Here is a 144179-nt window from a genome sequence, read left to right on the forward strand (position 1 = left end):
CACTAAAAAGATATGCATGTATTTATACTCCTCTGAGATTTAAAGTAACACTCTTATTCAGTGCATTCATGGCATCATGTTGACTGCTATGTAGAGTATCCAATCGATGAGTGATTAGGTTCCTCAGCTTTGCCACTCTATCAACTATTTTATCTTTCTCTTGATTCAGGAAGTTGATTTTATCTAGTAGATTAATCACCTGAGATTCATAATGACTAGAAAAAGTGGCCTTGGGGGTATAGGACTGAGATATATTGGTTTGTTGTCCTTCACACTCCTTGATCTTCTTATCAATCTCTATAGTGAACTTCAGCAATAGAAGACATGTCTTGTATAATTTGTATCCTTTATCCAATGCCTCCTAAATTCCCTTCACAATGCTAATTAGACTGATCATATTTCCTTCAACATTCTCAAAACTATCCTTAACCTCATAGCATTGAAATGGCTCAATACTATTACATAAGTAGTTTTCACTAGGGATTCAAACTAGGAGTGCACTGACTTAAGCATACTCCTCATCTTCTCAGAGGGTGAGTCAACTACGTTTTGCTTGAAATATGACACAATTTCCTTAAGACCACTTGTAGATAAAGACATAATCTCTATGTCCTCAATGTAGGACTTCAATCAGTCTTCACTGACTTTTGCTTGGGCAATTGTTACAAACTTGAGTGCTTGAACAAGATATAAGGAATTAAGATTGATAGGTCCTTGGATAATATTTATGTCGCTTATTATTTGGTTGTCCTTTTTAGATTCTATGGTGTCTATTACCATTGGAACCTATTCATGTTGGCATTGGCATGAAGATTGCATTGATAATATGTTATGTTGTCATTGATGTCAAACAACTAGTAATGTTATTATTGTAATAATGTTTTGTAACCAGTAGGAAGAGCTAAGTGAAAGGAAACTGTAATTGGTAGGTAATTTTGTGGAGTGAACTGCAATTTCTAGTTATTGGAGAGTTGAACCGGTAAACCCTACCTATTGTTTTGATAAACCCTAACCGATTAAGTTTGGTGAATTGGTTATATTGGTTTATGATCTGATAATGAGTGGTAATGATTATGACACATATGTATATTGTATAAAGAGAGTTTCAAAGAGTTTTTGGCCCATTGAGTTAACGTTTTTGTCTAGAGAATGAGCAATTATATTGCATGTAATGCAAAGCGCGTGATGAGTTACTAAGTTCGATGAAGTGCTGATGAAGGAGCAGTCGAGGATTTCTTGTATGATGTGTAGATATTATTATGTAATCTAATGGTTATACCTAAACCGACTTGTTTTGTAATCTCAATGAGATAATTAGGCTTTTGTTGTCTTACCGACCTAATTGATTTGTTTATAAGGTCGATGAGTTGCTTTAGTTTAAGTGTTGGAAAATTTGAATTGAGTGTGTGGTTGCTGAACAGGATGATTGAACAAGCAAGTGAAGTGCTATTCAAACAGATTAGCAAACTCCTATTGTTTTCTAACAATTACAATAGTTAAATCCCCTAATAGGGTAAGCTCTAACAAGCTTGGTGTTATTCAAATCCTCTAACTAGGTGATCCATTATCTTAGATTCTAAATCTTTTACAAAGGTTACTCCTATTGAAATGTGGCTACTGATCAACAAAGTACTATACACTCAGCACATATCCTCACCGGGATCTTTTTTTGATGAAAACCAACATTGTAATAAAACCCTAAAAAGGCCGACTTTGTTTTTCCCTAAAAACACATGTTATAAGCGGCTGGGATGCTTAAGGCATTGTAAGGTTGATGTACTATTTGTGCTGGATAATAAGAAAGATTGGATAGCTGTGTATGGTGGACGTAACCCATTCTGGGTGAACCATGTTAAATCTCTATGTTATTCGTGCCTTATTTTATTTCTTTATTTTTTGTATTTAAATCTGCATATAATTGTTAGTTCATATTTGCTTCGGATCTACTTGAAACCCTAGAAATTGGTATTAGAGCGAGGTTTTCTATAAATTGGTAGGACTTTCAGATTTGAGTGGGAGCAATGGAGGATTCCAAATTCAAGGTCAAAAAGTTTAACGACTAGAATTATCAGTTATGGAAAATGCAGATGGAGGATTACCTATATCAAAAGGATTTGTGGCGGCCATTGGAAGGAAAGGAAAAGAAACCGAACACAATGTTAGTTGAAGAGTGGGACATTTTAGATAGAAAGGCACTAGGATCCATTCAATTATGCCTTGCACCATCTGTAGCATTCAATATAACTGAAGCAAAAATGACTGTAGATTTGATGGTGACATTGGCTAAGTTGTATGAGAAACCCTTGGCTTCGAATAAGGTATTTCTTATGAAGTGTTTGTTTAATTTGAAAATGAGTGAGGGAGGATCTGTAGCGGAGCACTTAAATGAATTTAATACAATTAATAGTCAATTGTCTTTGGTAAAAATTACTTTTGCAGAAGAGGTTAGGGCTCTCTTGATTTTATGTTCTTTGCCAGAAAGCTGGAATAGCTTGGTTATGGTTGTAAGTAACTCTGTCTTTGGTAAAAATACTTTGGTATTTGATGATATTGTTGGTGTTATCCTAAGCGAGGAAATGCAAAGGAAAAGCATAGGTGAGATTCCAACATCATCGGGTAGTGTTTTGAATGTGGAGAACAGAGGAAGATCAAAGGAAAGAGGAAAAGGCCCTAGGAATGAGAAGTCACAAGGGAATTCAAAGAAAGGACGCTCTCAATCTAGAGGAAAGAAATATTTCTAGTACTGTGGAAAGCCTAGTCATCTAAAGAAAGATTGTTGGTCTCGAAAAAACAAAGAAGGAGACAAAAATGAAAATGACAATAAGGAAGCTAATATTGCAAGTAATACTTTACAAGATGCTTTAACCTTATGTTTGGATAATGTTAATGATTCCTAGGTAATAGATTCTGGGGCTTCATTTCATGCTACATCCCATAGAAAATATCTTCTAGATTATGTTCAAGGTGATTTTGGATAGGGATATTTGGGTGATGATGAGCCCTGTCAAATTATTGGAAAAGGAAAGATAAAGATCAAGTTGCAGAATGGAAATGACTGGTTTCTGTAGGAAGTAAGACATGTTCCTAACTTAAGAAGAAATTTAATTTCTATAGGGCAACTCGGTAGTGAAGGTTGCATAGTTACCTTCTCAGACAGTATCTAGAAGGTCAGTAAAGGATCATTAGTAGTAGCTAAAGGTGCAAAGGTAGGGACATTATATCTATGTACTGGTAACACTTAATCTACCTTAGCTACTACAGATAAAGTTACTGCAAGGACAACAACAATAGATGTTGCAAGAATAGATTCGATAATGTGGCACCATAGGCTTGGGCACATGAGTGAGAAAGGGATGAAAATCCTTCACTACAAAAATCTATTGCCAGGACTAATGAAGATTGATTTAGAGTTTTGTGAAAACTGTGTTTATGGCAAATAGAAAAGAGTCAGATTTCTCAAGGTTGGGAAAGAGAAGAAGAGTGAGAAGTTAGAGCTTGTGCATTCAGATGTATGGGGACCAGCTTAGGTATCATCTCTTGGTGGCTCTTGTTATTATGTTATTTTTATTGATGAATCAACCAGAAAAACATGGGTATATTTCCTAAAACAAAAATCAGATGTTTTTGAAACTTTTAAGAAATGGAAAGCTTTGGTTGAGAATGAGACAGGAAAAAAGTTGAAGTGTCTCAGACTGGATAATGGAGGTGAGTATTGCAGCAAAGCATTTGAAGATTACTGCTCCTTAAATGGGATTTGAAAGCAGAAGACATTTCTAGGAACTCCATAGGAAAATGGTGTGTTAGAGAGAATGAATATGACTATCATGGAACGCGCGAGGAGCATGAGATTGCATTCTGGATTGCCCTTACATTTTGGGGCAGATGTTGTACATACTGCTATCTATTTGATAAATAGAGGACATTCAACCCCTTTGGATGGTGGTATTCCAGAGGAGGCATGGACTCGTAAAAAGGTAAATTATTCTCTACTAAACTTTTGGTTGCGAAGCTTTTGTCCATGTTGGTAAAGAAAATAGAATCAAGCTTGATGCTAAATCTCATAAATGTACCTTCATTGGATACATGATAGATGAATATGGCTATCAGTTATGGGATTTTGAAAATAAGAAAATAATTAGAAGTAGAGATGTTATATTCAATGAGAAGGTCATGTATAAAGAACAAATGTATGAAAAGAAGCATGAACGGGACAAACAAGAATATGTGGTGTTGGATGAAATTCCTGAAAAATGAAACGCCACAGGTACCTGATGCTTAGCAACAACAGATTGTCCCACAAACTCTTGCAAGTGTTAGACATTCTACGAGGACAAGTAGACCCCCTAAAAGATTTTATCCTTCTTTGTATTCTATTTTATTAACGGATACTTGTGAACCAGAAGAATATGAAGAAGCAATGTAGGTAGATGCCAAACAATAGTGGGAGCTAGGCATGAAAGAGGAGATGGACTCCTTGATGAAAAATAAGACTTGGGACTTAGTCCCTTTACTTGTAGAAAAAAGAGCCTTTCCTAGCAAATGGGTTTATCAGCTAAAGGAGGAGGAAGGAGGTCAGAAAACATATAGGGCCAGACTTGTGGTAAAAGGTTTTGCACAGAAAAAGGGTATAGATTATGATGACATATTTTCTCCAGTTGTAAAAATGACTTCAATTAGAATTGTACTTAGTCTTGTGGTTGCAGATGATTTACATCTTGAACAATTAGATGTCAAAATAGCTTTTCTCCATGGAGATTTGGAGGATAAAATTTACATGTTGTAACCATAGGGATATGAGGTCAAAGGTAAGGATAACTTGGTGTGTAGGTTGAAGAAAAGTCTTTACGGCCTAAAGAAAGCACCCCAACAATGGTATTTAAAATTTGATAGTTTCATGGCTGAACACAGTTATCATAGATGTCATTCTGATCATTGTGTATATTTTAAGAGGTTTGATAATGGCAGTTATATTATCCTATTGCTTTAAGTTGATGGCATGCTTGTCGCTGGGTCTAACATGCAACATATAAATGATCTTAAACAAAAATTAGCCAGATCATTTGCTATGAAGGATTTGGGTATAGCTAAACAAATTCTTGGTATGAGGATTACACAGGATAGGAAAAATAGAACCTTGAATTTGTCCCAAAGTGAGTATATAAAGAAGGTGTTGAAAAGATTTAACATGCAGGATGCAAAAGTAGTTAGTACAACTTTGGCTAGTCATTTCAAATTGACTAAGGAGATGTGCCCAAAGGCACAGGAAGAGGTTAATAAAATGTCTAACATCCCATATTCATCAGCTGTTGGTAGTCTAATGTATGCAATGGTATCCACAAGGCCAGATATTGCACATGCAGTGGGAGTTGTGAGCAGGTTTATAAGTAATCTGGTTATGGAACATTGGAATGCTGTGAAATGGATTCTTTGGTATTTGAAAGGAACTACTACAAAGGCATTATATTTCAAATGATCTAATGCTTCTCTAAGTGGATTTGTTGACTTTGATCTGGCGGGTGATATTGATTCATAGAGGAGTACTACAGGGTATGTTTTTACTATAGGGGGAACTATAGTTAGTTGGATTTCTAGGCAGCAAAAGGTTGTTGCACTTTCAACCACTAAAGCTGAGTATTTTGCTGCTATAGAAGCCAGCAAGGAGATGATTTGGTTGCAATGTTTTCTAGAGGAATTGGGTCAGACACAAGAGGATAGCCCATTGTATACTGATAGCCAGAGTGCCATTCATCTTGCGAAGAACTCTGATTTTCATTCAAGGACAAAGCACACTCAGCTCAGGTACCACTTCATCCGGACTATTTTGGAGGAGGGTCAGTTATGGCTTGAGAAGATTCACACAAGTGAGAATCTTGTCAATATGTTCATGAAGGCACTTCCACAAGAGAAGCTGATTTCTTCATTAGTTTATGTTGGTCTTCTTGATTGATAATTGTGGAATTTATACTAGTCGAGTCCTAGTGTTTTATCCAGTGTATGTTGCATGTACAGTGGTGTCATGTAGTATTAGTCTCCAAGTGGGAGATTGTTCGGTGTGGAGCCTAATCAGTCTCCAAGTGGGAGATTGTTGAAATGTGGTGACTTATCAGCAAAGTACTGTACACTCAGCACGTATCCTCGTCGGGTTTATCTTGTGAGTTTTATCTCACCATGGTTTTTCCCATTTGGGTTTCCATGTCAAAAATATTGTGTCAAGTTGTGAATATTTTTGTGGTTATGTTTTATTATGGTTGAATTTCTTAACTACTTATTTCACTTTGATAAGTCATGATAACTGACAGCAATATGAAATGAAGTTTTACTTATATCAGTAAAGTATTTGGATGTTTGTGAGTTTCAAGTTGTTTACTGTTATCTGTTGTAATAGTCAACTGGTTTAACTTGACAGTTTTATTCTGGCAGAGATATTGGACTAATAGTTATAAGTTTACTTGAGAGGTTATTTCTAAGAAAGTTGAAAGTTTATCTTCTTTTCTATCTACTGATTCACATTGCCCTCTCAATAGCTAACTGGATCCTTTCTCTTTCATCATACCATCAATTGGTATCAGAGAATTAAAGATCCTCTAAGGTCTAAGCCTAACAGCTTGAGGTAAAGATCTTGTAGAACATGATGAAGGAATGCCCAAATTTTAAGAGAGAGAACTATAGAATATGGAGTCATAGAATAAAAAATTATATCAAGAGTCTTGGAAATCAATACTGGGAATATGTTAATACTCAATATGTTGCACCTAGTGGGATTATGACTGATGATCAAAAGGAGCAACAAAAAAACAATCAAGCACTCAAGGCTATTATCAGTTCTTTTTCTGATGCAGAATATGTTGATGTCCATGGTTTGGAGACTGCATATGAGGTATGGAAGAAACATGAAGATATTTATATCGGTCATGAACATGTGAAGATTGCCAATGAAGAGAGTCTAAGAGGAAAGTTTGATGACATGCAGATGGATATAGGTGAGAATATCCAATAGTATGATCAAAGGATAAAAGAGATAGTTGGTGAGAACAAGAGTGCTACTGGTAAAATGGATGATGCCATAGTGATTAGTAAGGTGTTGAGAATGTTGCTACCAGTTTACGCTATCCAAGTTATGGCCATTTAGGAGCTGAAATCTATTCACAAAACCAAGGTAACCCTTGACTCCATCATGAGGAAGCTTACTACTTTTGAATTGAATGGTTATTATTGTAGTACTCAGAAATCCAAATCAACATTTAGAGCTTCTATTTCTAACCCATGTATCAGGAAAAGAAAAGATGTTAGTCACCGTCATGAATCGAGATACAATAGAGAAATTGATGATGAAGACAGTTTTGTTGAGCTTGAAGGATTGTTGGCCAAGTGATTGTCCAGAGGTACTGGTCAATATAGAGGTAAATTACCTTTGAAATGTTTTGCATGCAAGAAGATTGGACACATAGATGCTAACTATCCTAATGGTGGTAATGAGCACAAGCGAGACAAGTTCAAGAAGTACAAGGGAAAAGGCAAAATATATTGTCTTATTGAAGTTGATGGTGGTATCAATGATGAAGAATCTGATGATAATGCTAATGAAAACATTATCTTTGTAGCCATTAAAGAGGGGACATCTGATGAGAAATATTTAGTTTCACCCATGGATAATTCTGATGATTGGATCATTGATAGTGGTTGTTCACATCACATGACCAGTGATCAGAGAAAATTTCTTTCTTTGAAGGAATTTGATGGCAAAGTAAGATTTGGTAGTGACTCACCCTGCATTGTTAAAGGTAAAAGAACTATTTCTCATAATGGAAAGAGCAGTGTAGATGATGTCTACTAGGTTGAAAGTCTAAAGTACAATCTTTTGAGTGTTGCACAACTCAATGACAAAGGATATTCATTGGAGTTTAAAAATGGTATGTGTAAAATCTATGCGAGAAAAGGTGAATTGATTGCAATCCTCAAACAAACTAAAGGTAGCCTATTTCACCTGAATCCTAAAGTCAGCAACTATTCAATTACTAAAATAGATGATAGTTGGCTTTGACATACGAGATTTTGTCATATAAAGTTTGACAACATTGTTAAAGTGAGTAAGTCCAAAACAGTGAGAGGTTTGTCTTAGTTGGACAAACCAGTTAATTCTCTATGTAAGGAATGTCAATTGGGAAATATGACATCCTCAACTTTCAAGAGCAAGTCTTTTTTAGTAGAGCATCTGTTAGATTTGGTTCATATAGACCTATGTGGACCAAAAGTATTCAAGGTGATAGATATTTCATGATCTTCACTGATGATTGCTCAACAATAATGTGGGTCACATTCTTGAAAGATAAAACAAAGACATTTAGTAAATTCAAGGCATTCGGTGTCTTAGCTAAAAAGGAGAGTTGAAAGAAGATAAAGTGTCTGAGGAGTGATCAAGGTAGATAATTCACTTATGAAGAATTCACTAGATATTGTGAAGAGAATGGTATCAAATGGAAACTTTATACACCAAGGAAACCATGGAACAATGGTATTGTAGGGAGAAACAACCGGTCAGTAGTGGAAGTTGCTAGAATGATGTTGATACAAGGAGGTGTAGCAAAGACTTTCTTGAGAGAAGCTATTAGCACAACTATGTTAGCAAGTTTGAGGCTAAAAGTGATGAAGGTATATTTCTTGGTTATTCCACCAAGAGTAAGGCCTACAAATGTTATAACAACCAGACACATAGAATCATTGAGAGTGCTGATGTTCGAGTGAATGAGTATCCTAAAGTCTCGGGGGAGACTAGTTTCGAGAAAAATGGTGAAGATCCTTGCATTTTATTTTTGGAACCAAAACCTATGAAGCCTTAAACTGGTAATGAAAATACTGATGTACTAGTTCAACTAGAACAAGTAGATTCAGAAGATGATGATAATCCAAAAGAAGAACCTGAAGATAATGATCATGTTATTCTGAGATATGTGAGATGCAATTATAATCCTAAACAAATTATTGGAGATAAGGATGCTGGAGTTCTAACCAGAAGAAGAATTAGAGATAATTCTTGCATGATCTCCACTATTGAGCCGAGAAATGCTAAGGAGGCATTGGGAGATGATAATTGGGTTAAAACTATGGAGGAGGAGCTTGAAAAAATTGAAAAGAACAATATATGGACCCTAGTACCCCAACTAGTAAATAAAAATGTGATAGGTATTAAGTGGGTTTTTAGGAACAAGTTTAATGAAGATGGTGTTGTAATTCACAACAAAGCTAGATTGGTTTGAAAAGGTTATGCACAAGGAGAAGGAGAATATTATGGAGATACTTTTGCACCAGTGGCTAGACTAGAAGGTGTCAGAACTTTACTGGCTTTTGCAGCTCATAAGGGATTCAAAGTATATCAGATGGATGTAAAGTCAACATTTTTGAATGGAATACTAGAAGAAGAAGTATACATTGAGTAGCCAGATGGTTATTCTTTAATTGATAAGAAGGACATGGTGTGTTAGTTTCACAAAGAACTATATGGATTAAAGCAAGCACCGAGAGCATGGTATGAAAAGGTTCAGTCACACTTGATGGAGATAGGTTTTCGTAGAACCATTGAAGATAGTAACATATATCTCAAATTTGAAGGGGATTAAATACTGGTTAGTGAAGTATTTGTAGATAATATCATATTTGGAGGAAATGATGACATAAAAAATTACTTTGCAAATGAAATGAAAACTGAGTTTGAAATGTCTCCAATTTAAGTATGTGAAGGAGGTATTAAAAACATTTGGTATGAGTGACTGTAAACCAATTGGGACAACAATGGTTATAGGTTGTAAATTGTCTAAGGAAGATGAAGTCACATCTATTGATGACAAAGAGTATAGGTCAATGATTGGAAAATTGCAATATGTTGTTCGCAGTAGACCATATATAGCTCATGTAGTTGGTCTAGTTGCTAGATTCCAGAAGAATCTGAAAGAAACACATTTGATAGCAACCAACAGCATATTCAGATATTGAAAGGTATTGTTGACTTTGGATTATGATATCCATATGAATGAAACTTTGACTTGAAGGTGTACATGGATGCAGATTGGGTAGGTAATGTTGATGATAGGTAGAGCACAACCAGTGGAGCATTCTTTCTAGGAGGAAGACTTATTTCATGAAGTCAAAAAAATGAGAGTTGTATTTCACAGTCTACTATTGAAGCTAAGTATGTTGCTTCTTATATGAATTGTACCTAGGCTATCTAGATGAGGTACATTTTGGAAGATTTTAAGATGAAGTTTAAAGAACCTGTAAAGATCTTATGCGACAACACCAATGCCATAAATATTTCAAAGAAACATGTCTTGCACACACGAACAAAGAACATTGAATTGAAGTATCATTTCTTGAGGGAAAAAGTGCAGAGTAAAGACGTGATCTTTGAGAATATTTCTACCAAGGAGAAACTTGCAGATATCTTTACTAAACCTCTGCCTAAGACTACTTTTGAGTATCTTAGAAGTCAGCTAGGGGTTGTACGATTCATGAGGTAAACTAAGCATGATATAGATTACATCAGTCCTAGAGGTACTTGCAGAATTTTATAGCATGATTGATGTAGGAGTGGAGTTATTCCAGAGGGGGAGCATCAAGTTGTAGGTTGTTGATGCTAAAGAGTAAAATTTTATATTGCATGTTTTACTTTCAATTTGGTATTGTTGTCAAAGGGAGAGAAAAACTATGTGATTATGGGAAGAAGCACCAATGACAAGCTGAAGACAAGGAGAGTAATGGTAAAATGTAAACCAGGATTCCTATTCACAATCACAACAATCAATGGTACTAATATTTGTGTTGCCATCAATACCAAAGGGGGAGATTGTTGGCATTTGGATGAAGATTGCATTGATGATATGTTATGTTGTCATTGATGTCAATTATGCGATAATGGTATTGTTGTAATAATGTTTTGTAATCGGTAGGAAGAGCTAAGGGAAAGGAAACTATAACTGGTAGGTAAGTTTGTGGAGTGAACCGGTATTCCTAGGTATTGGAGAGTTGAACTGGTAAACCCTACTTGTTGTTTTTGATAAACCCTAACTGATTAAGTTTGGTAAATTGGTTATATTGGTTTATGATATGATAATGAATGTTAATGATTATAACACATATGCATATTGTATAAAGAGATTTTTAAAGAGTTTTTGGCACATTGAGTTAATATTTTTGTCTAGGGAATGAGCAAGTATATTGCATGTAATGCAAAGGGGTGAAAGTACAAAGCTTTGTCACACTTTTGTAAAGGAAATGGCCAATGCTGATTCAACTTTTTAAATTAAATCAATAGAAAGTGAAATATATGTTTTGAATTTTGAAATGAAGTAAACTAATCAAATCTATATTCTTATGTCTATTTTCCGTTTTTAATTTTAACAAAAATTAAAAAAATTATTCGAATATAGTTTTTTATAAAATAAATACTATAATTTAGTTGCTGAAAAAATGTTGAAATTGAAGTTATACAAGCCACCACACTTTATTTAGTAAAATTTATTTTTTTTCTTGAATTATTTTTGTATATTGATAACTTGAAACTTTAGTGCATGGATGTATTGTTTACTATTTTATATAAATATATACTTTTCATTAAATTTGAAAAGTTGTGTGTGCTGAAATATAACTGTTTCCAATTCCCAGCACTTTTTTTCTTAATTATTTATCTAAATCATAAAAGAATTATATCATCTTGACATAGATTCTTTTCTCTACTACATCATATTTTTTTCAATTATTTTTAATAAATTTTAGTATTTTTCCTTGACAAGATAATCAACCTTATATTTTAGTGTTGATGACCTACTTTCACAAAAAATAAAATATAAAACATGAAAACTAGTTAAAATATTAAAAGATATATATTTTGGAAAATTCACGTATAGATTTATAAAAGGGTATTTTATATTTCAAAAAAAAAAAAATTTATAAGAGTAGGAGTTGTTGAAGCATCGAGTTTTTTTGTTTTTTTGTAATTAGACCAAAAGTAGTATAAAATATACATTTAGTAGACACTTCCAATTGGAAAAGTTGTGGCCCATATATAACTTAGCTATAATGAATGTATATAGACCATATGTTTGACTAGAATTAATTTTTAGTTAGAATTACTTAAATTCACTTGTGCTGATAAGTTAGCCTGAAACGTAACACACCTTTGTGCTTTTACCCAAAGCACGTGATGAGTTACTAAGTTCAATGAAGCGGTGATCAAGGAGAGGTCGAGGATTTCTTGAATGATGTGCAGAGATTGTTATGTAATCTAATGGTCATATCCAAATTGACTTGTTTTGTAATCTCTATGAGAGAATTGGGATTTTGTTGTGTTACTGACCTAATTTATTTGTTTATAAGCTCGATGAGTTGTTTTAGTTTAAGTGTTCACAAAGTTGAATTGAGTGTGTGGTTGCTGAACTAGATGATGTATCTATAGTTTGAGTAAAGGAAGATATGAGTATGAAAAGGATTTGAAGAAGCAAGTGAAGTGCTATTCAAACAGATTTGAAAACTCCTGTTGTTTTCTAACAATTGCAATAGTTAAATCCCTTAACCGGAAGCTCTAACAAAATTGGTGTTATTCAAATCCTCCAACCAGGTGATCCATTAGCTTGGATTCTAAATCTTTTACAAAGGTTACTCCTAATAGGGTATTGCTTCTAACAAGGCATTATAGCCATTCCCTTAATTGGGTGGTCCCTAATAGGATCAGTTCTTAATAGGACATTTAAAAGCTTTAACATGCTTCACTCCTAACAGGGCGAACTTCAGAAAGAGTTAAGATAGTTATCTTGTGAGTTTCATCTCATAGTGGTATCTCCCATTTTGGTTTCCATGTAAAAAATATTGTGTCAAGTGGTGAATTTTTTTGTGGTTATATTTTATTATGATTGAATTTCTTAACTACTTATTTCACTTTGATAAGTCATGATAACCGACAACAATATGAAATGAAGTTTTACTTATGTCAGTAAAAGTATTTGGATTTTTGTGAGTTTCAAGTTGTTTACTGTTATCTATTGTAACAATCAACTAGTCTAGCTTGAGAATTTTAATCTAATAGAGATATTGCATTGATAGTTATAAGTTTACTTGAGAGGTTATTTCTAAGAAAGGTGAAAGTTAATTAGTATTTCTATCTACTGATTCACCCCCACTCTAAGTAGCTCACTGGATCCTTGTTATTTCATCATACCATCAATTCATCCTTGTCCTTATCTTCTTTCTCCATATCCTCTCCCTTCTCATTATCAACCTTTTCCTTTTTCTTCTTTGACTCAACATTCATCACTAGAGGATTAGAAGTTGCTTCACGAGAGTCTACAATCTTTTGACTGTCATCAATATCATCTATAGCAATAACTTTCTCAATTGTCTATTCATCCAGTTTTGCAATTTTTGGCTCATCTCATATGGGTGGCATCCCAAGGACTTCCAGAATAGACTTTTGAACAGTTTCTTGAGATTTATGAGAAACTACATCATACTTACTTTTTAAGTATTTCTGTAGTACCCCTACCCTAGTCAATTTCTAACCTTGGTTTAATCTTAATTAGTTAATCGTAATATGATGTTACAATCAGATGTTTGATTTAACGCATAGCTATTGATGTGGTTCTCACACTAGTTGTATGCAGGTTATTCAGTGTACCTATTTCGTGATGTTAGTATCGGACTAATGATTCCATTAGATTTTATAAATGTATGCATGTATGATCTTTTGTTGCAGGAGATTTCAGGTACGAAGTCGCATGAGTGCGAGGTTCGTCGTCACCTGGTTTTGCAGGTTTGAGCATACCTTTTAATCCTTAGAGTTGGATCAGGTGGTCGTCAGACCCTAGTCGACCTTAGTCGTGCTCAAGTGAGCATCGCCAGTCGTCGTCGGTAATCCCTTCTTGTTTGGGTTTGTGAGTCGTCTGTTTGGTTGACCTTCTCGGTTTGCGTGCCTGGTGTGTTTGGTTAATTGATGAATTAGCCTTTAGTAATTTGTTGAGTATTTATGCGTTTGTGCAGTGAAGATTAATGGATTAAATTGATTGAGAATTCGTTATGCGTTTTTCGTTGTTAATGAATTGCTCGTTTTAGATTGGAAGTAAATTTGAATTTAATGACTGTTTTTGAATATTAAATGCATTATTATATATGTTGTCGAAAAGAAAGTTGGTTTTTATTATCGCAATGGATTGACTGTATTCTGTCGGATTATTAAATTAGAACGGCTAAATTTGTTTAAATGAGGAAATCGAATTTTTTATTGAAATAGCAAGCTATATTGTTGAAAAGGATTAAATTTAGAGGATTATTGGTAAATAAAAGTTTTTATTCCAAAAAATGGAATTTTTGGGTCAACTCCTCCATATTACCCAAATTTGGGGAAATTGGAAGGATGGACAAATTTTGGAGAAGATTTTGGGGAATCTGACAGGTGGGCTCTCCCTCAGCCATACCAGGATTGCGAATTGAGGTAGGATTCTGAATTGGTTATTGAAAATCAATTTGATTGTTCATATGAATTTGGCTGGAAATTTTGGTTTTGAGTTTTGTTTTTGAGATGCTGGTTATCCCTCCTTGATTTTGGGCGTTTGAAACCCTTGGGCGTTTGTAGAGAATGAGAAAACCCTACGTGAAAACATGATATCAATCTTATTTTGTTTAATTCGAATCTAAATTGAATCGAAATTTATTTCAATTCTGTGAAGGACGTTTTGCTTTATAGTTCGAACTGTGTTTTCTATGGAAAATATTTATTTATTATGCCGAGCTGGGCATTCATTTTAGTCGAACTGTGTGTTTTTAATTAGCAAATTATTATTAAAATTTTGAACTGTGTGTTCGAAGCAAGTTTCGAATGCTGGCGTTCGAACCGGGGCGTCATTGTTTTTTTTTGGTGCTCGGACTGTGTTTTGGGGATGGGAGGCGGGGAGCGGAGCTCCACCCGCTCCCTCCCCTCTCCACCGCTCGCACCCCCCCTTCATTCCCATCTCGTCCCCCTGGTTCCTCCCCCCACCATTCGCAGGAGTTAAGGCCTTCGACCGCGGCTCACTGCGGTGGCCGCAGGGCGCCGCGGGCCTGCGGGCACCGCAGCGGCGCCGCCGCCTGGGCAATGCCCTGCGGCTAGGGTTAGGGCATAGCCCGCCCTCGCCGTTAGGGTTAAAGGCATTCTTTTTCGTTTTTAAAATGTAGTTTCAAAAAAAACGTAGTTTGTTTCAACGATATTTTAAATGCGTTTTTTTTTGTTATGTTTTAAATTAGTTATAAAATGATTTTCTTTAGAATGTATTTTCTTCTAACATTCAAAAAAAAAGAAAACTTATGATACTTTATATCATTTTAGCGAAAGTTATTTAATGATTAGCGTTATTTAAATTTTTAATTATGAATGAGGTAGCATTAACCTGATAAGAGTGGATTGGATATTGATTAACCTTATAAGGGAGTTTTAGGCTAATTGTTACTTAACGTCATTTTGTGACGTATGCCCTCTTCCTAATTAAGTTTACAACTATTATTTTGCAATTGAATATTATTGATTACTTTCTGATTGATCTTGGAGTAATAAGTCCAGATCTTACCTTCTAGCTAATTAGAGCATGTGACTGGTTGATGTAGTAATGTTTAAAAATAATAGAGGATAATATTTTATTGGAAATCGTTGGAATACGATGTGAATTCCACTTGATGATGTTTGTTGGAGATTAAATATCTTATTTTAATTGTTTAATGGTTGTCTGAATTTGATCAATATGAATTGGTTTAAAAACTCATTTTGGCTTAATTTGCCTGTTCGATGCTTTGAACCCTAGGAGTTAGAAAACCAAGAACAACTTATCCCCAGTTGAGGTAGATAACTGTAATATGTTTTTAGATCATGTAGAAAACTTGATCGTTTTTAATGTTTAAATCAATTTGAGGAAATATTGTCTTTTCTGATTACTGCATTGCGAGTTTAATTTCTGTATTCGCCTTTAATTATGAAATGGCATGTTTTGCTTGTTTAAAGGACCCTGTCGTATGGATGATTTGGTGTCCCTGTATCAGTCCTCGAATTCCGAGTTGATTGTTGTATTGTGATGTTGTCATAATTGGTCATATCCTCTTTGAGTGAGTCGAATAATGATTCGTGGTTAACCTTAGTTGTCAGGTCTCTAGTTAGAGTACCGTCAGTAAGTGATTACCCTTGAATGGTGTTTGACCTGATGATTGTATCTTCTTGAACTCCATTCGTCTTACCATGTGTATTCCGTGGTTTGAGTTCGTTTGAGTCAGTCTAGTGTCGTATGGGAAAGTGGCTTTCGATTGGGGGCCGCGCCCAAAGTGGCTGCTGGGTAACCCATCAAAAGTGAGTCTAATAAGTGATAACCTAAGTAGATTAGAAAATAATCTCTAAATAAGATAATGTGCCTCACACATGGGACAAATGCTATCATAGATTCGGCATGCTGTGAGAAGGCCTGAAATGGCAAACTACCTTCCTTGTCTTCACAAGAGGATGTGTGGGTCCACATGAGGCTTGGATGGGCCGGAAGTTCGGATTAGGTTGCCAGGGTTACCAGTGTATGGGCCGGGACCTATGAAGACTTGCCATGGTATCCATACCAGGTTGTGTGATGACACTTGTCCCTACGTTCGCTAGTGTGTTGTCGTCTTGTCCTGTTTTGAGTACCTTTGTGAGTCGTCCTTCGTCGTTGCCCTTGTGAGTGTCGGTTTCATGTTAGACCCTTCGGTGGTGATGGTTCAGTTTCATGGATGCTCTCATGGACTCTTATGTTATTAGCTTTGTTTATGTTCAGCTGGATCCTGTTCCCTGTAAGGATCGTTTATGTATTTATTGACCGATGTGGTCGCTTGTATATTGCTTATGTATCGCCTTGATGGCTGGATTGTATAGTGTAACCTCTTGTACTCTTAACCTTATTATTTATCCGAGGGGGTCTTGCAGTTGCGCAGACCCGGAGATGTAGCCCTTTAGGGGTGAACTCCGAGATCATTATGGTGTTATGTGGTGCATTCTCTCATGTTTCTTTTATTCAGCTTTATCATGTATGTTTATTTTATGTTAGAATGGTTAAGTGGATAATTGAGATTAACTTTAAATGCTTATATTCATTTCTTCCTTGAATGCCATGTTAATCGAATGCATAATTGGTTGAGATGCGATTTATCGTAATGCATGTGTGAAATCGTCCTTTGAAATGCAATGAATTGGGTTATGGAATAATGTATCTTAGAGTAATGAATTATACTCAGTTGTTGTTAAGAAATTTAGATGTGCTTGGAAAGATCTCTTATGCCATGATGAAATCCTAGTGTATTAGAAAAGGTAAATGTATGGTTTGTAATTCTAAATGAAAAGATTGAATGAAGTTTATGAATGGATCTTAAATGATGAATCTTCGCTTCTGAATTACATTTCCCTCTCTTGAAAGGAATTATCCTGCTTATGAATTATTTCGTCATTAAGATATTCAGCTATTGGATTAATTGTGTGAGTTAGTGAATCGTGAAATTTTAGTAATCTCGTTGGGAAACTCTTTAGGAGATTGTTGTTAATGTCTTCCACTATGTAATCTGAATCTTTGATATCTCGTTGCATCTTATGTGTTGTAACTTTAAAAAAAAAAAATTATTGCTCTCTATTCTTGTTATTTTAGCTTATCCCTTTGGGGTTTCCTGGCGGGGCATTACAATTTCCCTCAAAATTTCTCATGTCTCCTTATGTACATCCTCATTCTATACAATCATTATTTTATGTACTCTAGTTTTACTTCTAAATATTCTTTTTATTTTCATTAAAAAATTTGTCAACTTCAGTCTTGGCAACTACTAGATAGAGTTGCACTAGCTCATGTTCCCTTATTATCTCCTCTTCTATCTTAGCTTTTCTTTTTCTCAAATCCAAAATATCATACAAACTTGTAGGAAATTTAGATGAAATTTCTGTAAGTGCCCCACTATATTTATTTAAATACACAATCGTGGCATGCTCAAATGATCTCTTCCCTTTCTCATCAAATCGATCATAAAATTGAGAAAAAAAAATTATGATTACCTTGTTCTATTATTTCTTCCTTCACATCCTTAAGAGTTATGCCAGATTGTTCAACTTCAACTCTTAGCTTCTTGCTAGGTTAACCTTCTCTAGAAGGTTGCATCTTGACAAACTTGACAAAAATTGAAATCTTTTTGACCTCTCTCACTACTTCATTTGATTCAATCTCCTTTCTACAGTGGCTGCCACATAAACTCTTTTGGATCTGTTCTATATCTCAAGAATATTATTACAAAGTCTTAAATTGATATGAAGTCTTCTAGAGATCTTTTAGGATCGACTACACAATCATTCACCATCATCTACAACTAGCTGGAGATCTTAGATAGGGAGGGGGGATTTAGAATATGCATAGAAAACTTCCTCCTAAGGCCAAGTGCCTTAGTTACTGAATGAGGTTCCATCACCAGAATCAAGTGTGAACACATTAATTGCATTTGAATCACCCTTTTTGACCCATTTCTTCTTGTATTGCACTCTGTTCTCTTGAACCTTCACTTTTCCCTTGTCATATAACTTGTTCTTGTGTACCAAAGAATTCTTGTTCATATTTTTGCTTTCGTAGAATTTTACAATGTGATCAGATTTGTTGCAAGCATAGAAAACAATGTTGTTTCTTTGATTAGAACTACAATTACCTTGATTAGCAATATGTCGAAATCCTCCACAAGCATAGAATCTCATTTTTTTCCTATTCACCATACTTTTGTATTTATTTGACTTATGACAATATTTATTGCAATTGAAACATTGTCCGAAGAATGATGAACTATTCTGATTCACCCTATTTCTATATTGACTTGTCATATGACCAAATTTATTATAGACAAAGCATTTACCATTAAATTTATAAGCTTTGGGTTGTCTTACCATAGATCTCTTTTTTTTTTTATGATGAGGTTTAGCATTGCTTTGACTAGATTCGGAGCTCTCTCCTTTCTCATATCCAAGTCCTCACTTATCATCTTTACTCTTCTAACTTTGTAGAATCTCATCTATCTTAGCTAAGCTAACATTGAATTTTTTTTTATACTTATTAGTAGAGGTAAGTTCATCTCTAAAAATTATGATCTTCCTTCCAAGTTCTTGCTCATTATTCTTGAATTGTATCAATTCAGCCTTACCTAGTCATTTTTACAATTTAATCTGCAACATTCATTAGATCTATCCTTTAATGACTGAGTACTCATTCAGCTTCCTATCTTCAATCTCCTTTGTTAGCTTCATCAAAATGGACTACATTTCATTTTTCAATATAACATTATCGATAGAAAGCTTTTCACATTCATCTGTCTAGTCGTTTATAATGTCTATGAATTTTACTACTTGTTGTAGATTGGCAAATTGGATCATGGATCTGGATGTTTGAGTCTATGTTTGAGTCTTTTAAGTTTACAGATTATCTAAATGGATAATTAGGGTGTTGTCATGCCCAAACTTTAGGGCACAAATGGAATAATTTTTTTTTTAAAATACTTAACTTAGTATGACTAACCTAATTAAAATAATGCAATCTAGTTTGGTCTTAACTATGTTTTGAATGTATCAAACAATTAAATTAATTGGGTGATAAAATTATCTAAGTTATCAGCGAGCTAATATTTCTCCAAAAGAGTTATCACTAATCTTTCATTAATAAATTATTAGACTCCCTTAGCAATTAATCTCAAACTTAATATATAATCTCTAAAATTAATTGTCTAATAATCTCTTATAGTTCTTTAATTACCTAGGGTCTAAATAAATGGACCTAGTTATTAAATTTAACAACCCTATTAAATAAAAACTCCATAAATTAAAATACTTTATAATTTAAAATTTAAATGGGCCACTTGACCCGACAAATATCACTATATTTTTTTTTAAGGGTCTATTCTACCCAAGAATTTAAAATCTTCTTATCACAATGTTTCTACATTTATTTACTAATTTAAAGAAGCATTAATTAATTTTACAAATAACTAGTTGATTCCATATAAATATAGAAGTTTAATTCCATATATATATATATATATATATATATATATATATATATACTCCCAAGAAGGGGGGGGGGGGTGTTTCTTTTCTTTATGATATTAATATGTTTTTAAATAAATTCTAAAAGCTTACAACTAACCCTAACTATCTTTTTAAATACCCATCACCACACATATATCTTATTTTAAAGCCTATGGGTGCTTGCCCTAACCTAAAATTAGGGTTAGGGCATGAGTGTGATAACATTAATATTTTCTTTTGTGTGCTATGTGTGTGTGTGTAATGATTCTCTTTTAAAGATTTTTATTTTATTTGTGAATGTGTGTGTGTGTAGGTGCGGATGCAGTGGCCTGAGCTTCTTCACTCGGCGGAGCCGAAGGGGAATGGTGGAGAGAGAGAGCTGAGCGATTTTTTTTTTTGTTTGCGGGAGTGGGAGGAGGCATGGCAGGAGTGTCACGGGCTGCGGACAGCGCCGCCCATAGCTGCGGCTCCCGTAGTCTGTGGACGTCGCCGCCCACAGCTGTGGGTTTCGCAGCCTGTGGACGGCGCCGCCCACAGCTGCGGCTCCCGCAGCCTGTAGACGTCACCACCCACAACTGTGGCGTCACCGCCCAAGGCTGCGGCGACCCACCTTCCATTTGCCAATGTTTTTTTTTATTTTTTTAAAACCCTTTTTTTTTGTGTAAAAAAAATGCGTATTACTTTTTTTTTTTTTTTTCTATATATATATATATAAAGGTAAGAAAATATATAGTTTTTTTTTTGGAATAAGCAGATTTCACATATAATGAATAACTTATATATATATATATATATATATATATATATATATATATATATATATATATATATATATATATATATATATTTATATATATATATATATATATATTTATATATATATATATTTTTGAATGACTTATTTAACAAGTTTATTAGTTTTCTCTTTTTTTTTTTTGTATTATTAAATCTGTAAATACATCACTTTTTTTTTTTAATAAACAGATTTTCAGAATAGCATTTAAAGGAATAATATATATATATAGCTACCTTTTTAAACTATAACTCTTTTAGGTAATTTTTGAGTTTATTATTTTTGTATATCTTTAAAATGCATGCAGAGATTTTCCTAATGTTGTTTGTAGTTTGTATAATCGGAAAAATATTCTTTTTTTTTTCTAAGGACTAAAGAAATATATGCTTAATATTCTGTTTTCTTTTTGTTTAAAAACTATCAATCTACAACTAATATCTATAATGCATTCTAACAACAATCTTAAAATATAATCCTTTTTGTAACAAGACAAAACTGAAACTAAATGCTAATCTTTTTCCTTTGATAAATAAGCTACTAAAATAAGACTCATTTTCTGCTTTAAATGGGAAAATAAATGACAAATTTATTTTTATTGTGGCAACATAAATAACATAAAGGAATATGTAGTAACAACAAATTTTATTTTCAGAATACACAAAAATGCATCTACTTCATTTCTTTTTTTTTTTTTAAAACATGAAGATTTAAATGCAAGCTAATATATTTCATCTCTCTTTTTGCAAAACTAACCAAAGTAGGAGAAATATATTTCTTTAGCAAATTTAAATACAAGGTAAATAAGAATACAAATGGGTTTGAAAACCCAACAAATATTTCCCTTCCATAGGAAGATGAATAACATAAATACACTTCTTTTCTTTTGGAAGATAAATACAACAATGGCTCTCTTTTTCTTTACATGCTACAATATTAAATACATTTGTCTTTAAAACTTTTCTGCAACATAAAAAAAGCAACAAATCTCTTTATTCTTTCTTTTCCTATCCCAAGCAACCTGCAATAAAAACACAACTTGACCATGGAGATCTCACCTCCCAGCCTAGGCTTACTAGAAGCCACCCCTGAGCTTGGAGAACCAAGCACTAGACGGGTTACAAACAAACAAACAACTCAACAACAAAGACAAACACTCAACATGCATCTTCCCATCCCAAGCTACACTTTCACCACACTTTGCGATGATCATTCCACGGGTGGAAGTGGACCAAGTACCATTGGAGAGATTGCTAGCATAATACAAATCAAGCCACCTCATGGCAAAACAAAATACAACAACTTTCACCTCCACACCTTATGCCCCCTCAAAGGCATAAAAGCCATATTTCCTCCCCTTATGACCCCCAAATGCATACACAAGGCTATACAACAAGGGCCACAAAGGAAACCCTTGAGATCACTCTCCATAAGGAGAGCCTCTCACCCAAGGCTATCATACTCCTTCCACCCCAAGACCATCCTACTCTCCCAAGAGTAGGAGGTCTTGGACACTCCCAAAACAAGAACACATAAACAAGAAAGCTTACATTTTGATCCTACAACAATTACATATACACATCACTTTCAACAAGCATTTCTTTCTTTAAAAAAACCACAACATAAACAACATAAACAACATTAAAAAAAGGGAAAGTAAAACCAACCTTAATCTGCCAATAGGTATGTTAGACTTAGTTGGGGATGAGCTGCCCAAATCCACACAAACTTTTCACCAACCCTTCACCAAAATTATATTCTTCCACTAATTTTTTAAAACAAATGCATAATCTCCAACAATGGAGAGTGGGTGATTACTCACTAAGTCCCTAATCCTTGCCTAAGAAGGCCTCTCAAACACTTCCCAACCCCTTGGGTGAGGTGAGAGTTCCCATTGGTTGCTCTTCCCAACCTCTTACATATTACTAAAACTGGAAAGGGAAAAGGTGAGGGAGAATGGGGAAGAGAGTTTGACATCAAAAGAGAAGGTTGTCTATCCTAGGAGGAACCTTCTAAGTTGAATTTTCGCTCACCTTGGAAAAACCACTTTTTGGGGTGACTAAACAGTCACATGGGAGTAGTCACATGTTTCAAAATACCCCTAACCCATAGGTATACCCTTTGGACCTTTGAAAAAGCCATAAAACTAACCCTAGGAGTCCATTTGACCCCTTAGAAACCCAACTGAAGTTAACCTATGGGTCAAACCTGAGTTGACCACTCCCAAGACTCCCTACCCAAGGCAATTTTGGGACCACACTCTTGTGTTTGAATGGCTTTGGTAGAAACAAAACTCCCTCCAAGAGACAAGTCAAAATCAATGACACCAATCATCACATGTGTCAAGTGACACAATAAAATACAATATAAAAATCACACATGGAATTTGTCTCTTGTAGGTTTACACAATTACATAAATCAAATTAACACACATGCATCATTTACTTTCACAAATAAAATACATTACAAACGGGGTGTTGTCTCTCCAAATAGACAACCCCTGGCTTAACAAACGTACATTGGTCTAGGTTTGGTTCTCCATATAAATTCCATGGTCACATGGCTAATCTTTCTGCGCATCTCAATTAACACATTAGTAATTCCAAATAATCACAATTATACGTAATTACATACATGGATTTCATTGCACATCAAACACTCGTACATTTGGCAACAATAATTCAATATCTCATTCATTCAAATTTGATTCCACATAAGCAATTAATATAATTCTCAAAATTGAACCATTTATAAAATAAGCATCATTTTTTCTGTCATCAAAATGAAGTCCTGCAATTCCAATAATGACATTCACCATTTAAAAGTAATTCTATTCTACCAGCATATAAAGTTTCATAATCATCATGCATAAAATAGAGCATCAACATATGTCAATGTGATCCAAATCATGGAATCATATAGGTTCTAAATCCATAAAGCATAAAATAAAGCATCCATAATAGTCTCAATATGCAAATAACTGAAAATGTCAAACTAAGTCGAGGTAGAGCCTCACAGGTGTGTCCACTGGACTTGTATCCATGTATTTTTAAGGAATGTAGGGGTGATTTGTGAGGGACATTGATCCATACATTTTTCATCGTTTCTGTTCTGTTTTCCATTTTACTCCTATGACTTTCAACAGTCACTATCACTGCAAATTTCACATAATTCATCCATCAACTCATTGATAATAAAACTAACAGTTAAGTTCCAATTTCAATTTCAAATATGCATCTCTCTCCCAAGCTACAACAGGAGGATTTCTCATGCTCAGAATATTCCTTTTACATTCATCTCTATGAAATATTCATTCCCAAAAATCTCTCTAGCAGTGAATATGGCGGGGTGAATGCTAATCAGAATTGTGATATAAACATTTCAAGTTGTGAACAACTCACAATCTTCTACCAATTCCGCAAGCCATATTCTAGACCCTAAGTGCTGCAAACAATAAATCATTGTTGTGTATGGATGTCTGTCTTTCAGACTCATATTTAAAATAGCAATGATGTTCAGATCCAACAACCCAATTCATATTCTTTTGCTAGCGAAACTGAATGTTCCTTTTATTAATGTGATCTTGTGTAATCTGTAGCGATAAAAGAGAGGGAAAAAACACCAATCCCTTTGAATGTCCCTCTTATGTTTCACAACTCAAATCTCCATCACCTTGCTATATTATAGTAAAATTTATTGATATGGTGTTTGAATAAATTTTCGCAAATGTATTGTAACGAGTTTGCTTTAGAATACAGTGTTTTGTATCCCCAAATTAGTCGATTGGTGAAAGTTTGCACATGTAATGAAAGATGTGAAATACATTGATATCCAATTTAGCATGTCATCTCATGCAAATCAAACTAGTGAGCTCTTTTACAATTTATCATTCTTAACTTCACATAAGCTTAAAGTTACTTACTTGAAATCAAAACCTAACTCAATATAAAAAAATAAAGATAAAATATTTAAAATATAATATAAATGAAATTATGAATGATTAAATTCATTAAAATTAAAGTCAATCTTATTGAAAAATAAGATATATTTGAATTTTTATGAATAAGGAATTTAAAAAATATATATTTTCAATATAAAAAGGAGAAACAATAGATGACATTGGACTTAGCCACCCACAACACACCTCTTCATTTTCTAGTCTTCATACAATGCAAAAGTGGAGCTCATTTAAAAAAAATAGTTAAATAGAAACAAATTTGATTTATCATATAATATAAGGACATTCTTAAATCATCTACAATAATCATAACTCTACACATAACATGACTAATAGGTTTATTCATATCCTTTTCATATGGAAAACCTCATGCATAAGGCAACACGTAAAATTTAGTTTGGCTATCTAAGGCTACAAAACATCAACTCAATGAAATTTACGTTAACATCCAAGAATTTTTTTGGGCCCAAAATACATAATCATAGCCCCAAGTATCAATTTTCATACATGTATTTCTTATTGCTTTTCATTTGTGTAGCAAAAACCCTGAATGTAATGTGCACCTTTGTAAAATCCACTAGCATAAGCTTTGGTAACTTTTATAAATGTTCAGTGAGACTAATGGTGGGTGATAAGAGGACATTAAGATTAATAGAGGGTGTATTCTAGAAATATTAAAATTGTCCATAATATTTTTTTCTACCAAGCTTACATTAGTTTCCAACTAATGATAAATTTTATTTTATCTCACACAATTCCTTCTTTACACAATATTTCAATCATACTAACCTCCATTTTGAAAAGACAATCCCTTGGTTAACTAAAAATATCCAATCTTTACACTTGAGTACTAGCTAGAGACATATTGTATGAATTCCTTCAGTCCACATGAGGGATCTCTTTGACTTAATTGTCCACTAGTGCAACTCAAGGTAATATTAATCTCTCGCATGACTCATATGAGAAGCACGCGTAATGTATAATCTATCACTAACAACACATGATCCATTGAAGAATGCTCAAAGGAACCCCTAAAATGGAAATGGGCTCCAAAACCAACAAGATTGAACTATATAGCAAGAAATATTCTTGGAAGTAGATAGTCATTAAGGTTTTATATATAAGTTCTTTCAAACAATTGATCTCTAATTGATCTCTCCATATATATATATATATATATATATATATATATATATATATATATATATATATATTGTGGTGGTGGCAAAAGTGAGACTTGGTGACTAGGACCTAATCCCACTTTTGCCAACACATTGGGAATATGAAGGAGCCTAGGGAGATAGCTCACTTTACTTACTTCTTGTGAGAAAGAGAGAGCCAAGGATTACCTCTTAGGGTTTCTATTCCTCTTGTTGCAAATGATAAGAAAAAACTAGTGTTTGAATGATCACCTAGACTAGGAGATACAAAATGAAGGACGAAAGAAATTGAAATTGAACAAACTTGCAGATCTAAAACTGAAATACTGAAAGCATGAAACTATAAATCTGAGTTACTCAATCTACAACCTATCAAATTTTACTGCAAAGTGGAGGGACTACGGTGCCATGCTAGTGTCCTTGATAGTTTTCTGCACTTTTGAGACTTCTGGGTGGTTCCAGTTCCTTTTTGGGATCTGGAACTACCTTGAGGTACCTATTTTTGAACCTACAACTGAAAAGGGAAGGTTTGGGTGGCTATATAGGGTTATTCTTTAGTCAAACCCCTATGTTAGTGATTTTCACCTCCACAAATAGCTGATAATGTACTGAAAATGTGTGTGGTAGAACCTTGTGTGTATGCAAGACTCTAAAATGAAAGAAAAGAATCTAGAGCAAACCTAAAGAGTAAACCCTAATTGCTTATAATTGACAAAGTAAATTCTCTAAATCAATGATGCAAAGTGATCTAAAGAATGAATGTAAATATGCGAGTTGATGTAAAGAAGCTCTCCACCTAGCCTTCTCTTTCACTACATAGAAGGCTCCTTGTGCTTGCTCCAATAGCTTTTTCTTCAATTCCATTCGATAGATCTTAGTTTCCTTCAAATGAACAAATAGAGTTCTTATGTATGAAACCCTAGATCTTAATTTCAACTTAATTCTGCCTTTAGGATGACCTAGGAATTGAATTTCTTACCAATATTTTGGGGTTGAGCATTATAATATCATAGAATTATACTCCCAAAATTTCGGGAACAAAGCCAAGGACCATGTGCACTCCCACCACGATCTGACCAATTTTCAGATCTATTAGATATGATGATATTAGAGAAAATCCCAAAGTTACAGTTAATTTTGAGGTGCTTTGATATGCAAAATCGGGCACACTTAGGGTTTATGATTAAATGATTTATTGGAGACATAAAATAAAAAGAGGCACACTTAGGGTAAAGGGCCCTATTTTATAATGTGGGGAGTGATCAAATATGACTTTAGATTTAATTAAATTAATTAATTAAATGCTTAAAGGAAAATAATAATGCAAGATGCAAACACACTAAGGCGGGTGCTAAACGAAGTGTGAAATTGTACCATGCTAGTAAGGGTGTACAACTTACAACACTATATATATATATATTTTGATAAGTCACAACTGAAGTGATATTTTTAGCTTTTCCTAGGAACTAAGAACTAGATGAGTAGAACTGAACCCAAAACCTCCCATGTAGGAGGCTCATAGCTAACTATTGTGTTGTCAGGTCATCCTCTATTTAAGATATTTATATTAATACAACTATTTATAACATAAATTTTAAAATATAAATGAATTAATAAAAAATCTTTTATTAAGTCAAGTATTGCATTGACAAATCTTTTTCAGTATTGGTGTTTTGAAGGATGCTACTCCTCAGGGGGAGCAACATACTAGAACATATCTGTTTGTGCCTCCACTTTGGCATTGTTGTCAAAGGGGGATAAGATATGTATAGTATTGGGGAGAAGATGTGAAGTGGAGAGATATCTTTGTATATTTCCATCAATGTCAAAGGGGGAGATTGTTGGCATATGAACAGATTTGAATGACATGATGATATTGTATATTGTCATTGATGTCAATATGCTGAAGGGTGAACTGGTATACTGATGAAAGCATACTGACATATGAACTGGTATATGTGAAAGAGTGAAGCGGTATGTTGCTGGCAAGTGAACTGGTATATCATATGCGAACCGATATATGTGAAAAAGTGAAGTGGTATGTTGGAATGAGAACCAGTATATGGGAAGCTTTGTATCGGGGTTTCATTTGTTATGACTACCAGTTGGTAGTCTCCGCTTTGAGGTTTCTGGTTGATGCATTCCAAGCCTATGTGATTCAGCCGATGACATCTTGTGATCAGTTAGCATAGTTATGAAGATTAGATCATGTTGCCACATCAGCCTTGTGAGCATGAAGGATCTTGCATGATGAAGATTGATCCTATCTACCTCGGGAATGCCCAAAGTCTCTATAAATGGTGGAGAGTGTGTGATGGGCATTCAGCTTCTTGAACTGGCAAAGAATGAACATTGGAGAACATCTTAAGATTTGTTCAAAGACTATTATATTCAATGCAATGTGATTAATGGTCAGGATTGAACCGACTAAATTGATAAAACTAAATGTTTAGGGTTTAGGGTTTATGCTACCAATCTATCTATTTTCTATAAGGTTGATGATGTTTTTCATTTCGTAGTTGTTGGCAAATGCTATGTGTGTATCCAATATAAGAGATACCTAATTCTTGCTAGACCAGAGTAGTGTGTGTATACCTGCAGAGTATGATTGCAAAAGAAAAGTAATAAAAGAGGATTTACCTTGGCATTGTGTGCTTTTTTTTAGATCAATGATTTACCTATTGACTTCTAATCATTTCAGCAGTTGGAAATCCCTTAACCGGGTAGCTTTAACAGGCTTTTGTGTAAATCCTTTAATAGGGTGACTCAAGTCAATGAGTTCTTCAAATCCTTTTGCGAGGTAACCTTTAACAAGGTTCAAACCTTTAACTGAGTATTTAGCCATCCCTTAATCCAGTGATCCCTAGCAGGATCAATTTCTAGCAGAACCTATTGTAAAAGTCTTTAACCGGACTAGGCTCCTAACAGAGCGGAATTCAAAAGAGTTCAAAGAACAGCTTGTGAGTATTCATCCCCACCATGGTTTTTCTCAGTTAGATTTCCACATGAAAAATCTGTGTGTCATGTGTGATGCTTTTTCATGTGATGATTAGTGTTTTCTATTAAGTGGTAATGCATGTTGGTCCTGTGATTATTATATGTCTGACGATGTATTACCTGTCTATGCATATGAGTGTAGTGAAAAGGATATTTTTGGTGAGGTAAAGATCTAAGTATTAACCATTTTTTATGCTTGTCACAGTCATTTTGTGTTTTACTGGTTGTATCCGGTCTTAGATCGGTGATACTATTTTCTAGTTAGTGCTGTTTCTACTGTTTAAGTTGATGAAAATTTTTTTTGCTTGTACTGATTCACCGCCCCCCTCTTAGTACCGGTTTGGTACTAACTATTTATCATTATTCATCAACTGACCCTTTCCCATGATCTAAACTTCAACCTTTGGTTTTTTTGGAGGAATCTCTTGGTGGAGGCCGACCTTGTTGCTTTTACATGTTAGGTCTTTTTCTTTGAGCTTTGATTCCTTTTTGGGCCGACTAGATCCTCTGGGATCATATACATTATTGTAATTGAACATTAGAATGTAGAAGGAAGTAATTAGACTGAGCATACAAGATAGATATTAAGATTTAAGGTCCTGGTTGTGATCTATTCTGCATATTCTAGTAGGCCTATGTGTCAGTTTATGTAACCCACATGATTACCGATTGATTGTATTCAAATTTCATGTTATAATTAAAGTTGTTCTACATTGCCTCCATCATATCCTTGTGTTTTTGTTGTGTTTACTCTTGCCAATAGGTCTAGACTGATCTCTTTAAGGTTCCTTCTTACCGGTGACCTATTCAAGTGATATCAAAGTGAGTTTTTGCTGTGTTGTCCTACAAATTTTGTTATTGCCTGGCAGACTATGAATCCAACTTGCAGTTGTAGAGGACTGGCGAAGTATGGTGCAGAGAGGAACTAGGAATGGTGGAGCACATGGGAATGCAAACCCTGCTATGATGAAAATGTTAGGGAGGATAGCAGATTAGTTGGAAGTCATGGACACAACATAGAGAAGAGGGCAACATATTGAAGATGTAAGGGAAGATAAAGGAGAAGAAGCCCCAGTTTAATAAGTAAACCTATCAGTGGTTGATTTGGATGAGGAGAGGTTTTTAAGGGTTTTGAGTAGAGATAATACTAAACCACATTTTACCCCACTAAAATATGATGGAAAGTTGGATTCTAATGAATTGATGGATTGGATCTCAAAGATTGAAAATTATTTCTTGATTTTTAGAACACCACAGAGGGAACGAAGGTGAAATATGCATGTACCTAGTTAAAAGTTCATGCATCTCTTTGGGGGAAACATTTGTAGGTTGATAGATAAAGGAGAGGTAAAAAGGAGATTAAGACATGGGATTAGATGGTTGCTAAGTTGAAATCAAAGTTTATATTGGTTGATTATCAAGTGATTCTATTCCAAAAGTTACAAAATTTGAGATAGAAGGAATCTAGTGTGAAGGAATACATTGAAGAATTTTATAAGTTGCCTATCAGATATGGACATGTTGATAATGAAGTGAAAAAAGTTGCAATATATTTGAATGGATTGCAGATGTCTATACAAGATGACCTCAGTTTCATCAAATTCCAGAATTTTGAAGAGGCTTACCAGTATGCCCTAAAAGAAGAAGAGAAGTTAAACTAAAGACATGAGAAAAGATAGAGAGGGAGAGGTGGAAGATTTACTAGAGGTACATTTCAAGGAAAAAAAGGATACACCAGAGGTAGAGGAACCTGTATAGATTAGACCAAGGACAAGGAAGTAAATAAATAAGGTAATTAATACTAGAAAGATGATAGAAATTTATAATGGAGGAGAGAACGAGATGGCTGCCAGAGTGTGAATTTTAGAAGACAAGACAAAAGAACATTTAGAGGAACTTTCTATAATTGTGGAGGAGGAGGACATCATACATTTCAATGCAAAAAGAAGGAGAATACCGAAAGAGTAGTAGTGGTGGAAGAAAACCCCACCGGTTTAGCTAGAAAACTAGAAGATGGAGAACTGTTGATGATGAGGAGAGTTTTGTGTCATACTAGAGAAGACAAAGAACCCTTGGAGAGGAGAAATTTGTTAAAGAACAAATGGAAGGTATCTGTTAATTTTTGCAAAGTTGTTATTGATAGTGGTAGTTTAGATAATCTTGTTTCAGAAGAGATGGTGAATAAATTGAACTTGGAAAGGTTGAAACACCCTAAGCCTTACCAGATAGCATGGATTTAGGATGAACATAGGTTGTTGGTAAGTGAGCAATATTTGGTGAAATAAAAAATTGGGAATTATCATGATGAAGTCTTGTGTGATATTATGCCTATGGATATTTGTCACCTCTTGTTAGGTTGAACTTGGTAGTTTGATAGACATGAAATACATGATGGGACCTGAAGATCATGTTGGTTCCCCAAAATGGACGGGTTTACATTGCCACTGGACAGAGACTAAGCTGATTCCTCCAAATATCTATGGAGAGCCATCTCTAACTATCAATATCCATCAAGCTTGGACCAACATTAACAAAGACATAAAGTCCTTATACACTTTGGGCTTTGCAGGACCCGGGAGAGTGATCCCTTCAGGGAATCTCTTGTTCTCTGCAATGATACTTTGGAATTAACTGAAAACAAAGCATATTGTCTCATGAAAGAAGTCAAAAAAAAGGGAGAATGCTCAAGGATGGAAAGTCCTTCAGTGATCCTCAACCTTAAGCTAGAGTGTGAGAAAGGGAGGGACAACTTTTAGAAAATACATAAAACTTTAACAAGTGATATCCCATTTTCTTAAAAGAAGATAAAATCATGCACAGGAGAGTAAAGATTAGGAAATATATTTGCATTAATATCATAAGTTATATTTTATCAGATAATAGTCAACAAATTCAAGTATAGAATAACCAATTTGAAAAGTAAACTCACAACTATTCTATTACTTTTTGCTCTGCAAAATTACATTATAGTCCCTACTATTTCCTAGGACTCTCTAGAACTACATGGAACCTAACATTGCAGAATAGACCTATCTTTACAGAGAACCTTCTTGGAAAATTTAGAACGCTAACTAATGGCCTTGATTTCCCTTTTATATAAATCAAGGGAGCAACAAGCTTCAGGCCAAAAAGACACTTGTTATCAAAATCAAGAATTATAGGTTGTATATAATTTTGTTACAAAATATTTTGTATCCACATGCTGGTGCTTGTGATGAGGTGGAACTAAAATCTTTAACCGATTATTGGTAGAAACAAAAACACTTGAGTTGCATCGATATCACCCAGACACTTCCAGATGGACCCTTAGATGCTCAGTCTTCTCTATAGCATTTTTCTTCCTCAAAAGGAAAATAGATTCCAACATGAAACAATAATTTTCCACTGAAATAGAGGAAAATCTCCATCCCTTATGCCCCGAATTAGAGAAAATGGAAAGAGTAGCTTGGGGGTAAACATGATTTATTGAGAATGCATTGCAACTTCCATGTTGCTGCAGAGATGATTGGCTGCCAATCCTCCCTGGAACAAATCCTTCTTTCAAATTCTTGTGAGCTCCTTCTTCGAACACACTGCCAATGAAATGTAGAGTAAGAGAAGAGGATATGCCCTGGGTGGCTTTTCCTAATAAGAAAATTCTTTCACGCCCCCTCTAAAAATCCTTCAATCTTTTGCAACCAGTATGATAATGAGCAACATCATACTGAGAAAAAACATCCATCCTCTCATGATGAAGAATTCTTCTCAGAAAAATGAAGAACCTTGTATTTGTTTCTATCCATTCTATCATCTTCCTAGTGAATTTATAATCAGAAATCCATTTTATTGTTTATTTGGATGATATTATGATTTTCAACAAGACAAAGGAGGAGCATTTGTTGCATTTGAGACAAGTTTTGTAGAGGTTGAGAGAAGAGAAGTTGCTGATAAATCTTAAGAAATGTACTTTCATGAAGGAAGAGTTAGATTATTTGGGATTTTTGACATCTACTAATGGAATGAAGATGGAACCTAAGAAAGTAAAAGCAATTGTTTAGTGGCCTACACCAAGAAGAATTGGAGAGGTAAGATCATTTCATGAATTGCCTAGTTTCTACCAAAACTTTATTAGAAATTTCATTTCAGTTTGTAACCCTATGACTGAGACCATGAGAGGAGACAAGAAAGAATTCAGGTGGACCACTGGAGCAAACAAAAGTTTTGAGCTATTGAAGTAGAAAGTGACTGAGCAGCCTGTGTTAGCCTTACCGGATTTTAGCAAAGTATTTCAAGCTGATTGTGATGCAAGTGGGATAGCAATAGAAGCTGTCTTGAGTCAAGAAAGGAGAGAAGTAGCTTATTTTAGTGAGAAGTTGAATGATTCTAGGAGAAGATATTTAATGTATGATTAGGAATCCTATACCATAGTTCAAGCCTTGAAGAAGTGCAGACATTACTTGTTCCCTAAGGAGTTTGTGTTGTATACAGATCATCAAGCTTTGCAATATTTGAATAGTGACGGTAAGTTGAATCAAAGACATATGAGATGGGTAGAATTTTAATAGAGTTATACCTTTGTGTTGAAGCATAGATGGTAAGTTCAATTGTGCATACCTAAGAGTTCTATGAGGGAGAATCTGATTAAGGAGAAGCATAATTGAGGATTATCTGGACACTTTGATGTTGACAAAAATGTAACATTGGTGAGTGAGCAATACTTTTATCCCTGGATTCATAAGGATGTTAGGAAATATGTGAAAAGTCATAAAGTTTGTCAAGTTGCAAAAGCGAGCAATCAGAATGTGGGATTGTGTAAACCTTTGACAATACCGATAAGACCTTGGGAGGATATAAGCATGGATTTCATACTAGGATTGCCTAAAACATAGAGAGGGAATGATTATATATTTGTGGTGGTGGATAGATTCTCTAAGATGGCTCATTTAATATCTTGTAGGAAGATATCAGATGCAGTGCATCTACTAGACCTATTTTTCAAGGAAATAGTGAGATTACATGGGTTACCTAAAAGCATAGTTTGGAATAGAGATACTAAGTTTGTTGGTCACTTTTGTAGAACACTTTGGAACAAGATGAAGATAGATTTAGGATTCACTTCTACTTTTCACCCACAGACTGATGTATAGATAGAGGTAGTAAACCAGAGCTTGGAAAATTTGCTGAGATGTTTAGTTAGAGATAAAACCCAAAGTTGGGATTTGATTTTAGCACAACCAAAGTTTTCCTATGATAATTAAATGAGTAGGAGTACCAAAAAATACCTTTTGAGATTGTTACTGGAGTGCATCCTCAAGGTATATCAGAATTAAGGGATATTAACATTGAAGGCAACAGAAGTTCAGAAGCAGAAGACTTTGCAGATCACATGGCAACCTTGCATATTTAGGCTAAGTAGTATTTTGAAGACATGAACAACATGTATAAGGAAAGGGAAAATGAGTAGAGGAAACATAAGGAATTTGAAGTTGGTGATGAAGTGATGGTGAATTTGAAAAAAAAAAGAGATTCCCAGTTGGAACCTATAAAAAGTTGTAGATGAAGAAGCTTGGACCTTGTAAGATCTTGAGGAAATTTAGTTCTAGAAATGCATATGAAGTGGAGCTACCACATGAATTAAACATATCACCTCTATTCAATATTGCAGACCTTCACAAGTATCATGAGCTAGAATTCAGTGAAGATAGTGTAGTAGCCTTCGAGAAATAGTTGCCCCAAAAGGAACTAGATCAGATTGAGGACATTTTGGATAGTAGGATCAGGCGTAGCACCCAAAGTAGTCAGTATAAGGAATACCTGGTGAAGTGGAAGAGCAAACCAATGGAAGATTCATCCTAGATTTCTTAGGCAGAGGTAGACCACCTTGGTTTTCTTTTGACCCCAACAAAGTGAAAGAGTCACTTTTTCAATGACCTTGGATGTCTGATGCAGGAGCATCTCAGGTTCATGGCAATCTTGCATCAACCAAAAATATTTTCCTTTTGTTTGCATTTCTAGCATTTCTTTCTTTGTGTACCGGGTTGACTCACCAGATCGTGTGGATTTGGATTCTACTTGAAGACTTCATCATGTTTCTTATTTCTAGACTGCATCACATTTGGATTGTTTTTCGACAAGTTATCGCTATCAGTTTCCAGGATAGTTTCATGTTACCAATTGATAGTTTTTTGTTACCAGTTGCTTGGACCTATTTTGGTGATCTACCAAAACCCCTTTCAAAGCTTGTAGATCCTTTGGCATTGGTTTTGATGTTCCTTGGTATGTGACCGATCTTTTTTCATGATTCAACCTTTGTATTTTCTGAAGGAATCTCTTGGTGAAGGCCGACCTTGTTAGTTTTACACGTTAGGTCTTGTTCTTTTGGTTTTCATTCCTTCTTTCACCAAATAGATCCTCTTGGATGATAAATATCATTGTAATTGCACATTAGAATATAGACAGAAGTGACTAGACTAAGCATAGAAGATAGATCTTAAGATTTAAGGTCCTGGTTGTGACCTATTTTGAATGTTCTAGTAGGCATGTGTGATGGTTTATATAACCCAGATGATTACATGTTGATTGTATTCATATTTCATGTTATAATTAAACTTGTTCTGCATTTCCTCCATCATATCCTTGTGTTTCTATTGTGTTTACTCTTGCTGGCCAGTTTGGACTGATCTCTTTGAGGTTCCTCCTTACTGGTTACTACTTCAGTATCACACGAAATATTACATAATGTAGTCTTCATGTTTAGACTCTAATTTTCTTTTATGTATGCTTCAAGGAATTGACTAAAAAGATTATCTTCCCTCAATTTTAATTTTTCTTCCCTATGTAACATGTTTTCCTTTTTTAAGTCTTTATTTTGTTCTCTGTTTTTCTCTAATTAATTTTCCAAAGTATCTTTCACACTTATTAAGTTTTCATTCTCTTTCTTAGTTTTCTACCCACTCTTTCCCATTAAAATAAATGATTAAAACTTACCTTGTTTAAATAGTTGAAAAAGAAATTCTTGCAAGCTTCAACCATTGCAAAATTTGTTGTCCTTGATAGTTATTTCCCTTACCTTTTGTTACCTCTTCTTTCAAGAATGCAACTTCTCTCAAATAAGAAGACTATGATTATATCTTGTCACAAAATTTTAGCATTTCCGTTCAAATTTTTCAATAATGATCATGACAATTATTCTTAGAGCACATTGATAATTATTACAAATTTGCACTCATCTACCTCTTTAAATTCATGGAAATCATCTTTTTTAAAATCCTCTTTTTATTGATCTCAATCTCTATCTAATCAATGACACTTTCTCTTGTGGCTTACTTGAATTCTTAAAGAAATTTTAATCTTTCTTAGATGTTTCAATAAAAAAATTTTGCCCCATGATATCCTTTCACTGATAATGTGATCTCACTTAAAATGGTGGCAAGCAATACCACAACTTTCTTGTTTGAAGACTCCAATCACATTTTAGCAATTTCCTTTGCATTTTTTATGACTCTTGGTAGCAAAGGTATAGCTTTAGTCCTTCCATGTCTTAATAGGCTTCGATTGTCCTTTAGCAACTAGTGACTTTTGTAGGTTTGGTATGCATAGAAAAATGTAGAATCTAGATTTGATGCATTCATATTTGGCTAGTTGACATCTGTCCACACACCTAACGACTATTGTCAAAATATGTAACATCACTATATTTCCTTCAGTCAATGAATTTCTTTCAATTACCCAACAAATTGCCTAACTTGCAATGCCTTCTTAAAATCACTTTTTCTGGTTTTGAATTTCTCTTCACAACATAGGTTCAATCATTAGCTTTGATACCATGATAAAGATTAGAGAGCATGACTAATACTTTTAGTGTATCAAATAGTTGGATCCAAAGATCCTTAAATAGGTACCTTAGTGGAGAGTTGTGTCTCTTACAAGAGACTTGTCTCTAGATGACAAATATATAGAAAATATAGATTATATTTTAACACTTATCACATGCCAACCCAAAATCAAAGTTAGAAAGCACTATATGCTTAGGGTTTCTAAAGAATAAAATATTTGTAATCATGATGCATCTAGTGTATGTCTAAACATTATCCTTTCTCATATTTTAAATTTTATTTTACATATTGTAGAGAAAAAAAAAAGTAATACATGATTTCAATTTAAATTCAACTTTAAGAAGAAATAAATTGTAAAACACTTTGAATTTTAAGATAAATGTATAATGGATACAAGCTTTTATTAATGAAAACATGCATTATTAAATATATTTTATTTTAACATAAATATTATTATTTCTTTTAAATTTAAGATGTAATAGCCTAATTCTAATTAAGTTATTCTAATATGCCGACCCTGGGGAACATCAAATAAGTTCTTGAAAACTTGAATTAGGGTCTAACGAATAGAGTAGAAAGGCCCAAAATATTTATCAGATTCAGTTCTCACTTGACTTCCTCATTTTGTCGCTCTGATGTGGGAAAGTTGGAAGGAGTATGAGAGAACGAAGAGTGCACAAAAGTGTATAGATGCCTCTTTAATATTTTCTGCCAAACCGTCAGTACCATGTTTTACATAAACTCCAAAACCAGCATCATTATCGTTATTCTATTTCCATTGCTGATTAAACCAGATCAGAAACCTAGTGGAGAGGTTACTTACCTCTTCCAAACACCTCAGACAAAACCGGACCTGCCAACCTGAACAACCAAACACTACTGGTAGTTTATGCCTTGCAGACACAAACAAGATGAGATTTTTCCTCTTCCAAGCACCTCAAACAAAACGGCACCTGCCAACCTGAACTATCAAACACTGCCGGTAGTTCAATCACTCCTCAAACAAGATGAGATTATTAATTCACAACGCCCCAATCCTCTTATTTAAGCACAGCATACACTGTTATTCAATCACTCGTCAAACAAGAATGGATCCAAAGAAATTAGGAGTCATGCAGTTTGCGAAGAAGTTTTTAATACTATTAATGGTTTCAGCGCAGTGCGACACTGACAACGAGTGTTTTAGCCACGATGAATGTCCTCCTGCCCACTTTTGCTGGCTGCGCTGATGGTGGAGGCGTCTGTGCAAGAAATTGTGCCTGACCACCATATCATATTTCCCTACGTTTGTTGCCCGGATGCTCCTTGTCAGTTGCTGTTTTGTTGGTAAGTAGCTGTAGAAATAAAAGCTATCTTCATGGCTTATAATCAAGTATCAGTCCTAAATAGCATGTATTAGTCCTAAATAAAGAGAGCCATGTAATACACACAGTCTTCATGGCTTTTGAATATTGCAGAAACATATGTTTTCCTTTGTGGGCGTTTGAAGTGCATTTGTTTTGAATGCCTGCGCTGCATCAAGGAAAATTTGTTAGTGAAATTCTGCGTGTTTAAAATTTATTTCTCTCTAAAATATGTTTTATTGAATGGTCAAATGCCAACAAATATTCTCTTACATTCATGTAAAAATAAACTATTTATAATCACTTGAATTTCAATAATATGGGTTATAATCATACATTCAAACTTGGTACAAAAGAAAATAATTAACTTTAGAACTTAATGCAAATCAACACAAAGCAGTTCAGAACCCATCTGAATGCATCTAATTCCCTTTCTCTATTGCAAATATTAATATAAACCTCCAATACGTTCGGCGAATCAAAATCTCACAATAACCTTTAAGCCGCGAATATCTTTTATTTCAATAAGGCAAAACTTAAGGAGAGCAGCAAATATAAGGTATTCGGGCACTACAATGAACTCGTTGAGAGAACATTATTTAAAAATATTTTTACTTTAAAGAAGATTTCTATTATTTTTGAAATATTATATATGTAAAATGTTTATAATTTTTTGTGAAATTAAATGATATATAGAGTTTCATGAGGATCAAATTTTATTGGGTAAGTTTGTGATATTTTATATGGATAAGATTGAGATTGCATTTCAAATAGCTTTGGGAGAATGGAAAATTTTCAATCCTTATGTTTAAGATGAAAGAGGTGATTTCAACATACAACAGTGTGGTTTGAACTCTTGATTCTAGTGGGTTGTTAAAGTTATTTAAAAATATTTATCCTCGTATTAAAATATATATTTTTTCATCATTTAAATACTAAAATACATTAGTAAAATACCTATGCTATTTCTTATCAAGTTTATGCTTACATTGATGTGAATCCTTTAATATGATAACATATCAACAAGTGATTAACTCTTTATTAGGTTAATCTCATGGTTGTATCCTTAAGTATCTTCAATTCACCTTGTTTGTGTTAATAACCATTTCACCTTTGTAGGTATTAATTCATAGAAATTTCTGCCTAATTCAATATTGTCACTTTATCCCTAAAGGTCACTTTTTGAGTCACTTGAAATTGATTGTGGTCAACCTTTAAGAGTGCAATAATTATATGTTAATCCTAAGACGTCAAATTATACTTCTAACTTTCCCATCCTTTCTATTAGTTGCTATTATCTAACTAAACAATATTCCATGTGACATATTTCTATTTTATAGTGTTCATAGACATTCATTTAGCACTCAAACACACTATGATGGAATTGAAGAATCATTAGAGTCATTTACTTTCAAATTAAGAGTGTTTAAGGAAACAAATCTACATCGTCGTCATCATATTTCCACTTCCTTCATTTTATTTATCCCACAATTAATGTAATGAACCCTAATTAAGCTCACGTGCAAACCATTTATTAGTTGCATACATTCCAACTTCCCATAAAAATATAATATTCACATCAATTTTATTACTAAATAAGATTTAGATGTCAGAATCTTTATTTCTAATACAAACTCCAACATTTCAAATTTATTTCCAATGTCCAGGCTTCACTGTTCCCAATTTGGAGACTTAAAATCTCCCAGAAGCATCTCAAGATGACCAATCCAGCCTTATCACTTTACTTGTTACTAGTTTGGATGATTTTCTAAGCCTTCTTTATGTAGCTAGCTACTATTTTTTTAGGGAATGTTTCCTATGTGAATATTTTCTCTTTGAGATATTTTACATGTTTTCTCATATCTCCTTCAACTAGGATTGGAGGTAGATTTGTTTTGAGGAAAGATCTCCTCTCCTCCAAGAATCTTCTTTACACGTGTTGCAAGATATCTCTTTTTCAACTATCTTATCCTTTCTTGTAAGAGTATTTCCTCTTTGGCTTGGATTTATTAACATTGTTGCCTAAAGGATATCTCCTTGTTTCTAGCTTCCTTAAGACATTAACATGGGGCTATGTTGACATCTTAAGAGGGTGGAATACATATCACCCCCTTTGTACTACATTGTACTATATTTTTGTATGTCTTAAATGAGGTGTTCATTCTTGAAAGAAAAGAAAACAAAACCTTACACAAGATACTTCATACCTGAAACTAGATGCAACATTGATATATGTCTTCTACAAGGTGTACATTCTTGAAAACAAAGAAAATAAAATCTTACACGAGATGTCTTCAAAGAGAGGAATATATTTTTCTTGCACAGGGTCACACATTCTCGAAACTAGAGCAAATAAAATCCTATACGAGATGTTCCCAATACCAGGCCCACATTGCATTTAGTATCTTACATAGGTGGTTGCATGTTCAAATCTAAATAAACTATGGGTCACCTAGAAAAATACATGTATAATATGTAGCCATGTCCTCTCTCATTCTTCTTCTCATAGATCACCTAAAAAAAAACATGTAGAATGTGTATCCCTGATTTCTCTCTTTCTTCTCATGAGCTCATAGATTTTCTATTTGTAGTTAATGGATGATGCATTATTTTTCTATTTTATGTGATCACTTGTGTTATTCAGATGGCATTTTTTAAGAATGATATTAGTGCTTGAGACATTTTGATATCAAGGTCTCTTTGGCTAGTTGACTAGAGGTCTTGATTTTTGTTTTTTATCTTTTTTGTGTTGTGTATCTTTTGTCTTTTACCTTTTTCTAATTTATTGGCCTTTTTCTTATTGTTTTGTGTGCCCTTTTATGAATTTAAATGATTTAATATCCTAAGATTGGGAGCTTGGTTCACCAAAATTAGTGATTCCTTATGCTCCTAATTTCTCCTCTCTATCATCTACTTTACCATGAGTATTTGCATAGGCTCATACACTTGTTAAATTGGGGAATAATGTAGTATCATAAATGGCTGTCAGACCAATTTACATATCATGTTTGTGTCCCTACTTTATCAAGTCTCCTCCTCATCTCCTATTTAGGACCATTTAGTGTCTTATCTCAAGTTTTGATACTATATCGACCCACCAATTGCTTTCCTGGAGGGGTACCCTTCTCCTTGGGACTAAATTGAGGTCCCTAACTAAGAAGGATCACAATCCTAGCACCTTGGTCATAGGACCAAAGAAACCTCACCCTAGTCCCTCTTAGTTGGGAACTATTTTGAAATGGGAGAGGGTCCCTAATTTGAAATAGGAGAGGGGCCCTATCTCTTTGACAAAAAATTATTATTTTCAAGTTCATGGCATTTCATACAACATATTTGATCATATATACGAAACAAAGCATCATCATGAACACTTGTAGATCCAAGGTATTATTTTCTAGCATTTATTTCAATATTTTCATTATTCTATTCAAGGTTAATTCCTAAATCAGGGTTTGACTTAGGCAAACCCTATTCCCAACAATTTTTCCTTCCTTTTTGTGTGTAAGAAATAGGTATGAAGCTATAACTTTTAGGATCAACATTATTAATAAAGACGAATAGGTTCCCCTCTGGACAACAAAATCTTTGGAGGACCAAAACGAGCAACACTTTGATCGTAACAATTTAGCTTAAAATTTTGGGAACAAATCCAAACATTCATATGTTACTTAGATCCAAATTCCTAGCTATATTTGATGTTTGCAGCTCATTGTTTATGCATAATTTCTTGAATATCAGCACATTCACCCTAATTTCAACATTTTTACAATTCAACTCTAAAAGAGGGAATCAAATCCTAACCAATGAATCTAATTAGATTTATCAACCCTATCTCTATTGGATTGATGCTAGATCTATTGGAATCAACCCTCTTTAATGTAATTGGTTCCTAAGAAAAAATTAAGTATTTTACATCTTGTGGTGGAAACTCTAATTTTCACCATATTACACCTATTGATAATATTCTTATCTAGGTTGCATCATCTTTTGCCATCTTTTATACTTCCTCTTCTTTCACCCTCCTGAATTCTATGGCCTAGCCTCCTCCATTTTGGGTTGGGTTTTGAACTCCAAACTAATTACTTGAATTAATATCTTTTTTTGGATTCTCCTTCATAAAAAAAAATCCTTACTTTGGACAACTATTGTAAAAGTGCCCTCTCTACAACTTATAGAAATTTTTATTTTGTGATAACTATGAGAGTTCTCTTCATATCATCCTAGACTACTCTTTTCTTCAAATGAAATTTTTGGTCTCACTTTTCTGGTTTATGTAGTATATTCCAGGTCTTCCCCAACTCCCTTTCTGATATGTGGGTGTAATGGAAATCTCCCACTTCTAACTCTACCTTCCTCACATGGCATGGAGGATTTAGACAAAGATAAATAATTGTCTTCAGAAACACCTCTCTCTTTATTGAGGTTGTGGCCTCTAAAAGTAGTTGGGAATTATGGACAATGTTATTGTGGGGTTGTTCATGTGCTAGTTCATCCTAGAGTTGTTCTTTCAAATTATGATATTCAAGTTGATTTTAATTGGAGACTCAATTTTGACAGTCCAATTCACTTGATGAATCCTCCTATTCCTATAGTTAATATCTTTTGGAAACTTCCTCCCTCGAGATGGGTGAAGATGAAATTTAATGGGGTAATGAAGTCTAATCAAGGTCTGGCTCGTTGTGGGAGAGTATTGAGGGATGAAAATGGTGGGATTATTTTGGTGGTGGCACTCCCTTTGGGAAGTCAAACAAATCAACTAGCTCAGGTTGTTTCTTCCTACCATGGTCTTAGCCTAGCCTCTCAATTAAATTATTAAAAAGTATAGCTTTAATGGGATTCTAAGAATATAATTCAACTTCTTAAGGGGTATCAAAGTCCTTTTTGGACTATTGATACTTGGATAAGGTAGCCTACTAATTTCATCCATTCATTTGAAAATTGTATCATTTCCCATGCTTTTAGGGAGGTTAATTGTGTTGATGATTATTTTGCTAACATGGGGATCCACAACAATGCTAGAAAATTATGGATTAAGGAGGATATGTTGTCATTGACTGTTATGGATTTGATGGTGTATGATGGGCTGCACGATTGTGTGGGAAGAATTTATTAATTTTTATGGTGAACTCTTTACATTATGCTTTTTGTACCATGTTCCCTACCTCCCATGCATTTTTGGTATTTTTCATGTTCTTGCTTGGACTTGGATTTTTTATTTTCCTTAGTCTCTAGGTGGTAGTGTAAAGTTCAGGGATTTTAAAAAGAGGGGTGAAAGGAACTGTATGGAGAAAGTTAACTATGAATTGGTGAATAAGAATACTACTATCTACCAAATTTTGCAAAAATGGGATTCTACCTCTTACTTGGAAAGGCTACATGGGTTTGACCATAAATATTTTAAAATTTTTGTCAAAGGTTTGAAGGAGACTTATGTCCTAGTGAGTGTCAGGAGGATTGACCTCATGAAATATCTCTCCTTTGAGATTACTAGCATATAAATCGATAGAAAGAAGGTCTCTAGACATAGAAAGGCCTCAAAAAAAGCAATGGAAAAATTTACCAAATGCAAACAAGGGAAATTTCTAGTTAGGAAGCCAAAGAGAGGCTTTAAAATGAGCTCCATTAAAATCCTTTGGGTTGTTGTTATAAAGGTACTCATAGATTATTTATCCCTTCGTGGTCATTTTATGAACATTTTTAGGCATCATTTTCAGCTATTAAATCATTTAAGATATAAGGAAAGGATATCTTTTCCCTTTTATCTCTTATCTTTCCTAAATGATGAAATCAACGATTTTAAAAAGAACCCTAAAAACCTTATTCTACATGAAGGCCTCATTAATTTCATCATGTATTATATAAAATCTCTACCTTTCCATTTGAGGAGTAAGCCTAATATTTCTAAGGATTTGACCACCCAGAGGATGAGGAGTTAGATTTTGTTATTTTGAAGGATGAGTGGTGGGAAACTAAAGAGGACTTTGATGTTAGGGTGGGAACAAAAAGGGGGAATCCTAGTAGTAGTAAAGTTCATAAGAGGCACAAAACAATGAAGAACTCCCTTCTTTCCTCTAACTCTAAGGAACAAAGTGATTGTCATTCTTCTCCTTTGAGAGATTCTAAGGATAAATTCCTACTGATAGAGGTAGTAAATCTGTATTTCCATATTAGTTGAATTTTGATTCTCTTCAGCTTAATTTGGATAAGGAAAAAAATGATGATGTCTTGGGTCTTTCTAGGGATGTGGTAGTGGACACCTTCAAGATGCACAAATGATACTTTCATGAGATCAAATAACTATTCTTTAATATCGGGTTTATTTAAGTAAGACTTGATGAGAGATTGGTGCATTGTTACTTGTGGGTTGATAAAGAAAGAAAAAATGTGTTTTCATCTCTACAAAAGGCTATAAAGGATCTAGCCAATTTGAAATTGGATAATGAAGGGAATATTGTGGTTCTGAAAGAAAAAAATTAGGATATCAATGCCAACATGGCAAAGCTAGTTAATTTTAGCCACAATGTAATTAAATGATTTGCAAGAAGCATGAGGATTTTGGTCAAAAAAATAGAAAGGTTGCAATAAGGTAACTCTTAGTTCATTGATCTAGAGGAGAAAATAAATTAGAATGGTGTTGAAGAGGACAAGGGCCCATCAAACCATACCATGGGTCATCTCAAGAAGGTTTTTGATTAGTCTCTAAAGAACTTGTAGGGTATCCAAAAAAATTATCAAGAGGAATCCCAACATGTGGCCAAACTAGTTGAGGCCTTGAAGAACCTTAAGTAACTTTTCATCTTTTACCTTTTCTAGTCTTGGCCTAGTGCCTTATTGGTTATCTGGTCTATTTCCTCTATCTTTTAGTTAGTTTCCATTTTATTATTATTTTGTTTATGTTTCATTGAAGGCCAAATTTTGTATATAGGTTTTTAGGTCTTGTAAAACCTATTTGACCCTTTAATAAAAAATAAATAATTAATGTAAAATGATCTGGAGTTGATACTAGTCAGTACCAACTTAGAACCAGTTAGAAACCTTTGTTCCTCTATTTTCCTAGATCTATACACTAACTTCTTATTTCCTTTAGAGATACCAATTGTTTCATTGAACACTCTTCTATTCTCGATTTCTTCTACACATTCCTCTACTCAAAATATTGTTCATACCAAAAGAAATTCTTCATGTTCTGCCCACAAAAAAATTATAGTCGTGTACTTTATTTCCACTTTTTGTTAGTTGCTATCCCTTGTAAAATTTCATCTCAATTTTAAATTCAAAATCACCAAATTATATTTACTCTATTTATAAAATAATTTAAAATTATATTACATCTTAAAGATAAAGAGGGAATAAGATACAAAAATACCTTTGATGGGCCTAACTAGTCATAGGTGGGTTCTAATAGGAGGGGTTGAGATAAAAAATTAGTAAAAGGACACATATTGAATCTCTTCTAGACCACCTGCATTTTCAATCATTCTTTGAAATGGAATAACTATAGAATAGTGCCATCCTCCAATATTGAGTCTAGAAATAGCTACATTTGTAAGACTCATTTTCCATGTCTCACCAAAACTATATAAACTAATTGCTACAACTATTTTTGTTTCATTCTCCCTTTCAAATAGTTAAGTCACATGATTCACTTGATCATGTATTCAAACAACATGGTGAGGGAAATATGCACATGCACAAATTTTAATTTCTCTTCTATCAATAGAAAACTATTAAAAAATAAAGTGACTACACCATTATTTTATACGTTCAAATAAAATTAATATATTGAATACTTATTCACTAGGAATCATCTTTGTTGCATTTAATTTTAGTTTATAAAGTTAAACTCTCTGAAGCTTGTAAAATACTTATTGAAATTATTTACACTCAACTTCCTATAAACAAATTAACAAAATAGTAAGGTATTTAAAAATTATAAAACTTTTCCTTCAATCTAATACTTGTCAAAAGTATTCATTTGAAAATTATTAATGATTTTATATCTTATCTTATATTAAAAATTGATGTGATGATTTATAGGAAGATTTGCAAGGCTCCATTCAAGGATTTCTTATTTGTAAATATATATTTTACTTGGTTGTGATGCCAAGCTATATTTAGGTAGTGAAATTTAATAAATAATAAAATATTTTTCAAACAATTATTAATTAATAGATAATTATAATAAACTCTTAAAATCACGTTGTATTATCATTATACCATAATAAAAATGATATTTTCTAATAATATTTGTAAATGTTTTTGAATAAGGGAAAATAGGTTTTGATGGGCACCTGAAACCCATTACAACTGAAAGATCATAAGATATACATTAAAGTGCAACAAATGCACAAGACAACAACCAAGAAAAGGACAATTGATGAGCAAAAAAGCCACCAAACTAGAGAGAACTAATAACAAACAAGACCAACAGAGAAAGAGCCCAAGTTAGGTTAAGTTCTAAAGCATCTCAGCGGCTTCTAGCTCCATTTGTTCTATATTATCAGTCGCTCACTTGATATCATCAATTTCCTTTCTTTGGCTTTGCATATTTCTAGTGCTCACACAAGTTCTTCTACCAAGCCTTGTCTCCTTATCATTAGGGGTATCTTTCTTCAAATCAATGATATCCGTAGAGGCCTTATCCCCATGGTCATTCACAAGATTACCAATAAGAGCCTTCATACCAGTAGAGGCGGTTTGAAGGATGTTATGACTTTGCTCCCCAATATTCATGAGTGTGTTCTCAACTCTTTCGAGTTCTTTTGAATAGCCCCTGCTCTGTTCTCAAAGATTTGGAAGCTATTCCAATAAGCATTAATGATCTCCTCACCATTACTAATAGCTTTGATAAGATCACTGAGATATTCAGAGAGGGAGTTAAATTTACCTAGGCCAATAGCTTCTAAGGTCTCAATTTTTCAGGCTTCATGGGCTTGCTTGTTTTTTATGCCAATAATTTCCTTTTGCAGGTAGAGGAACACCTTGTTGAAGTTATCCGTGCCATTTTTGATACAAAGGTCGATATCCAGATGATGTCCTTCCTAGGCCTTGTCTCTAGTAGGCTCTAAATTCACCTCAAGAGTCACCTCCCTAACATGAAAGCTCTGAGCTTCTCTCATAGCCATGTCTAGAACCTTATCCTTAGAACCAGTCATGAGAGGCAACCGATTGTTGGTTCCCACATCCTTATTTTTTGGAGTTTTCCTTTTCTTCTTTTGGCTCAAGAGGATTTGGACCTCCTCACTTTTAGTATCCATGTTGTCATCAGTCTCATTTTCCTCCTCATACTAGCTATCATCATCCTCCCCCCTCTACTTCCTTTTTGCTGACCCTTTGTTCTATAGCTCATGCCCTCATTTTCTGCTTCTCTTGCTTGGCCCATTAGTTTGGTAGTCATCCTTTGCCTCATCTTCCATGTCATAGCCATCACCATCCTCATCATTAGAGTTGTCCAGATCCTCTTCCGACTCAGAAACCTCATCAATGTTCAGATGGATATTAGTATTATTGATGTGATTATACAAAATCACCATCAGACCTTCATGCTTTGTTGGATTGGTATTGGGGTTGGAAATTGCATCTTTTAACCTAGCATTTAGGGTGCATAAAAGATAATATTGAATGAAAATTTTCTCTCTATACCAAAAATGATTAAGAATGACATAATGATAGTTGTAAACCCTAGTAAATATACCATCTAAAGTGATAAATTTCATAATAGAAAGAAAAACCCTTTGCCAAATTCACTTAGTTACCTTTGGCGAGTAGTAAGTATGGCTACCCTTCACCAATCTAGCTTTCTCCTCCTCATCCATAGGAAATTTCTTCACAGCCGCATTTGAAATCTTCCTATCCCTATAGAACTTGATGCCATCCATTGAAAGACCCATAGACTCAACGATCATAGTTTCAGTCACCTTGAGCTTCCTGTTGTCAATGGTCAATGTACCTTTATTCCAACCCTTTTTAAAAAATCTTGTAATTTCAAGCTATTTCTCTTGTATTCTCTCCATGAAATCAGTCATCTTGGCATCTTGAAGTACCGCCCAGACTTGAGGACAGTTCCTCTATTTATCAATATTGGTAGCCATCATTCTCTTGTGATTTCCACCCTTATTGTTATTGATATTTGTCAATTGTGATTTCCTACAAATACCTTTGCTATGAACTTTCTGTGAGAAACCACTAAAAGCCTATAGAAATTTCTATTGCTTTTGCTTGATAGGGGAAAAATCACCCATAAAGCATATGAAGTGATCCTATAATTATTAATGTACCACCTTCTTAGCTACATACAAAAACCAACTCCTACTGCCATGACCTCCCCTATAATCTCGGGAAATAATTTCAAATCCATCATTGCTATTCCAGATCTTGATTTTCTCACTCTGTACTACGTTATTGGCAGCCCAATGAGCACACCTATTGGCTTCTCTATAATCATGGGAAATGTGGCACTTATCAAACCCCTCAAGCAACTCCCTAGCAGAATCAATGATGTTTTTAATCATCCACAAGGGTTGGTGTTTACCAAGGAGGCAATTAATAATGTTTTTTGAGTCACCATATAACCATAATACTTTGACACCCAAATTATAAGATAATTTAATAGTTTGGACGGTGCAAATATCTTCAGCCAAATGATTAGTCTGAATGCCCAAGGGAAATACAACCACTTCAATACTAAAGCCAACACCATTCTGGATAAGTCCATCACAACCACCAGACCTTGGGTTACCTTTAGTAGCCACACTTATTGCCTCCAAGTGGAAACCTAATCCTTTATGTGTTTACCCATGGGCTCATGATGAATCATAATATTAAAGTGACACTTGGATAATGAGGTAATTGAGGATAAATATATTTACTTTTAAGTTACATGATATTATGGACTAACTATTGATCATGTCCCAGGTTGTGTGGGACCGATGTTACTTATATTTTAAGTGGTAGAAACCATTTGTATGGTATGCTATTACTACTATGTGGTTAGTGAATCACCATTATGATTTTTTGGATTGTGATCACGTGGTTTGAGAAATACCATTATATATTTATGAGTTCTATGTGGTGTAGGACCACCATTTCCCATCCTCCCCCTTTAGTGACTCGATTGAAGTCACAAAGTGATCATATTGTAAAATATTAATGATATTTTGACTTATATTCTTTCTATGATTGATGTAGCGAGTAGATTTGAATTTATTCAAGTTATTGACTAAATTCATTTTGGAATTCTCCTTACTACCTCAAGTTCTAATTATTGTGATATTTCATTTAAATTTTTTTAATTGTTTAATGGCCATGATTAAAATTTCATCTTCATTTATGTATTTTCATTAATTGATTCTATTTTTGTTTAAACAAAGTTTCTTTTTTTGAAGCTTTATCCAATGTTTTTATCGGTATGGGTGTATTGATGTGAAATATAGAAACTATCATAATCATGAGGATCCATGGAAGGTTGTATGGGGGGGAGTAGATGGCATGTAGAATATTTATGTAGGGTAAATGAGACTAGAATGGGATGGTTACAGATTATGTCCACTAGATCTATGTGATATTTCATGCACATGTTCCTTGGGGAGGACTTGATGGTAGCTATTAATGTGATACTTAATCTTAGAAGAGAATTTGAGAATCAAATATTATTATATCTCTTGTTGTTGACATTATGGATTAATTGATTATGTGTTGCATTGATGTTTTATCATTGATGTTAACACTAGTTGTTATGATTGGTTACCGACAGACAAGTTTTGGTTACTGATAGAATATCTAGTGTTAGTGTCAGAAGAGACTATCTGTTGGAAACTTTCAGCATGTTTGGATCAGTAAAGTATATTTGATTTCATGTGTTATATGCTCCATGAGCATGTTTTATTCAGCTAGTATTGGCTTGGTAATCAGATTCTATCATACACTCTAGTAAACCCTTACTGACACTGGTTTAAGGCTTTACAGGAAGAGCTTTCATTGAGGAATCATGACAAGATGCACAATTGGTGTTGGTCCATCTTCTTCGAGGATTTTAGGATGTTGAAGATTCTCTTTGATCACGTTTCAACTGATTGAAGACATTGCTTTGGCGTGGTGGACCTAGAATAGGTTCGATACCTATCTAGGTTATGGACCGGTATCAAACTAACTTGTACTCCATACATTATTGGGATGCTTCCAGATGATTTATGGATTTTTTATTATTATTTTAGTCTTAAGATGACATGGCATATCATTGTAATATGGAATTATGTAATGATCTTATTGTACTATATTTAGCTAGCCAACCTAATTGGCTTCAGTCTTAGGGTTTATGTAAATAAGAAGTAGAAACTCTTTAAAGTATCATAGTTATTGAAAAGGTCATGGTCAAGGAATGTAATGTGTGAATATTTTAATATCATTCAGGAAGAGGAGTTGATCGATCATTGGTGATTCAATTGGATTCATAAGAGCATTTAGTCCTCTGACATTGAGCTTAACTGGGACTATAATCAGGCATGGTAGATGCTATTTCTAGCAGTTCACTCTATTGGATTTTGTCCATTTATCTTGAGATGGTTTGAGCCTCTTTGTAGTCAATGAGAGTCTTTGGTAATGAGAAGTACGCTCTAGGCAATGTTCCTTCTTGTAAGTGCAGGCCCCTCATTGTAACACATAATTTCTACAGAAGTATCATCTGACTATGGGTAGGCCTCCCACCATGGTTTTTCCATTTTTGGGTTTTCCACATACAAATCATGGTGTTATGTGGTATGGTTGCTTTACATTTATTATTTATTTAATTTTTAAGTTATATTATTTACTGGTATTTATTCCTACTGGCATGTATCTACGGTTTACCAATACTTGATTTATTTAAGGTTTTATTGTGGATTAAAAGTTATAATCTATTAACAACTGATTCACCCCCCCTCTCATTTGTTCACTGGTTATCCTAACAATTGGTATCAAAGCTTTGGTCCTCTTTTGCAGAAGCTTAACCACTTGAGGTAGATCCTATGGCAACTAATCCACTGGCTATTATTTTTAGAAGAGAAATCCCTAAGCTTGATAAAAAAAAATTATGGGATATGGAAAATTCGAATAGAGACTCATCTTAGATGTCTTCACAAGGATATTTGGGAAATCAGTGAGAAAGGATACACACCTTATGATCTGGCATCTGTCAATCCTACTCCTGGAGACTTGGATAAGGATATTGAAAATGATTGCAGAGCTAGAGAAGCCCTCTTGTGTGCACTTACTAGTCAATAGATTATGGGATTGACTTACAAATCATCGGCTAAGATTATGTGAGACAAATTGAAAACTCTGAACGAAGGTGGCCCTACTATCAAAATTGCTAAACTTGATGGTTATCAGCTAAGATATGAAAACTTGAAGGTGGAAGATAATAAAAGAATTGTTGTATTTATGAAAAAAGTAAATGAGATTGTTATGGGAATTCAATGTTGTGGAGGGTTTCTAAGTGAAGATGAAATAGTTTCCAAAGTCTTGAGATCCCTTCCACCAAATTACAACATGAATACAACTATAATTAATGAGTTAAGGACAATGGAAAACACTTAAGTTAACAGAGACATTTTGATTGGGAAATTATCTTCTTTTGAGCTTGAAGAATTTGGATCTCCTAGAGCTATAGAGTCTAAACCTTATTTTCATGCATCATCATCAACATCTACTAGAAATAGTGATTGGAAATCCCTATATGCAAAGGAATTGGAAGTCATGAGGAAAGAAGATTAGGAACTCGAGCAACTTGAAGCCTTATTTTCTAGAAGAGTACCTAAAGGACCAACCGGAAGTAAGTATGATGGAAAAGTACATTTTAAATGTTTTGCATGTAATAAGATTGGTCATTTTGCATCTAGATGTCTTGAAAGGAATGCAAGGTTTGAAGAAAGAGTTAAGAAATATTTTAAGCCTAAATAGAACAGATATAGATTGAAGAAAACCAAACAATGCAACATAGCAGACGAGGAAGGAGTAACTAATGACTCTGGGGATGAACTGATAGAAGACTCTGCTAGTGGATCTAGCAATGGTAAGGAATGGGTGTTCTATGCTTTGAAGGAAGATCAACTGGACTCGACTCTCAAGAATGAAGAGAAGGCTCTGGAAGCTAAAGTTGAAGATAAGGATGAATGGGTGATTGATAGTGGATTCTCACATTATATGACTAGAGATAAAGTGAAATTTTTGTTCCTACAAGAATATAATGGCGATCAAGTCACATTTGGAGATGACAAGCCATGTATGATCAAAGGTAGAGGCATTATTTCTTTGGATGACAAGAATAACACTAATAATATCAATTCTGTAGAGGGTTTGAAGCATAATCTTTTGAGTGTTGGTCAATTGGTTGAAAAGGGTTTTCAACTTCAGTTTAAAGATAGAAAATGTGAAATTATTAACAAGATTGGTTTGAAAATTACAACCGGTATCCAGATATGAAGTAACATCTTTCACTTGAACATTGGTAATAAGATGTGTTTGATTTCTCATAGTGATGAGATTTGGCTATGGCATGAGAGGTTGTAACATGTTAATTTTGATTGTATTGTTAAGATCAATTCAACTAAGGTAGTTAGAGATATACCTAAGGCTATGAAGCCTCATAATCTGGTATGTAAGGAATGTCAATTAGGTAAGAAAGTTAGAAGTTACTTTAAGAGAATACATGATAAATATAATGATGTACTTAATTTGATTCATAATGACTTAAGTGGTCTAACAAGGACTAGAAGGTTTCAAGGTGATAGTTATTTCATGCTGATTATTGATGACTATTCTAGAATGATGTGGGCGACTTTTCTAAGGGAGAAGTCTGAAGTGTTTGAGAAATTCAAGATCTTTCAAGCAAAGGTTGAAATGGAAACTAGATTTAAAAGAAAATGTATAAGATCAGATCACGGTGGTGAGTTCACTTCTCATGAATTTAACAGTTATTGTGACACAAATGGAATCAGGAGACAACTATTTGCACCTAGGACTCCTTAGCAAAATGGAGTAGTTGAAACAAAGAAGAGAACCATTTTTGATGCTGCTAGATCTATGATGATGGTAATGAAGAATGATGAACAACAAATACCTTAACTGGTACTAAGAGGGGGGGTGAATCAGTACATAAAAATACTTCACAACAACTTATCAAGTTAAAACAATGATAACCGCTTCTCTTCATTATTGGACTTAATGATGGAAATATCGATTAAACACAGTAATACTTCAAACAACATAAAATGGTAAAATTAAACACTTCAAATACATTCAATAATTGATAACTACTTCACCCATAAACATATGCATGTGGTGTATCAATAATACCATAACCATTAGCTCTGCATGCATAATCACTCAAACAAAGAATACTAAATCATCACATGAAAAATGTATAACACATGACACAGATTTTTCATGTGGAAACCCAAATGGGGAAAACCATGGTGGGGATGAATACCCACAAGCTTGTTTTGAAATATTTTGAAGCTCGCTTTGTTAGGAGCTTAGTCCGGTTAAAGACTTTTACAATAAGGTTCTTCTAGGCACCGATCCTATTAAAGATCACTCGGTTAAGGGATCGCTATATACCCTATTAAAGGTTGAAACCTTATTAAAGGTTACCTTACTAGAGGATTTAAAGAACTCAATGAACTTGAGTCACCTGGTTAGGGGATTTATAGTAATCTTGTTAAAGCTACCCGAAAAAGGGATTTTCCTTCTATTGAAATGGTTAGAAGACAATAGGTAAAACTCTGATCCGATAACAACACTATATGCTAAGATAGATCCTTTTCAATTCCTCTACTTTGCAATCACAGTCTACAGTTTTTTCTCACTCATCTAGCAAGTATCTCATCACTCGGATATATACACAACTTTTTCCAACACTTACATTAACGAACATCATCGACCTTATAGACAACAATTAGGTCAGTAACGTAAACCCTAAACCCTAAGGATCTTAGGTTTATAATTACAAGTGGTCCAATCCTGACTGTACAAAACATTTAGCATAGAATGAAACAATCTCAAACAAATCACAAGTCATTTTGCATCATCTATTCTTCACTGCACATAGAAATTGGTTAACCCATCAAACTTTCTTCTTAGATCGCTAAGAAGAATGTTCATTCCCAAGGTAGACATTAAATGTAGTTGATCTTCACATGCAAGATCCTCAAGGAAATCCTTCACATGCACAAAACTGACGTGGCATCTTGATCTCATCCTTATCTCTTAGCTAACTCATCACAGAATATCATCGATTGCATCGCACAAGCCAGATTGCTAAACTGAAAACCCTAAAACTGAGACTACCAACCGGTAGTCATACTTAGTGAAACCCCGACAACAGTTCACTACATCTCTTCATACCAGTTCTCCAACTTGATCACCAAAAATAACTTCTTCCAATCTTCATACCGATTAACCTGAACTTATTGACATCAATGACAACATACATTATTATCATATCATCATATGCCAACATACCAGTTCATCAAATGCCAACAATCTCCCCCTTTAGCATTGATGACAATACTCAGTCTAGCATTGCAACTAAAAACATCATAGACAAGTGCAACTATAATATATATCTTCTCCCATATCATATATCTTCATCAATAGATATCTTCTCCCCTATCATCATATATCTTCTCCCCCTTTAACAACAATGCCAAAGTGGAGGCATAAGCTTCCATACTCCACTATGCTACTCCCCCTATGGAGTAGCATCCTTCAACACATCAATCCTGAAAGATTTGTCATTGTAATACCTGGCTGATGTGGAGAAAACATCTTTAGTTTACTTCATGGGGAAAAACTAGTAGTTCACCTCTCAAATAGGTAAATGTAGTCTTCAGTAAGGGCTTAGTTAATATGTCTACTAGCTACTCCTTACTAGAAACATGTTGTAATATGGCCTCTATATTTTGAACCTTCTCTCTTAAGAAATGATACTTGATCTCAATGTGCTTAGTTCTAGCATTCAATATTAGATTCTTGGAAATATTGATTGCACTAGTATTATCACAAAATATACTCACTGAATTAGATATAGGTACTTTGAAATCATCTAATACATCTTTCATGTATATTGCATAATTTAAGTTCATAAATGTTGCCACATATTCTACTTTAGCTATAGACTAAGAAATACAGCTCTATTTTTTTGCTTGTCCAGGAGACTAGTCTTTCACCAAGAAAAAACGCTCCACTGGTTGTGCTCTTTCGATCATCCACATTACCTCCCCAATCTGCATTGGTAAAAACTTTGAGATTAAAATCACCATTGTTTGGATACCACAATCCATAGTCAACAGTCCCTTTTAGGTACCTAAGAATCCTCTTGAATTCTACCAAGTGGGATGCTCTCGGACTTTTCTAAAAATGAGCAACTATACCTACTACATGAGCAATATCTGGTCTATTGTGCACCACATAGTACAACTTATTGATCATTGACCAGTACTCTTTCTCATTCACCAATGCTGAACCATCTTCCCTAGTCAGTTTATAGCCTATCACCATCGATGTACCAGCCAGTTTGCTCTCCTCCATGCCAAAGGTCTCCAATAGTTCTTTGACATACTTGGACTGGGTAATAAAGATACCCTCTTTCATCTATTGAATATGTAAACCAATGAATAACTTTATCTCTCCAATCAGAGACATTTAAAATCTTTCTTCATTTCATCTGCAAATTTATGGCTCATTTCATCATCTCCTTCAAAGATTATGTCATCTACAAATACTTCACAGATTAGAATCTGATCACCTTTAGATTTGAGGTATATGTTACTATCCTCACTTGTTCTCAAAAATCCTATTTTCACAAGATGAGAGTGTAACCATTCATACCATGCCCTTGGTTCTTGTTTCAATCCATACAAGGCCTTGTGTAATCTACACACCATGTTACTATCTTTTTATAAGGCAAACCCATCCGGCTGCTCAATATACACTTCCTCTTCTAGGATTCGATTCAAGAATGTAGAATTTACATCCATTTGGTATACCTAAAATCCCTTGAGTGTTGCAAATGCAAGTAGCATTCAAACACCTTCCAGTCTAGCCACAAGAGCAAATGTTTCTCAATATTCTTCTCCCTCTTCCTGAGCATATCCCTTGCATACAAGTCTTGCCTTGTTCCTCACAACTGTTCCTTCTTCATTTAGCTTATTCCTGGCAACCCATTTGTTACCTATGCCATTTTTATGTTCTGGTCTGGGTACCAAGGACCATGTTGCATTCTTTTCTATCTGGTCTAGCTCTTCTTCCATTTCCTTAACCCAATCTTCATCTGTAAGTGCTTTTCTGGAAGTTTTAGGCTCCAATTCAGAAATCATGCAAGATCTTTCTTTCACCTTTCTTCTTTTGAGTATCCCTACATCTATATCTCCTATGATCTACTTTAAATCATGATGTAATTTCACATATCTAGGAATGACTCTAGCCGGTTTTGCTAGCTTTTCCTCTTCTTCTTCACCTACTCCAGCTTCTACTAGTATAGGAACACTGAGATCTTTTCTTGTTTCTTTCTTAACCATCTCCTAGAAGGCTATGCCCTATTCATCAACCCTCACATTGATACTCTCAACAATTTTATGTGTTCTATTGTTGTAGCACTTGAGAGCTTTACTCTTAGTGGAGTATCCAAGAAATATTTCTTCATCACATTTAGCATCAAAATTTGTTAGATGCTCACCTCTCTTGATGTAACACTTACTACCAAATACTTTAAAATAATTCACAGTGGGAGTCTTCCCAGTCCAATACTTGTAAGGGGTCTTAACTCTACCTTTCTTGATGAGTACTCAGTTCATAGTATAGACTACAGTGCTCACTGCTTCTCTCCAAAAAGTGTGAGCAACCTTTCCTTGGATCAAAATTGTTCTAGCTACTTCAACTATAGTCTTGTTATTCCTTTTTGTTATGCCATTTTGTTGTGGTGTCCTTGGAGCAGACAACTACCTCTTGATACTGCTATCTTCATAGTACTTGTTGAATTCATTAGAAGTGAATTCACCTCCTTGATTAGTTCCGAGGCATTTTATCTTTTGACCACTTTCCTTCTCTACTAATGCTCTAAAGGCTTTGAATTTTCTAAATGCCTCAGACTTGTCTTATAAGAATGTGACCCACATCATTCTTGAGCAGTCATTAATAAGAATCTTGAAATAACTATTTATAGCACCACACAAATCAGTATGCACAAGATCAAGTAAGTTTTCTATTGAAAAAGACTTACCTTTGAAATTTGAGGAAGACATCTTCAAAAGTTGACATTCGCATAAATCATTCTCTAGTTTCTTAAGAAAAGGCAATCCTCTTACTAGCCTTTACAATATTACCAAAGTTGATATGAAAAAGTCTCCTATGCCATATCCAACTATCATCAAACTTCACCATCAAACACCAACTTATCTTGGCATTCAACTAGAACAAGTTACCTCTGGTCTGCTTATGGGTGGCAATAATTTCACCACTCTTTCCAATTATACTGGAGACTCCACCTTCAAACTCCAGGATGAGTCCTTTATCATTTAGCTGAGAAACACTCAACAAGTTATGCTTAAGACCTTCTACCCAGTAGACATCATCTGCACTTCTCTTTCCATTCAGTGAGATGGATCCTTTTCCTTCTACCAAGCAAGGTGCATCATTGCCAAATCTGACAACACCTCCATCATATTCTTCTAGAGACAAAAACTTTCTCTGATCACTAGTCATGTGGTTAGAACAACCACTATTAATAATCCACTCACTAGAGTTGTCAATGTGAGAGACAAGTGCTTTCTTGTTAGATACTTCTTCCTTTACAGCTACAAACACTATATCCTCACTCTCTTCATCCTTAGATTCTTCATTAGTAACACCTTCATCCGCTACAACAAGACAATTTCTTCTATTTCCTCCTTTATACTTTCTAAACCTCTTCAGTTTATCGTTATTATCACTATTAGGACACTTAACAGCTATATGTCCTATCTTATTATAGGAAAAATATTTTAAAGGAAGCTTACCTCTGTATTTTCCATTGCCTTTTGGATGTTTCTTGGCAAGAAGAGCTTCAAACTCCATTATAATCTCTTCATCGTCCATACCTCTTCTTTGCATGGATTCATAACTGGTACTTACTTCATTTCCTTTTTTGGTTAGTGCAAAATTTTTTCTAAAAGGTGACTCAGTCTTCTAAATACTACCATCATATCTATTCAACTCATATGCAATCAACTTTGCAATGATAGAATCTAAGGATACCTTGGTTTTGTCAATAGAACTTAGTTCTTGAATATCAACAACTTTGATTGCATAGACTGGTAACAATGATCTCAAAACTTTACTGACAATAGTGGCATCTTTAATTGTTCCACCAGTGCTCTAGATATCTCCAACAACAGTCTTGATCACTATTCCATATTGTTGAATGGTTTCACCTTCAACCATCCTCATGTCTTCAGATTTTTCTCAAAGGCTCTCTTCCTTAGCTTGCTTGACATGCTCATCACTACCATAAATAGTTTCCAATGTGTCCCATACGTCCTTAGGAGTGTCCTTATCTTATACATCAATGAACTCAATATTAGACAAACTACTAATAAGGGCTTCCATGACTTGCCCATTTTCTTGAATCTCTCTTTTCTAATCATCAGATAAAGTGCCAGTGGGGATTACATAGACATTCTCAACATATGTCTAGTGTTGAGCACCCAAACTCTTGATATAGATCTTCATTATGTCCCTCCATATTTTGAATTTTTCTCTATTGAACTTAGGACCTTCCCTCTTCATCATTAAGGCAGGATCTTTTACCTCAAGCGGTTAAGCTTATATCACCGAGGACCTGGAGTTGCTCTGATACCAATTGATGAATAATGATGAACAAAAAATACCCTAACTGGTACTGAGAGGGGGGATGAATCAATACATACAAAGACTTCACAACAAATTATCAAGTTAAAATAATGATAACTGATTGTCTTCATTGCTGGACTTAACCATGGAAATACCGGTTAAACATAGTAAGACTTTAGACAACATAAACTAGTAAAATTGATTGCTTCAAATACATTCAACACTTGATAACTACTTCACCCATAAACATATGCATGTGGTGTATCAGCAATACCATAACCATTAGCTTTGCATGCATAATCACTCAAACAAATAATACTAAATCATCACATGAAAAATGAATAACTCATGACACACAAATTTTTCACGTGGAAACTCAAATGGGAAAACCCACAATGGGGATTAATACCCACAAGCTTGTTTTGAACTCTTTTGAAGCTTGCTCTGTTAGGATCCTTGTTTGGTTAAAGACTTTTACAATAAGGTTCTACTCGGAACTGATCCTATTAAAGATCACCTAGTTAAGGGATGGCTATATACCCTGTTAAAGGTTGAAACCCTGTTAAAGGTTACCTTGTTAGAGGATTTAAAGAACTCAATGAACTTGAGTCACTTGGTTAGAGGATTTACAGTAAGCCTATTAAAGCTACCTGACAAAGGGATTTTCATTCTATTGAAATGGTTAGAAGACAATAGGTAAAACTCTAATCTGATAACAACACTATATGCTAAGGGAGATCCTTTTCAGTTCCTCTACTCTACAATCACACTATAGTTTTCTCTCATTGGTCAAGAAAGTATCTCATCACTTGGATACATACACAAATTTTCCCAACACTTACAATAACAAACACCATCGACCTTATAGACAACAATTAGGTCAGTAACAAAAACCCTAAACCCTAAGCATCTTAGGTTTACAATTACAAGCGGTCCAATCCTGACCATACAAAACACTTAGTATAGAATGAAACAATCTCAAACAGATCACAAGTCATTCTGTATTGTCCATTCTTCACCACATATAGAAATTAGTAACCCATTATGATTTCTTCTTAGACTGCTAAGAATAATATTCATTCCTAAGATAGACATTAAATGCAGTCCATCTTCACATGCAAGATCCTCAAGGAAATCCTTCATGTGCACAAAACTGACATGGCATCTCAATCTCATCCTTATCTCTTATCTAACTCATCATAGAATATTATCAGTTGTATCGCACAAGATAGATTGCCAAAATGAAAACCCTAAAACTGAGACTACCAACTGGTAGTCACACTTAGTGAAACCCTGACACCAGTTCACTACATTTCTTCATACCGGTTCTCCAACTTGATCATCAAAAACAACTTCTTCCAATATTCACACTGGTTGACCTGAACTTAGTGACATCAATGACAACATACATTATTATGATATCATCATATGCCAACATGTCGGTTCATCAAATGCCAATAGATGGAAGCCAAATTGCCTCATATCTATTGCATAGAAGTAGTGAGTACAATATTCTATACATTCAACAAGGTTTACATCAAAGTTGAAACCGATTAGACCCCTTATGAACTATGGTTTGGACATACACTTATTGTTAAGTATTTCATAATTTTTGGAAGTAAATGCTTTATCAAAAGAGATGATTCAATTGGAAATTTTGATCCTAGATGTGATGAAGGCATATGCTATAAAAAAAGATTGCAAAAAATTATGGAGAGTGCTAATGTGAAAGGGGATCAATAGTAAATAAATCATTTTATGTCATATGGCACATAACCAATAGTATAAATGATCATTACTGAACCGACAATTCCTCAACCGGTACAAGAAGCTGAGATAGTTACATTGGCACAATCAAAAAATTCAACTGTGACTCATGATCAGTGCAGTGAACCTAAAGTACAAAAGACACCTAGGTATGTAAGATTAAATCATTTTGAAGATGAAATTATTGGAGATAGAAACAAGGGAGTTATGACAAGAAGAAAACTAGCAAATGAAGAGGTATGTCTTATTTCTCAAGTTGAACCGGCAACTGTTATTCAAGCTTGTAAGGATAAACATTGGTTAAAGGCTATGGAAGATGAATTAGATCAAATAGAAAAGAATGAAACATGTTCTTTAGTTCCCCAACCCAAAAATAAAAATGTTATTGGAACTAAATGGGATTTTAGGAATAAAATGAATGAGGATGGTCAAGTTGTAAGAAATAAGGCTAGATTGGTTTGTAAAGGATATTCTCAAATGGAAGAAATTGATTATGAGACATTTGCGCTTGTAGCTAGAATTGAATTTGTTAGACTATTTCTTGCCTATGCAGCTTATAAGAACTATAAGGTTTATCAAATGGATGTTAAATGTGCATTCTTGAATGGTAAGCCTGAGTAAGAAGTTTACATTGAGAAACCTGATGGATTTTCACTGACAGATGATAAAGATATGTTTTGTAGATTGAAGAAAGCTTTATATGGTTTGAAACAGGATTGTAGAGCTTGGTATGGAAGGTTGGATAAATATCTTTTGAAGCTTGGTTTTACTAAAGGAAGTTTTGATAGTAATCTATATTATAAGATCATTGATAATGATATTCTAATTTTTGAAGTTTTTGTTGATGATATCATTTTCGGAGGTGAAGATAAATTGTGCATGGAATTGACTAACAACATGAAAAATGAATTTGAAATGTCCATGATTGGTGAGATGAAATTTTTCTTAGGTTTGTAGATTACTCAAACTAAAAAATGCATTTTTATCTGGTGGAGCTTTCTTTCTTGGAAAGAAACTGGTTTCATGGATCAACAAAAAATAGTCGTGCATTTCTTTATCTACTGCAGAGGCTAAGTATGTTGGAGCAACAACTAATTGCACACAAGTCTTGTGGATGAAGAAAATGTTGAAGGATATCAGAGTAAATTATAGTGAACTGGTAGTTATCTACTGTGATAACTCTACAACTATTGACATGTCTAAGAATCTGGTATTTCACTCTAAGACTAAGAATATTTCAAAGTATAACTTTCTGAAGAACAAGGTTGAAGCAAAGGAAGTCAAACTCGTTTATGTGAACACTAAAGAACAGATTACAGACATTTTCACTAAACCGTTGTCTAAGGAATCATTTGAGTATTTGAGAGACAGGTTAGGGGTTTCTACCCCTCTGATAGAGACTTGATTGATGAAGTTTGTCATCAGACCAACATACATTATCAGAGATATTATTCATTCTAGCAGTGATGAGTGGTGCTACTACTCAGGGGGGGTAGTCAACTTCGAGATTCAGAGGTTTATATCATTGCTTTGGTATTTTTGTCAGATTTATGGCATTATGTCAAAGGGGGTGAGATATTCATGATGTGAAAACAAAGTTATATACATTAGGGGAGTAACAGTAAAGAGAAAAATCATTTAGAACCTTATAGGGATATCATTCTTAGGAGAGCTATTTTGGCATTTCTTGGTACTTAGATGTTTTTCACATCTAGTGTTGCCATCAATGCCAAAGGGGGAGATTGTTGGCATATGGATGAACTGATTATGTGTTGCATTGATTTTTTGTCATTGATGTCAACACTAGCTGTTATGATTGGTTACCGATAGACAATTTTTGGTTACCGATAGAAGATCTAGTGTTACCGACAGAAGAGACTATATGTTCGACACTTCCGAAATGTTTGGATTAGTGAAGTATACCTGATTTCATGTGTTATATGTTCCATGAGCATGTTTTGGCTAGTTGGTATTGTCTTGGTAATCATATTCTATCATACACTCTGGTAAACCCTTACCGACACTGGTTTAAGGCTTTACAAGTATAGATTTCATTGAGGAATCATGACAGGATGCACAATTGGTGTTGGTGTAACTTCTTCAAGGATTTCAAGATGCTGAAGATGTTCTTTGATTGTGCTTCAACTGCTTGAAGATATTTCTTTTGCATGGTGGACTTAGAATAGGTCTGGTACATATCTAGGTTATGGATCGATATCATGCTAACGTGTACTCCACACGTTACCAGGAAGCTTCAAGATGATTTATTGATTTGTTATTATTATTTTGGTCTTAAGCTAATATGGCATATCATTGTAATATGGAATTATGTAATGATCTTATTGTAATATCTTTAGGTGGTCGACCTAATTGGTTCAAGCCTTAGGGTTCATATAAATAAGAGGTAGAAACTCTTTGTGATGTTCCTAAAAAATAGAAGTATATCTTTAACAATTATTATTGTTTGGGTTCTATATTTCTTAAAGTTAAGGAAAATGAGTATAAGTGTATAGTATATTTTTGTATGTGCATGTGTTTCTATAATTTAAGTTTCTAATCCATAATATTAATGTTTAAAATGCTCAATAATTAAAGTAAGATCTTAAAATGAGAATTGTGCCTCTATCTTAGGTCACTTTTGGGAGGAAGTCAAAGACAAGGAAAGGGGGGTGTAAGACCTCACCTTATTAAAGACTAATGTAAACTTAATTTCTAAATACATCTAAACTTCGTAGGGTTTGTGGTGGCGGGAAAGCAAGGTTGGGTGACTAGGACCTAATCCAAGTTTTGACAACACATTGGGAATATGAAAGAGCCTAGGTAGATAGATCACTTTGGATTCTTCTTTTGAGAAAGAGAGAGCCAAGGATTACCTCTTAGTGTTTCTATTCCTCTTTTTTCCAATGATGAGAAAAAATAGGGTTTGAATAATCAACTAGGCTAGGAGATAAAGATTGAAGCATAAATGAACTCAGAATTGAACAAACTTGTAGATCTAAAATTGATATACTAAAATAATGAAAGTGGGGGGATTTTGGATGTGTACCTGATACTACAAATTGAACAAAATTGACCTAGACTAGGGTGCCATGCCACTATCCTAATTCTACAAACATGAGGCTCCAACTAAAACACTGCAAACTGGAGGTCCTAAAGTTGCAACCTGCTAAAAATAACTAGAAAGAAGAGGCAACATGGCATCACACAACTCTCTTGGGTAGGACCAGGGTTCCATGCCCCCATCCCAGGTAGATTTTGGAAGATCTGATGATTCTTGGTAATTCATGTGCCTTTTACTAAGCTGAAAATGCCTTCGGGTACCTATTTTTGCACCTGCAACTAAAAAAGGAAGGTTTGGGTGGCTATACGGGGTTTTCCCTTCGTAAAACCCCTTCTTTGGTGATTTCCACCTTGAAAAATAGACAATAATGTACTTAAAATGTGTGTTCTAGAATCTTGTGTATGCAAGATCCTAAATGAAAGCAAACAATCTAGAGCAACCCTAAAGAGTAAACCCTAAATGCTTGTAATTGACAAAGTAAATACTCTAATTCAATGATACAAATTTATCTAAAGCATGAATTTAAATATTAAAATTGATGTAAATAATCTCATGCAAAGACATAAATTAATATGAAATCATACCAATCCCCAAGGGAGAGATATTGCCACTAGATCTCCTATTACTCTTCAATGTCATCAAGACTCCTAATTGATGATGAATTCTTCACAAATGCTTGATGAATGTTGTTTAATATTGTTGAATACTTCACATAAGCTTCTCTTTCACTACATATAAGGCTCCTAATGCTTTCTCCAATAGTCTTTTCCTATATTTTATGAGATGCCTTCAAATGAAGAAAGAGAGCTCTTATATATGAAACCCTAGATCTTAATTTTGACAAAATTTCTCCTTTAGGCCAACCTAGGAATTGAATTTCCCTCCAACATTTTGGTATTAAGCATTATAATATCATAATATTATGCTCCCAAAATTTTGGGAAAAAATTCGAGGACCGTAGCGGTAACACACATGGTCCCACCAACTTTTCACCCAATTTTTAGGACCATTAGATATGATGATATAAGAGTGAATCCCAAAGTTACAGCTGATTTTGAGGTGTTTTGATATGCAAAATTGAGCCTTAAAGGTCAAAATAGGACATAATTAGGGTTTATGATTAAATGATTTATTGGAGGAATAAAATAAAAAGGTGCACACTTAGGCTAAAGGGCCCAATTTTATGATGTATGAAGTGATGAAATATGACATTATATTTAATTACATTAATTAATTAAATGCTTAAAGGGAAATGATAATGCAACATGCAAACACACTAAGGTGGGTGCTAACCTAAGTGTGAAATTATACCACCCTAGCAAGGGTGTACAATTTATGACAATACATTTATCCCCCACTTTAATGGTCATATGACACTACATGCATATGAAAGCTAAAGTACAAAAAAGTAAACATTCATGAAAAAGGATATATCTACAAGTTGACGGATGAAGCCTCCAGTGGTATCTGAAGTACACACTTCGGATCCGCATCCTACGAAAACATATGTTAGATAAAATCACAAAATCACCTAAATTCTTACTAAGGAAGGTGATAAAAATTTGAGGGTAGCTATATGCCCCCCTGTTTCGGCCTGCTAATTTTAGTGAGTTGAAATAGGGTATGATATTTACCACATCAAATTATGATAGAAGATTCATGACAAATACTCACAAGAAGATTTGATGCAGGATCAAAAACTAATGGAGAATCATTTAGTAAGAAAGAGAACTTAGCCTCAATTCCAACACATGAAAGAGGGTGAGGATTTGAGAGCTCTCTAACACAAGATGAAAGATTTAAATGGAAACAAATAGAAAAAGAAGTAAGAAGAGATAGAAAGCATGACTACACACTTTGGTGATCCATGAGAAGAACAAAAAATGAACCATGGACATATCGTCCCGAAAACTAGCTGATCCATGAGGAGAACAACATGGAAAACTATCCCCCGAAGTCTATCTAGGTGATCCATGTAAGGGAGGAGAGTGAGAAAACCATTATTTCCACTCAACATCATGCATGTGTGTGCAAGTAGAACAAGGATACCTACCTTTGACACAAAGAAGATATCCATCATTCAACAATGTAATAAATCCAAGCAAGAGAAAGAATACTCTTCAAGCAAGGATAACCTACCTGAAAAGAGATATCTTGTTGTATAAGTGTAAAGGATATCTTTGGAGAAGAGGAGATCTTTGTTCAAAAAACATCTACCTTCAAGAGGAGTTGTCTTAGACAAATATAACATCTTCTCGAATGAATGAATGCAAGAGTTTTGAAAAGAATAGAGGATTGAGATAACCTCAAAGAGAGATTATTTATAAAAACACTCTTCTAAAATAAGGTAAGAGATCTGCTTCAAGTATATGCACATGCACAAAATAGAAGGGTTTATTATAAAATATACTACTCAATGAAGAAAATAGATTTATGAATGATTAAAGACTTCCAACACCAAGGAGGTCTTAATTAAGAATATGTACTTAAGTTCCCCACTAGGGATGCATGTTACAATATGAGAGAAGGAACTCAAGTATGAATACACCTCTACAATCAATTAAAAAAATCACTATAGAAGACACTACCTCACAAAGGGGAAATTTTAATCTTAAAAAGGAGAGATGTTTGAAATCACTCTTGCGCCCATATATATAGGGAGAAGAGAAGAGATAAAAATAGACTATTATGTTGCTTCCAAAAGGTATGATTGCATGTGAAATTGTACCATCATGAATGAGAATGAGCCCCCAGTAAGTGAGCTACCAATGTCACATAATGATGAGTGACATAATATCCATTAATGTTATTTAAAGAAATGATAGATTGATTGAGGTATTTGAATTTGACATGTTAAATGCTCTACCATAAGTGAGATTAAAAACATGTATAAGATGATGAATGTTAAAAAGTCTTTTGAAAGAGAAAATCTTATAGGAGAAGAATAAGCCACTAAGTCATACTTCTCTTGCACAAAATAAATTTTGGGAAAGGGATAAGTATTGTTCATCAGAGCCTTATTCCTAGAAGAAGGGATTTTAGAATGAATAGAAATAAAGTCTCATAAGTAGGATTAGAAATCTCTTGAGGAGATTCATAAAGAGATTTATTCATCACCAAGATTTCTTTATGAGGGGGATGAAAGTTGCAAGATGTAGAAGACAATTTAATTGAGGTGAGCTAATCATCACTACTTGTGATATTTTTCCAAGATCTAGAGGCAATGTACATCAAAAATAAGAGAGACAAAATAGATGATAGGAATAAACTGTATTCTGTCAAGATGAAAATACTGATCAATTGGATCATCAAAAGTTGTCCTTACAAACAATGTAGATGAGTCTGCTTATATAGGCAAGGCTAGGGATATGTGAGCACACAAGCATGACATGTGGCTCAATAAGAAACAAGGGCAGGTAGTAAATAGGTGTGGGTAGGTAGGACAAACAATAAAATATTCCACATGAGGTGGAATGTAAAAACAAGATAAGATCAACATCATAAAATGTGGAAATTCTCCTACACACACTATCCCAATGTAGCACAAACACCAAAGTGTGTCATACCCAAACTACTATTAAATGTATGTACCTAATTAAAGTGTAATAATATCCATGACAAATAATTATTTACACCAAAACTACTAAATATAGTATTCACATTGAGAGATGGTCTTTTAGATGCTTTGGTGGGCGTAGAAGGATTATATCCAAGTCGAAATGAAGCTTCATGTGGATCATGTTCTAAAGAAACTTTAATTCCTTGTTCATTTACGCGACAACCATTTCCATCATAGCCACTCTGAGTTAAAATGTCAAAACCAGGACCATAAAGTGATTCCAAATTAGAAGGATATGGTGATTCCCCATAGGCCTCAGTGCTATATGAATTAGATAAAGGATTTGAAGAATCATTTGAATTAGAAGCAGACTCAAAGTGGTTACTTAGTTGTTTAGACAAATTAGGTTTCTCTTTGGGTTCCTCCTTATATTTCTCCTTCTTAGTGTTAGATCCTTTCCAAGATACTCTATACTCTCCTAAAAATGTAGGGTTAAAGTCTAGAGATCCTCAATCATCATCTGTGAGCACTTCTTCGAGAGAAAAGCTATCCTTGGGAGAAAGTTCTGATTGAGTAGAAGAATCAGGAGTGCTAGAAGGAATAACATCATTGAAGGGAATGGATGTTTTTGAAGAAATAGGGGGATTAGGAGAACAATGGGAAGTTGTTGAACAAGAAGATTCAAATTTTAATTATTCCTAAAATTTGGTATCAGCTAATAAGGTGTATGTCATATTATTATAAATGAATTTGACTTGCCCATGCAAAGTTGAGGGGACAACTTCCATGCTATGAATACAAGGTCTCCCTAATAAAAGGTTACATGTCAAATTAATAGGCATAACATGGAAAGGTGTATTTAACACAATAGGACCTACCTTAACAGGGAAGGTTATGACACCTAGACATTGTTTAGCAACATTATCAACACCCCAAATAGTAAGAAAAGAAAGTTTGATGAGAGCATGATCCATTTTAATCTTATCCAATAGGTCCACACCACAAACATTAAGTCTAGATCCATTATCGACAAGGGTTCATCTTATAGCACTATCATGGATAATAGCCACAATCATAAGAGGATCATATTGATTTTAAATTTTAGGAGAAGGTAACTCATCTTGTGTGAAAACAATTTGAGGTTTGGATTTGTTTGTAGGATCAATATCAAATTGATTAAAGATCGTTTAGGACTATCAAAGGTGTTCTTAGAAGAAGAATGAACAAGATTGTTCACAGAATTATTGGTAGTCTCTTCTTGCACTAAAATGATATCATGGATAAGACCAATTTTAGGAGGGAGACTAGGGGTAGGCATAGATATTTTAGAAGAACGTGTATTACTAGGAAGGGTCATGTCATCCTCTATCATCAAAGGATCTATATTGGGAATAAAATCTCTAGGAGAAGGATCAACATTACTCTTTAAAGTCTTAACTTTGAGAGGGAGATCTTTGAAAAAGATGTTAACCATCTTATCTTGAACTAGGGTATCTTTATTATTAGAACCAAGTTCAAGAGAGGGAGATGCTTTACCTTTAGTGGGAGAATGATTGAGATTCATGGAAGGTGAGATGTTATCAAGGGAGTCATAAATCATGATTTTATCTGCTTTGGCTAGGATTCTCTCATTGGGTAGAGAATAATCAACACCTTCTTCTAATGGTTCATCCCAAATAGTGAGGTCATTGAAGAAAGTAATATCATGCACAAAGATTTCCTTATTTTAATTTCCAATTATGGGACAAGGGATAACATTGTTTATTAATTCTCCATCCTTAGGAAGGAGAGAATCACTACACGTATTTAAATCATCCTCTTTCCTCAAAATTTCTTCAATATGATCTTTATGGGATACAGCATTAAGGAAGTTGGTCAAGATCACTCTTCAAATATTCATCCTTAGAGAAAGGGATAGTTTTGAATGGGTTGGTATCAAATATTTTAGGCACTAAAATGTTGTCATAGATAGTAAGAGGTTCTTTAATAGATGAAAAAAATGAAACAAGGGAATGAAACATCGTGACAAAAAAAATTCTATTTCAAATGATAACATATGAAAAATAGAAAAAAATGTTCAATTTTAACCAATGCAAGAACTCTAAATGTTGATTTAGAAATTAGTGATCCAAATTAATCTATCTGCAAGTTCAATTTTGAAATGAAAAATTATGGTTTTAGCGAAATTAACCTCTAAATTTTTAATTTTGCAAGGAATTGAAACTTGTAAATGTAAATTTGAATTTAAAATAAAAAACAAACTCAGATCAAAGAACATAAATCATAATTAAAGAAGGTTGGATTCACGTTGGGTTCACCAAAATGTGGTGGCGGGAAAGTGAGATCGGGTGACTAGGACCTAATCCTAGTTTTGCCAACACATTGGGAATACCAAAGAGCCTAGGGAGATAAATCACTTTGGCTACTTCTTGTGATAAAGAGAGATCCAAGGATTACCTCTTAGGGTTTGAATGATCAACTAGGCTAGGAGATAAAGAATGAAGCATAAATGAACTTAGAATTGAACACATTTGCAGATCTAAAAGTGAGATACTAAAAGATTTAAAGGGGGAGGATTATATATGTGTACCTTATGCTACAAATTTAACAAAAATTACCTTGACCAAGGTGCCATGCCACTTTCCTATTTCTAAAGACAAGAGGCTGCAACTGAAACGCTGCAAACTGGAGGTCCTAAAGTTGTAACTTGTTAAAAATAATTGAAAATGAAAAGGGACCATAGCACTGCGCCACTTTCTTGGGTAGGACCAGAGTGCCACACCCCTTTCCTAGATATATTAGGGAATATATGATGATTCTAGGTGATTCCTATGCCTTTTGCTAAAGTGAAAGTACCTCAGGGTACCTATTTCTGTACCTGCAACTGAAAAGGGAAGGTTTGGCTAGCTATATAGGGTTTTGCCTTATTCAAACCCCTATGTGGGTGATTTATAGCTCCACAAATAGCTCATAATGTACAAAAAATGTGTGTGCTAGAACCTAAATGAAAACAACAAACAATCTAGAGAAACCCTAAAGAGTAGACCCTAAATGCTTGTAATTGACAAAGTAAATGCTCTAAATCAATGATGCAAAGTGATCTAAAGCATGAATGTAAATATTAAAATTGATGTAAATAAGCTCATACAAAGACATGAAAATTACATGAAATCATACCAATCCCCAAGGGAGAGATATTGCCACTAGATCTCCTATTACTCTTCAATGTCTTCAAGAGTCCCAATTGATGATGAATGCTTCAAAAATGCTTGAGGAATGTTTTTGAATGTTGTTGAATACTTCACATAGGCTTCTCTTCAAATACATAGAAGGCTCCTTATGCTTTCTCCAACAACCTTTTCCTATATATTATGAGATGCCTTCAAATGAAGAAAGAGGGTTCTTATGCACGAAACCCTGGATCTTAATTTTGATGTAATTCCACCTTTAGACCATTCTAGGAATTGAATTTAATGCCAATATTTTGGGGTTAAGCATTATAATATCATAAAATTGTGCTCCCAAAATTTTGGCAAAAAATCCAAGGACCATGGCGGGAATGCACATGGTCCAACCAACTTTTCACCCAAAATTCAAGGTCATATGATATGATCATATTAGAGTGAATCCTAAAATAAGAACTGATTTAGATGTGTTTTGATATACAAAATCAGGCCTTAAAGGTCAAAATAGGACATAATTAGGGTTTATAATTAAATAATTTATTGGAGGAATAAAATAAAAAGGGGCACACTTAGGGTAAAGGGCCCAATTTTATGATATATGAAGTGCTGAAATATGATTTTATATTTTTAATTAAATTAATTAATTAAATTCTTAAATAGAAATAATAATGCAAGATGCAAACACACTAAGGCGGGTTCTAACCTAAGTGTGAAGTTGTACCACCCTAGCAAGGGTGTACAATTTATGACACTATAGGTTTAAATATGTGGTTATGTAATTATTTCATTGGTTAAGTCCTTATGTGTGTTCTCTCTCATCTAATCTAGGATGATAATTGAATAATCCTTATGACTGATTAGTATAAGAGGATTGATCTCTTGCATTGAATTTCTTTTAAATAGCTAGAAGGGTTAGCTCCTATTAGATTGATATAAAGAAATTTAACAAAGTCCGTGAAATATTAAAAATATCTAAGATTATAATAGAATAACACACACCGTAAGTGAACTTTTTCCAAATCAAAAGGATCCAAGCTAGCCAAAAATAGATCATCTATCAACCTAGACCTTGACATAAATAAACCAAAGAGAAAATAATAGCATTACCATAGACTATAGAAAATGTACCAAATATTGTTTGACCACTAACCAACCCATAAAGTTGTTCACTCTTTATCATTCCTCACCTTATTTGGATGAATATCCTCGACCTACATACTCCATTCAAGCCCCTCCAGATGAACATAGGATTTAAACCACTTGAGATCTTTATTGGTCTTGATCCTTGTCTAATTCAGCAAGAATTTTAAACTCCTAGTAGCCACATGTTGGTTGTCCTAGTATTCTTCCTCACCATCAAACAAAAAAAATGGAATTTAGGGAAGGGAATGCATTTAAATTCATCAATGAATGTGTTTAAATTCTTGCATTGAACTTATTTAAAATATTATTAGATTATTATAAGATGCATGGACATTAGAATTGTTTGATATGATAATAATTATAGGATGGAATCAGCATGCCATACTAATGGTTCACAAGATTGTGAGAATTCATGTAATAATTAGAATAGATTATTATTGTGCTAGAGAGGAAGTGCGTAAAAGGATGAATTTATAGACACCAAGAATAAACTAAATCCCCTTTTGTAGTTCCCAAGTGTAGGCTTTACTAGGGAGTTGAGAGTATTATTGTGAAGATGATTTTGTTTTGGCCTTAATAATATGGGTCTACTTTAAACATGTTTTGGGGAATAGTTGATTGGTGATACTTATATTAGGTTAGGGTATGGAGAACCTTGGTTAATTTAAAACTCATATGAATCTCTACATGGGTCCTTAATGGGTGTTGTTTGGTCATTTTTTTTAATCTTTATGTAAAAATAGGCCTATAGGGTCAATACCTTGGATTTCGAAATGTCTAAGATATGTGATATTATCCTTTGGGATTGATAGGACCCTTCAAAAGCTCACTTTTTTTAATGTGACATGTTTCAGTTTGGAAGAAAGTGTTTAGGGTTGATATCTCTATATATCTTGAAAATGTTGAAGAGAATAACCATTACCCACTTCACCACTTGGGGAATGAGAAGATATTAGAAAAAAAATATGTTCAATAAGGAGGTGGATTTCATAGATGGTGAAGGAGATCAACTTGGAAGCTTGGAAAGAGAGATACATATGCTTAACTTTTGTTGCTTAGTCTTTTGTAGAGGCAATGTTATAGATTACTAGAGGAAACACACATTAATGTCCATAAGTTATCACCATAGATTACAAGAGAGATGGGTGTATAATGAGAGATTAAACTATGTCCATAAGTTATCACCATAGATTTTAATGGTAAAAAATGTCTCTTACTTTCTTGATGGTATGGCTAGGACCTTAGAGGTCTCATGATTCCATTAAGGATGGGAGGAGAGCGATATGTAATTTGTGTGTGTTTTGACTTAGACATTTCATTTATAAGAAGATTAAGATAAATAATTTATAAATTATTTTTCATTGGAATAAATTTAATGATAATTATATGTGTTGTTTTAAAAAAAAAATTTAGAGACACCTTATAATGTTTTGTTTGAGAAAAATATTAAGTAACAAAATAGCAAGATCCTTTCCTTGAGATATTACTTACACATTGTTAGTTAATTTTAGAAAAGGACACAAGAAAACATTAGCTTCATGACATGCATTTTGTTAGGAAGCATATTTTAGAAAATATAGGGAGAAGAGTTCAAACTTGTATTTATAACTTTCCTTTATTAACAAATATGTGTGGAAGAAATTTAAAAAAATGAGCTAATATCTTGTTGTGGTGGTAAAATATGTTATTACAATACATACCATAATGTTACCTAGTTCTAATGACTGGAAATCAAACTGAGTTTCTCAGCCTCCTTTTTATTTTTTTTATTTAATTAATGAAAGATGTACACTTATATTGCATTAACTAGTTATTGAAGGCAATAACAATACTTGATTGTTTTTGTTTTACAAATAAAGAAAAAAAATAATATAGAAATAAATTCCACTACAAATATGAAAGATATGGTGTTACGCGCTATGTTCTTCCAAACAAAGATTGAATCTTTGTTACTTTAGTTGGCACAACTATTGCAGTTATTAGAAGAACCCTTAGTTTTACTCTTGTTCTATTATATGTCAAGTAAGGGATTAAAATACCACCATCTAAATCGATATAGATAACCTCACTTTAAATATTGAATATAGGGTGATCATAAAGAAAAGAAAATAAATTTAGGTTTACAAGGAAAATAACCACTCAATTAAGTATAGGTCTTAGAGAAATAAAATATTGTTACCTCAAAATAGGTCATCTATTATATTAACAAATAGGTTTACAAAATAACAATCTTGATTTGTTTCCTTACAGTCTTTGTCCACACACTTGGTACTAAAATCTAAGAATTTTTTTTTTTTAAATTTGTTTTCCTAACTAAGGTCTTAAATGATAGGAGTAGAGGGCTTCTCATTTAAATGAATTTATCTAGATTTGTTCCAACATAAGAGGAGTTATATTATTATACTTAATAGACAAAACATACTTAGGTGTTCAAAATTTATGCCCAATGAAATTATTCAAATATACATATGCCTTATCCAATAAAGTATATATGGAAATTCTATAACCACACAAAAGACATGCCTCATTCCTTATAGTTAAATTTGAAACCAAGCTGAAAAGTATTGTGATCCAGTAAATAAATGTGTTATGCAATCAGAAATGAGTTTTTAAATTTAAAAAGGTTAGTATGAAGTGATTTTCTCTCTCACAGATGACAATCTCTCAGATATTTGAATAGTTCTAGACTACATAGGCATGTGGTAATTATTATAGATAGTGATTCCATTAATCTTGATCGATACTTGTCAGACAGGATTGAACTATCACACCTTTTGGAAAGAACATAACAACTCAATAAATTTGTACAATTAAAATACAAGTATAATAAAAAGAAATAATCGATTCAATTTGAGATTTGGACTATGCTAGGGTTTTTCCATGTTTCTTGTATTAGTTTCCCTTGCATCTTTGTATTGTCACACCACATTTACTATAGGATTTTTGTAGCTTAATATGGCCTGAGGAAGCCTCATCCCAATAGTTGATATTGGTGTTAGAGATTTGGTTTTGGGTTACTATAGCACCCTAGAACAAATGACCCAAGAAATATGTTCCCAAGGTTTTTCACAAGGTATGTTTACCCTTAATGTTGTTCTTCTTGTTGAGGATTTTGATAAAACTTGTCATTGGCTTGAGAAGTTTACTTTAATTGGTTACTTTGTTGGGAGCGTTCTCCTTGAAAGAATGCTTTATGAGTGAGTTGTCAATGTCTACGCCTATCATGAGGTCCACCTAGACGGTGTCCAAAACCTCACAAAAGGTTTTTTCTTTTTTCATTTTGCTGAGTCTAATCATGTCCAAGTCATTTTTCAACATGGGCCCTAGTTTGTGCAGTCATCGCTTTTGGTTTTACAACCATGGTCATGAGACTTTTTTGGTCTCTAATGACAAAAATCTTAATGTTCTCATCTAGGTTGATTCCTACTTTACCTTTTCCATGTTGGCCATTTATGTAAAACATGGCCAAATCTCTTGTCAAGGTCATTTGTATTGGGCTCGATCATTTTTATCAGGCTCATCCATAGAACCAAGTTTATGTTGAGATCTATTTGTCTATGATTAACCATTGATATTCAAATTGGTGAAATTTGTCACACCCAGAAGATCCTATATTTGAACCTTCCAAATACTTACTTTTGTTGCCAATCCTTGGAGAATAAGATTAAGGATTATCCTCTAGTGGCCCCCAAAACTCGTTATCGTTCAAAGGAGACATAGTAATCATCCTCTTTGAAGCTCCTAAAGTTGAAGAAGTTTGAAAACCATTAATGAAAAATTAAAAAATATGGGGCTTCTCAGAAGTCTTCAACTTCTAGTTGTTCTCAACCATTGCCACTACTCCAACCGCAACCACAATCATATAATGAGAAATCTTCTCACCCATTTTTCCATTAGCTTTAAACCCTAAATTATAGGATAAGGATAAACATGGACAAGGTGGTGTATGCTTGGATTAGGTGCACACTTCTCTCCCTTCTTCCATAGTTACAAAATAGTTGACTTCTCTTTATTGCACTCACAATTATTCTAGGCATGGTGAGGAAGATGGGTAAGCATTGAAAAAATGCTAGGTTTCTCAACCACATAATATCTTCTTGTAGAACTGCTAGTTCCTCTCTTGAGGATGAGGATGGAATCCATAAATTTATTCCATGGATTTTTTTCTGGAATGCTTGAGATCTTATAGACCTCTCTAGAAATTAATTTATAAGGAATACTATATAGAAGGTTGTTGGTTCAAAAGTTCTTTGTTTGCAGGAGGTTACAATTTTTGTATTTATGTTGCATGTTTCTTGTCGTTTTATTTGGCTAGGTGGCTAGATTTTTATTTCAGAACATGAAGTGTGTTGTGGAGGTGTTCTCTCCATTTTGGTGCCACATTGGTAGGCTTGCATCATGGCTAATGGTTCAAATCCACTAACCCAATGGTTTTCGTTCTCTTGTCAACTAACAATCATTCCTATTGGGATCATTAATGTTTATGCTTTTAATGATGTTGTTGAAAGATATTATTTTTGGTGGTGGGTTGTTGACTCATTGCCTCCCAAAAGTTGGCTTATGTGCAGGGATTTTAATATGATATAAGATGCCTCTAACAACAAGGGTTTAATTCCTTTCCATTGAACATTCATTGCTTGAGAAGCATACATTTATATCCATGATAAATTTGACATTTCTGATCTCAATATACCTAGTACAATTAAAATATGAACCACCAAGATAAGTATTTCCACATTGAAATTATAATTGAGGATTAAAAGGGGACCTCTATGGGTAAGGACATGGGTTCTTTGTATTGGAATCAATGAACACTAAGAGTCAAAGTGAATTAGTGTTCTACAATTTTTAACTTTCTTGAACTGATTCGTAACCACTTGATGCAAATGAATAAAAGAAAAGTGCATAAACTCTATACAAACAAGCAAAAAACCATAACACCATAATTTTGTATATGGCAATCTAGGAAGGGAAAAACCATAGTGGGATCAGGACTCATGATATTAAAATACTATGATCAAGAGTATAATAATATTACAAGGGGAACGCATATGCATTCAGGCACACTACCTAGAGCTCACTGCTTAGTTAAGAGAGAGGGATGAAACCCTTAGAGGACTCACCATCCTATAGATATTTACAAATAATCACTTGAATGTTTGAACTAGTGAATAGCATCTATAAATGCCAAAGTGCAGTTCCAATTAAGCATAGACTATCTTACTTTCACTTTTTGATGCACTACTCTGTTCTACTATTTTGTCATACACCAAAGCATAGATCCAAAGATTGTGCACATGAAACTACACACAAAAAGTCATATAATATTTGCACACCAACATTGATCACCAAAATGATCAAATAGATTGGTCTTATATATCCGAATCACTTATTTTAGGTCACCATCACGTTGACTCCAAAAAAATTTGCAAAACATGAAATGTGTAGAAACAAGTAAGCTCAATCTGATTACAAATGGACATGCAAATGAAAACAAATTGATTATATGCTTCACATATATCGACTTGACAACCTTGAACTCAAAACTAATCAATAAAATCATCCCAAAGATTTTTCATGAAAGACTACACCACTAATCACCCAAATAACCCTGTTCTTCCTAAAATATCAAATGCTAAATCTTCAATCTTGCATGAGAATCAATACCAAAGGCTAGGATTGGAAACTAAGATATTCCAATCATCGAATCAACTACCTCTTTCTCCACAATGAAAATTGTGAATCCAAAATTGAGCTCTACTCAATGTACTCTTACTCTAACGAATACTATGTTCCACCTTCAAGACCTAAGCAAAGTAGACTTCACGCTTCCAGTAGAATGATTCTGCACATTCTAGATAAAGCTTCGGATTTGAGTTGTCATCAATTTCAACTCCCAAATTCTCCTCAAACACTTATCTCTTTTGGTATAGTGTCTCTTCCCAACAATCTCCCCCTTTAGAATTGATGGCAACACTTGGTGAAAAATGACACTACAAAATTTCAAAACTTCAAAAATACAAGAGTCCAACAAGCTCCCTCTAAAATATACAAAATTTTTAACTTCTCTCTCCCCCTTTGACATCAATGGAAAAGGTAGGTATCTAATCAAAATTCTATGTATAATGATATACACAACAACTTACAGAAATTTGAAGATGTCTACAAAAACTATCCTCAGTGACTATAAGTTGTCATCCCAACCTCTCTTAAGGATATCCAAAATGTTGATGAGAGCACTAAAAAGATATGCATGTATTTATACTCCTCTGAGATCTAAAGTAACACTCTAATTCAGTGCATTCATGGCATCACGTTGACTGCTATGTAGAGTATCTAATCGATGAGTAATTAGGTTCCTTAGCTTTGCCACTCTATCAACTATTTTATCTTTCTCTTGATTCAGGAAGTTGATTTTATCTAGTAGATTAATCACCTAAGATTCATAATGACTAGAAAAAGTGGCCTTGGGGGTATAGGACTGAGATATATTGGTTTGTTGTCCTTCACACTCCTTGATCTTCTTATCAATCTCTATAGTGAACTTCAGCAATAGAAGACATGTCTTGTATAATTTGTATCCTTTATCCAATGCCTCCTAAATTCCCTTCACAATGGTAATTAGACTGATCATATTTCCTTCAACATTCTCAAAACTATCCTTAACCTCATGGCATTGAAATGGCTCAATACTATTACATAAGTAGTTTTCACTAGGGATTCAAACTAGGAGTGCACTGACTTAAGCATACTCCTCATCTTCTCAGAGGGTGAGTCAACTGTGTCTTGCTTGAAATATGACACAATTTTCTTAAGACCACTTGTAGATAAGGACATAATCTCTATGTCCTCAATGTAGGACTTCAATCAGTCTTCACTGACTTTTGCTTGGGCAATTGTTACAAACTTGAGTGCTTGAACAAGATATAAGGAATTAAGATTGAAAGGTCCTTGGATAATATTTATATCACTTATTATTTGGTTGTCCTTTTTAGATTCTATGGTGTCTATTACCATTGGAACCTATTCATGTTGGCATTGGCATGAAGATTGCATTGATAATATGTTATGTTGTCATTGATGTCAAATAACTAGTAATGTTATTATTGTAATAATGTTTTGTAACTAGTAGGAAGAGCTAAGTGAAAGGAAACTGTAATTGGTAGGTAATTTTGTGGAGTGAACTGCAATTTCTAGTTATTGGAGAGTTGAACCGGTAAACCCTACCTATTGTTTTGATAAACCCTAACCGATTAAGTTTGGTGAATTGGTTATATTGGTTTATGATATGATAATGAGTGGTAATGATTATGACACGTATGTATATTGTATAAAGAGAGTTTCAAAGAGTTTTTGGCCCATTGAGTTAATGTTTTTGTCTAGAGAATGAGCAAGTATATTGCATGTAATGCAAAGCGCGTGATGAGTTACTAAGTTCGATGAAGTGGTGATCAAGGAGTAGTCGAGGATTTCTTGTATGATTTGTAGATATTATTATGTAATCTAATGGTTATACCTAAACCAACTTGTTTTGTAATCTCAATGAGATAATTAAGCTTTTGTTGTCTTACCGACCTAATTGATTTGTTTATAAGGTCGATGAGTTGCTTTAGTTTAAGTGTTGGAAAATTTGAATTGAGCGTGTGGTTGCCGAAGAGGATGATGTATCTATAGTTTGAGTAAAGGCAGATAGGAGCATGAAAAGGATTTGAACAAGCAAGTGAAGTGCTATTCAAACAGATTAGCAAACTCCTATTGTTTTCTAACAATTACAACAGTTAAATCCCCTAACAGGGTAAGCTCTAACAAGCTTGGTGTTATTCAAATCCTCTAACTAGGTGATCCATTATCTTAGATTCTAAATCTTTTACAAAGGTTACTCCTATTGAAATGTGGCTACTGATCAATAAAGTACTATACACTCAGCATGTATCCTCACCGGGATCTTTTTTTGATGAAAACCAACATTGTAATAAAACCCTAAAAAGGCCGACTTTGTTTTTGCCATAAAAACACATGTTATAAGCGGCTAGGATGCTTAAGGCATTGTAAGGTTGATGTACTATTTGTGCTGGATAATAAGAAAGATTGGATAGCTGTGTATGTTGGACGTAACCCATTCTGGGTGAACCACGTTAAATCTCTATATTATTCGTGTCTTATTTTATTTCTTTATCTTTTGTATTTAAATCTGCATATAATTGTTAGTTCATATTTGCTTCGGATCTACTTGAAACCCTAGCAATTGGTATTAGAGCGAGGTTTTCTATAAATTGGCAGGACTTTCAGATTTGAGTGGGAGCAATGCAGGATTCCAAATTCAAGGTCAAAAAGTTTAACGGCTAGAATTATCAGTTATGGAAAATTCAGATGGAGGATTACCTGTATCAAAAGGATTTGTGGCAGCCATTGGAAGGAAAGGCAAAGAAACCGACCACAATGTTAGATGAAGAGTGGGACATTTTAGATAGAAAGGCACTGGGATCCATTCAATTGTGCCTTGCACCATCTGTAGCATTCAATATAACAGAAGAAAAAATGACTATAGATTTGATGGTGACATTGGCTAAGTTGTATGAGAAACCCTTGGCTTCGAATAAGGTATTTCTTATGAAGCATTTGTTTAATTTGAAAATGAGTGAGGGAGGATCTATAGTAGAGCACTTAAATGAATTTAATACAATTACTAGTCAATTGTCTTTGGTAAAAATTACTTTTGCAGAAGAGGTTAGGGCTCTCTTGATTTTATGTTCTTTGCCAGAAAGCTGGAATAGCTTGGTTATGGTTGTAAGTAACTCTGTCTTTGGTAAAAATACTTTGGTATTTGATGATATTGTTGGTGTTATCCTAAGCGAGGAAATGCAAAGGAAAAGCATAGGTGAGATTCCAACATCATCGGGTAGTGTTTTGAATGTGGAGAACAGAGGAAGATCAAAGGAAAGAGGAAAAGGCCCTAGGAATGAGAAGTCACAAGGGAATTCAAAGAAAGGACGCTCTCAATCTAGAGGAAAGAAAGATTTCTGGTACTGTGGAAAGCCTAGTCATCTAAAGAAAGATTGTTGGTCTCGAAAAAACAAAGAAGGAGACAAAAATGAAAATGACAATAAGGAAGCTAATATTGCAAGTAATACTTTACAAGATGCTTTAACCTTATGTTTGGATAATGTTTGTGATTCCTAGGTAATAGATTTTGGGGCTTCATTTCATACTACACCCCATAGAAAATATTTTCTAGATTATGTTCAAGGTGATTTTGGATAGGGATATTTGGGTGATGATGAGCCCTGTCAAATTATTGGAAAAGGAAAGATAAAGATCAAGTTGCAGAATGGAAATGACTGGTTTCTGTAGGAAGTAAGACATGTTCCTAACTTAAGAATAAATTTAATTTCTGCAGGGCAACTCGGTAGTGAAGGTTGCATAGTTACCTTCTCAGATAGTATCTAGAAGGTCAGTAAAGGATCATTAGTAGTAGCTAAAGGTGTGAAGGTAGGCACATTATATCTATGTACTGGTAACACTTAATCTACCTTAGCTGCTACAGATAAAGTTACTACAAGGACAACAATAGATGTTGCAAGAATAGATTCGATAATGTGGCACCATAGGATTGGGTACATGAGTGAGAAAGGGATGAAAATCCTTCACTACAAAAATCTATTGCCAAGACTAAAGAAGATTGATTTAGAGTTTTGTGAAAACTGTGTTTATGGCAAACAGAAAAGAGTCAGATATCTCAAGGTTGGGAAAGAGAAGAAGAGTAAGAAGTTAGAGCTTGTGCATTTAGATGTATGGGGACTGGCTTAGGTATCATCTCTTGGTGGCTCTTGTTATTATGTTATTTTTATTGATGAATCAACTAGAAAAACATGGGTATATTTCCTAAAACAAAAATCAGATGTTTTTGAAACTTTTAAGAAATGGAAAGCTTTGGTTGAGAATAAGAAGGAAAAAAGTTGAAGTGTCTCAGATTGGATAATGGAGGTGAGTATTGCAGCAAAGCATTTGAAGATTACTGCTCCTTAAATGGGATTTGAAAGCAGAAGACAGTTCTAGGAACTCCATAGGAAAATGGTGTGTTAGAGAGAATGAATATGACTATCATGGAACGCGCGAGGAGCATGAGATTGCATTCTGGATTGCCCTTACATTTTGGGGTAGATGTTGTACATACTGCTATCTATTTGATAAATAGAGGACCTTCAACCCCTTTGGATGGTGGTATTCCAGAGGAGGCATGGACTGGTAAAAAGGTAAATTATTTTCTACTAAAAACTTTTGGTTGCGAAGCTTTTGTCCATGTTGATAAAGAAAATAGAACCAAGCTTGATGCTAAATCTCATAAATGTACCTTCATTGGATACAGGATAGATGAATATGGCTATCGGTTATAGGATTTTGAAAATAAGAAAATAATTAGAAGTAGAGATGTTATATTCAATAAGAAGGTCATGTATAAAGAACAAATGTATGAAAAGAAGCATGAACAGGACAAACAAGAATATGTGGTGTTGGATGAGATTCCTTAAAAATGAAATGCCACAGGTACCTGATGCGCAGCAACAACAGATTGTCCCACAAACTCTTGCAAGTGTTAGACGTTCTACGAGGACAAGTAGACCCCCTAAAAGATTTTATCCTTCTTTGTATTCTATTTTATTAACAGATTCTTGTGAACCAGAAGAATATGAAGAAGCAATGCAGGTAGATGCCAAACAATAGTGGGAGCTAGGCATGAAAGAGGAGATGGACTCCTTGATGAAAAATAAGACTTGGGACTTAGTCCCTTTACTTGCAGAAAAAAGAGCCTTTCCTAGCAAATGGGTTTATCAGCTAAAGGAGGAGGAAGGAGGTCAGAAAAGATATAGGGCCAGACTTGTGGTAAAAGGTTTTGCATAGAAAAAGGGTATAGATTATGATGACATATTTTCTCCAGTTGTAAAAATGACTTCAATTAGAATTGTACTTAGTCTTGTGGCTGCAGATGATTTACATCTTGAACAATTAGATGTCAAAATAGATTTTCTCCATGGAGATTTGGAGGATGAAATTTACATGTTGTAATCACAGGGATATGAGGTCAAAGGTAAGGAGAACTTGGTGTGTAGGTTGAAGAAAAGTCTGTACGGCCTAAAGCAAGCACCCCAACAATGGTATTTAAAATTTGATAGTTTCATGGCTGAACACGGTTATCATAGATGTCATTCTGATCATTGTGTATATTTTAAGAGGTTTGATAATGGCAGTTATATTATCCTGTTGCTTTAAGTTGATGACATGCTTGTTGCTGGGTCTAACATGCAACATATAAATGATCTTAAACAAAAATTAGCCAGGTCATTTGCTATGAAGGATTTGGGTATAGCTAAGAAAATTCTCAGTATGAGGATTCCACGGGATAGGAAAAATAGAACCTTGAATTTGTCCCAAAGTGAGTATATAAAGAAGGTGTTGAAAAGATTTAACATGCAGGATGCAAAAGCAGTTAGTACACCTTTGGCTAGTCATTTCAAATTGACTAAGGAGATGTGCCCAAAGGCACAGGAAGAGGTTAATAAAATGTCTAACATCCCATATTCATCACTTGTTGGTAGTATAATGTATGCAATGGTATCCACAAGGCCAGATATTGCACATGCAGTGGGAGTTGTGAGCAGGTTTATAAGTAATCCGGTTACGGAACATTTGAATGCTGTGAAATGGATTCTTTGGTATTTGAAAGGAACTACTACGAAGGCATTATATTTCAAAGGATCTAATGCTTCTCTAAGTGGATTTTTTGACTTTGATCTGGCGGGTGATATTGATTCATAGAGGAGTACTACAGGGTATGTTTTTACTATAGGGGGAACTGCAGTCAGTTGGATTTCTAGGCTGCAAAAGGTTGTTGCACTTTCAACCATTGAAGCTGAGTATTTTGCTGCTATAGAAGCCAGCAAGGAGATGATTTGGTTGCAATGTTTTCTAGAGGAATTGGGTCAGACACAAGAGGATAGCCCATTGTATACTGATAGCCAGAGTCCCATTCATCTTGCGAAGAACTCTGATTTTCATTCAAGGACAAAGCACACTTAGCTCAGGTACCACTTCATCCGGACTGTTTTGGAGGAGGGTCAATTATGCTTGAGAAGATTCACACAAGTGAGAATCTTGTCAATATGTTCATGAAGGCACTTCCACAAGAGAAGCTGATTTCTTCATTAGTTTATGTTGGTCTTCTTGATTGATAATTGTGGAATTTATACTAGTCGAGTCCTAGTGTTTTATCCAGTGTATGTTGCATGTACAGTGGTGTCATGTAGTATTAGTCTCCAAGTGGGAGATTGTTGAAATGTGGTGACTTATCAGCAAAGTACAGTACACTCAGCATGTATCCTCGCCGGGGTTATCTTGTAAGTTTTATCTCACCATGGTTTTTCCCATTTGGGTTTCCATGTCAAAAATATTGTGTCAAGTTGTGAATATTTTTGTGGTTATGTTTTATTATGGTTGAATTTCTTAACTACTTATTTCACTTTGATAAGTCATGATAACTGACAGCAATATGAAATGAAGTTTTACTTATGTCAGTAAAAGTATTTGGATGTTTGTGAGTTTCAAGTTGTTTACTGTTATCTGTTGTAACAGTCAACCAGTTTAACTTGATAGTTTTATTCTGGCAGAGATATTGGACTAATAGTTATAAGTTTACTTGAGAGGTTATTTCTAAGAAAGTTGAAAGTTTATCTTCTTTTCTATCTACTGATTCACATTGCCCTCTCGATAGCTAATTGGATCCTTTTTCTTTAATCATACCATCAATTGGTATCAAAGAATTAAAGGTCCTCTAAGGTCTAAGTCTAACAGCTTGAGGTAAAGATCTTGTAGAACATGATGAAGAAGGAATGCCCAAATTTTAAGAGAGAGAACTATAGAATATGGAGTCATAGAATAAAAAATTATATCAAGAGTCTTGGAAATCAATACTAGGAATATGTTAATACTCAATATGTTGCACCTAGTTGGATTATGATTGATGATCAAAAGGAGCAACAAAAAAACAATCAAGCACTCGAGGCTATTATCAATTCTTTTTCTGATGCAGAATATGTTGATGTCAATGGTTTGGAGATTGCATATGAGGTATGGAAGAAACATGAAGATATTTATATCGGTCATGAACATGTGAAGATTGCCAATGAAGAGAGTCTAAGAGGAAAGTTTGATGACATGCAAATGGATATAGGTGAGAATATCCAATACTATGATCAAAGGATAAAAGAGATAGTTGGTGAGAACAAGAGTGCTACTAGTAAAATGGATGATGCCACAGTGATTAGTAAGGTGTTGAGAATGTTGCTACCAGTTTACGCTATCCAAGTTATGGCCATTTAGGAGCTGAAATCTATTGACAAAACCAAGGTAACCCTTGACTCCATCATTAGGAAGCTTACTACTTTTGAATTGAATGGTTATGATTGTAGTACTCAGAAATCCAAATCAACATTTAGAGCTTCTATTTCTAACCCATCTATCAGGAAAAGAAAAGATGTTAGTCACCGTCATGAATCGAGATACAACAGAGAAATTGATGATGAAGACAGTTTTGTTGAGCTTGAAGGATTGTTGGCCAAGTGATTGTCCAAAGGTATTGGTCAATATAGAGGTAAATTACCTTTGAAATGTTTTGCATGCAAGAATATTGGACACATAGATGCTAACTATCCTAATGGTGGTAATGAGCACAAGCAAGACAAGTTCAAGAAGTACAAGGGAAAAGGCAAAATATATTGTCTTATTGAAGTTGATGGTGGTATCAATGATGAAGAATCTGATGATAATGCTAATGAAAACATTATCTTTGTAGCCATTAAAGAGGAGACATCTGATGAGAAATATTTAGTTTCACCCATGGATAATTCTGATGATTCGATCATTGATAGTGGTTGTTCACATCACATGACCAGTGATCAGAGAAAATTTCTTTCTTTGAAGGAATTTGATGGCAAAGTAAGATTTGGTAATGACTCACCCTGCATTGTTAAAGGTAAAAGAACTATTTCTCATAATGGAAAGAGCAGTGTAGATGATGTCTACTAGGTTGAAAGTCTAAAGTACAATCTTTTGAGTGTTGCACAACTCAATGACAGAGGCTATTCATTGGAGTTTAAAAATGGTATGTGTAAAATCTATGGGAGAAAAGGTGAATTGATTGCAATCATCAAACAGACTAAAGGTAACCTATTTCACCTGAATCCTAAAGTTAGCAACTATTCAATTACTAAAATAGATGATAGTTGGCTTTGATATAGGAGATTTTGTCATATAAAGTTTGACAACATTGTTAAAGTGAGTAAGTCCAAAACAGTGAGAGGTTTGTCTTAGTTGGACAAACCAGTTAATTCTCTATGTAAGGAATGTCAATTGGGAAATATGACATCCTCAACTTTCAAGAGCAAGTCTTTTTTAGTAGAGCATCTGTTAGATTTGGTTCATATAGACCTATGTGGACCAAAAGTATTCAAGGTGATAGATATTTCATGATCTTCACTGATGATTTCTCAACAATAATGTGGGTCACATTCTTGAAAGATAAAACAAAGACATTTAGTAAATTCAAGGCATTCGGGGTCTTAGCTAAAAAGGAGAGTTGAAAGAAGATAAAGTGTCTAAGGAGTGATCAAGGTAGATAATTCACTTATGAAGAATTCACTAGATATTGTGAAGAGAATGGTATCAAATGGAAACTTTATACACCAAGGAAACCATGGAACAATGGTATTGTAGGGAGAAACAACCGGTCAGTAGTTGAAGTTGCTAGAATGATGTTGATACAAGGAGGTGTAGCAAAGACTTTCTTGAGAGAAGCTATTAGCACAACTATGTTAGCAAGTTTGAGGCTAAAAGTGATGAAGGTATATTTCTTGGTTATTCCACCAAGAGTAAGGCCTACAAATGTTATAACAACTAGACACATAGAATCATTGAGAGTGCTGATGTTCGAGTGAATGAGTATCCTAAAGTCTCGGGGGAGACTAGTGTGGAGAAAAATGGTGAAGATACTTGCATTTTATTTTTGGAACCAAAACCTATGAAGCCTTAAACTGGTAATGAAAATACTGATGTACTAGTTCAACTAGAACAAGTAGATTTAGAAGATGATGATAATCCAAAAGAAGAACCTGAAGATAATGATCATGTTATTCTAAGATATGTGAGATGCAATTATAATCCTAAACAAATTATTGGAGATAAGGATGCTGGAGTTCTAACCAGAAGAAGAATTAGAGAGAATTCTTGCATGATCTCCACTATTGAGCCGAGAAATGCTAAGGAAGCATTGGGAGATGATAATTGGGTTAAAACTATGGAGGAGGAGCTTGAAAAAAATGAAAAGAACAATATATGGACCCTAGTACCCCAACTGGTAAATAAAAATGTGATAGGTATTAAGTGGGTTTTTAGGAACAAGTTTAATGAAGATGGTGTTGTAATTCACAACAAAGCTAGATTGGTTTGAAAAGGTTATGCACAAGGAGAAGGAGAATATTATGGAGATACTTTTGCACCAGTGGCTAGACTGGAAGGTGTCAGAACTTTATTGGCTTTTGCAGCTCATAAGGGATTCAAAGTATATCAGATGGATGTAAAGTCAACATTTTTGAATGGAATACTAGAAGAAGAAGTATACATTGAGCAGCGAGATGGTTATTCTTTAATTGATAAGAAGGACATGGTGTGTTAGTTTCACAAAGAACTATATGGATTAAAGCAAGCACCAAGAGCATGGTATGAAAGGGTTCAGTCACACTTGATGGAGATAGGTTTTCGCAGAACCATTGAAGATAGTAACATATATCTCAAATTTGAAGGGGATTAAATACTGGTTAGTGAAGTATTTGTAGATAATATCATATTTGGAGGAAATGATGACATAAAAAATTACTTTGAAAATGAAATGAAAACTGAGTTTGAAATGTCTCTAGTTTAAGTATGTGAAGGAGGTATTAAAGACATTTGGTATGAGTGACTGTAAACCAATTGGGACAACAATGGTTATAGGTTGTAAATTGTCTAAGGAAGATGAAGTCACATCTATTGATGAGAAAGAGTATAGGTCAATGATTGGAAAATTGCAATATGTTGTTCACAGTAGACCATATATAGCTCATGTAGTTGGTCTAGTTGCTAGATTCCAGAAGAATTTGAAGGAAACACATTTGATAGCAACCAACAACATATTCAGATATTTGAAAGGTATTGTTGACTTTGGATTATGATATCCATATGAATGAAACTTTGACTTGAAGGTGTACACGGATGCAGATTGGGTAGGTAATGTTGATGATAGGTAAAGCACAACTAGTGGAGCATTCTTTCTAGGAGGAAGACTTATTTCATGAAGTCAAAAAAATGAGAGTTGTATTTCACAGTCTACTGTTGAAGCTAAGTATGTTGCTTCTTATATGAATTGTACCTAGGCTATCTAGATGAGGCACATTTTGGAAGGTTTTAAGATGAAGTTTAAAGAACCTGTAAAGATCTTATGTGACAACACCAATGCCATAAATATTTCAAAGAAACATGTCTTGCACACACGAACAAAGAACATTGAATTGAAGTATCATTTCTTGAGGGAAAAAGTGCAGAGTAAAGATGTGATCTTGGAGAATATTTCTACCAAGGAGAAACTTGCAGATATCTTTACTAAACCTCTGCCTAAGACTACTTTTGAGTATCTTAGAAGTCAGCTAGGGGTTGTACCCTTCATGAGGTAAACTGAGCATGATGTAGATTACATCAGCCCTAGAGGTACTTGCAGAATTTTACAGCATGATTGATGTAGGAGTGGAGTTATTCCAGAGGGGGAGCATCAAGTTGTAGGTTGTTGATGCTAAAGAGTAAAATTTTATATTGCATGTTTTACTTTCAATTTCGTATTGTTGTCAAAGGGAGAGAAAAACCATGTGATTATGGGAAGAAGCACCAATGACAAGCTGAAGACAAGGAGAGTAATGGTAAAATGTAAATGAGGATTCCTATTCACAATCACAACAATCAATGGTACTAATATTTGTATTGCCATCAATGCCAAAGGGGGAGATTGTTGGCATTTGGATGAAGATTGCATTGATGATATGTTATGTTGTCATTTATGTCAATTATGTGGTAATGGTATTGTTGTAATAATGTTTTGTAATCGATAGGAAGAGCTAAGGGAAAGGAAACTATAACCGGTAGGTAAGTTTGTGGAGTGAACCGGTATTCCTAGGTATTGGAGAGTTGAACCGGTAAACCCTACTTGTTGTTTTGATAAACCCTAACTGATTAAGTTCGGTAAATTGGTTATATTGGTTTATGATATGATAATGAGTGTTAATGATTATAACACATATGCATATTGTATAAAGATATTTTCAAAGAGTTTTTGGCACGTTGAGTTAATATTTTTGTCTAGGGAATGAGCAAGTATATTGCATGTAATGCAAAGGGGTAAAAGTACAAACCTGTGTCACACTTTTGTAAAGGAAATGGCCAATGTTGATTCAATTTTTTAAATTAAATCAGTAGAAAGTGAAATATATGTTTTGAATTTTGAAATGAAGTAAACTAATCAAATCTATATTCTTATGTCTATTTTCAGTTTTTAATTTTAAAAAAAATTAAAAAAATTATTCGAATATAGTTTTTTATAAAATAAATACTATAATTTAGTTGCTGAAAAAATGTTGAAATTGAAGTTATACAAGCCACCACACTTTATTTAGTAAAATTTATTTTTTTCCTTGAATTTTTTTTGTATATTGATAACTTGAAACTTCAGTGCATGGATGTACTGTTTACTATTTTATATAAATATATACTTTTCATTAAATTTGAAAAGTTGCGTGTGCTGAAATATAACTATTTCTAATTCCCACCACTTTTTTTCTTAATTATTTATCTAAATCATAAAAGAATTATATCATCTTGACATAGATTCTTTTCTCTACTGCGTCATATTTTTTTCAATTACTTTTAATAAATTTTAGTATTTTTCCTTGACAAGATAATCAACCTTATATTTTAGTGTTGATGACCTGCTTTCACAAAAAATAAAATATAAAACATGAAAACTAGTTAAAATATTAAAAGATATATATTTTGGAAAATTCATTTATAGATTTATAAAAGGGTATTTTATATTTCAAAAAAAAAATAATTTATAAGAGTAGGAGTTGTTGAAGCATCGATTTTTTTTTTTTTTTGTAATTACACCAAAAGTAGTATAAAATATACATTTAGTAGACACTTCCAATTGGAAAAGTTGTGGCCCATATATAACTTAGCTATAATGAATGTATATAGACCATATGTTTGACTAGAATTAATTTTTAGTTAGAATTACTTAAATTCACTTGTGCTGATAAGTTAGCCTGAAACGTAACACACCTTTGTGCTTTTACCCAAAGCACGTGATGAATTACTAAGTTCAATGAAGCGGTGATCAAGGAGAGGTCGAGGATTTCTTGAATGATGTGTAGAGATTGTTATGTAATCTAATGGTCATATCTGAATTGACTTGTTTTGTAATCTCTATGAGAGAATTGGGATTTTGTTGTGCTACTGACCTAATTTATTTGTTTATAAGCTCGATGGGTTGTTTTAGTTTAAGTGTTCGCAAAGTTGAATTGAGTGTGTGGTTGCTGAACTAGATGATGTATCTATAGTTTGAGTAAAGGAAGATATGAGTATGAAAAGGATTTGAAGAAGCAAGTGAAGTGCTATTCAAACAGATCAGAAAACTCCTGTTCTTTTGTAACAATTGCAGTAGTTAAATCCCTTAACCAGGTAAGCTCTAACAAACTTGGTGTTATTCAAATCCTCCAACCAGGTGATCCATTATCTTGGATTCTAAATCTTTTACAAAGGTTACTCCTAATAGGGTATTGCTTCTAACAAGGCATTATAGCCATTCCCTTAATTGGGTAGTCCCTAATAGGATCAATTCTTAACAGGACATTTTGTAAAAGCTTTAACAGGCTTCACTCCTAACAGGGCGAACTTCAGAAAGAGTTAAGATAGTTATCTTGTGAGTTTCATCTCATAGTGGTATCTTCCATTTTGGTTTCCATGTAAAAAATATTGTGTCAAGTGGTGAATTTTTTTGTGGTTATATTTTATTATTATTGAATTTCTTAACTACTTATTTCACTTTGATAAGTCATGATAACCGACAACAATATGAAATGAAGTTTTACTTATGTCAGTAAAAGTATTTGGATTTTTTTGAGTTTCAAGTTGTTTACTGTTATCTATTGTAACAATCAACCAGTCTAGCTTGAGAATTTTAATCTGATAGAGATATTGCATTGATAGTTATAAGTTTACTTGAGAGGTTATTTCTAAGAAAGGTGAAAGTTAATTAGTATTTCTATCTACTGATTCACCCCCACTCTAAATAGCTCATTGGATCCTTGTTATTTCATCATACCATCAATTCATCCTTGTCCTTATCTTCTTTCTCTATATCCTCTCCCTTCTCATTATCAACCTTTTCCTTTTTCTTCTTTGATTCAACATTCATCACTAGAGGATTAGAAGTTGCTTCACAAGAGTCTACAATCTTTTGACTGTCATCAATATCATCTATAGCAATAACTTTCTCAATTGTCTATTCATCCAGTTTTGCAATTTTTGGCTCATCTCATATGGGTGGCATCCCAAGGACTTCCAAAATAGACTTTTGAACAGTTTCCTGAGATTTATGAGAAACTACATCATACTTACTTTTTAAGTATTTCCCTCAAAATTTCTCATGTCTCCTTATGTACATCCTCATTCTATACAATCATTATTTTATGTACTCTAGTTTTACTTCTAAATATTCTTTTTATTTTCATTAAAAAATTTGTCAACTTTAGTCTTGGCAACTACTAGATAGAGTTGCACTAGCTCATGTTCCCTTATTATCTCCTCTTCTATCTTAGCTTTTCTTTTTCTCAAATCCAAAATATCATACAAACTTGTAGGAAATTTAGATGAAATTTCTGTAAGTGCCCCACTATATTTATTTAAATACGCAATCCTGGCATGTTCAAATGATCTCTTCCCTTTCTCATCCAATCAATCATAAAATTGAGAAAAAAAAATTATGATTACCTTGTTCTGTTATTGCTGCCTTCACATCCTTAAGAGTTATGCCAGATTGTTCAACTTCAACTCTTAGCTTCTTGCTAGGTTAACCTTCTCTAGAATGTTGCATCTTGACAAACTTGACAAAAATTGAAATCTTTTTGACCTCTCTCACTACATCATTTGATTCAATCTCCTTTCTACAGTGGCTGCCACATAAACTCTTTTGGATGTTCTATATCTCAAGAATATTATTACAAAGTCTTAAATTGATATGAAGTCTTCTAGAGATCTTTTAGGATCAACTACACAATCATTCACCATCATCTACAACTAGTTGGAGATCTTAGATAGGGAGGGGGGATTTAGAATATGCATAGAAAACTTCCTCCTAAGGCCAAGTGCCTTAGTTACTGAATGAGGTTCCATCACCAAAATCAAGTGTGAACACATTAATTGCATTTGAATCACCCTTTTTGACCCATTTCATCTTGTATTGCACTCTGATCTCTTGAACCTTCACTTTTCCCTTGTCATATAACTTGTTCTTGTGTACCAAAGAATTCTTGTTCATATATTTGCTTTCGTAGAATTTTACAATGTGATCGGATTTGTTGCAAGCATAGAGAACAATGTTGTTTCTTCGATAAGAACTACAATTAACTTGATTAGCAATATGTCAAAATCCTCCACAAGCATAGAATCTCATATTTTTCCTATTCACCATACTTTTGTATTTATTTGACTTATGACAATATTTATTGCAATTGAAACATTGTCCAGAGAATGATGAACTATTCTGATTCACCCTATTTCTACATTGACTTGTCATATGACCAAATTTATTATAGACAAAGCATTTACCATTAAATTTATAAGCTTTGGGTTGTCTTACCATAGATCTCTTGTTTTTTTTATGATGAGGTTTAGCATTGCTTTGACTAGATTCGGAGCTCTCTCCTTTCTCATATCCAAGTCCTCGCTTATCATCTTTACTCTTCTAACTTTGTAGAATCTCATCTATCTTAGCTAAGCTAACATTGAATTTTCTTTTATACTTATTAGTAGAGGTAAGTTCATCTCTAAAAATTATGATTTTCCTTCCAAGTTCTTGCTCATTATTCTTGGACTGTATCAATTCAGCCTTACCTAGTCATTTTTACAATTTTATCTGCAACATTCATTAGATCTATCCTTTAATGACTAAGTACTCATTCCACTTCCTATCTTAAATCTCCTTTGTTAGCTTCATCAAAATGGATTACATTTCATTTTTCAATATAACATTATCGATAGAAAGCTTTTCACATTCATCTATCTAGTCGTTTATAATGTCTATGAATTTTACTACTCGTTGTAGATTGGCAAATTGGATCATGGATCTGGATGTTTGAGTCTATGTTTGAGTCTTTTAAGTTTATAGATTATCTAAATGGATAATTAGGGTGTTGTCATGCCCAAACTTTTGGGCACAAATGGAATAATTTTTTTTTTAAAACACTTAACTTAGTATGACTAACCTAATTAAAATAATGCAATCTAGTTTGGTCTTAACTATGTTTTGAATGTATCAAACAATTAAATTAATTGGGCAATAAAATTATCTAAGTTATCAGTGAGCTAACATTTCTCCAAAACAGTTATCACTAATCTTTCATTAATAAATTATTAGACTCCCTTAGCAATTAATCTCAAACTTAATATATAATCTCTAAAATTAATTGTCTAATAATCTCTTATAGTTCTTTAATTACCTAGGGTCTAAATAAATGGACCTAGTTATTAAATTTAACAACCCTATTAAATAAAAACTCCATAAATTAAAATACTTTATAATTTAAAATTTAAATGGGCCACTTGACCCGACAAATATCACTATATTTTTTGTGTGCTGTGTGTGTGTGTAATGATTCTCTTTTAAAGTTTTTTTTTTAATTTGTGAATGCATGTGTGTGTAGGTGCGGACGCAGCGGGCCGAGCTTCTTCACTCGGCGGAGCCGAAGGGGAATGGCGGAGAGAAAGAGCTGAGAGGTTTTTTTTTGTTCACGGGAGTGGGAGGAGGCATGGCAGGAGTGCCGCGGGCTGCCGATAGCACCGCCCACAGCTACGGCTCCCGCAGTCTGTGGACGTTGCCGCCCACAACTGCAGGTTTTATGGTCTGTGGACGGCACCACCCACAGCTGCGGCTCCCGCAGCCTGTAGACGTCGCCGCCCACAGCTGCGGGCTCCCACAAATTGTGGGCGTCACTGCCCAAGGCTGCGGCTGCCCACCTTCCATTTGCCAATGTTTTTTTTTAATTTTTTTAAAACCCTTTTTTTTTGTGTAAAAAAAATGCGTATTACTTTTTTTTTTTTCTATATATAAATACAAAGGTAAGAAAATATATTGTTTTTTTTTGGAATAAGCAGATTACACATATAATGAATAATATATATATATATATATATATATATATATATATATATATATATATATATATATATATATATATATATATATATTTGAATGACTTATTTAACAAGTTTATTAGTTTTCTCTTTTTTAATTTGTATTATTAAATCTGTAAATACATCACTTTTTTTTTTTTATAAACAGATTTTCAGAATATTTTTTTTTTTTTCTAAGGACTGAAGAAATATATGCTTAATATTCTGTTTTCTTTTTGTTTAAAAACTATCAATCTGCAACTAATATCTACAATGCATTCTAACAGCAATCTTAAAATATAATCCTTTTTGTAACAAGACAAAACTAAAACTAAATGCTAATCTTTTTCCTTTGATAAATAAGCTACTAAAATAAGATTCATTTTCTGCTTTAAATGGGAAAATAAATGACAGATTTATTTTTATTGCAGCAGCATAAATAACATAAAGGAATATATAGTAACAACAAATTTTATTTTCAGAATACACAAAAATGCATCTACTTTATTTCTTTTTTTTTTTTTAAAACATGAAGATTTAAATGCAAGGTAATACATTTCATCTTTCTTTTTGCAAAACTAACCAAAGTAGGAGAAATATATTTCTTTAGCAAATTTAAATACAAAGTAAATAAGAATACAAATGGGTTTGAAAACGCAACAAATATTTCCCTTCCATAGGAAGATGAATAACATAAATACACTTCTTTTCTTTTGGAAGATAAATACAACAATGTCTCTCTTTTTCTTTACAAGCTACAATATTAAATACATTTGTCTTTAAAACTTTTCTGCAACATAAAATAGCAACAAAGCTCTTTATTCTTTCTTTTCCTATCCCAAGCAACCTGCAATAAAAACACAACTTGACCATGGAGTGCTCACCTCCCAGCCTAGGCTTACTAGAAGCCACCCCCGAGCTTGGAGAACCAAACACTAGACGGGTTACAAACAAACAAATAACTCAACAACAAAGACAAACACTCAACATGCATCTTCCCATCCCAAGCTACACTTTGACCACACTTTGCGATGATCATTCCACGGGTGGAAGTGGACCAAGTACCATTGGAGAGATTGCTAGCATAATACAAATCAAGCCACCTCATGGCAAAACAAAATATAACAACTTTCACCTCCACACCTTATGCCCCCTCAAAGGCATAAAAGCCATATTTCCTCCCCTTATGACCCCCAAATGCATACACAAGGCTATACAACAAGGGCCACAAAGGAAAACCTAGAGATCACTCTCCATAAGGAGAGCCTCTCACCCAAGGCTATCATACTCCTTCCACCCCAAGACCATCCTACTCTCCCAAGGGTAGGAGGTCTTGGACACTCCCAAAACAAGAACACATAAACAAGAAAGCTTACATTTTCATCCTACAACAATTACATATACACATCACTTTCAACAAGCATTTCTTTCTTTAAAAAAAAAACAACATAAACAACATAAACAAAAGGGAAAGTAAAACCAACCTTAATCTGCCAATAGGTATGTTGGACTTAGTTGGGGATGAGCTACCCAAATCCACACAAGCTTTTCACCAACCCTTCACCAAAATTATATTCTTCCTCTAATTTTTTAAAAGAAATGCATAATCTCGAACAATGGAGAGTGGGTGATTACTCACTAAGTCCCTAATCTTTGACTAAGAAGGCCTCTCACACACTTCCCAACCCCTTGGGTGAGGTGAGAGTTCCCATTGGTTGCTCTTCCCAACCTCTTACATATTACTAACACTGGAAAGGGAAAAGGTGAGGGAGAATGGGGAAGAGAGTTTGACATCAAAAGAGAAGGTTGTCTATCCTAGGAGGAACCTTCTAAGTTGAATTTTCGCTCACCTTGGAAAAACCACTTTTTGGGGTGACTAAACAGTCACATGGGAGTAGTCACATGTTTCAAAATACCCCTAACCCATAGGTATACCCTTTGGACCTTTGGAAAAGCCCTAAAACTGACCCTAGGAGTCCATTTGACCCCTTAGAAACCCAACTGAAGTTAACCTACGGGTCAAACCTAAGTTGACCACTCCCAAGACTCCCTACCCAAGGCAATTTTGGGGACACACTCATGTTTGAATGGCTTTGGTAGAAACAAAACTCCCTCCAAGAGACAAGTCAAAATCAATGACACCAATCATCACATGTGTCAAGTGACACAATAAAATACAATATAAAAATCACACATGGAATTTGTCTCTTGTAGGTTTACACAATTACATAAATCAAATTAACACACATGCATCATTTACTTTCACAAATAAAATACATTACAAATGGGGTGTTGTCTCTCCAAATAGACAACCCCTGGCTTAACAAACGTAGATTGGTCTAGGTTTGGTTCTCCATATAAATTCCATGGTCACATGGCTAATCTTTCTACGCATCTCAATTAACACATTAGTAATTCCAAATAATCACAATTATACGTAATTACATACATGGATTTCATTGCACATCAAACACTCATACATTTGGCAACAATAATTCAATATCTCATTCATTCAAATTTGATTCCACATAAGCAATTAATATAATTCTCAAAATTGAACTATTAATAAAATAAGCATCATTTTTTCTATCATCAAAATGAAGTCCTGCAATTCCAATAATGACATTCACCATTTCAAAGTAATTCTATTCTACCAGCATATAAAGTTTCATAATCATCATGCATAAAATAAAGCATCAACATATGTCAATGTGATCCAAATCATGGAATCATATAGGTTCTAAATCCATAAACCATAAAATAAAGCATCCATAATAGTCTCAATATGCAAATAACTAAAAATGTCAAACTGAGTTGAAGTAGAGCCTCACAGGTGTGTCCACTGGACTTGTATCCATGAATTTTTAAGGAATGTAGGGGCGATCTGTGAGGGACATCGATCCATACATTTTTCATCGTTTCTATTTTGTTTTCCATTTTACTCCTATGACTTTCAACAGTCACTGTCACTGCAAATTTCACATAATTCATCCATCAACTCATTGATAATAAAATTGACTGTTAAGTTCCAATTTCAATTTCAAATATGCGTCTCTCTCCCAAGCTACAACAGGAGGATTTCTCACGCTCAGAATATTCCTTCTACATTCGTCTCTATGAAATATTCACTCCCAAAAATCTCTCCAGCAGTGAATATGGCGGGGTGAATGCTAATCAGAATTGCGATATAAACATTTCAAGTTGTGAACAACTCACAATCTTCTACCAATTCCGCAAGCCATATTCTAGACCCTAAGTGCTGCAAACAATAAATCATTGTTGTATACGGATCTCTGTCATTCAGACTCATATTTAAAATAGCAATGATGTTCAGATCCAACAACCCAATTCGTATTCTTTTGCTAGCGAAACTGAATGTTCTTTTTATTAATGTGATCTTGTGTAATTTGCAGCGATAAAAGAGAGGAAAAAAACACCAATCCCTTCGAATGTCCCTCTTATGTTTCACAACTCAAATCTCCATCACCTTGCTATATTATAGTAAAATTTATTGATATGGTGTTTGAATAAATTTTCCCAAATGTATTGTAACGAGTTTGCTTTAGAATATAGTGTTTTGTATCCCCAAATTAGACAATTGGTGAAAGTTTGCACATGTAATGAAAGATGTGAAATACATTGATATCCAATTTAGCATGTCATCTCATGCAAATCAAACTAGTGAGCTCTTTTACAATTTATCATTCTTAACTTCACATAAGCTTAAAGTTACTTACTTGAAATCAAAACCTAACTCAATATAAAAAAATAAAGATAAAATATTTAAAATATAATATAAATGAAATTATGAATGATTAAATTCGTTAAAATTAAAGTCAATCTTATTGAAAAATAAGATATATTTGAATTTTTATGAATAAGGAATTTAAAAAATATATATTTTCAATAGAAAAAGGAGAAACAATAGATGACATTGCACTTAGCCACCCACAACACACCTCTTTATTTTCTAGTCTTCATTCAATGCAAAAGTGGAGCTCATTTAAAAAAAATAGTTAAATAGAAACAAATTTGATTTATCATATAATATAAGGACATTCTTAAATCATCTACAATAATCATAACGCTACACATAACATGACTAATAGGTTTATTCATATCCTTTTCATATGGAAAACCTCATGCATAAGGCAACATGTAAAATTTAGTTTGGCTATCTAAGGCTACAAAACATCAACTCAATGAAATTTACGTTAACATCCAAGAATTTTGTTGGGCCCAAAATACATAATCATATCCCCAAGTATGAATTTTCATACATGTATTTCTTATTGCTTTTCATTTGTGTAGCAGAAACCCTGAATGTAATGTGCACCTTTGTAAAATCCACTAGCATAAGCTTTGGTATCTTCTTTAAATGTTCAGTGAGACTAATGGTGGGTGATAAGAGGACATTAAGATTAATAGAGGGTGTATTCTAGAAATATTAAAATTGTCCATAATATTTTTTTCTACCAAGCTTACATTAGTTTCCAACTAATGATAAATTTTATTTTATCTCACACAATTCCTTCTTTACACAATATTTCAATCATACTAACCTCCATTTTGAAAAGACAATCCCTTGGTTAACTAGAGACATATTGTATGAATTCCTTCATTCCACATGAGGGATCTCTTTGACTTAATTGTCTAGTAGTGCAACTCAAGGTAATATTAATCTCTCACATGACTCATATGAGAAGCATGTGTAATGTATAATCTATCACTAACAACACATGATCCATTGAAGAATACTCAAAGGAACCCCTAAAATGGAAATGGGCTCCAAAACCAACAAGATTAAACTATATAACAAGAAATATTCTTGGAAGTAGATGGTCATTAAGGTTTTATATACAAGTTCTTTCAAACAATTGATCTCTAATTGATCTCTCCATATATATATATATATATATATATATATATATATATATATATATATATATATATATATATATATATATATATATATATATATATATATATATATATATATATATATATATAGTGGTGGTGGCAAAAGTGAGACTTGGTGACTAGGACCTAATCCCACTTTTGCCAACACATTGGGAATATGAAGGAGCCTAGGGAGATAGCTCACTTTACTTACTTCTTGTGAGAAAGAGAGAGCCAAGGATTACCTCTTAGGGTTTCTATTCCTCTTGTTGCAAATGATAAGAAAAAACTAGTGTTTGAATGATCACGTAGACTAGGAGATACAAAATGAAGGACGAAAGAAATTGAAATTGAACAAACTTGCAGATCTAAAACTGAAATACTGAAAGCATGAAACTATAAATCTGAGTTACTCAATCTACAACCTATCAAATTTTACTGCAAAGTGGAGGGACTATGGTGCCATGCTACTGTCCTTGATAGTTTTCTGCACTTTTGAGACTTCTGGGTGGTTCCAGTTCCTTTTTCAGATCTGGAACTGCCTTCAAGTACCTATTTTTGAACCTGCAACTGAAAAGGGAAGGTTTGGGTGGCTATATAGGGTTATTCTTTAGTCAAACCCCTATGTTAGTGATTTTCACCTCCACAAATAGCTGATAATGTACTGAAAATGTGTGTGGTAGAACCTTGTGTGTATGCAAGACTCTAAAATGAAAGAAAAGAATCTAGAGCAAACCTAAAGAGTAAACCCTAATTGCTTATAATTGACAAAGTAAATTCTCTAAATCAATGATGCAAAGTGATCTAAAGAATGAATGTAAATATGCAAGTTGATGTAAAGAAGCTCTGCACATAGCCTTCTCTTTCACTACATAGAAGGCTCCTTGTGCTTGCTCCAATAACTTTTTCTTCAATTCCATTCGATAGATCTTAGTTTCCTTCAAATGAACAAATAGAGTTCTTATGTATGAAACCCTAGATCTTAATTTCAACTTAATTCTGCCTTTAGGATGACCTAGGAATTGAATTTCTTGCCAATATTTTGGGGTTGAGCATTATAATATCATAGAATTATACTCCCAAAATTTCGGGAACAAAGCCAAGGACCATGTGCACTCCCACCACGATCTGACCAATTTTCAGCTCTGTCAGATATGATGATATTAGAGAAAATCCCAAAGTTACAGCTAATTTTGAGGTGTTTTGATATGCAAAATCGGGCACACTTAGGGTTTATGATTAAATGATTTATTGGAGACATAAAATAAAAAGAGGCACACTTAGGGTAAAGGGCCCTATTTTATAATGTGGGGAGTGATCAAATATGACTTTAGATTTAATTAAATTAATTAATTAAATGCTTAAAGGAAAATAATAATGCAAGATGCAAACACACTAAGGCGGGTGCTAAACGAAGTGTGAAATTGTACCACGCTAGTAAGGGTGTACAACTTACAACACTATATATATATTTTGATATGTCACAACTGAAGTGATATTTTTAGCTTTTCCTAGGAACTAAGAACTAGATGAGTAGAACTGATCCCAAAACCTCCCATGTATTAGTATTAATACAACTATTGTGTTGTCAGGTCAACCTCTATTTAAGATATTTATATTAATACAACTATTTATAACATAAATTTTAAAATATAAATGAATTAATAAAAAATTAATATAGATAATATATAATATAGATTTTTCTTAAAATAGTATACCAATAATATTATTAAATTATATATATATATATATATATATATATATATATATATATATATATATATATATATATATATATTATAAATTTTAAATTATTATATTTATACAAACAAGAATATAATTTTTTTTAAATAACGGAAAGAGAGAAGCTAAAATGATTAAATTTATATAGCTTATGTTTGATCATTACTTTATCTATTATTTTCAAAAATATTTATTGGTTGTCAATCTCATTGTATGTGCTAATTACAAATAAATAATTGCCAGATATTTTTGACATTTATAATTATATCAATTACTGTCAGATATGTCCATTACACCTCATATAGGTGCAAGCACTAGTAAGTAAAAAATAAATGGAATTTGTTTGACTTTATAATGAATAGAATCCCTCCACATTAATTTTCTAAGTGGCCATGTAAAAATTTTTTAGGATTGCTCATTTTTTTTCTTTAATAACAATTATAGGGGCATGATGGTGCTACCACTCTATGACATCACTTTTCTCTCTACGCACTCATTGTCGATTGGTCAAGTGTGAAGCCAACTCCACAACCTACCTTTGCATTCTCCTTGCTTGGAAGCTTTGAAGTAAAGTTTATACATCAATCAGAGACCACAAAAGAATGTTGTCAAATGATGTTATGATAACACCTTGGTAGAATTGTACCTAAAGTATGGAAGCATAGATACGGAAACTATACAGTTTGACAAAATTCCTCAACGAAATATGTTCTCATGGATCAAAATCAGTGAAAAATATGAAAAAGAAATGAATTTTACTAGATAAAATATAGGAACTTTAATACAAAGTCAATTGACAACACTACCATGATTGTAGGATACTCATAAAATAGATTTTTTGAAAGAGGCTTTGAAAACTCTCAAGCAAATGCATATGGAAGGGCCAAAACCAAATTAATTTATATTGTCCTCTTGGCCTATACCCAAATGGTAACTTTGGAAAGAGGGTTTAAACACACATCAAATCCTCATGGTAGGGATATTTTTTTATCAAATATTATAGTTGGAAGGGCTTTGGTAGAGATACAAATAAAATATAGAGTTATAATTAGCACACCTGATTGTTTTGACAAAATGCATCAAAGAGATGTCATCTCATGGAATGAAATGATTCCAATATCCATAGAAAATGGATTTGATGAAAAGGCTTCAGAAAATATCAAACAATTTTAGTTAGTGACTATAAGGTCTGACCCCCATGACCTGAAGCCTACATCCTCCTTGCTTGTTCCAAATGAGGCTTTGCAGAATTAGAATTGCAATAGCACTAGTGGACATATATGCAAAGTGTGGAAGTATAGACTAGGTGGGTGAACTAAAATAGATTTCCTAAAATAAAAATGTGGGTCTTATGGAATCATGGAAGTATGATGTATATGTTTACAGGGATGATTATGATCTTGTAGGTAAAATCAACATAAACTATTCCATGTGAACAACATAATCACAACTAAGAATTACTCATTAAAAAATATCCTTTCCATTAAACTCATATCAAGCACCTTGTAATAGCATCAAATTATAATGCCTCCATGTCTATTTATAGGAAGGGCATCACATTTCCAGCCAATATTTCTTAACATATGATTATACTACTCTTAAAATGACATTGCATTACACTTATTTTCAGGATATATATATATATATATATATATATATATATATATATATATACTGGTGTCTAGAGGTAATACATTTGTAATTATAAAATTTGTTTTCCATCTCTCCTTTCAATTGAATGCTAGTAAATATTATATTACATTGTGGACCACATTCTTTTTTCCATCCACTATAACCTATGATGACAAGCAAAAATACATACTACTTAATATCATTCGTAGTTTTAGCATAGGCATAAGAACGTGCACAATACCTAAGTCTATTTTTTCACAAGTAAATAGGAAATGTCTCATATATACATAGTGATAGACTAGTAGCAAAAGAAGGATGTAACACTACTAAAGGCATATTTTCTTGATTTGGTTTAGTAACTCTCACCCCTTAAGTGACTCTTAATTAGAAAAATAATTATTAGTATATCTCATACTATACAATGGTTCCCATTCTTTTTTCTAATTCCGTTCATTGGTTGTGAAGCATCCCATGTTACTTTTGATCATCACTAGGTAAGCGCTAAATATAATCAAACATATTACATAAGGTCAATAAAGAGTTTTTCATTTAAAGTTAAAGCTTTTGAGTTAGTTGATCTTCAAATATATTAACTCTCTATCATTATAGAATGTTCTTTCAAAAACAATAATTGGTAGTTCTTGACATCTTTCATTAAGTCTGGCTATTATACAATGGGTAGAATTTGGCATCCATCAGATACATGTTACTTACAAAGATACAATAATCTATAAAATAAGATATGGTGATTAGCTCTTGGCATCAGTCATTTGCATGGATTTCTAATGCAAATCTACGTGGAATCAAGTCTTACCACCAACCCAAAAGTGAATGCATTTGTTATTCTACCAGGTCAGAAACCTAGTGGAGAGGTTCCTTACCTCTTCCAAACACCTCAGACAAAGCCGGACCTGCCGAACTGAAGAACCAAACACTGCCGGTAGTTTATGCCTTGCGGACACAAACAAGAGATTTTTCCTCTTCCAAGCACCTCAAACAAAACGGGACCTGCCAACCTGAATTACCAAACACTGCCGGTAGTTTATGCCTTGCAGAAACAAACAAGATGAGATTAGTAATTCCTATGTTTTTCAATCAGAGGGATCCCAATCCACTTATTTAAGCACAGTATACACTGTTATTCAATCACTCGCCAAACAAGAATGGATGCAAAGAATTTAGGAGTCATGCAGTTTGCGAAGAAGTTTGTAATACTATTAATGCTGGTGTTTATATTTGAAGGGGTGAGAATGGTTTCAGCCCAGTGCGACTGTCCTTATAACTACGTTTGCTGCCCGGATGCTCCTTTCACTTGCTGTAGTGTATTTGGTAAGTAGCTGGTAAGTAGCTGTAGAAATAAAAACTATCTTCATTGCTTGTCAGTGGAAACTGGAGAGGGCTTTTAAGCAAGTATTAGGTAAGTAGCATGTATTAGTCCTAAGTAAAGAAGAGCCATGTAATACACTCAGTCTTCATGGCTTTTGAATATTGCAGAAATCTATGTATTCCTTTTTGGGCTTTGGAGGTGCATTTGTTTTGAATAATTGCGATGGATAAGGGAAATTTGTTAATGAAATTCTGAAAGTTTAAAATTTATTTATATTTAAAATATGTTTTATTGTAAATTCAAATTGCAACAAATAATCTGTTTTTTTTTTTTCTTGATTAAAGTGGAATACTCCACTAAATTTTATTTATCATTTTTTCTTTTTACATAGGATTTAAAGAGCATACCGGAGGAAAGAACCCTGGGAAGAAAACCTCCAGTCATAGCTTGTAAAATAAACCTATACTAAGAGTTTATAAGACCAGCCACTTAAAAAATGCGGTCACATATACAATCAGCCGCTTAAAAAATGTGGTCACATGTGAAAGAGAATTTACATAATATCTTATCGTGCATACAAATCCACCAGAGATTTCCCACAAAGTAATAATTATACTTTACCAAAAGAAGGAAGAAGACAGATTAAACCAAAGCCCTACTCAAGAACCCACAGACCAAAACCACCTACTCAAATACTCTGAGAGGCATGAACAATGTGCAGAAGCCCAGGAACATGATGTCAAGGAATAGAAGACCAATAACTAGGCCCTTCCAATGGTGGAGAAGAAGGAGGCACCATCTGAATAGGAGAAACCCAAACTGGCGAAGAGCGAACAGTGGACATTGATTCTAAGAGAAAGTGAATTTCTGCAAATATATTGACAGTTGCAACAAACAGTTTGATGATACATGGTCTAACAGAGCAACCAAAGCAAATAATGTATCATTGTATAAGTTAGATATCAAACCATTCCTTAAGATTGAAAGGAGTTCCCCATGCCAACCTGAAGATAATAACTGAGAATGAGAGATAAAACCAGCATAATCAAAATCACCAAATTCAAAATAATAATTAGAGAGAGCATTGTCCAAATCAACAGAAGTGTAGAAATGGGGGCTGAAGTATGTATCAAAGATTGCCCTAACCATATTAGAATCCAAAAGCACATCCATACATACAGTGAGAAACCAAGAAGCAATATCCCTAAGAAAACAACCTAAGTTATCCACAATCCATTGCTTTCCCAAAACTTTGCGAAAAGCTAGAGAAAAATCCACCGAATGAATGTGAAACAAATGCCCAAGCTTTTCATCATCCAAAACAAAAGAATCTTGGAAATCATAATGTTTATGAGGCATCAGAATGTGATAGCCCATGGATGCCATAAAAAAAAGACAATGCAAAGACGAGCAAGAAGAGGAGAATAAAAGAGCACAAACTCATCATAAGGGAGTAGCGTAACCACAAAAGGTCAGCACAATAAATTACTCGGCACAAACAAAAAATGAATGCAAATGGAAGCATGCCACCACCCTAATGTAAAATGATGACAATCCATAGGAAACAAATAGCTGATCATGAATATAAATAAACCAAGATATCCACACAAGCAAAATCTGTCAACAACCCTCAAAAGACTGCCACAAAATGAGTATGAGGAAAGCATATGAAAAACCATACAAACATCGAGGGAGGACAATAATAAAAAAATCAGAGAAGACTACAAACGTACAAGAAAAACCTCCCTCGCACACCAAAATATTGTAACCAATACTTGCAATAAAAGCAACATGTATGGGAATAGTGATTAAATAGAAATGCAGTCATTGCATTCCAAACTATAAACATCAGCAAGAGTACATGAGTAAATTTTTTTTAGAGTGGTGAAAAGATATGATAAGAAAGCATCCATAGACCATAAAAACCCACCCTATATAGAAAGAGAGGCCCGAGCCCTATCCAAGGTTACACACAAACATGCAGATATAATGAAGTAATATCCCAAATGGATACCACTACTTTAAACTGCATGGTTGAATGAAACTACAAGTAAGGCACAAGGTCATACTTCTCTATTCGAATTGATATCAGTTAAACTGGATGAGGAGGAAGAGAATCGGAGGCTACCCCAACCAATTCTTAGATATCCTCATCCAAAGCTCTATTAGCGAGGAAGTTAGCCACCTTATTAGCTTATCTAAAATAGTGAGACATAGTGAAAGAATTAAACAACTCAAGCTAATCAAGAATCTTATCCAACCAATACTTTAAATGCCAAGAGTGGGGAGAATGATTTGTGACCATGTAAAAAACTACCTGAGAGCCACCCTCAATAACAACATCCAACAAATGTAAAGAAAGAATCAAATCTAGGCCTACCGAAAGAGCATGAAGTTCAGCCACATTGTTAGTACCATAAGCAATACATTTACATTAAGCTGTAATGATAGCCACCCTATCATCATAGACCATAATTCCAATAGGAGATTTACCAGGGTTGCCACGAGTGGCACCATCAAAATTCAATTCAACTTTTGAAACTGGAGGAGGCAACCAAACAACTTCCTTTCTATTAATTGGAGGTCATGACTGAAAAAGTGCACCACTCCAAGGAAGTGTTTGCAAGGCTATCCAATTATTAGGCACCCAATTATCCTAGGGAGTGTAAGTATTATGTGACCTAGAGCCTCGATAGATGAAAGCCAAAATAGTTTCAGAAATCAACTTTTCAATACCACAAAGCACCTCATGTAGAGGGGAGGATAGTTTCTTAAAAATCCTATTGTTCCTTTCTAACCATATTTTCCAGATTAGAATAGAGGGAGCAATAATCCAGAGAGAAGCATAAAATGCAGATGGATATAAAAGAGGCCAACTCATAAAAAGAGAGCTAAGGTCCTTACGTAGAGTAGACTTCCAATTTAACTTGCTAAACAACCAATTCCAACAATGAGTATCAAAAGGACAATGTAGGAAGAGATGATCCACTGATTCAAGAGACCCTCCACACATAACACAAGGAAAAACCACAGTAATACCCAACCTATCTAATCTCATACCAGTAAGTATTCTATCCTGAATAGCCAGCCAAGCAAAAGCCCCTGCTTTGGGCAAGCAGGAAGCATGCCAGAATAGTTTAAATGGCAAAACTTCCCTCTTAACATCTAAGGATAAAAAATTATAACCTTCTTTAACTGAATATTCCCCAGATTTTGAAAAAGTCTAGATGAGCTCATCATCCTTCCCCGAGAAGAGTAATGGATGTTTCTTAAGCTAATCCTCAAATGCAGATTTAATGTCCTGACACACTGGAAGAGAAGCAATTGATTTCCACTTTGCCACTCGTAGGGAACTCGAGGAGTCGACAAAGAAATAATCCGCCACAAAAATGCCCCAAGAGGATTTAAGTATGGGCATAAGGGACGACCAATCCCTAAGACTAGACATAATAGGGAAACCATTCCAAACCTCATCCCAAAACCTAGCCTTACGACCATTATGAATAAGCCAAGACAAACCTGGAAAAATAACATATCTACATTCAGACATAAAATTCCAGATCACGGAGCCTTTGGGAAGAGTAGAAGTAGTGAAGACAGCCTCCTTAGAACAATTAGGCAAGTATTTAGCAGATAAAATGGATGCCCATTTAGAGGTAGGCTATTTATAAAATTTCCAAACCAACTTAGCACCAAGTGCCAAGTTCTGCTTAGGAAGGTCCCTAATCCCGGCACCTCCTTTATCCTTAGGAGCACAAACCCTATCCCAGGCCAACAAGGAGATCCTTTTTATCTTATCAACATTATTATTCCATAAAAAGGATCTCACAATTGAATGAAGAGCAACCATTGTGTTTTTTTGGAGCCTTTAAAATGGATAATAGATAGATAGGAATCGCATTTAAAACTGCTTTAATAAGCACAATTTTATCAGAAAAAGTTAACCACTTATGGGACCAAGAAAGAATTTTAGCTGAGATAGCCCCAAAAATCCATTCCCAAAAATTGTACTTCTCAGAGCCAGTGTAAAATGGTAACCCTAAATATTTGCAAGGAAATTGACCCACTGAAAAACCCCAAAAATGAGACAACTTGGACTGCACCAAAGGGGAGACATTAAGGAAAAAAACTTTAGATTTAGCCTGATTAACCTTTTTCCTAGAGAATGAAGAATAATCCAAAATGAGCTTGTTGATCACCTGAGCTTCCCTCATAGAAGCTAATCCAAATAGTAAAGTATCATCCGCAAAGAAATAATGAGTATGTGATATGGACATATGAGGAATGGAAATCCCCTTCCACATGCCCCTCTCCCTGACACATGAAATAGCCCTACTAAAAGCTTCAGCCAGAATGATAAACAAAAAAGGAGATAGTGGATCTCCTTGCCTAAGGCCTCTAGAAGAGGCAAAAAGACCACATGGAGAACCATTCAATAATATTGATAACCTAGCAGTACTAATACAAGCCTGAATCCATTTAACCCATTTTACTCCAAAACCAAATTTAGAGAGCACAGACAATAAAGCCTTCCAATTTACCTTATCATAAGCCTTCATCATATCTAATTTGAGAATCATAGCTGGAATAGATAACTAAGAGATGGAGTGTAGAATTTCATGGGCCACAATAGCTCCTTCTGGTGATCTCTACCAGGGACAAATCCCCCCTGCTCATCCGAGATGATTCTAGGGATGAGCTTTGCAAGCCGTAAAGAAATAGCCTTAGTAATAATTTTGTATAAAGAGTTACATAACACAATTGGGCGAAAGTCTATAAAAGATACAGGATTCTCACACTTCAAGATAAGAGCAATCAAAGTTGAATTGACTTCCCTTGACATAGTCCGATTACATCTAGCTTCTTCTAAAACCAAATGAAGATGCTCCCCAAGAAAGGACCAACATTTTTGAAAAAAGAGAGCAATAAAACCATCAGAACCAGGCGCTTTCTTAGGAGACATAGAGAAGACAACATCTTTGACTTCTTGAATGGAAAAGGGGGCCATGAGCATAGCATTATCCTCTGGTGTTATAAGCTTAGGAATGAAAGAGGCAAAATTATCACAAAAAACAAATGACTCCTTAGAGAGAAAGGACTTAAAAAACCGGACACCTTCATTGACTATATCCGATTCTTCAGTTAAAACAACCCCATCAGAATTTTGAATGGAAGAGATCCGACAATGTTGACGTTTCAACTTAGTTGAGGCATGAAATAATTTGGTATTATGATCCCCATCACTCAACCATAAATCTCTGGATTTTTTACGCCAATAAATTTCTTCTCTAGAGAGGATCTCTTCTAATTGTGAATTCAAAGACTTATGCTTCTGGAAAGTTGCAGAGTCCATGCCACCAATCATAACCATGTTATTAAGAGCTTCAATCTCTTCCTGAATCTTAGCTTTCTTAGAATTTTTTTTTTTAAAATGCAAAACATTCCATGTCTTGATTTGAAGCTTAAGAAAAGAGAGCTTTTTAACGAACCGAAACATCCTAGAGCCACAAACAAAGGGAGTCGTAGACCACCAAGATTGTAAAAGCAATAAAAAGGAAGGATCATGAAACCACATTGGTTCAAACTTAAAAGAAGACCGACTAGGAGCTTTGTCATCAAAAATGGATAACCCAACCAGAAAATGATCAGAACTAGCATAGGGCAAAACTGAGGCAACTACATCCACATTAGAGGAAATATAATTATCTAAAACCAGAAAATGATCGAGTCTCTCAGCAATCTAAGAGAAGTCCTTTCTCCTATTTGTCCAAGTAAAAGGCCCATTCAAAGTCTTACAATCCACCAAATTATTATTTGAAATGAAAGCAGAAAAATCTTCTAGGATACGTTTGTTAGGAAGAATTCCCCCACACTTCTCATCATCAGATGAAATGGCATTGAAATCTCCTCCAACAACTATAAGCTAGCCAAGAAGAGGGGACAAAATGAGAGATAAAGAATCCCAAAGAGATTTCTTATCCTCGATAGATATTGACCCATAAACATTGAACAACCAGAGCTTGATATCCGAAACATGACTTTTAACCAGAGCCAACATCCAAGAGGGGGCATAAGCAATCAGTTTCAAATCAACAGACAAATCCTTCCAAAGGAAAGCCAAACCACCAGAAGCCCCCATCAAGGGGGATATACAAAAATTCCAAGACTTCCATTTGGAAAAAAGCCGAACAGCACCTTGACTATTTAACTTAGACTCTTGCAAAAGTAACACATCACACCTCATTAAATCAAACTGAGATTTAATGAGACGTCTTTTGTTAGGGGCATTTAAGCCCCTAACATTCCAAGATACAAACTTCATTGGCCTCGAGGGGAGGAAGTCTCTTCCCTCTTCTCAATTGCTAGATCAACCTTCTCTAGCTCAGACTTTAGACATCGCTTGGAAGCCACTGACTGAGTAAAAGGTGGACTAAATGTTTTCTTTTTACTAGACCTTGATTTTGGACTCAAGAGAGTAGATTGAATACCAGCATCAATTTCAATTTGTGTGTAAAAAGTTTTTGGTTTCCTACCCCTCTTCATAGAATAAGGGGAGGGTAAAATAGGGGATAATGCAAATTGGAGTAGGGGTTTGCTAATCATAGGATCCAAACCTAAAATTCCAAATCCCTCCCTAGATAAACCCAAAGAAACTTCCACATCTTGCAATTTATCAGACAAGATCTTAGAGGATTTGTTAGTTGGGGGGATAGGGGATAGAGGATGATTATTCATAGGATCCATACCTACTAACTCAATGTCCTCCCCAGCTATCACTGCAACATCCTGAGAATTATCCAACAAAGGCTCAAAAGAATTGGCAGATGGGGGAATAACTAGAGAAGAGTTTAATTTGGACAAATCTTGATCAATTGCCTCCACAATTTTGTCTGTAACCTCTGAGTTTAAAGTAATGTTGTTATCAAAAACCATTTTTTGGACTTTAGAAATTAAAATGTCATCAAGAAGAAAAGAATCCAAACAGCTAGGCATTGGACTGACATCTAAGGGGGAAGAGGTGAACAGGCCATCCTTCCCAGACGAAGGGAGACCCAACAAACTTGCACCTTCCCCATCCTTCTGCAATACTGAGGGATTTACTAAATCATTTCGCAAAGGAGGAGTAGCCTGACTGACCATATCTACTTTAGAAGTGAAATGAACAGATTTAGGTTTCAAAGCATTAGAACGCGAGGTCTTATCTGCAAAAGAGATACCCTAAAGAGAAACAAAAAGACCAACATCCATAGTAACCGAGGCCTTACAAAACCAATCAGAATCACAGATAATACACTGATGCCAAATACCATCAATAGATTTCAAATTACAATGGGAAGGAATCACAGTAGAAGGAGCAAGCAAGACATAGATTTTCACCAAGAAAACCCCATCCTCAAACACTGAATGTGAATGTAAGAATTTCCCAAAGGAATCCCCAATTTTTTGCAAAATTTCTAAATCCGAAAATTCAAAGGGGAGGCCAGGGACCAAAAACCAAGTGGGTTTATTCTTAACCAGGTCTTGTGGAATAGAAAAAATTGGTTCCACTCTTGTACAAAAATTAGATTATGCCATACCCATAAGTAGGATTTTTCTAGAGCCTTCTGTTTAGCATTGATAGAATCAAAAATATCAAGGAAAGTATTTGCAGAAAGAACCTGAAAGTATAACATGCCATACCAGAGAGAATGAATTTCATAGTGGAGTTTAGAAAGCAAAACATTGTCCCCCCAAACCTGAAGAATAACTGCCAAAGAATGCAAATCCCTTGCTTTTGTGTACAAAGGAGCATCAATCGCAGAAATACATGGCATAGGAGACCAAACCTTCTTTGGAGAGGGACTTTTGTTAACAAATTTAGGTTCCAGACCAGGAGCAATAGTGTTGGCTCGAGCCACGTGAGTAGGGTTTCACCAAGGATTATGATTGAGCCGAGAATTTTTCCCAGAGCCTCCTATCCCACGTAACTGCATACGCCTCAGAAAATTCTACCATGGCCCAAAGAAGCCCTTGAAGAACGAAGATCGCAACCTGACCGGGTCTCCCCGACGCCACTCCAAAATAGGTTTTGCTAATACATCCACCCAAGCCCCATTGCAGAATACCCACTACGGGATATGGCCAGAGAGTTTTCCAAAGGGATCACGTGGCGGCAACAGATTGCAGAGAGCCTCCTCACCCCAGTGTTGCTTATCCCTAGAAACCCTAAAATGCAAAAATTGTGAATTTTCGCATTTCCTCATTTTGCTAGGGTTACTGATAATTGAATAAAGATCGCAACAAATAATCTGTTATTTTCATGTAAGTAAAAAATAACTATTTATAATTAGGTGAATTTCAATAATATGGTTTCTAATATTCTGTGGATAATAATACTTTATAGAAATCATTATGTGTATTTTTAAATAAATATTTTGATTCATTAAAATGTTATTAAGATAATTTAGTGATATTACGATTTTCTTTAATATATATGATATTTAATAAATTTTAAGAAATCAAAATTATTTATATAATCAAAAGTATTTATTAATTAAATCTGATAATTCACATAAGAAGAATCACTATGTAATTACAAATATTGGTTAATATTTATTATTTATCAACTAGATCATGCCATTAAAAATAATTGTGAAAAAATATATTCTATGATAAAACAATTGAATTTAAATTACTATAAATTGGGTTTGATGTGTTTTTTGTTGAATTGTACTTTTATTTGAATAATTAAATTTTGATATCAAGGATTTTCCGGATTTTAAAAAAGGGAATGCAAGGTCTCAATGCTAATCCAGCATAGTGAAAAATCATAGATGACAATCCATCTTCTTCTAAAACCTTGTCCTAAATCTCATGAGACAATACCTATTTGTATTAATGAACAAGAGAAATTAGACACTAGAACATTTTTGAGATCGAAGTATGATAAGAATTTTGTTTTTCCTTTCATTAAAATTAATCACAATTCTAGGCATAAGGAAGGTGATGCGCATTATCTTTTCCATCATAGTTTTCTCATTCTCTAGGAAAGTGTAACCATTTAAGACATTTGTTCAAGAAAAATATGATAGAGCTCACATAGCTCTTACACTTGATCTTGTGCTCTTCCTTGGTGAAGAGGTAGTGCCTTAGCACTCTATTCACCTTACATGTTGCACCTCACCCTATGATACTAGTATTTAACATAATTGTGCGATCTTTATCATGAGAGGTAATGCTTTATTTTTTCAAATTACACAAATTTTAGGGAGGCAACATTGTTCATTCTTTCCTCTATGCTTGGGGACTAAGAATCTTAACCCATTTTCTTCTCTCTATCTATGATTTCATTGTTCCCTTTAGTGGTTGCATTTTTCATATTTGATGTCCTTTCTTGCATTTAATGGTATGTCTCTTATTATTAATCTCTCCTTATGGGAATATGTGATCCTTCATCTAAATATATTTCTTCCTTCTTTTGAAGATTAACTCTTCTTTCAAGTGGCATTTTACATATATTAATGTCTTTTCTTGCATTGAATATTCCTTCATGTGAATTACATTATGCATTTATGTATGTATAATCTCTCCTTAGAGGTTGTGTAATTCTTCTTATTGTCCCTATGCTTGGGATGCATTGATATTTCGTACCGTTCTAAGGATCCAATTTTCCATTGTTGAGTGTTGTTTATTTATGATTTGATGTCATTCCTTGTGTAATGTTTTTTGTTTTCTCAAGGATTCTCTCTTGTACAAGAGGTGTGTATCCTTAACTACAACCTCTTCTTCACCTAGTAATGCATATATATTATAAACAAGCCCTTCACTTTGGGTCAAAAGTGTATCATCCATCATCAAGAATCCCTTTCACCTAGCAATAAGAGGAAGGTATGTGTTCTTGTTCTCCTTCCGTTTTGTTGGTAGAAGATGTTATGCTTGTTCAAGAAACTCCTCTTGGAGGTAGATGTCTTTTGAGAAAAGATCTATTCTCCTCAAAGGATCTTGTTTACAATTGTTGCAAGATATTTATTTTTCAACTATCTTATCCTTGCTTGTAAGAGTATTACCTCTTTGTCTTGGATTTATATATGTTGTGACCTAAATGATATATCCTTTATGTTGAAGTTGGGTATCTTTATTTCTAGCTTATTTAAGATATCAACATAGGGCTATGTTGACATCTTAAGGAGGGGCATATATATCACCCTCTTTGTACTATATTTTTACATGTCTTAAATGGGACCATGTTCATTCTCAAATCTAGAGAAAACAATCTCTTACATGAGATGGTTTATGCCCAAAACTAGACATAGAATTGATATATGTCTTATACAACATGCACATTCTCAAAACTAAAGAAAAAAAACTCTTACACAAGATGTCCTCCAAACCAGGAATATATTTGTCTTACACGAGGCTACACATTTTCTAAACTAGAGGAAAGAAACTCTTATACCTAATGTTCACAATACAAAACACACATTTTCATTGCATGTCTTACATAGGTTGTTGCTTGCTCGAAACCAAAGAAAAAAAACTCTTATATGTGATGCTTAGCACTTGAAACAAGACATCACTTGCACACATGTACGAGGACGAGTAGAGATAGAAAAACACAACTAGACTATTTGTACTCTCCTCCCCAACATGGATCACCTAGAAAAAATCATCCAGATTCTATATCCATTCTTCCTCTCATTATTCTCATGAGCTCATAGCTTTTCTATTTGTAGTTCATGAATGATGTCTTCTCTTGCTCTTTTATTTGATCACTCATGTTCTTGAGATGGATTTTTTTAAGAAATAATATTAGTGGTTGATACATTTTGAAATGGTCTCTTTAGCTATTTGACTTGAGTTTTTGTTTTGGGTTTTTAGCTTTTTTATGTTGCGTGTCTTTTGTATTTTCCATTTTGTCTTTGTTTGTCTTTGTTTTCCTTTTTGTTTCTATTTTTTGTGCCCTTACATGTGTTTAAGTGAGTTAAGATCCTAAGATTAGGAGCTTGTTTCCTCAAAATTAGCGATTCCTTATACTCCTTGAGATTATACTCCTAATTGATCCATTATTTCATCTCCTTTATCTACTATACCACTAGTATTGTTGGCAACAACAAAGAAGGAAAACTAAGAGGGGGAGTGAATTAGTTTTCATGGATTGATAAACTTAACTATAAAATAGATTTGATAAACTGTAGCAATAAAAAAATAAGAACAACACACAAAACCAAGATTTTGATGTGGAAAACCCAGTTGAGGGAAAAACCACGGTGGGAACCTACCCACAGTAAGATGATACATTGCAGTAGTATGTGAAAATATTACAATGGGAAATACATTTTCATTTAAGCACACTGCCTAGAGCTCAGTGCTCAAAAGATAATGGCCCAGAAGGCTAGAACCCTCAGGGAAGTCTCATTGACTTACAACAAGATTTAGACTACAATCTGGAAGAAATAAACTGAAAGAATAACATCTCCAAATGCTTGATTACAATTTTGGTTAAGAATTAATGTTTTCCCTGCAACATCAATCTCTCCTCAATCACAACAATAAAAGATAGATCACTTGTTCGCACATAAACATCTCTCTGATAATGTAGACATGACCTCGATACCTACATTACATGACAACATCACCTATTTATACAATTGATTAACCTTGATAACAAGGTTGGTTAAACCCTCAACTCAAAATTACAAAATTACATCACACAATACAAAGATCGACCACCAGACCAATACAATAATGTACATGAAATAACATGACCTAATTCAAATTCTCAAATGCTCAACTACACCAGAAATCACATCAAGATCAACCGCAACATGGAACACCACCAGAAATACCGCATAACACAAAAATCACCACTTGTTCAGCAAAATCACCAAAAACTTGCACAAATATCAATTAGAATCATAAAAAAAATAGGACACAATTAGGAAAAACCAGTAAACATGTTAGAATCATCAGTAACAATAGCACCAACACTACTTATCAAATATTCATCTGTCAACGTCTGAAACTCAGGATTACTCAAACAACAACAACTGTCATGAAGAAAGATAACTTATGGAGCACAAAATCACAACCCATATAAAATATAGATATAAAAGAGCATCCCAAACAATATCCGAAAATCTTAGATCATGAACTAATCACACCAGAATATACCAAAGGAAATACCAAACCTTGCAAAGCACCAAAACACCAAAACAAAACTGCAAATTAGATCATAAGATCTTCCCAATCTATAATCACCGAAAAAAATCATAGGAATATGTTGACATCAATGACAACAACATATCCTAGCAAAAAAAATGACCAAAACTATCCAAAAATCTCCCCCTTTGGCATTCATGGCAACATATGAATGTGGAAAACAATCAATGTGAAGAAAGAAGATATCTCCATCAAACTCCCCCTAAGATCAAGACAAATAAAGTAGTTTTTCACATGATCTAGATATCTCCATCAAACTCCCCCTAAGATCAAGACAAATAAAGTAGTTTTTCACATGATCTCTCTCCCCTTTTGACAAATATTCTAAATATACCAAAACAAAAAAAAAGACTCTCCCCCTTAGAATATAAATTTGAGGAACCTCTACTCATAAAACACAGACTACTCCATGAGAGGAGAAGAACCAACTAACCAATCTAGATAGAAAGGTAAGGCTCTGAGATCCACCACACTAATGCAACTCAATGCATCTATTTCTCATCGGCAGGGGTAGATACCCCTAACTTGTCTCTCAAGTAGACAAATGTATCTACAAGGAAACGCTTAGTGAAAATATCAACAATTTGTTCCTTTGTAGATACATACTCTAGCTTCACCTTCTCTTCATTGACTTTCTCTCTTAGGTAATGATATTTGATTGACACATGCTTAGTCTTTGAATGTTGAACCAGATTCTTTAACATGTTAATAGCACTAGAATTATCACAGTAAATGACAGTACGTTCAACATAGATAGCTATGATATTCTTCAACATTTATTTCATCCAAACTATCCGAGTGCAATTACTAGAAACAACAATGTACTCAACTTCTACAGTAGATAAGGAAACTAAATCTTATTTCTTACTAGCCCTTGAAACCAATTTCGTACCCAAAAGCAATTCTCCATTGGTAGTGCTCTTTAAGTCATCTACATCACTAGCCCAATCAGCATTAGTGTAAGCACATAATATGAAATCATCATTCCTTGGATACCATAAACCATAATCTATAGTTCATTTCAAGTACCTAAATATACTTTTTACAATAGGGACATGACTCTCTTTCAAATCAACTTCATATCTAGCACCCACACACATAGCATGCCTAATGTCTCGTCTAGTCTGAGTAAGATAAAGTAGTCCACCAACCATAGATATATACAAACTGTGATTAGCTTTTGGAGATTCATCATTCTTAGACAATTTACAACTAGTTACCATAGGAGTTCCAACCAGTTTGGAGTCATCTAAATCAAAATTCTTTAATAATTCCTTCACATATTTAGTTACAGATATAAATATAACTTTTCAATCTATGAAATCTACAAACCTAACAAGAATTTTATCTCACTAATCATAGACATCTTAAATTATTTTTTCATATCACCGACAAACTTCATGCTCAATTCATCATCACCTCCAAAGATAATATCACCAAGAAAGACTTCAACAATCAAGATGTTATCATCCTTAATCTTAAAGCACCGATTACTATCAGCAACACCTTTATTGAATCAATTTCAACAAATACTTATCTAATCTAGCATACCTAGCTCTAGGGGCTTGCTTCAATCCATAAATAGATTTCTTTAGTTTACATACTATGTCTCCATCATTTGATAATGAAAATCCATCAGGTTATTTAATGTAGACTTCTTCCTCAAGATCACCATTTAAAAAGGAAATTTGACATCCATCTAATAAACCTTAAAATCTTTATAGGGAGCATATGCAAGTAATAGTCTAACAGCTTCAAGTCTATCCATTGAAGAAAGAGTCTCCTCATAATCAATTCCCTTTTTCTATGAATATCCTTTACAAACTAGTCTTGTTTTATTTCTGACAACTTCACTAGCTTCATGCAATTTGTTCCTGAAAATCCATTTAGTACCTATAACATTCTTATCCTTAGGTCTAGGCACAAGCTCCCATGTGTTATTCTTTTCAATTTGAACTAGTTCTTCTTCCATATATATCATCCAATTTTCATCTTTGCAAGCTTCAATAATATCTTTAGGTTCAACTTTAGAAATGAAACATACTTCTTCAGCAACTAACCTTCTTCTAGTCATCACACCATTGTTTTTATCACCAATAATCTGATTTTCAGAATGATTCAATCTTACATACCTCAAACTCCTCTAATTGTTCTAATTTTTAGGTTTCTACACTTCTTCAATGACAATAGCAACATCTAGATTAAATATTTCTAATGGATCAATTTACTTAGGTTCTTTAGTCTAAATAGGGGCTAAAATAATATGTTGTCCATCACCATATCTGCATGCTTTGATCTCTTTCCCAAGGTTCTCAGATCCACCTTCACATTTACACTTTTCACTATCTTTCTCATTCTTTTATTGTAGCACCGGTAGGCTTCTCTCTTAGTAGAATATCCCAAGAAAATTCCTTCATCACTTCTAGCATCAAACTTTCCTATATCCTCATCTCACTTTATATAACATTTGTTACCAAATACTTTAAAATATCTCACAATAGAAAATGGCCAAATTGTTGGCTATTTGGAGGAATTGATGATGTGTTGCATTGATGGTTTATCATTGATAGCAACACCAGTTGTTTTGGTAACTTTACCAACACCCTTCTGGTCCTAATAGGTTGTTTGGTTTCTGGTTGGATTAGATTCAGTATGATCCAGTATGCTCCGCTATGTTTGGGTTATGGAATTGGCTCATTCATGCTACTTAGATTTATGTTTAGTTAGTTGGTCTTGTTCTGGTGATCGGATGCTATCTTGTGTCCTAGAAATCTTTGTTTGGTAATGTTTGAGACTTCATTGAATGAGATCATTTCCTTAGCATGTATGGACCTAAATTCGGTCCGAATTTATCTAGGTTATGGACTGGCTCAATGTAACATGTGGATTGGACTTCTCGATACATTTTCAGGATATTTTATGGTTCACATATTATTTGTTTGGTCTCAGGCCGACATGTTTTGTAATTATGTAATTGTTTTATTGTCTAGTGGTCGACCTTATTATTTGTGGTCAAGGGTTTGTATATATATGATGTAAGATCTCATTGTAGATCACAAGAAATAAAATAAATGGATATGTAATGAGCAAATAATGTAATAATCATTCAGGCAAAAGATTTGGTTAATCATTGGTGATCGAGTTGGGTTAATGAAAGAGAATTTAGTCCTTTGGTATTGAGCTTATCTAGAACTGTACTCAAGCATAGGAGATGCTATCTTTGCAGTTCATTATTTTTTCTAGATTGTAGTTTCAATTTCTATGTATTTAGTGATACTTCTTTTCGTGATGAGTAGTGCACTCTAGGTTGTTGGCCTTCCTGCAAGTGCACACTCCTTAATTGTAATTCACATACTTACTGCAAAAGTGTTATTTGACTGTGGGTAGGCTTCCCACTGTGTTTTTTCCCTTTACCAGAGTTTCAATGTACAAATATTGGTGTCATGTGGATGGTATTTATTCTTTGATTGTTGTTTACTCTTAATTAGTTTATTTGCTATTTCGGTAATTAGTTTATGCATTCCAATATTGATCTATTGGGTTCCGATATTAAAGTTTTAATTGCTTAATGTTCTGGTAATCTGAGACAACTGATTCATAACCCCTCTCGATTGTCTTTCGTTTATTTGAATTGTCTAACACAAATCATAGCTAATAAGGAGGCTTACTGGTATCACCTTTAATATGAACTCTGTTGAATGTATAAATAGTAGTGCTAATAGCTTCTCTTCAATAGATATTTGGAACATTTCCTTCAATAAACATATTCCTTGCAACATTCAAAACAATTCTATATTTCCTTTCAACAACTCCATTTTGTGTCGGATATCTAGGAGTAGATAATTGTCTTCTAATCCCTCGCTTCTCATGAAATGAATTAAACTTAATGAAATAAAATTGTTTACCTCTATCAAATATCAAATATTTCACCTTCAATATAGACTCAATCTCAACCTTTTCTTTGAGTATCTTGAATTTGTCCAATGCTTATGATTTCTCCTTTAAAAAGATAATGCACATCATCTGTGAATAATCATCAATTAGTAGAATAAAATATCTATCAACCTACACACTTCTAAGATTTGTAGGTCCACATAGGTTAGTATACACAATATCTACCAATCCATCAGATGTATACTATTTCCTCTTGAAATAAATCCTTGTTTTCTTACCCAACTAACATTCCTTACATATCGGATTAACAAGCTTAACAATCTTATGTAGATCTCTAACAGCTTGGATAAAAATGATCTTAATCATTGAATCAAAGTTTACATGACACATTCTCCTATGCCACAACCAACTCTCATCTATCTAAGCAATCAAACAATTTTTCTCACGAGCATTCACGTGAAAATTGTTACCTTCAGTCTTAGTTCCAGATGCAATGTCTATACCAAAGGCAATTTGGATCCTGCATTTTCCATTTTTTAATTGTAGATCATAACCTTTATCAAGCATTTGCACAACACTCAAAATATTATGCTTCAAACCTTCAACACACAAGACATCATCAATTTAGTCTTACCTTTAAAATAAATAGAACCTCTACCATGGATAACACAGGCTTTTTCATCTCCAAATCTTATTATTCCAGAATCATTCATTTCCATACTCAAATGCTTTTATTTTATCACCAGCCATATGATGTGAACAACCACTGTGAATGACCCATTCATCCTTCTCTTCAACTTTAGAAGCTAAACATCTCTAATCAATGGAACAACTTGTGTAATCAACAGGTACCGATCCATCTTCTTAAATGGCAATAAAAAGAAATTCATCTCCTTCTTATTCTTCATCTCTAACACCTTCATCAATAATATAATAACAGTTCTTCTAATTCCCATACTTCCAATTAGACTTGTAGGGCTTATCATACTTCTCATGCTTCTCATATATGTCATTTCTATCATGTTAATCAAACTTATCATGCCTTTCATACTTGGCCATTCTTGTCGGGCATCTAGAAACAGAATGTCCTATCTTATTACAAGACAAGCAATTCAAAGGAAATTTTCCATCATACTTACTAGCTCCTTTAGCCAATCTCCAGCCAATCAATGCTTCAAGCTCATCCATCTCTCTTTCTTTCTCTTCAATCTCTCTTCTCTCTCTTTCGTATCTAGATATTTTACACTCACCAGGATCATACTTCTACATACTAGATAAAAATGATTATTCTCTAAATGTTGTCTAAAACTTTCCATGTGATTCTCCAACTTCACTCAGCTCAAATGCAACAAGCTCTCCAGCCAACACATCTATTGTCATTGTAGTCAAACTCTGGATCTCATCAATAGCAACAACCTTATATTTATAAGAAGGAGGCAAAGTTATCAGCACCTTGGCATCAATTTCATCTTCTTCAAGGCTTCCAATGGCACATCTGATACCCAGAACAAGGTCATTCACCTTATCCATGAAAGAATGTATGTTCTCATCTTCTATTACATTCAACATAACATCTTTTCCTTTCAAACTTTGCAAATTAGTAACTTTCAATTGTTTATCTCCTTCATACAAGATTTCAAGCTTCTCCCAGATCTCATGTGTAGTCTGAAGTCCCACTACATTTGTCATTTCAAAATCAGTCTGGGAACTAAGCAATGCTTCCTTTTTTCTAATATTATGTTCATCTTCTTTGATCTCATGAACAGTAGTCCATTGATTCTAAGGAACAGAATAGGAATCATTTATAATCTTCCAGTAATCTTCTCCAAGATATTTCAAGTGAACTTCCATCTGATTCTTCTATAAAGCATATTAACTTCCATCAAATCTTTGACTATCCTTAAAGATAATACCTCCTATTTTACTTTCCATCTTGGATCTCCTCAAGTGGTTAAGCTTCTTTTGGAGGATTTTTCTTGGATACCAATTGCTAGCGAGGAAGGAAAATTGAGCGAGGGGGGTGAATCAATTTTCACTGCATTTATAAACTTAACTATAAAATAGATCTGATAAACTACAACAATAACAAAGATAATAATAACACACAACACCAACATTTTAACATGGAAAAACCAATTGAGGAAAAAACCATGGTGGGAACCTACCCATAGTAAGATGATACTCTACAGTAGTATGTGAAAATATTGCAATGTGGAATGCACATGCATCCAGGCACACTGTCTAGAGCTCACTGCTCAAAAGATAATGGCTTGGAAGGCTACAACCCTCAAGGAAGTCTTGTTGACTTACAACAAGATTTGGACAACAATCCAGAAGAAATGAACTGAAAGAATAACATTTCCAAATGCCTGCTTACGATTTCGGTTAAGCACAAATGTCTGCCCTACAACACCAACCTCTCCTTAATCACAAAACCAAAAGATAGATCATTTATTCACACATAAACCTCTCTTTGACAATGCGGACACAACCTCTAAACCAACATTACATGACAACGTCACCTATTTATACAATTCATCAACCTTGAGAACAAGGTTGACTAAACCCTCAACTCACAATGACAAAATTATGTCACATGATATAAAGATCAACTATCAGACCAATACAATAATATACATGAAATAACATGGACCTAATTAGAATTCTCAAACACTCAACTCCATCAGAAATCATGCTAAGATGAACCGCAACACGCTACAGCACCAAAAATACTGCATAACATGAAAATCATCACCGATTCAACAAAATCACCAAAAACTCGCATAAAGATCAATAAGGATCATAAAAAAAAATTAGGACACAATTAGGAAACACCAGTTAGCATGTCAGAATCATCATTAATGGTTGCACCAATGCCACTTATAAAATCTTGATATGTCAACGTATGAAACTCGGGAATACTCAAACAACAACAACTATCACAAGAAAAGATAACTTACAGAGAACCAAATCATGAATCATTTGAAATGAAGATACACAAGACCATCCCAAACAATATCCCAAAATATGAGATCATGACCTAATCACACTGGAATATACCGAAGGAAATATCGAACCTCACAAAGCACGAAAACACTAAAAAAAAACTATAAACCGGATCATAAGATCTTCACAATCTATAATCACCGAAGAAAATCAAATGAATATATTGACATAAATGACAACAACACATCCTAGCAGTAGCAATGCCCAAAAATATCCAACATGTATTTTCATAAGCTCATAATCTCATTAAATTTGGTGCTAAATATAACATCATAAACTATCACCAGGCTAATTTGCACCTCATCTATGTGCCCTTACTTTAGCATGTCTGAACCTCATCTCCTATTTGGGTTCGTTTAATTCCTTATCTCTAGTTCTCATTGCATGTAATCTCTAGTTATGATACTATATAATCTCTAGTTCCGATCCCATGTACACCCACTAATTGATTTCCTAGAGGGAAACCCTTCTCCTTGGAACTAAATTGAGGTCCCTAACTGAGAAAGACCAGGGTTTTAGCACTTTGGTCCCTTTTAGTTGGGTCCTAATTTGAAATGGGAGAAGTGCCCTATATCTCCAATGAGAATTCAATTTTGTAGCTCTACATGATTGTTGGAGGTCAGCCTAATGGGTAAATGATCTAGATAGCCCTATATAAAGACATTTGACCAAACTAATTTCATCCAAGAATTATAAATTTCCAAGAAAGCAATCCAACATCCTTGTATCCATGAAGGATTCATCATAAACCATTTTTAGAGGTCTTCAAGGTTTCATTTTCATTCAAGGATTGCAAAGAAAAATTACATCATTCATATGAAATAATGTGTGTGTCATTAGGGTTTTGTCATGTTCATTCCATTTCCTACAACATATATGATTACATTCAAGAATAAAAGCATCATCATCAACAAATCTATATTTGAGGTATATCTTTCCAACATTTATTTTAGTATTTGCATTATTTCATTCAAGGTTAATTCTCAAACCAAGGTTTGACTTAGGCACCCTATTCCCAACAATTTATCCTTTCTTTTTGTGTACAGGAAATAGGTATGAAGATGTCACTTTTAGGATTGACATTGTTCATCGAATCGAACATGTTTCCCTTTAGATAGTGAAAATTTTAGGACTAGAGTGACCAACACTCCGATCTTGACAATTTATTTCAACCTTTTGGGAACATATTCAAACATTCATATATTCCTTAGCTCCAAATTTCTGGCTTTTTTTAATGACTATAGATCACTATTTATGGATAATTTCTTTAATATCAACACATTTAGCTTAATTTCAATATTTTCACACTTCAACTCAAAAAGAGGGAATCAAATCCTAACTAGTGAATCTAATCAAAATTCTTAGACCTATCTTTATTGGGTTGATTCTATATCTACTGGATTCAACCCTCTTTAATGTAAATGGTTCCTAAAAAAAAATTAAGTTTTTTACATCTTTTAGTGGAAACCCTAATTTTCACCACATTACACCTTCTATTGTAGATTTTCTTATTTGGGCTGCTTCATCTTTTGGAAAATTTTCTACTTCCTCTTCTTTTAGCCTCTTTAATTATATGGCGCACCTTCCTTAAGTTTGGGTGGTGGTTTGGAGATCCATATTGATTCCAAAATTAATAATTTTTTTGAATTTTCCTTCAAACAAAAAGTCCTTACTTTGGACAACCTTTGTAAAAGAGGCTTCTCTACAACCAATAGATGTTTTTAATGTTGTGATAAATATGAAAGTATTATTCATATCATCCTAAATTTCTCTTTTGTTAATTATATTTGGTCTCACTTTTTTTCTTGATGGAATATCTCCTAGGTCTACCCATCCTCCCTTATTGATTTGTGGGCACAGTGAAAATTTCCCAATTCTAACTCTACCATTTTTTTTTTGTTGTTTGTCTACCTTCCTCACATGGCATGGGGGATTTAGACAAAGAGAAACAAATACGTCCTTATAAATATCTCTCTTCTTGTTGAGCTTGTGGCCTCTAAACTTAGCTGGGAAATTATGGATAATTTTCATTATGGGGTTGCTGATGTGTTAGTTCATCCCAAGGTTGTTACTTTAGCTTATGATATTTAGGTTGCTTCTAATTGTAAACTTAATTTTGATAATCTAATTCCATTGATTAATCCTCCTAATCCTATAGTTAATATCATTTGGAAGCCTCCTCCCTCGAGGTGTCTGAAAGTGAACTTTGATGGGGTGGTGAAGGGTAATCCAGATCTCACTCATTGTGGGGGATTGTTTAGGTATTTAAATGGTGGGTTTATTTTGGTGGTGATTCTCCCTTTGGGAATTCAAACAAATCAACTAGCTGAAGATATTATTGCCTACAATGACCTAAGCCTGGCCTCTTAATTTAACTATAAAAAATTCTAGCTCGAAGGTCTTGAACGGGACTATAAAAATATAATTAAACTTCTTAAGGGGTATCAGTGTACTTCTTTGACTATCCAAAGTTTGGTAAGGGATCCTATAAAATCCATTGTTTCATTCGATAATTATATCATTTCCCATGCTTTTAGTTACTCCAATTGTGTTGATGATTATTTTGCTAACATGGGGTCCAAATCAATGCTAAAAATTTATGGACTAAGGAGGATATGTTTTCATTAATTACTATGGCTTTTATAGTGTATGATGGGATACATGTTCATGCTAAAATAATTGATTAATTATATGGTGAGCTCTTTGCATTTTGGTTCATACCATGTTGTCTGGCTCACATGATTTTTGGGTATTTTTCTTTCTTGCCAAGATATGGATTTTTTATTATCCTCGATCTCTAGGTACTATTGTAAGGTGTAGCGATCCTAAAATGAGGGGTGTTGTCAGAGCACGTTTCCACCCTACCATGAAGTAGTTACACTTCCCCAAAATATTTCATGACACGAAAGATACCCATCCCAACATGAGGAAGACTAACAATGTGATACTAAAAAGAGTACTGAAATTGTGTGACTAACATGATATATCTATATTCTACACTAATGTAACGATGTCATGACTCACAAGAAGCATATAATGCACATGCAGAGATATGATCATTTATCTATTAATTGATTCTTCAACATAGCTTATTTTCTATTGATTTTCGCACTTTTATAATTTCAAGTTGTAAACTATTTACATTTAATTTGTGATTTCTTTTACATTCTGGTGGTGGCTAGATTTGTGATTTAGGTTGCTAGTCTTCATATGTGATTTTGATGTTCTCTATCATGTTCCAGATGAACATTGGTATATTGTTTAAGGGAGTAGATAGCGAAGAATATGTCAAACCTCAACGAGTATATATATATTTAAGAAAAAGGATTGAATCAGTATTGAAATATAGAAAAGAAATTAAAAATAATAAAATTATAATAAATATTATTATGATATTAATCTGTGGAGGGTTAATTATTTTTCTTTCTATGAGAGCTATTTATGGAACGAGAGTGCTTGTTATGGGCTAACTACGGAAGGGTGATTTTCTTCACCTCCCCAATAGGGTTAAAACTCGGTTGAGTATTTTATTTTTCTGCCTACCATAACACATGTCGTTAGTTCAACCAAGATGGCTTGTTAGTTCTACATGATTGCACAGGATTCCTTTACTGCTAGTTGGTACTGGCTTGCTAGGGAGCTCCGTCGTGAGGGATGAGAGCTTATAGGCATTAGGGAAGCTTATGCTTCATTTTGCTGGGTGGATAAAAATTTTGGGTCATATGTACATCATCCGGGTTATGAGAGGAGGTTATCCAGGTCAAGTGAAGGCAAACACATCTAGAGACAGAGAAAATCAGAGATTCTAGATAAATTTTCTGAAATTATCACATGATTTATATTTTATCTTATTGTAAAGACCAGAATGGTCACATGTAAAAGTTATGTAAAATACCTATAAGGTCCATGATATAATGTGATAGGAAGTCACCATATAGTGTAACTAACAAAAGAAAGAAGAAAAAAGGCTACTAACATACTAACCCACTAACATGCATGAATTACTTTTTGTAGATTAATTTTTCTTTTTGCATGCGTGCATGTTCGTATTTAATTTTTAGTTAGCTGATTTAATTATGCATTTTATATGTTAATTAATTCGTAATGACTCATGCACATGATTTATTTCTACACATACATGAACAAAGATCGACATCACTAATAATTAAGGTTTGTGCACGTTACTTAATCATCATGCACATTTACTTCATTTTTTCTACGTTGCATTCAGATGCATGTTAATCATGATCGACATGTTAAGTTCTGCATGTTAGACATGAATTGCATGAATGTTAAGTTCATTTCTTAATTGCATGTCAGATCAAGTTGTCATATATCTTAAAGCTATCCGTAATAAGAATTTATAATTCTTAAATGATTAACTTTTGTCTTTGAATGTTAAATATCAAAATTATCTTTACATGAGGCAAGAATATTTTTTTTGAAAGAGCTAAAAATAGTGCAAGTGTGTATAAGGACATGCCAGGAATATTGGTGATAAATACCTAGCAATTTGGCCAACTTATAAAACTTTTTAGGTATGGTAAGCACAGGTATGTATGTGCATTAATGTAATTTTTTTTAAAAAAATCATGCAAAATTATCTACTTTCATAAGTATTGGGTCAAGAAATTATTATTTGGATAAGGATTAAGGTTTTGAGGAATACTTTATTTCATTTTTATTATGGACTAATCTTTTTCATTTTCATCTTATGAGTGTGATAGATGAGACAACACATCAAAAGGAAGAGAACATTGTCGGAGAAGAGCTAGAGTAGCTTTATGAAACTGAATGAGAGTAATCGAATTCAAAGACACACACTTAGGATTTGTCTTTAAAAAAAAGTCTTTGATGGATGTGCATTTTTGCATGTATGAATTTGCATGTTTGCATTATCTTATGTGTTTGCAAAAGTGAAAGATTGTTTTTAGCTAATGATGTTGATGTGGATCTTGTTCTTGATATGAAGATTAATTTTGATGAATGCATTAGGACAATGCATGTTTTTAGGGGGGAAGTATGTCACAACCCTTATTTTTCCCTTATTTTGTTATATTTAAATAAATTAAAAATATAAGCATATATATATATTGTTATATGATTCTTCTTTAAATAAATAAATAAATTTACTATGACTTGTTAGGAAAATAAAATGAGTATATTAAGTACTTGTTTATAACGTGCATGTTTCAAAAGAAGATGTTAAAAAATAAATAAATAAATAAATAAAATGTTTCATTTATTATTTTCTCATAATTATGTAAATAAATCATTTTAGAAAATAAATTTTATTTATTTGTAATCTAATTATTTATCTTGAAAAAAATATAAAATAAAATTATATATTATTTTAATATATGTATTTTTGAAGGATGATAGTGTGCGTGTGAGCTCTCATGGGCCACCGAGTTAGGGATTCGATGCCCTAACTCGAGGGACGTGAAGTTGCAGGTGGGTCGTCTAGGGGAGGGAAGTGCTGGTGCAACAGGGGTGAGGAGTTGCAGGCGGGGGAGGATAGGGTTCGAGGAGGGAGCGATGGGTGAAATGGGAGGCTACAGGTGGAGCGGTGACTGCATGCGGTTGGGATTTGGGGCTATTATAGGCTAGGGGTTTTCAGGGGGTTAGGGGTTTTGGTAGAATCTCCCTCTCGGTGGCCTTTTGGGGGGGGGTGCGGTTGCAGGTTTGGTGCTTTCTTGAAAGGCCCTTTGGGGTGTGGGCCTTTTTTAATATATTTTGTTTTATTTTTTCGGAGCTTCGATGATGAGTATTGGTGGTGATCACTCGCAAGTACCTCCAACCATGGATTTTCATGCTACGGTGGGCTTGAAACCCCCATTCCAGAGTATGAAGACTTTTAACAATAACCTTTTCTCATCTGAATCGGGATCAGGGGCTACTATCAGTTCTCACATTATGAAGATTAATGGTTGCTTGGAGAGATGTAGTGAGAGACCAAAGCTAGTTATTCCTCCTGTACTGATTGCTGAAGATGTTGAGTACTTTTCAAAACACTTGCTTTATTGCAAGTTTTTGGGAATGAGGGTTTCTCTATAGTTTCAGGATAACTAGGTGCAGAGGACCTGGGCTCTGAAAGGGGAAATGGAGATTATGATGCTAGCAAACAACTATTTCATGGTTACCTTCAACTGCATGGAGGATCGCAATAGGGTCTTTGAGGAAGATCCATATTTTTATAACCTAGTGGGGTTGTTCATCAAGCCATGGCATGCACGGTTTAACTCTTCAGAGGAGGTCCCAAACAAGGTTCCAGTGTGGGTCTATTTGCCATGTTTTCCTATGGAATGCTATCGGGATGATGTGCTATAGTTGTTGGCCGTACTGCTTGGGAAGCTAGTGGGATCTTCAATGCAAACCCTAGGAACAAAGGTAATGACTTTTGTGCATATCTGTGTTGAAATTGATATTAGTAAACCTTTGCCAGATGCTATAGATATGTGTGCGGGCTCTTATTCATGGGTTTAGCTGCTAGATTACAAGACTTTACCTTTTCGCTATCGTCTATGTCATGAGTATGGTCATTTATAGCGTAAGTGCCCTAGATTTAAACTGGTGGTATGCCAACCTCAACAACCAACCTAGAGTCTAGATAGGGCTGATAATGGAAAAGCCACTATGTCAGTCAAGGTAGAGGGTGTTGATGTTTTTGTCTTAGTTAAGACAAGGAATGGGAATCAAGAACAAAAGAGGGCCTTATAGGAGAGATAGGAGGAGGATACCTTCAACAAATTTGAGGCCTTGGATGACCTTAACCATCAGGAAGTGAATCTGGGGTTAATTCCTTTGGAACAAGGTGCATCAGGGGGCTCCGAAAAGAGGTATTGAGGATTTTACCTAAGCTCTGCAAGTGATTGGAAGCTAGCAAATAGAGATGGATCAGACAGTAGGGGTCCAGCTAGGAATCATTACTAGTTCGAAGGTAAATTTGGTTAGGGCGGAGGGCTCTCCAGTAGCCCTGAAATTGGAACTGGTTGGGGCTAAAAGTAATAAGTCTTTTGCTCACCTGGGTTTGCATCAGAAAGATATTAAGAATAGTGCTATGGAGAAGAACTCAAAGGTTGGGAGAAAGAAGGATTTGGATAAAAACAAATTTATGGGAGAAAAATTGGTTGAGTCAGGGTCAGTAAAGACTTGGGATTCTCACTTTTGCAATCCTCCTAAATGATTGTGCTCTCATGGAATGTAAGGGGCTTGAATAGCAGCCCTAGACAAAAAGCTATTTGGGATTTGATTAGGAATCATTCACCTCATGTCCTCTTCTTGCAAGAAAGTAAACTCTCGGTGGAGAGTATGATGGGTTTGGTGCCAAATCTCTAGGGGCAAGGCGAATGTTAGTGTATTGGGGTTGCTGGTCCCTCTAGAGGGGTAGCCTATCTTTGGAACCCTTCTAGGACTTGTCTTGTCTGGTGGATGGCTTCTAGAACCTCACTATCCAGGGTTGCCTCCAGTCTTGAGACTGAAGATCTTATTTTGTTTACCAATATATATGCCCCCACCGATCTTTAGGGCAAACAAAACTTATGGTCTCATATTTCTTGTATGTGAAGGTTGGTCCCTTTCCATCCTTGGATTATGGCAAGAGATTTTAATGCTATCCTCGAGTTGAGTGAGAAGAAGGGGGGTGTCATGCAGTTGGAGCTCTCTTCTCTCCTTTTTCAGGCTAGTATTTGATCATTACATCTTGTTAATATTAAGCTAAGTAATGGTTTTTTCACTTGGAACAATAGGAGAGTGGGGGAGTGTTGGATTACAGAGAGGTTGGACCGATTTCTGGTTTCTAGTTTTTGGGTTGGTGGGGGGTGGTCCACAAGTTTTGAGATTCTTGATTGGAGAGGGTCAGACCACTGGCCTATCAAGTTGCTTTCTTCTTCTTCCTGGGTTGCTCATTCTCCTTCTTTCAAATTCCAACTTATGTGGCTTCGGGATCCTTCTTTGCTGGCTCTTGTTGAGTAGTGGTGGAGGAAGGGGAGGCCATCCTTTAGCACTGCTATGTACACTTTCACCAAGCAGCTGCAGTTTGTCAAGTTCTAGCTTAAACAATGGAATCAGTAGGGTTTCGAGAGCATTTTTCATGCCAAGAAAGCTGCTAATGGAACCACCTGTGAAATCAGAGAGCGTGGTTTGTCTGAAGCTTTTCTTAGGGAGGAGGAGAGGGTTGTCACTACTTTAGAGGAATGAGAGCTTAGGGAAGAAATTTACTGGAAACAGAGAGCCCGTATTGATTGGCTTCATGCAGGTGATAAGAACACGCCTTTCTTTTTCAACTCTATGAAAGCAAGACATCCTAGATATTTCATTCCTGCTCTGTTCAATGATAGAGGTGAGGTGTTATTTTCCTTCCAGGAGATATCTAGGGAGGCTTTACATTATTTCCAATCCCTCTTCAGTGAAGATTCTCAGGGAGAGTTGGTGGAGGAGAACTAGGTTCTTGCTTGCATTCCTCCTCGCTTGAATGAAAGGGCTCATCAATCTGGTACACTCTCAAGAGGTGGGCTTCTCTCATTAAGACAGGGCTATTTTGGATCTGCAGAAGGGGGGAAGAGGTTCTTTTCTGGAATGATTCTTGGGATGGATACCCTCCCATTGTTGATCAGTTTCCTAACCTTGGAAACCAGGGCAAGAGGTTCTTGGAAGCTGGATGGTCAAGGGTGAGTGACTTTAAGGCTGTCTATAGGTTTGGTTGGCTGGATTTGGAGTGGTGGAAGACTCCTAATGAATGACTGATTGTTGGGATGGAGGAAGAGTGTGCAAAATTATAGGGCATTTTAGTGAATAGACATTGTAGCTCCCTTAAGGGTAGGGATGGGCTTGCTTGGTCTCCAAATCCTAAGGGAATCTTATCTATGGCTAGTGGTTACTGGGAAGTGTTGAGTCAAAGACTTGACGGAGGAAAAGTGAACTAGTGAAAACAGGTGTGGAATAATGCTTCTTGGCCGAAGTGTAATTGCTTTGCCTAGAGTTTGGCTTGGAATAGATGTCTAACTTGGGACAATATCCACAAGTGGGGATTCTCGGGGCCTTCTATCTCTGTCTTGCGTGGTAACGGAGAGGAAGACTCCTCACACCTGTTCTTCAGATGCCCCTTCTCTATACTTATCTGGCACTATTGGTGGAGGGTGTGGAAGCATCCTTGTGTCCATGCAGATTCTCTGGTGGAGTTTTAGAGCAGTTTGGGCAGACCTCCTATTCCATCATCCTTCCTCTAGACGGTCTGGTATATTGGGCCCAACTTCATTCTATGGTAGATCTGGCTCAAAAGGAATAGGAGAATCTTTTGGGAAGCCAAACTGTTTGTTCAAAAAGTTTGGAATAGGACCACTGCTATGATTCGAGAGATAGTGGAAGCTAAATGTGAGGTAAATTTCCCATTGGGTAGAGATGAGGTAGATATTGTGAGTAGGCTTGACTTGTAGGAGTTGTCTCCTGCCTCTGCTTGTGTCAGGAAAGGTAGACAGGCTAAGAAGAAGGTGCAAAGGGTTGGAAGGAGGATACCCCCTCAAGATGAGTATATGAAGATCAATATTGATGGCTCATCTAGGGGTAATTCAGGCCCTGCTGGAGTAGGGAGTGTTTGTAGGAATAACAGGGGGGAGGTTGTCTTCATCTTTTCGGTGCATAAAGGGTGTCAGTCTAATAATATTATGGAGGGTTTGGCAATTCTTTATGCATTTGAGAGCGCTTTGGCATGGGGTTTTAGGAAGTTGATTTGTGAATCCGATTCACAAATTGTTGTTAACTTCTTGTCTGATCAGAAGGTGAGTGGGATTCAATGGTAGTTGGTAGGGATTGCTCAGCAGATTCTCCAAATTATCTCTTTAATGGAGCAGGTGTCCTTCATCCATATTCCTCGCAAATGGAATGGAGTGGCTGACTGTTTGGCCAAGTGGGCATCGAAACATAATAGTGAGTGGAAAGTGGAAGGCTAGGAGCATCTCTCTGGGGATTACTATCAGGAATTGTAGAAGAGTCTCACTGAGGACATGGATGGCTTTGAAGCTGGTTGATCTGTGGCTGGGTTGGTAGTTCCTCTCTGGGGCCTCGGTGCTTTGATTCATTTTTGTAATGCTTGTCTCTGATTCTCAATAAAGCTTTTACCCTTTTAGTCAAAAAAAAATAATGCATGTTTCTTTTAATAAAAGAAAAAGTAGCTTTAATAATTGTATGCATGTTTAAATAAAACAAAACAAAACCAAAATTTAATAATATTGAAATAAGAAAATGTTTCTTTTTAAGAGAAAGAAATTATAAAAATAAAATAAAAATAAACAATTTTCTTTAAAGCAAATTTCTTAAACTAAATTCTCTTATAATAATCTCTTATAATAATCAATGCATGCTTAGTTTTTTTTTATAAAAAAAACTAAAGTAGAGTATTTAAGTTTCTTTTATAAAGATTCAGTGGTTTTTTTTTAAGAATATGAAAATTTTGTGGAGGGTAATTAAAACTTAGTGGAATGTGAATATTATTAACCATTAGTGTTTGACAAATTTTTTTCAATATTTTTATTTATTGCATGGAGATCAACGAGAATGATTTTAATACTGGATTTTCTATTTGAGAAGTATTATTAGCTATGGATAACAAATCCATAGAATTTTTACGTTGCTTTTGCAGCCAATGAAAAATGTGAAACTATAGGTTTAGTTTAATGCATAAAACTATCGAGCCAATTATAGCTACTAAAAAGAGTCAAATAATAGCAACTAGGTTTATAAATTGGTGAATTAAACATTCTTGAAGAACACACAGGGTATTGATATACAACAGAGAGATGACATACATAGGAGGAGAGAAATTGGCTAATTTGGAGCAGCAATAGGAGTGAATTTTTGTCAGGGAATTTAATTTGAAGCATTGTCAAGTCCAAGAAATATTGTATGTAGATCTATTTTTCTGATTTTCATGTGGTCTTATTCTTTATTTAACCCAACCTGAATTTTGTATGTTTATTTTATGGAATATAGATACACACACACATACACACACACACACACACACACACACACACACACACACACACACACACACACACACACACACACACACACACAGATATATATATATATATATATATATATATATATATATATATATATATATATATATATATATATATATATATATATATATATATATATATATATATATATATATATATATATATATATATATATATATATATATATATATATATATATATATATGAATGTATATATAAATGTGAATTCATTATTCATATATATGTTAATCTCCTATGTCATTTAGAATTTTATTATTCTTATTAAGGAAAATAGGTATTTTATTTTAAATCTGAAATTTTGATTTTAAATCCAACTTAATCAGTGGAGTAAATTTATGGATACATATATGCATGTATGAGAATACATCTAGATATACACATACAAATACTTACATATGCCTCATATCTAAATGCTATGAAAATATTCTCTCTCTCTCTCTACATAATAAAGGAATGATTTGGTGGGGAGTCAATTAAGTTTCAGTTAGTATGATTACATGTATTATGAGGCTATCTTGTGTTTTCTTATGAATTCATGTTATATCTAACACTTGAGATGATTGGTGTTAAGATGGCACTAATATCTTGAAAGGTTAGTTAAACAAGGTTGTTTCTATTTTCATATGTTTAGGTAAATTTTCAATAGAATAAAGACACAATATCCTACCATTTTTTGACTAGAATTATTTTAAATAAAATTTTGATAAAGTTTTACTGGTCATTCTGTGCATATCTTGCAATCCTAGTGATCCTTTGCACCATACACTTTCTCATTTTTACATACCTTATTTTCTTTTGCTTGAACTCTGATGGACTTGTCTATTGAATGGAGCCATAAATGGCTTGGTCTTCCAAAATATGACTCACTTTATTCTAATTCTAGGTAACACCGTTAGACACCTTTAAATTTTGAAACCTCAAATTGAAATAACTTTATGATATAGGGGTGCATAGGAGATAAAAAAACCACATAGCAACTTTCAGACCTATATATGGAGGTTGGATGAATTAAAAAGTTAGTCATTTTTTTTTTTAAAGATCAAGGGTATTTGTATTTTATTCATGTTTATTTATCCTTGTGTTAAGACATAGGCTATGAGGAGAGAATAACATAGGCTGAGTAATTAATTTGTTGACAAGGACCCTAAATCCTATTTTGATTCATATGAATATTACAATTCAAAATTTACTATGAACAATTAAATGTGCATTTAGCCTTTGGAATTGGCTTCAGTAAGCATATTTTGGCCATAGGAGGAATGGGTAAATGAATAATTTTTATGTATATATTCATTAACATAGACTAGCAAATTTATTTTAGTATATAAGTTTCCACTATAATAACATATTTCTTTTTAGACAATATTATTTTGGATTATGATTGACTTTTTGTAAACAATTGGTGCTATAAATATCCATTAAAACCACTTGAATTGATGACATGGATATCATTTAGATTACTGGTGAGGGGTGTTCTTTTCAATTCTTGATAAAAAGTCAAGTATAAGTTGAGGCGCTTATATGTTCTTGTATACCGTTGTAAGCTTTGTGTGTATTTGTATGCCGCATGTACATATTTCTATGCTATTAATTCCTATTAAGTTTCTATATGTTTATGTTTGCTTTATGCATTTTTGTATTTCTTAATGTTGAGATAAAATCATGTTATATGTACCTCATGGATCAATTGTGATTGAGATAAGACTCTGATTTTGTATGATTTTTAGATATTCAAGCAAGGAGTGTTGCTTCTATCTTCCTATATTTTATAAAAATCTTCTGTGTTTTGGGTTCATGCTTCAACATTAGATGTATGCATGTCACACTACACAATATTTCATTACTCTTATTAGTATGAGTGTCAGTGTGTTGGGGAGGCTGGTTCCTCAGGAGGGGTGCCTTGTTTTTGGAACCCTTTAAGGTTCCGCCCTGTCTGGTGGGTTGCCTCTAGATCCTCTTTATCCGGGGTGCTATCCAGTCTTGAGACTGGGGAATTCATCTTGTTCTCAAATATCTATGCTCCCACTAATTTTCATGGTAAGCAAAGCTTATGGTCTCATGTTTCAGGTATGTGAAGGTTGGCCCCTTTTCATCCTTGGATTATGGCAGGAGACTTCAATGCCATCCTAGAGTTAAGTGAAAAGAAGGGGGGGCAATGTGGTTGGAACCTTCTTCTTTCTTTTTCCATGATAGTATCTCCTTCCTGCAGCTTGTTGACATCAAGCCTAGCAATGGTTTGTGCACTTGGAACAACAAGAGGGTGGGAGAGAATTGGATTTCTAAACGATTGGATTATTTTTTGGTTTCCTATTTTTGGATCGGTGGGGCGTGGTCCACAAGTTCTGAGATTCTTGACTGGAGAGGGTCAGATCACTGACCCATCAAGCTAGTTTCATCTTCGGCTCGGGTAGCCCGTTTTCCCTCATTCAAATTCCTTATCTAGCTTCGAGACCCTTCTTTGTAGGTTCTTGTTGCAGACTGGTGGAGGAAAGGGAGGCCAGCCTTTGGCACTGCCATGTACTCTTTTGCCAAGCAGCTGCAATTTGTTAAGTTTCAGCTTAAACAGTGAAACCATCAAGGTTTCAGGAACATTTTCCATGAGAAGAAAGCTGCTCAAATTGCATTGAATGAGATCACCAGTGAAATTAGGGAGCATGGGTTGTCTAAGGAACTGCTTAGAGAGGAAGATAAGGTTGTCAAGGTGGTAGAGGAATGGGAGCTTCAGGAAGAAATATATTGGAAGCAAAGAGCTCATATTGACTGGCTAAAGGAGGGGGACAAGAACACTGCTTTCTTCTTCAACTCAGTGAAAGCAAGAAGACATGAAAATTCCATTCCTATTCTGGTTAATGAAAGAGGGGAGCAGTGATTATCCTTTTAGGAGATGTCAAGGGAGTCTCGCGAGTTTTTCTAGTCCCTCTTTAGGGAGTACTCTTAGGGGGAAATAGTGGAGGAGAATCTAGTTCTGGATTGCATCCCTTCTCTTGTCTCAAAGGAGATGAATGAGTAGCTCTTGTGTCCTATTTTGCTGGAAGAAATTGAGAGGATTGTCTTCCACATAAGGAAAGGAAAGGCTCCTAGACTGGATGGGTTCCTGCTTGAATTCTTTCAAGAGTTCTGGGATATAATTAAGGGTGAACTCACAAAGTTGGTTCCCACTTTTTGGTACGTCTTGATTTTTGCTGAAACCATACATTTTTTAAAAAATATAATGATTTAAGCTTTAAGAGGTCCCATTTTAAGTAATTAATTGAAGAGAGTTAAATCAAAGGCTCTTAGATCAAAATTTCTTGGATAGAACCTCTCTACTTCTAAATCATACTTGCAATGGACTCTCCTTTGCATCTATCAAATGTTGATTAAAAACCAATTTTACATTAGCTTTTGGGGGGTCAAATTAATTCATTTAAAAGTTTTTTTTTAAAAGTATTTAGTCCTTATTATAAGATTTCCAAATAGTATAACTTTAATATATTTAAATTCACTAATACATTTTTATTTTATTTCTTATGAATGTAGGTTTTTCACCAAACATGAACTTCTTTGTTCAATGCATTGGGAAAAATAGTAAACTAATTCAAAAAAAATCTAAAAAATATCTATGCACTAGGTATTCATGTTTAATTTCTAACAAAAAAAAGAAAATTGAATTTTGATATATATAGAACAAGTTATGTGTTCAAACGTACACCTATATCTAAATTATAATTATTCAAACTTCAAAACTTAATAAAATGAAAAATATTCAACATATCACTATCAAACCAACTGCATGCCCTAGGTATTGATGTTACAAACCAAAATTCAAAATAATTAGGTTTTTATCATTTATAGAAAAAAAATTATGTGTTTCGGGATACACATGACTCTTAAAAAATGTTGTTTACTGTAAAAAACTACTTTTTGAGGGAGATGGGAAAATCAATAAAATTTTATTCAAACAAATTTGAAAAATATATTTAGAATCTATAAACAAGATATTAAAAATCACTAGTTTATGTTGTCTTCAAATTATTAAAGGTTTAAAAGTTATAGGTGTCAGAAAGTGAAAGTTTTCTTTAAATATTCATATAAGTGTCAAAGTTGGTCAAAAAGTGGGAACCAGTATTGTGAGTTTACCCTTAAGCTGGATTTATTGGAACTAGTCCACGAGTCCCAGAGGAATAAACAGATGCTTAGGGCTTTGAATGCGACATTCATTGCTCTAATCCCCAAGTGTGCAGGAGCTGATCGATTAGGCCAGTTCCATCCAATCTCCCTCTACAATGTGATTTATAAGATTATCTCTAAGCTGATAGTGAATAGATTGAAGAAGTGTTTGGGGAATGTTATTTCTGAGGAGCAAAGTGGGTTTGTGGAAGGGCGCCAAATTCTAGATGGGCTGGTCATTGCTATGGAGACCATTCACTCTATGGCAACTTCCAAGGAAAAAACTATGTTTATCAAGCTGGATATGGCTAAGGCATACGATAGAGTTTGGTGGTCCTTCCTTCAAGAGAACCTCAGGGCTTTTGGTTTTGTGGATGACTGGATCCAGTGGGTTATGAGTTGTGTTATCTCCATGATAGTTCTGATACTTAATGTTAAGTACAGATGCCAAGCTAATAAGATAAGAGGGGGGGGTGAATCATACAAACTTAATCTTCCAGAAAAACATCATATTCAACCTCGGTAACATATACTTCAATAATATAACCAAAACTATTAAACATGCAAACTCAAAAGCATATGAACATCATAACACTCATAACACCAGATTTAATGTGGAAACCCAAACAGGGAAAAACCACTGTGGGATTTCAGACCCACTAAGAAATATACTCCTCTAGAGTATGCTCGGTTAAAAGAAAATCCTATTAAAGATTATGAACACATTGCTAGATGTGACTTGGTTAAGGGATTTCCCTCAGATCTGTTAGGATCTTCACCTTGTTAGAAGTGACCTTGTTAAAGGATTTCAAACACTCAATCAGAATGTTACCTTCCTAGAGGGTTTTACAAATAAGACTGTTAAGTCCACTCAGTTAAGATATTTTCTGTCACTTCACAAAATAACAGTAATAAAAATCTATCTGCAACTTCACATCTAAAATGCTAAAGCAGATTCTTATTTTCTCAGTACAATATAGACATAGAACTAATATTGTCCATCTATTGGGCTCTATAGTCTGTTATTCAAATAGGTCTTCAAGCTTTTGTGCTCGGTAATCACTATGTAGCATCCCTGTGCATACACTTACCCACATACATTGTTTATCAATAGTTCCTTATTTATAAACAATATCTAACCGCTTAATCTATTTGATCACATTTCTTATGATCAATCATAGCCATCAGATCTTCAAACTTGACCAAGTTCAATGTATCCTTCAACCTGAAAACATTTTACCCCACCTTGGAACTTGCACACATTTCTTGGAACTTGTGCTAGGTTATTCCAGTTCAATCTGCATTGTAGATCTTCCTGCCAATTTTTCTTTGCCATAGATTCTTTAACAAACTTCATGCACGACATACCAATCATTTAATCATAGCCAGCTCATCAGTTTTCTTCATTAAATAATGCTTTTATTCAGTCAATGCATTCTGTTATTACTCAGTTGCAACTTCGTAAATACTAAACTTCACTCGGTAGACATACCACCTTCATTAACCGATAGCAATAACCTTAGGGTTTACCAACTAGGTTCCTTAGGGTTTACCGAATAGGTTCTTTGCTTGGTAACATAGTATAGTATTAACCTTACAATCAATAACATATGTATGATATTAAAACAATCTAAACATCATGATCTCATCATTTTCTAACTCGGTAATATTTGCCCATTGAATAACTTATTCCTCCCCTTATTCATCATATTCTTTTTGTGTCTTTTACCGACATCTTTATACTCATCAAATCATACTTCTCAAGATATGGCAACATCATATTGAATTAGAGAAACAATTTCTTGACATCAATGACAAAATAATAATATTAAGACAGTAAAATATCCTTGATCAGTTATATCCATAGTCATCAACAACCTTCTCAATATCCTTATTGAAATGCCAACAATCTCCCTTTGTCTGTTATAATGCCAAAAATCTCCCCCTTTGGCATTGATGGCAAAACCAATTGATTTGACCCAATTGATTCGGATTCCTATGAGATTCTGAAATGCTGAAATGCTCTCCCCCTGTCATCAGAATTCTCCCGCATACATTAGTCTTCTCCTATTTTTTTCATTCTTGCTTTTCTTCAGTCTTCTCCCCCTTTGACAACAATGCCAAAAAGTAAAGAACTAAAACATAATTTCTTCCTGTATGAAGTGATTTCCTGCTGTTGTGTGTCAACTTAGTCTTGATCAGAGCATTTATGTCTTCAATTCATGTTTCATGTATTTATTTCTTGCACACCTTTAGAAAACATCCTAAAGTGTGTAAATCAACATCAACTCCTAAGATATTCTGCAGAGTCATTGAATTGATGCCTGCACCAAACTCGGTCAGTGAATGGAAGATAGGGGTAGGACCCCTAACTTACTTCTAAGATACTCAAAAGTGTCCTTTGGCAGTGGCTTGGTGAAGATATTTGCTATTTGTTCCATTGTGCTAACATATTCCAACACCACTTTCTTCTCTTGAGCTTCTTCTCTAAGATAATGATATTTGATAGAGATGTGCTTTGTCTTAGAGTGCATAATAGGATTCTTCGAAATGTTAATGGCACTAGTATTGTCACAGAATATAGTTACTGGCTTGGTAACTTTCTCATTTATACCTTCCAACAGTTGTTTGCTCCATGGTATGTTGGTACAATTCAATGCTGCAGCAACGTATTCAGCTTCTGCTGTTGACTGTGAAACATCCTTGTTTCTTGCTAAGCCAACTCACTAGTCTTTCTCCTAAAAAGAAAGCTCCTCCACTTGTGCTTTTCTTATCATCAATGTGGCCTGCCCAGTCAGCATCAGTATAAACTTTTAAATCAAAATCATTTCTTTTCTGATATACTAAGCCATAATCCTCAGTGCCTTTCAAGTATCTAAAAATTCTCTTGATTGTTGGCATATGTGTTTCCTTAGGATCTACAGAGAATCTTGGAACTATAACTACTGCATGTGCTATGTCTAGCCTACCGTGAACAACTTTTTATAGCTTCCCAATCATGGATCGGTAAAGTGTCTCATCAACAGATGTAGATTCATCATTCTTTGATAGTTTACTGTTGGTAGTCATAGGAGTACTTACTGGTTTTGAATCCTCCATTCCAAATTTCTTCAAGATTTCCTTTATGTACTTGGATTGAGTAATGAAAATCTCATCTTTCATTTGCGATATCTGTAAACCTATAAAATACTTTATCTCACCAATTAATGGCATCTCAAATTCTTTGCTCATTTCATTTCCAAAGTTCTTACATAGAGAGTCATTTCCACAAAAGATAATATCATCAATGAATATGGTTGAGATCAGTATTCCATTTTCATCATTCTTCATGTACATATTGTTGTTTTCACTTGTTCTTATAAAACCAATCTTGACTAGATAAAAGTGCAATCTTTCATACCATGCTCTAGGTGTTTGTTTTAGACCATATAAGACTTTGTTCAATTTACATACCTGATCTTTATTCTTGTCTTCAACAAATCCTTTAGGTTGTTCAATAAAAACTTCTTCTTCTAATAGACCATTCAAAAATGTAGATTTGACATCCATTTGATATACCTTGAAATTCTTGTAAGCAGCATATGCCAACAATGTTCTTACTCCTTCAAGTCTTTCCATAGGTGCAAAAGTCTCACTATAATCAATTCCTTCTTCTTTGGCATAACCTTTGCAAACTAGTCTTGCTTTATTTCAAATGACCTCACCTTTTTCATTCAGCTTGTTTTTGAAAATCCACTTTGTACCAATTACATTTTTGTTGTTTGATCTTGGGACCAGTTTCCATGTGTCATTCTTCTTGATTTGATCAATCTCTTCTGTCATAGCATTTATCCAATCTTCACTGTTAAATACCTCTTTCACTATTCTCGGCTCAAATTCAGATATTAGACATGTGTTCTGTCTCAGTTTGTTCCTTGTCATCACTAGATCATCCTTATCTCCTATAATCTGACTTGATGCATGATGTCTTTTGACATACTTGGCTAATACAAGCTCGGTAGCCTCTGTATGATCTTCTTCATCACTTGGTAACTAGACATTCTTTTCATTTTCTTCTATAGTTTTCTCGGTAGGACTTGTCGATTGAACATAGACAAATTCATCATAATCTTCTGGTTCCTTGGAATTTCCTTCATCATTTCTTTCCGCAAATTCATCAATTTTCACATTTTCACTTTCTACTATTTTGTTAGATGATTTGATCAAACATTTAAATACTTTACTTCTAGAAGAATAACCTAGAAATGTTCCTTCTTCACTTTTCTGATCAAACTTGTCATTTTTATCATCCTTGTGTACATAGCATCTACTTCCAAAGATTTTAAAATAACTTACATTAGGTTTCTTGTCATACCAGATTTCATATGGTGTCTTCAAAGTTCCTTTCTTCATTTGTACTCAGTTCAAGGTGTAAATTGTTGTGCTTATTGCTTCTCTCCAAAATGTTTGTGGCACATTCTTTTCAATCATCAGGGTTCTGGCACAATCCACAATAGATCTATTTCTTCTTTCAGCTATCCCATTTTGTTGTGGAGTTCTCAATGTAGAGACCTGTCTTTTAATACCATGATCATTGCAGAATAAGTTGAACTCATCAGATGTGAACTCTCCTCCTCTATCTGATCTAAGAAATTTCAGTTGTCTTCCTATTTCATTTTCAACTCTTGCCTTGTACCATTTAAACATTTGAAAAGCTTCTAATTTCTCTTTTAAAAACATTACTGACATCATCCTTGAATAATCATCCACAAACAATATGAAATATTTATCACCATAATAACTTTGAACTTTCATAGGACCACAAAGATCAATGTGCACAAGATCTAAAATTCCCTTAGAAGTGTAAGACTTACTTGTAAAGCTTGATCTTGTCATTTTACCTATCTGGCATCCTCGGCACATAGCATTCTTATGTTTTTCAAGACTCGGTAGACCTCTTACTCAATGCTTCTTGCTTATTTTGATCAGATTATCAAAATTTACATGACAAAACCTTTTATGCCATAACCAGGTATCATCTATCTTTGCATACAGACATTTATTCCGAGTTGAGTCAAGGTGAAATGTGTTACCTTTTGTTTGTCTCGGTAGTAGCTAACTTTCCATTCTTGTCATGAACTTTGACAATTCCTTTTTGAAATTCTATTCGGTATCCTATATTGTTTAGCTGTGCTACACTCAACAAAATGTATTTCAAACCTTCAACCTAATAAACATCACTTCACTTTTCATTTATCAAGAAGTGTGATGGATCCTTTACCTTTTACCGAACATGGTGCATCATTACCAAATCTTACATAGCCACCATCATAATCTTCCAACATAACAAACTTGTGTTTATCACCTGTCATGTGATGTGAGCATCCACTATCTATGATCCAAGAATCATTAGTATTTATGTGAGATATTAGGGCTTTTTCTTCATACCTTTCTTCATTTGATCCATCTTTGATAGCCACATAAACTACTTCCTCTGTATCAGTTTTATCTAATTTATCATCATTGGATTCCTCATCGGCTATTAAGAATGACTTTCTATCTCTTCTTCTAAAGTCTCGGTGTCCTCTGTAATGATTATCTTTTTGTCTATCATCTCAGTAATCTCTTTTTTCAGTAGAATCTTTGTCAGGATAGTTAGAAGCCATATGTCCTATCTTATCACAATTGAAACATTTCAAGGGTAGTTCTCCTTTATACTTACCTTTGCCTCTTAGTAACCTTTTGGCTAATAGTATTTCAAACTATTCTTGCTTTCTAATTTCCTCATACAGTTTGTGTACTTCCTCCATGTTCTTGTGAAATCTTTCACTTGCTCCACTATGATCTCCTTCAAAGTACTTATATTTTCTTTCATTGTAATCATTAGATTCATCAAGATGAAAAGAACTAAATGCAGATTCAACTTTATTTACTGAAGACCCACTATTATCAAAATTACTTAACTCAAATGCATGTAGCTCACCAATAGTAGCATCTAAAGAAATTGCCATATTGGGTACATACCTTAGTTCATTGATTACAGAGACTCGGATTGCATAAGCTAGTAGAAGGGTTCTTAACAACTTACTTG

The sequence above is a fragment of the Cryptomeria japonica genome, chromosome 11, assembly GCF_030272615.1.
Source record: "Cryptomeria japonica chromosome 11, Sugi_1.0, whole genome shotgun sequence".
NCBI lineage: Eukaryota > Viridiplantae > Streptophyta > Pinopsida > Cupressales > Cupressaceae > Cryptomeria > Cryptomeria japonica.